The sequence below is a fragment of the Wyeomyia smithii genome, chromosome 1 (genome assembly GCF_029784165.1).
Source record: "Wyeomyia smithii strain HCP4-BCI-WySm-NY-G18 chromosome 1, ASM2978416v1, whole genome shotgun sequence".
Taxonomy (NCBI): domain Eukaryota; kingdom Metazoa; phylum Arthropoda; class Insecta; order Diptera; family Culicidae; genus Wyeomyia; species Wyeomyia smithii.
In genome coordinates, this window is record NC_073694.1 from 128177971 (window position 1) to 128322149 (window position 144179).

At 39.4% G+C, this 144179-nt stretch overlaps 4 protein-coding genes and 1 long non-coding RNA gene across 6 annotated transcripts in view; 3 read left to right on the forward strand and 2 right to left on the reverse strand.

Moving 5' to 3' along the window:
• LOC129723863 (zinc finger and BTB domain-containing protein 24-like) overlaps positions 1-3122 on the reverse strand; it is a 6092-nt gene extending 2970 nt beyond the window's left edge. Inside the window, exons 1-2 of one of the 2 annotated variants that reach the window (XM_055678340.1) lie at positions 2863-3122; positions 1277-2792 (exon numbers count right to left, since the gene is read on the reverse strand). In XM_055678340.1, coding sequence (XP_055534315.1) covers positions 1277-2718 — 1442 coding nt within the window. In that variant the 5' untranslated portion in view covers positions 2719-2792; positions 2863-3122. Of the gene's footprint in view, positions 1-1276 lie in introns of both variants that reach the window. The other variant, XM_055678330.1, reaches the window with a different exon arrangement.
• A 17207-nt stretch (positions 3123-20329) lies between these two features.
• Positions 20330-23564, reverse strand: LOC129717189 (uncharacterized). Its single transcript, XM_055667038.1, has 2 exons — positions 23475-23564; positions 20330-20971 (listed from the first exon to the last, which is right to left on the reverse strand). Exons 1-2 carry the CDS (start codon positions 23562-23564, stop codon positions 20552-20554), a joined length of 510 nt encoding a protein of 169 aa, XP_055523013.1. The 3' UTR covers positions 20330-20551.
• Positions 23565-26322: 2758 nt separating this feature from the next.
• On the forward strand, positions 26323-28565 carry LOC129724386 (myoneurin-like). The gene is made up of 2 exons (XM_055679268.1): positions 26323-27985; positions 28044-28565. Exons 1-2 carry the CDS (start codon positions 26529-26531, stop codon positions 28516-28518), a joined length of 1932 nt encoding a protein of 643 aa, XP_055535243.1. The 5' UTR covers positions 26323-26528; the 3' UTR covers positions 28519-28565.
• Positions 28566-32225: 3660 nt separating this feature from the next.
• LOC129718495 (uncharacterized) lies at positions 32226-93252 on the forward strand. The gene is made up of 5 exons (XM_055669320.1): positions 32226-32528; positions 32579-32706; positions 85147-85224; positions 85279-85365; positions 85425-93252. The coding sequence occupies exons 1-4, from the start codon at positions 32264-32266 to the stop codon at positions 85354-85356; spliced, it is 549 nt and encodes a 182-aa protein (XP_055525295.1). The 5' UTR covers positions 32226-32263; the 3' UTR covers positions 85357-85365; positions 85425-93252.
• Positions 93253-108328: 15076 nt separating this feature from the next.
• On the forward strand, positions 108329-117262 carry LOC129718498 (uncharacterized). The gene is made up of 3 exons (XR_008726928.1): positions 108329-109193; positions 109248-109334; positions 109394-117262. It is a non-coding gene; the product is annotated as an uncharacterized LOC129718498 (long non-coding RNA).
• The last annotated feature ends 26917 nt before the right edge of the window (positions 117263-144179 follow it).

The following is a 144179-nucleotide window of genomic DNA, read 5'->3' on the forward strand; positions in this document are numbered from 1 at the left end:
GCAACTAGTGCGCTATCCATTGCTACGCCACAGCTGTGGCCGCTTCCGCCATCGCTGGTATCCACTGTACTGCTAGTGCTGCTGCTAAGGGAGGACGACTGCTGTTGTGGCTGTCTAGAACTATTATGAGCGGCTTCGGCTGAAACAGGCTCTTATATAGGCCAAACAGCATGTTTTTAATTGCAAGGTATATGATTCTGTCGACCGTGCTTGGGAAGCAGTCATATAACGACCAATCAGAGGTCGAATTTTTCGTTTTGACAAGGCTTGACTATTTTTAACAGTACAATAGTGTGAATAATAAAGAATCTTAGAATCTTAGAAGATTTTCCAATCTATTGCTGCAAGAACGAAGGAAATCCATCGAATACTAACCGATTTATTAGCATTTGAAATTGGACATATTTTTCACTTTTTTCGGTTTTAGATTTTCATTTCACATCCCTATGTAGCCGAACTTCCTGAGAGAAGTATTCTACTTCAATATAAAATTATTAGTTTAACCCGCGCAGACTTTTAATTTTAATCCTTTAGAAATTCTATGGAAGATTGGGAAATTCTAGGTTGCAAAGCATCATCCAAAGAATAAAACAGACTTATGGAACGTCGGACAGGCAGCGTGAAATGCTAGTTCAGCTTCTACTCGTGAAAACCTGGTGGTAAACATACCCGGAAGATTGAATATGGCTTTACAAAACAAAGGACAAGCCACAAAATTTCGAAAGTGAGTTTTGTAACGTTAAAGGTCCCTTTGCTAACGATATGTACAGAAATAAAGCTAATTTGGATTGTTTTGTATACATATTTTAACAGTGTATTTTTTTTGTCGCCACTTTAAAAACACTAACTCACGCAAAAAAAATTCGGAATCACCGACAAAGAAATTTCTCCAATCATTTCTCCGTGCCACTTTTAAAAAGAGTGTCTGCGGATCATAATGACGTAACATAACATCATACAACAATTAAAATCAGTGCGCAAATACGAAAAATTATCCAACACTGCAAGTGTATTTATTATTTTCTCCATATATATATATATATATATATATATATATATATATATATATATATATATATATATATATATATATATATATATATATATATATATATATATATATATATATATATATATATATATATATATATATATATATATATATATATATATATATATATATATATATATATATATATATATATATATATATATATATATATATATATATATATATATATATATATATAAATTTATTAATAATTAAATCAAATACCTGTAACCAGCACCGCATAGATCACAGGTAATCCTGTCTCCTGTATGTTTCATAATATGCAGCCTCAACTGATTCGGTAGAAGGAAAGCTTTGCCACAGTAAGTACATTTATGCTTTAAAGAACTTTCATCGGAATGTTTATTCTTCATATGTCTTTGCAAACCTTTTCTCCAAGCGCATTTAATGCCGCAAATATTGCAAACAAAGGTTTTTTTTTCGTGTAAAGACTCGATGTGCATTTGCAATTCTCGCCGTATGTAGTACTGTTTTCCACAAATGTTGCACACATAGTCTTTCTTGTCACTATGAATTTTCAAGTGCGATGTAAAATTGCCTTTGTGTACTAAAATTTTGCCACAAATTGGACATATTCGACTTGTCTCGCCTGGGCCTGCCGATGATCGCTCTCGTTTTGGTTTTGGTTGGCGTATTTTCTTCGTCACATAACTATCTTGTTCAGAATCAGGAAAATCATCAACAACTATAAGATTATCTTTGAATTCGGTTGTTCGCTTAGATTCAGTTTTTTTTCTATATTTGCGTTTAATAAGAGGTTTAGTATCAGAATCACATTCCGAATCACTTTCAACTCGTATCCTAGATTTAAGTGCTTTCGCGTTTGCAATTGTTAATTTGTTATTAACGTCTGGCCTAAATTCTTCATCAGATCGAAAAGAATCGGAACTCTCTTGGTCGGATGCAATAAAAGTTTCGTCATCTGAAGCATCTTGTATGAATGCCTTTTCCGGTTTAAAACGCATTTCTTTGGAATTATCTGTTTCGTTGATATACTCAGATTCTTCATCTTTTTCTTGTTTCAACAGTATATTTTCCGTAATATCGCAATTCAACTCCAGTTTGAGCTCCTGTGGTTCAAAAATCTGATCAAATCGATGCTGAGTTTCATTGCATTGTCTCACAAAGTTCAACAAAAACTGTACTGTTTCCATGCAATTTTCGCAAATTCCTTGCGGGAAATATTCTTTTTGATAATATTGACCCAAACAGAATTTCAAAAATTCTTTGCCATTAGGTAATTGGTGAAGTTGGTTTTCGATCGGACGATTTTCTTTTCGACCACAGAATCGGCAGTAAACCCTAGGGTTAACTTCTTGTTTAACGTCTGTTTTTTGATCGTCACTTTGTCTTTCTGAGCAAACAAGTTCTTCAGAAAAAACTGTTGCTATGTTCATCGTAGGCCAAGCATCAGGAAATAATCGGGGCATCTTGTAACTACGATCAATATACTTTTCTTCAAAGTGCTTTTCGCAAACGCGAGAATTTTTTGGTATTTGTTTATTTTTGCGTTTTTGTGCCCATATAGTTTCACTCCACCAGCGTTGTAAACCATCGGATTTGTATGCACTCATGAACACGACTTGTCCCATCTGGGATGCACAACCCGGAATGAAACAATCACGTCGGGCTGTTTTTTTCTGCATATTAACTTATTTTGATTCAATTTGAATATGTGAAGTTAAATAAAAGCCAGATTAATCCGCTGATACACGAGTATCTATAAATCACTTGGAGATATATGATATACCATAAATCTTATAGCGAATTTCTTTATTCCACCAGCTCACCTCGCTTTGTCATATAGCCAACTTTACTGCTGTCAAACCCCTTCTTTATTTGCTAGATTTTGACCCAGTATTGACCTGGTGTGCTGCCCGAAGCGCACCGTAAAATTTGTCAGTTTTAGTCCACCACCACACGTGTTTAATTAGTAAACAATTATCTGGCATCTCTTTCTTACTTACGTCGCAAAACTCGATGCCTTTTCTTTATACCTGCGTAGATTTGCACTGACTCAGTGGAAAAAAGAAACTCGTTATTATAGGAATGCATATAAGTGTTTTCGTTTTTCTCATACTAAATTGTCAAAACGCATCACTAACGCCAAGACTAGGGATGCCAGGTCTTGTTTTCAAATGTTTTCACGTTCGCGAAATAATATCTTCACATGTCTTCCCATTCGAGATAGAGATGGCGCTTAAACCGATCGAAGGTTGGAAAACTTAAGGGCATATCGAAAACTGTCGAGCAAAAAACAGGTCGCCCCTTCTGCAAAATGCGGTTCAGAATTTCATATTTTCCAATGTTTTCACATATTTTTCAATGTCTTAACCTTGTCTTCACAAACAAAGTTGTCTTCACCGCAGATTAAATGTCATCAAACTAAAGAAATGTCTTTCAATCTGGCATCGCTGGTTGAAACAAACCGCATCAATGAAAAACACACGCTTATCGGGATCGATCTATACGTAAGTAGAAACTACTCAAAATCCCCTTAAAGCGCACAAACTCAAAATCTGAGTACACGGAAATAAATTAGCAGGTAGTAGTATATATTATCAGTGGTCCCTGTGGTTCTGTGGTTAGCGATGTCGGTCGGCTAGCTCTGCCACGCGGTTGTGATGTCGGGTCCGACTCCCGATCAGGTCGAGGATCTTCTCGAGCTAGAATTTTCTCAGCTCAGCACTGGGGCACGGTGTATCGTTGTACTTATCCTACAACATGCAAAATGTGCCAAAAACAATATCGATAACGAATTCTCTCGACTGATCTAGTTGATCGAAACCGCTATCAATCCACCAAGCTAGCGTGCGATATTGTTTGTTTGTAAGTACATATCATCTTCTTCAACGAGTGAAAAAAGGCTCGTTTTACTTTTGGCACGGTTTATTTTGGCACACATGTGCCAAAAAGGAGCGATTATGTCTGTGGTAACTAATAACTCTAGTTTGCTGGACGATATTCTTTATGAACCACACGCGATGCCGAGCTGAGCAAGACTGATTGCACTCGTTCGGTAGAGCGAATCACGAACCTCATCGAGCGCTCGATACACACATATGAAAAGCTTATATCAAGTTCATACTGCCACATCTCCCCTTTCTTCGAGGTATTTATTTAATATGTATTTATATAATTAATTTAATTACAAGGAGATTAATACTTATCTTTATGGACGGTAGATTGCCTTCGGTTTAGGTATCCTTGCCGATCGTCTCACTGGGACTGCTGGTAACGATGGCTCGGTAGTGTCCGGATTCACAACCGGATCAACACTTGAGTCGGTCGTCGATTCCACTAAATCCTCAGCATCTCTTGGATCAGGTGTTAATGTCGATGAACCGGATTCTGGATTCTGGTCGTCAGGGTCAATGGTCACAGGATCAGCAATAGCCTTCAGGTGTGCTGTATTGCGGCCATATGTTTTACCAGTGTCCTTGCTCTGAACCGTTACGTGAGAACCTTGTTTGTCTAGTACGATAAATTTCTCCTTATGGAAATTCGTAGACAACTTGTTCTTCGGACACATATTTCTCATGAGGACTGTGTCTCCAACCGAGATATTGCTCAGTTTTGCTCTACGCTTCACATCCTCTCTCTGTTTTCCAAGCATTTTCTTCTCGTGATCCTGGTCCCTGAAATCGCTACTGGGAGAAATAGTTTCCAGGTCTTCGACACACGGTATTTTAGTGCGCAATCTTCGATTCTGCAAAAGCTCACTTGGGGCTTTGCCCGTAATGGTATGGGGTGTATTATTGTATAGCTCCAAATAGTTGTTAAGTTCGGCCTTCCAGTCGTTGTATAGGGCGTTCGCGATTTTCATTCTTTTTAGCAACGATCTATTCTGGCGTTCAACTTCGCCGTTGGCTTGTGGCCAATAAGGCGAAGTATGGTTAAGGTGGATTCCCTTTGTCTTGCAATAATCCTCCAACTCACTTGACACAAATTGTTTAGCATTGTCTAGTGTTATTGTTCTTGGCGGACCCCAAACACGAAAAATACGCTTCAATCGATTGACTGTTTCAGAAGCTGTAATCTTGGACATTATTTCAAGTTCCATATAGCGACTGTAATAGTCAATAACAACGAGAATGTATTCTGCTGATGGCATTGGTCCGAGAAAGTCGATGGCAATATCTACCCAAGGACGATCTGGTAGGGATCGCCGAGTCATTGGTTCAGGCGGATCAGGAAGTTGAACCAAACGGCATCCTTCGCAAGCTTCACAAGTACTAATAGCAGCTTGGTCGATACCAGGCCACCAGCACCTTTCTCGTAAGCGGCGTTTCATTTAAGTTTGTCCTGGGTGTCCTTCGTGGGCTAACTGGAGCATCCCTGAGCGTAGGCTCATTGCGATGACCAGTTTCGATCCCCGCAAAATCAGAGAATTGGCATAAATATATTCATGTCGAAATGGGGCGAATTGCTTCAAATCCTCTCGGTCCCACAAGTCATTGGCGATGGATTCTCTCAATTTCTGCATCTCTTTGTCTTGAGCTGTTGCTCGAATAACTTCCCCAATGTCGACGGCAGCCGCCTCCTGGATAGTTCGGATGATGGCTTCTGTCTCGGGATCAAAATCTTCTTCGTTTGTTACACTGGATAGTGTTGACAAGGCCTTAGCCGAAATATGACGGACAAAAACTTCGCACTCATCAGTCCACTGGTTGTCATTAACATGACCCCCGAGTCTAGAAAGGGCATCAGCCAATTTGGCTGATCCTTTACGGTAGACTACCCTGAACTTGAATGCGTAGCATCCAGCGCTCAATTCTGGCCGTAGGACGAGAAGTAGCCGTAAAAAGAGTCTCCAACGGTCGGTGATCAGTCTCAAGCTCGAAACATATCCCTAAAAGGTAAATCCTGAATCGTTCCACACCCCAAACGATTCCGAGAGCTTCTTACTCAATCGCAGGGTACTTTTTCTCGGTTTCCGAGAGACTTTTCGATGCATAACCAATTACTCTTGGCTGATCGTTTTTGAACTGCAGTAACACGGCACCTAAGCCGACGCCCGACGCATCAGTGACCAGCAATGTCCTGTCTTTGGGATCATAATACCCTAAATGGTTGATAGATCCTATAATTCGTTTTAGCTCATCGAATGAATCCTGGTGTTTTGACCTTCAGTCGAATTTTGTATCCCGTTTCAGTAACTCTCTAAGAGGGCAGTTCACAGTGGCCAAATTTAGAATAAAGCGTGACACGTAAGTCACCAGTCCCAGGAAACTCCTCAACTCCTCCTAAGTTTGCGGTGCTCTAAACTGCAAAATCGAGCTGACTTTTTCCTCTGTAGGTTCAACTCCTTTCGATGAGAGCGTATGTCCTAGGAACGATATCTTCTCTTGCTTGAACTTACATTTGTGGTCATTTAATTGAATGCCGTAGCGATTCAGGACATTTAGGGTTTGCTTCACAGCCTAATCATGTTCTTCCTCAGAGGATCCGAAGATAACAATGTCGTCGATGAATACCACCGTGTTTTCACATTCGGCGAGGATGCTTTCCATTAAGTTTTGAAACAACTCAGGTGCACAATTTATTCCGAAGAGTAGCCGCTTGTATCGAAAAAGACCCCAGTTTGTTATGAACGTTGTCACGTCACGACAGTCGTTCGTTAATTCCACTTGGTGAAACGCTTGCTTTATGTCTAATGTATGAAAAGAGTAGCATTCCTGAACCTCGGGAGTAAATCGTCAATGATTGGTAATGGGTGGTTGAGTCTCTGAATGGCCTGATTAGCTCTCCGCATATCTAGACACAATCGTAGCTCACCATTGTCTTTTAATATCGGGACTAGAGGGGAAACCCATGATGTTGGTTTCACGACCTTTTCGATAATGTCGAGCTGCAACAGCTCCTTTAGTTTTGATTCAACTTGTTGCAAAAGTGGAATTGGACAGCGTCGGAGAGGTTGAATAACAAGCGGAACCGTTCTGTCGATGGGAAGAGTCAGTTTTATCCCTTTCATTTTGGGAAACGGTTCTTTGACTGCATCTACTCACTAGGCAATCCGATTCTGAGTACCCCGATTTCTTGTGCGGTTACTTTTCCTAATAAGGGTTGCTGACCTTTCTCAATAGCCTTTCTCCGGCCTTTATCTCCAGATCTGCGTCAATCACTGTGACAAGTTTCAACGGAACACGGCCATAAGCCAGAAATCGTTTTTCGTTATCGAATCTTTCATTGTATATCTTCACATCCCTCAATTTCATAAGCTCCCACGTTGTATCATCAATCAAGTTATGTTTGGATCCTGAATCGATAAGCATTGTGATATCGACTCCTCCAATGCAACATGTTACCAATTCGTCGGAGTCTCCCACATTATATACCGGAAATACTTCAGATTTCGACTCTGCTTCACGGTCATCGACACGGTAATCTGACTTGAAATATTTCGGCGGGCGCGACGGTCCCTGACCATTTTCAATAATTGCTTTGCGTTTCTGATCAAACGAACCCTAATCAATGTTAATAGAAAAATATGAAACGAACATTGTTTTTTTTAATAACAATTAACTGTTAAAGAAGGTTGATATACAAATACTTACGACATTGCTTGTGTTCTTAGTCTTACACATAGACCAAAAGTGACCAAGCTTCGCACATTTATTACACTTTTTATTGAGAGCTGGGCAACGCTTTACATCTTGATGACGATCATATCCACAACGAGGGCACAAAGCTTTTTCTCTGGGTCCGGACTTCTTCATTGTGTTCTCGTAAAGCCGATTGATTGAACTTTCTCTCCCATCTCTATGCGAATTTATCGAACCTCCTATCGACTTTGGATTCATTTTAGCCGATTGATACCTATTGATAAGCGTTGATAATTTTAATCGCTTCGTCGATTTTCTAGCAACTTCTGGCGCAGATTTTCCGATGCGTATTGAATGATTTTATCTACCACTGCAGTGTGCCTGCTCTCACTTTCCGTTTTTTCGAAAGAACACTTTTCAGCTTTTTGCTGTACCCTAAGAGCAAATTTTTCGATGGTTTCACTTTCACCAGGTATCATTGACCAGAACAGAAACCTTTCGAAACTTTCATGATGCTTCGGTGAGAAATATTCCGTCAAGCTCGTTTTCGCCGTAACATACGGATCTTTTGTTGGGTCGTCATCGCCATCATGCACTTTGCAATTCTAGGCCTCCCATTGCTAGTAGCTGCATTTTACGACCTGGGCCATCTGTGATTTTGCCATCGAATCCATGACCCCCACGCATTTCGGATCTCGGATAGCGGTAAATGTTTATATTTAAAATGTGGTAAATTGTACGATGCCGGACTAAAGAACGATAGATTCTGTTGTATTATCGCTGGGGACACCTCGAGGGGAATCCCTTCCATCTGTGGCTCGGTCATGTTTGTCGAATCTGTCAATAATATCGATACATAATTTTTCAATTGAGCTGTATTCACTCTTGTTTCGTAATGTTCATTTGAGTATTCCTCTTTATATAAGTATATAAAAATATATATGTGTGTGCTTTTCATATCATAATCACATCAACTGTACAAAAAAACAACACCATTAGGTTTTATTTTTGTCTATACTAGTTTTCAAACTTCAAATTCATTGGAATTAAACTTTCTTACTCTGAAACATACAGGTGCGGTTTAACCAATTTCATTTAATTTAATTCGTTTCATTCACGCAATGATCTACATTCCGCAGCATTTAAGAGCGGATCGATACACCAATAATTACTTAATAATTCTCTCGACATCAATATCAAGGTCATTCATGACAGTATGATTAATATGTTCAACGCACTCTTTGGTTTACCACCCTTCATTACACAGCGACCATTTGGTAGCGTCATTTATTTTAAACGTGAACGAACTCCCACAGATTTTTTTTATATCATTGGATTCTTGAATTATTTGTTTATCACTTTTTTTTCGTTTAAACATTTTTCTGATCTTGAATTTGCATTCATTTTCAAACCCCTGATAGGTGGCTGATTCAAACATTAACTTGCTGTTATCCTTTTTGTTTTTTTTTTCGAAACAACCAAATTTTAATTATCATCTCGCAAACAATCTTTTTTTCTTTCATTCTCTGCGAATGTTAGGGTTATCAAGTAAAAATAGCCGAAGCAAAAAAACGATGAACTAATGCGTATAAATCCAGTGTTATCGGCACATGATAGGTTTCCAATTCATTTATGTTCAATTCTATCCACATACATGGTTTGTATAGCGTCATTAATTACTCACATAAGCAGCTACACCACCTTCAGTAAGCCGACAGCGCTTGAATACAAGAAAAGCGCAAAACCATTATGTGCGTAAGTACATAAAACTATAGGCCATACTGTATACACTCTCACTGTTGCACTACTACTCCCGCTTCATGTAACGAACTAGCAAACCTTTTTCTTTTAACACTAAACACACTGTCAACACTGTCTTATCCGAATATTTTCTCCCATACATACATCTTCAGGTTCCACGAACCTCGCATTCACCCTCAAAACATGGTGGCTTCTTAAAATTCTCAGTTTCACCGCAGCACTTGTAACTTACGAACCGTAAACGGTTTTTACATACACGCATGCAAGCGAACACTTCTGGATCATACCACTTATACTTGTGTATCCTCCAGAGAGGCAAACTGGAAACAACTGAACAAAACTGACTTTTAGCAAGATGGCGGCCTTGGCCTCACTAATTTTCAGATTTGCACAAAATCACTTATGCTCTCAGATAATTTTATCGTTTCACTTAACATTTAGGTTTCCAAAAAGAAATTAAATTTTGATATGGAAAGCACATTTTCACAATCTAATTACAATGCATCGGCAAAGTTTTACCCAGACTTCCCGTGCACGCGCTTATTTTTCAAGCGACGAGAGAAATCTTTCTCTCGCTCGTAGAATTTCCATGCATGTGCGACGAGACGAGACACGTCACATGCAATTTGCAGGTTGCTCTTTCGCTTCTCTTTCGGTTCGGATTGCGATGCGCAAGGCGATGTTTCATCGCACTACGAACTGAGCGAGACGCCCGTACTGTACATACTTGATACAGCTCGTGCGCTACAGCTCGTGAGACTTTCTCGTGTGCACAGACTTCCTGTACACGCGCTGAAACGACGAGAGGTTTCCTTTCTTTTTTTCTTCGGTAAGAGACTGCGGCGCACCACACGTTGTCTTATCGCTTTACGAACTGAGCGAGACGCCCGTACTGTACCTTAGTGAAACTGTATATTAGAGAAATGACAAAGCACTCACCGTTGAGGAAACTGTCAACATCAAAACGGGCGAGCTGTATAATTTTGCATTGCCGTTATCCGTTTTGATGTTGACAGTTGCCTTAACGGTGAGTGTCTCTGCGTCTCTCTGGTGTAGCGAACCTATAAATTAGAGAAATGACAAGACACTCACCGCTAAGGCAACTGTCAACATCAAAACGGATAACGGCAATGCAAATTTATACAGCTCGCCCGTTTTGATGTTGACAGTTGGCTTAACGGTGAGTGTCTTGTCATTTCTCTAATGTATAGGTTCGCTACTCTGGTGTATAGGCTGCCTACCGTACCTACATACGATATATGCCGTCAGACCCTTCTGAAGGTGTATTAATCGGAAGAATTCACAAAACTATATTACTACGATCAGATTATCACGAACCTTCAGAACCTGATTTGCAATATCTATACACTAAGGTCGCTTTTACGCGGTTTTTTTACGTGGATTCCGGAATTTACGCGGTATTTTTTTTTCTTGCGGATTTCGGTTCCTCTTCACTCGGATTTCAGAATTTACGCGGTTTTTTTATTACGCGGATTCCGGAATTTACGCGGTTTTTTACGCGGCATGTATCCCCCGCATAAAAAGCGACTTTAGTGTACTCAATTCGAAAATTCTATCCAACATCAACATGTACTAATAAATATAAATAATTTCAATGGTTTTACTATTTTTAACTCCCGAAAAACTTATTTTGTAATTTCAAACCACATTTTTTATCCTTAGAACTACAAAACAGAGTTCTATCATAAGATGGTCAATGACATCTAAACCGACGAAAGGAACACTTCTGTTAACCAACGTAACACTCTGCATCCGGTGCATTTTCGTACCGTTAGCATAATAAGTATAGTAACAAAACGTTCTTAATTCATGTTAACAAAAGTCGGATGAATTAATCATAGAATTTTGAATTGATAAATAAATGAACTAGGTTATATCATTGATAATTCTAACGGTGTTTTGATGCATGCTGCTATAACACGGTAAATGTAAAAAACATAAAATCCCCTGCCTGTTTCCTTCTGCGCAAATTCAAATTCCTTCTCGCACCATTAGCGCAAAGCAACATGCGAGGCAAGCTCGCGAGACGAGCTCACGAGAATTTGCACGCAAGCTGTCTCAAGTACGCGACGCCCATGCACCGCACTCGTTAAGTTGAGAGACGAGATATCTTCGTGTACGTCGCAATAAAAATTCCCATGCGACGAGACGTTGCTCGTACGAATGGTAAGTTTTCTCGCTCGCACGCTGCACACAGCACGAAGCGACTGAATGAGAAACGAGACTTGTAGCGCAAAGCACACTGTCTCTTCTTTGTGCGAGCGAGATTTCAGGAAGTCTGGTTTTACCTGCCGGACTCAATCGCAAGGTCGAGAATATCACTCAATATCTGAAAACCTCGTTGGTTTCGCGGAATGAGTATTTCGTTTTACGGGAATCTGTTGCACACGCGGATTAACCATCTTCGTCGCCATTTTGTGGTAACTAATAACTCTAGTTTGCTGGACGATATTCTTTATGAACCACACGCGATGCCGAGCTGAGCAAGACTGATTGCACTCGTTCGGTAGAGCGAATCACGAACCTCATCGAGCGCTCGATACACACATATGAAAAGCTTATATCAAGTTCATACTGCCACAATGTCTAATCACATTTCTTAGTTTTCTTGATTATTTCAACCAATTTAAGCTCAACATCCTCCAAAAGAAAGGTATTTTGGTTCTTTATGTTGCCAAAGCGGATGACCGGAATCGGTAAACGGTTCCTGGAATCGAACGGGGTCTGTATTTTGATTATTTATTTGCAGCACTCTATTTTAGAAGAAAAAATATTCTCTTTAACATTGATGAATACCTATTAATTTTCTTCAATATGCGAAAAGGCAAGCTTCTATACAGACCTAAATTGAGTACGATTTAGTAGAAATTAAGCGATATTTATTTGTCTTGTGAAAGATGGCTCACTCTCCGACCACCATGCGGTAAAGATGTCCCAAATCAAATTTTCCTGCAGTTACAAGTTCGTGGAAAAAATTACGATAAAGAATTACAGTTTTTAAACAAAAATGTATAATCACAGAAAATGTGTGAGTGTAGAGTTCAAAAATATGCAACGCATTTTATCTATACAATGAACCTAATTTATATACCTTGCTATCTGCCTCTACCGACACGTACAGAATTTTGTTGTCCCCGGGCGGTGGCGTAACGTATTTTGCGGCACCCGAATAATCATATTGAATTCTGATATTTGCTACTATACGAAACAAGAAGAAGACAATTCAAACGGCAATTCGATTGTGTTCCAGATCGCAAAACGATACCTACGCGTTAGCCCAACACGCCCTACTGTGCGTCGACAGCGGCAATGTAGTCTTCACTTGGCTTGGCTGCAGTGCACACAAATAAATATCGAGTTCTGCACTGACGACGAGTGACCAGCGCTCTATTCATACATTGCTCGGTGCAGTACTGTTGCCTGTGCCAGCATGTTTTCCTTCAAGACATCAGTTTAAATAACATTTTAACAGCAGAACGTAAAACTGTCTGATAATACGAACTTTCCGAAAAAGCTTTACTTCAAGACATCAAAATAGTCTAGGTTCATGGAAGCGAACATCAGTTGACCTATTGGGACGGGGAGGTTTTGTCAATTTTTTGCCACTACTATACAGGATATCACAGCAGGCTCAGCAGGGCTACTCATGAAATCTGTGCCAGGCGTGCTCGCATGTGATTGGTACATTGTTCGTGAAAATTCGACCTTGAAACTTCTATGAATTTTCACTGTTTAACAATGAAGTGATAATGATAACTGAGGAATCACAAAATTGTCTATCATTTTATCAATCTAACGACATATTGACTATGGTAATCCATCATGTGGTTACATCAGTATTATCGTTTGGAATCTTTCATTCCAACGTTACACCACAGACTAACAGACGTAACACTGGAACCTAGCTCCATCGCCGCAAAAAACGTTCATTTCAAATTAACAATAGAATAACAGTCATCGCGCGAAAACGTCGTCTGGGGCGCTGTCTTGCAATCTAATACATATTTTGTAGTTCACCATTTGACACATGCAATAACGCTGGCGCTGATGTCGAAATACATGACGCAGCGCGAACACGACAGCAGATGGTGCTAGTGTTACTAACGTTAAGTACTGGAATCATCCAAACGATGATTTAATTGAAAATTTGTTCGACGTGTTATGTCTGTTAGTCTGTGGTTACACCTTGGTTTTAGTTTCCGCAGAATGTATCTCGATACAGTACAGTGAGACGTGGTCCTACGTCAAAATGGTGCTTGTTGCGCACACTCTGAGTGACACCGCACCTACTTTAAACACGTTGGCTGCTGAACTACCCTCATCCTGGGAGGGACAAACTAATAAAAAAGCAAAGCCTTGGTGCTACATTCCGATTCGGAACTTAACCTTCTGTTTATTATACACAGACTTCACAGAAGTCAGGGACAAACGAATACTACACTCAAAACAGATCACGCACATGCGTCGTTTTCTGATAGCGTGTAACTATCTTCTTGCTGTAACGTATGCATGACTTAAATTTTGGTTGGCAACCTAGTATGTAGACTCTAATAAACTGAACAACTTTGCATATACTATTTTTTGAAAATTATCTAGACTTACATTCAAAGAGAACTGAAGTTATTTTGTAAATCGATATATCTGAATAATGACAAGAGAAAAAAAGTCGTCAAGGAATGACTTTGAGAAAGTTGTCTGAATTTCCATTTAAAAATATTGAAAAAAATAAATAATTGAGATACTACCAAAAACAAAATTTTATCGTAACCGTTATGTGCTCGACAATAAAACACCATTACGTGGTCTTTCCCGAAAAGATTCTACTGGGGCTTCACTAATAACATAACTTTTTGGATGTTATGTGGTGGTCCTAAATAGATTTAAAATGGCAACTGTGGTCGATTTACGGCCTATGAATGTCATCCCGGCTCCGAAAGTACTCATATTGGGTGGTATTTGGCCATTTTTGGCTGATTTTCATGAACTGGAAATTGCCAGGCCCGAATACACACACGGTGTGACAACGCCTACCTGACGAAAATTGCCAGTACCTTCTTGAAACCTTCTAATGTGCCTTTTAGCATCTACCACCTTCCACTCGTCTACATGGAAGGCGCAATCATGCCGTCTCGACACCCGCCGTGTGCCAACCTTCTTGTTGTCATGCCACCCAATTCATGTTTGTTTATGTTCGTTAGAAGAAAAAATAAGGCAACACACTTCTAGAATTACCAGCAGGCGGAAAATAATACAACACGGCGCTGCCAGCGCCTTCACCAAAAGAAGGCGACACAAGACCGTGTGGAAGGCACAATGCGTCTACACGGAAGGCAGTCAAGTACGCAGGCGAAGGCGGCGAACGACTACCTTCTTCACTAGAAGGCACAGCTATAAGGTTCTGGATGAGAGGCGTCCCAACGGGAGGCGCGATTACGCCTTCTGATTTGTATGGAGAAGGCGTCATTAGGCCGTGTGTGTATTCGGGCCTTAGGTTTTCAAAACGACGTCTAGGGTCGATTTCAGGTCATCCTGATTTCGGAAATACCCATAACCGTATATATTACTTTTTAATTTAACGAGTTCTGAAATCACATGCGTCTCATCGACGTCAGTAATGACAAGAATTAGAGAAAAGTTGTCAAGTGCTGGCGTATAGAAAACCGTCTGAAATTCATGGATTATTCAAATTCTTCTGAACATTTCAACATGGTCACTCTTAAGAAAAAAATTTTCTAACAAAAACTTCTCTATTTGAAAATCTCAAATTTGTTCAAAATGCAAATATCCAATATTGTTGATGTTTTATTTTTTGTTGACTTCAAACTGTTGGTTTAAGTACAAAAGTAAACAAAGCTACCAAAGCAAAGCTACAATCCGATTCGGAACTTGACCTTCTGTTTATTATACACAGACTTCGCAGCGGACTGTTAAGTGTACAGGACAATTGCGGGACTAGCGTTACGATCCTACTGACACTAACATTGTTTCCCGTGCCGAGACTCGAGCTTACGACAACTTGCTTGTTAGGCCAGCATCGTACCGTGAGACGCCTTCTTAGCAGATGCATCAAATCGTCGTTTGAAGTTTTGTTTACAAAAATGTTTACGTACATTGATAATCAGGGTTGCCACTCTACCGGGAAAAGCGGAAAAAGACGGGAATTTCAAATCACCGGAAAAAAGACGGGAAAAGCGGGAAATTTGGCTTCACATCAGGAAAATCATCATTCTGCATGTCTTCTACTAATGTTGCCAATGAACAAGTTGTAGCAAATTAATTCCTAGATCTGGAGAATATATACATAGGATTAAAAAAGAATATTATTCATTTTTTAATAATTTTTTTTTTCCAAATTATAACGATCTTAAATTGATGTCATTAAAAAACTATTTTGGCAATACAATTTTTTGATATATCCAATTCATGTTTGTTTATGTTTGTCAGAAAAAAAAATAAGGCAACACACTTCTAGAATTACCAGCAGGCGGAAAATAATACAACACGGCGCTGCCAGCGCCTTCGCCAAAAGAAGGCGACACAAGACCGTGTGGAAGGCACAATGCGTCTACACGGAAGGCAGTCAAGTACGCAGGCGAAGGCGGCGAACGACTACCTTCTTCACTAGAAGGCACAGCTATAAGGTTCTGGATGAGAGGCGTCCCAACGGGAGGCGCGATTACGCCTTCTGATTTGTATGGAGAAGGCGTCATTAGGCCGTGTGTGTATTCGGGCCTTAGGTTTTCAAAACGACGTCTAGGGTCGATTTCAGGTCATCCTGATTTCGGAAATACCCATAACCGTATATATTACTTTTTAATTTAACGAGTTCTGAAATCACATGCGTCTCATCGACGTCAGTAATGACAAGAATTAGAGAAAAGTTGTCAAGTGCTGGCGTATAGAAAACCGTCTGAAATTCATGGATTATTCAAATTCTTCTGAACATTTCAACATGGTCACTCTTAAGAAAAAAATTTTCTAACAAAAACTTCTCTATTTGAAAATCTCAAATTTGTTCAAAATGCAAATATCCAATATTGTTGATGTTTTATTTTTTGTTGACTTCAAACTGTTGGTTTAAGTACAAAAGTAAACAAAGCTACCAAAGCAAAGCTACAATCCGATTCGGAACTTGACCTTCTGTTTATTATACACAGACTTCGCAGCGGACTGTTAAGTGTACAGGACAATTGCGGGACTAGCGTTACGATCCTACTGACACTAACATTGTTTCCCGTGCCGAGACTCGAGCTTACGATAACTTGCTTGTTAGGCCAGCATCGTACCGTGAGACGCCTTCTTAGCAGTTGCATCAAATCGTCGTTTGAAGTTTTGTTTACAAAAATGTTCACGTACATTGATAATCAGGGTTGCCACTCTACCGGGAAAAGCGGAAAAAGACGGGAATTTCAAATCACCGGAAAAAAGACGGGAAAAGCGGGAAATTTGGCTTCACATCAGGAAAATCATCATTCTGCATGTCTTCTACTAATGTTGCCAATGAACAAGTTGTAGCAAATTAATTCCTAGATCTGGAGAATATATACATAGGATTAAAAAAGAATATTATTCATTTTTTAATAATTTTTTTTTTCCAAATTATAACGATCTTAAATTGATGTCATTAAAAAACTATTTTGGCAATACAATTTTTTGATATATCTTATAATTTTCAAGACGATTTCGTTAGGATGTGTTGTATGCTGTTTTAAAATAGGAGCTCGAATTTATCGAATTCCTGAAAAATTGTCATGCTCTCGTTTAGAAATGTATTAAAATTGCTTTTTACGCAGTTTTTGTTTTGGTTTTTCACGCCATTTTTTAATGCGAATTTTGGAATTTCCGTGGTTTATCATGCGGATTTTCTGGAAAAGTCGCGGTTTACACCGATTGTTTTGAATGATATTCTTTTCAAATTGCTTATTCAGAGTGTCGATTGAATTTATTTTACGGATTTTAGAGAATTTCTCAAACATTTCATTGGTCCCAGAATCGAAACTTTTCAAAACGAAAAAAAAATGTTTCGAGATGACAGATTTCAGCGTTTTATGAATTTCCAACGCATTTACCAGAAAAAATAATTTTAACAGTTTCATGTGAATTTTTCCATTGGTCACTTTGAGGCTCTTCTTCCCGAAGTTAGCTTGAGAACAAATTTTGCATGAGAAGACAAAACTTCTAAGCTCTAATGTAAAATGATCAATGTTTAATTTTTTTCCATACATTCCATTGGCATTCAAGAACGGGTTGACAGAAAGAAAAAGCAAAAGGAAAATTGTCAACGATTTTTAGATAAAAAGGGCGCAAATTGTGCAGGAGGTCTCCATGAAGGTACTTGCTAAAGTCGATAAACAGTTAAAGGAAGAAAAATTTTTGAAGGAGAAGTATTTTTCGTAGTTTTAATAACACTATTCTCGCAAAGATATAAATAAACATGTAGAATTGATGTTTTTAACATATTTTTTTAAATAAAGCAAAGTTTAAAACCTATCATCGGAAAAACCGGGAAAAAAGCGGGAAATCGAAAATTGATTTTGAGTGGTCACCCTGCATTAAAAAACTCTTACTTGAGTCTATTCCATGTTTCTACAGAGAATGTTGTTCAGACTTTCCGAAAACATTTTTAATGACACTCAACTTATGTTTGGATGTTAGACCTGAATTCGAGTTGAGGGATTTTTCTACTTTTTCGATTGTTTCTACTTTTTCGAGTTTGGCGCTATACGTGAGTTACATATACTTAATCGTATTAATAACCTTTTTTCTAGCTAAAACCTATCTCGTCCTTTTGAATTTATTTCAACAAGATTTTTTTCAAATTTTAGTAAAACTTTCTATGGTTTGCAACTCACGAAGATTATTAATTACTTGTTGAATGTTCCGACAATATACGGGATTAAATGGTTATCCATCACTTTTCATATCTTAAGTATTTATCGAACCTCTCAACCCACATTTCTAAAATCTCGTCATTCAATTCTCACTTTTCATGTCTAACTTATGTCTCACTGGAATTTCACTCGTCATAATCATAGACTTTTCAACGAAAAAAAATCGCGAGAGAAAAAATCAGTGCTACGGGCATTTTACATTTGAATATAAGGTTTTCCAAACAACATTTTTGGGCAGCATCATTCCTAAACATGGCCGCAGTAAGTCAACTGTCCTGCGTTTTAAGCTAAATACAAACAAGTTATACATATCAGCATGACATTTTAAAGATGGTTGAATCATAAGTTTTTATTAGTTTTTTCTTCGGCGCGGATTTAGTTTTCAAGGCGCGTATCAAAAACCCGTGGCGCGGATTTTGCGGATTCAAAATTAAGGTTTCTGTAACAACCCTGCATTGATGATACCTATTTGCTCCGGTAAGTAAACAGTTAAACACAATCTAACGTTCATTTGGATTCATAATTTTGTATCACTGGCGATAATATCTCAAAGATTCTCGCGATACCGTTGAATGCAAGTGAACTTGGATACAATAAATACTATCGTGTTTAAATCATTCAGTCTTCTTCTATAGTATTCGGAACTCTTAGAAGCGAAAAACAATCAGCAGCGTTTCTATGGAAAACTTGTACGCGAGTGGAAACAATTGAACGATACCTGATGAATCAAAGAACACATTTGCATGAAATATTGCTAGTGGGTTAAAATTTCCATGCTTGCTCAGTGGTGCCGTTCTCGGCAAAAATTACCGGGACCCGCCAATAATTTTTTTTTGTGCTATAATTGAGAACCAAACTGCCCGGAGGTAAACAAAGTTACCAGTAGCTGTCAAACTTAAGTGGGTGACGTCACCGTGCGATGGTCTATTGTCAAAATGTGTGTGATGACCAGGAATGCCAAGTGCAGATTTTTCTTTATTATACAAAATTTTTGACCACGATACAGAAATGATACAGAATACAGAATTCATACAGAATTTTGATTTCTTATACAGATTTGTACAGATTTTTAGTAATCGAATTTTGTTAAGTTTCGGTGTGAAACTGTGATGTTTCACAAAATGTTCGTACTGAAGCCCCTTAAATATTTCTTCCGAACATCAGTTTTTAGTTTTTCGAATGCGTTTCCCGCAAAATGGCGGTTATCTGGCCGATTCGGTTTTCACAAGCAGTTTCGAATAAGAATTTGTATAGGTGCGAGTAGGCTTTAAAATCTGTTTCTTCGTCCAACGTGGAATATTTGCGCCTGATTGTAATTATATTGTATTTGCGTTGACGACAACCAACGCTCTATTTTTACTCTTCTATTACTTCTGTTCGATTTCTGCTGGGCGTCCGGGATTTATCTAAACGTGAACTTGCTTTTCGTTGATTACTTCAGGACTATGCTATCGCTGTCAAATCTCATATATTTGCTGCGTACCCAACATCTCAACGATCTCAACGGTCTGCGGTTCCCCTGACAGCAAAAAAAAAGTCCAGCAAAAATTCCATTTAACTTGAAGTCCGGAGTACTTCGTGATAAGGGCGAATCTAACAAACTGTAAACGAATAGAGATTTTACCGAAAACGTATGAAGAGAGCTACTATCTACCTTCAAACTTCGAAAAAATAATGTATCTCTTTTCTAACTATTAAGAAGTACGATGTTTGCTAAGGGCGAAATCTACTTTATAGCAAAACGAGATAGAATAAGGAATACGCCCTTTTTGTTGTTTACGTTAGTAAAAGGCGAAACTTGACTTCGTCTTGATGAATGGGCGAAATCAAAGTTGTCAAAATAAACATTGAAAGCAAAGGGCGTATTCCAATACAATAACGTAAACACGGCGTATAGTAAAGGGCGATACTGTCGAGCAAATGAAAATTTTGATAACTGTATAATCTAACGGGACTGGTGATTGACGTTGACGTTGAGTAATAAGAAACGCGAAGTGTACTCTTCGACAGTCAACTATAAACTAATTTATTGTGTATTCATCAGAACACTGAACCAGCCAGTTGTTCAGACAGTGTTGTATTCTAGGGTGGTCACCACCGTTCTTCCCCCTTTAGTTTAAACAATATTTCTCTGAAAATGGCCAAACTTCACTGCCATACAGTTATTCATTTTTTTGAATGCGGTTAAACAAGACTGCCGCTTTAAATTTTTTCAGATAGTGGCGAAACAATACTGCCACAAACTCAAACTTATGTTTGTTTTAATAAATAAAATCGACATCTCTTTTATGACGCTTCGGTCTACTAGAGCGACGCAAACTTTTCGGATGACAACTCGAGCTCGACGATTGATTCGACTGCGACCACTGTCGCGTGGATGGGCCCTCCTGGGGATCTACCTCCTCAGGTGGTAAACATGCCGACGTACCACCACCTTCCGAATCACAAACCATTGGATGATCGTCAGATGTGCCTCGGTAGATAAAAGAATCTGCTGCGAAACCAAGGAATCCGCTAGCATCGTCATCAACGCTTTCATCGTCATCGTCATCACGCGCTCGTTTCCGGTTAACACTTCTTTCTTCCTCCCTCGCAAAAATCAAACCGTGACGATTTCTGCGGGTTCCAACCAGCTTCAGCTGATTGCGGCGCGTCAGATACACCCGACCTCCGACGGAAACCTGAAATATCGTTAAAGAAACACGCTTTAAAAATTTTGCTTCAAACCATCGCCGAATGTCAGTAGGTTTAAAATTTTTAAAGTAAACTAAATCTCCTGGGCGCAACTTGTCAATCCAGTCAGGTTTATGATAATCTTTCGTATTATAGCTATACACAGATTTATCCACATTATCACGCTTCGTCAGATGATTCCTAAAACTATTCCTAGGATGGATTAAATCTAACAGCGTTTTGGGTTTCTAGCTAAACAGTCTCTCTGAAGGAATAGAACTACTACCTTCTAAACATGTATTCCTGTAACCAAACAAAAAATATGACACCAAATCTTCTGTGTTCAAACTAGCCATCTCCGGATCCAACAAAAACTTTTTCAACCCTTCTTTTACCACTCTTACCATACGTTCTGCTTGTCCGTTGCTCGAGAGGTTATACGGAGGACTTTTCATAACCTTGATACTGTGTTTCTGAAAAAAGTCAACAAGTTTTTTAGAATTAAACGGTGGTCCTCCGTCCGTAACAACTACGTCCGGCAATCCAAACCTAGCAAAAACGCTGATAAATTTGGACTTCACACTCCTGGCATCTGTACTAAACTTCATGTACTCAACTTCAAGCCATTTTGAAAAACTGTCGACAAAGACCAGGAAAACTTTTTTGTCGAAATAAAAGAAGTCCGCATGAATGCGGGTAAACGGTTTTGTTGTGGGGATCCAGTTAGAATGTGGTTCCTGTTTTGGAACAACATTCATTTGACAACACACAGTACAAGTTTTAACAAAATTTTCAATGTCAATACTCATGCCATGCCAGTAAACTGTTCTTCTGGCCATCTGCTTTATTTTGGTTATTCCTGAGTGATTTTTATGTAGTAAACGCAGAATTTTCTTTTGCAAACTAGCAGGAATAACGACACGGTCCTGGTATAGCAAACAACCCTCTACTACTTCCAAGTCTTGGTGTTGTGCGTATACGTCTAAAAAACTTCGATCTAACTTCTGTGGCCAACCATGCTTCATGCAGTAAACAATTTTTTGCAAAAACGGATCATTTTGTGATTCACTCGCAATCAAAGCATGGTCTAACGGAAACTCATTGGAAACATTCAAACTCTTTATGTATTCCTTTTGCAGACTTAACGGAACATTTTCAGGAAGAGGAAATCGTGAGCAAAAATCTGCATTACCCATCTTTGTTGACGGCCTGTAAACAATGTCAAAATCGTAAATACTCAGTTCCATTACATATCTCTGCAGACGCGTCACAAACAACGTATTTTTTCCTTCTTTTCCGAAAATTCCAATCAATGGCTAATGATCATTATACACAGTAAACTTTTTGCCAAAAAGAAACTTATGAAACTTTTTGATGGTGCTAACAACTGCCAACGCTTCTAAGTGCAAAATTGGGTAGGATTTTTGTGCATTTGTTGAACTGAAAGAAACAAAACTAATAGGTCTTTCCTCATTCTTGATTTGATGTGCGATTACGCCGCCTAACCCATAACTACATGCATCTGTTGCAACGACAACAGGTTTCCTCGGATCATAAAACTCTAACAGCTTTGAACTCAGCAACGCCTGTTAACAGTCTTCAAACACTCGACTACAAACTGAGTCCCAGACAAACTTAACGTCTTTCTTTAATAAACGATACAGACAGCTGAGGCGTGAGGACAAATTGGGTATTAACTTCCCGTAGTAATTAACCAAACACAAAAATGCCTTCAGTTCAGAATTATTATTCGGAATTTTAGCTTTCCGAATAGTCTCGACCTTTTCCGGGCACGGCAACAAACCTCTGTCGCCGCTCAAAATGTGACCCAAGAATGGCAAACTTGAAATAAATCATTTACATTTTTGCAGATTAATCTTAATATTGGCATTAGAAAGACGCTCTAAGACCAAATTAAGCTTCCGTACGCAGTCCGAATAGTCCTTGCCTGCTATCAAAACATCGTCTAAGTAACAGTAAACTCCGTCGATATCCTTCAAAACCTGATCCATAATCCGCTGATATATAGCCGCACTTGAAGAAGCACCCTGTGGCAAACGATTGTACGTAAACAAACTTTTGATTGTGTTAATCACCATGATTTTTCTTGACCTTTTCGACAACAATAACTGTGTATACGCACCAGACAGATCAAGAGAACAGAAAACCTTCGCGCCAGCCAAAGAAGGAAACAAATCCTGTGTTAGTGGGAGCGGATACACATTAGGAATCAAAACTTTATTGATAGAAGCTTTACAATCAATAACCATCCTAATGCCACCGTCCTTTTTCACCACTTGAATTACGGGTGACGCCCACTCGATCGAATCTATTGGTGTTATGACTCCATCCTTTTCCAAACAGTCGAGGTGCTGTAAAACCTTGTCCCTCAACCTGTATGGAACGTCATAAGCACGCTTAAAACCGGTGTATGATCTTCTAAAACTAGATCTGCTTCAAACCCTTTAATTGGCGTACATAAAGATTTATCAAAAACATTGGAAAACTTACTCTGTATCTCTGCAACAATCTGGTCCGGGCAAACTGCCAGCTGATTGATGCTGCTTCCAAACGCCTTCCTCCAGTCAGGAATGAACACATCAAGCCAGTCTCGTCCCAACAAAGGTGTGAAGCAACTTCCACTTCGCAAAACGATCAGTTGAACAGTTTTCGCTTGGCCGTTAAACTCAACTTTTACCGTTATCTCTCCTTCCACCTTCAACTTACTGTCATTGATCACTGCTAATTTCTTGTCGCACGTCTCTAAAGGTATGTGATCGAATTCTCCCTCGCTACATCTCCAAACTGATGACGGAAACTGCAGCGCCACAATCAACTTCCATCTTCAACCGCAAGTCGTCAACGTAAACGTTACGGAAACACGGTTCGTTGATTCTATTGACTGATGATATCATCAAACAGTCCATGTCGTCGTCATCCGAGACGGATCTATTCAATCGACGTCTCAAACTCTGGAGAATCGACAAACTTCACTGACTTTTTCTTGTTCTTCAAGTCGTAATAAAAACGACGTATATGTCCACTTCTGCGACAGAAATCGCAAAACAGATTTCGTGACTTTGAAGCGGAACGATTTTTACGGTCAAACGAAACTGATCGGCTTCTGCTCCTACCTCTGCCGACTCCGTCCACGCGAGCGATCTCGGAAATCAGACCGATTGTCCCGATTCCCAAGTCTGTTCAAAACGCTCGTACGGCGCGAACTGGAATCTCGAGATTATGTTCACCCTCTCTCCTGCTGCTTCCGTATTCGTGATGAGTTTCTCAGTTTTCGCCAAGGTTAGATCGTCCTCATCAAACAAACGCCTTTGTAGCTACTCATCGCAGATCCCACAAACCAACTTATCGCGAATCGCCATGTCCTTAAACTGTCCGAATTCACACAACTCTGCTTGGAGCTTTACAGCTAGTATGGAATCCACAGCTGTTCCATTCGGGCCTTGTTCGCGTTTGTAGAATCTGTAGCGATGGATCAAATCAAATCAAATTAAGAGCATCCGTAATCTCCTTAAACGGTAAAGCTTTCAAATCCTTGCTAGGGAAAAGAAGCTTTATCTCGCTGTAGCCTTCCCTGCTACAGGTAGCGAGAAACGAAACTTTTTGCTCCGCCGGATAAACCACTTTATGAAGCGCAAACACCCAGTCCAACTGCTCCAAAAACTGCGCAAACGGAATAGTACCGGGAATGTACGGCTCGATTTGATTCACTAACGGCACACTTGACATGATGAAGAAAAAACAAAAAATTAAAATTAAAAAAATTTACAAACTAAAACTTGTACTAGTGTGCAAAATTACAAAAATATTATTTTCAGTGTATATTTCACTGGTGTGATCAAATCAAAACAAACTGAATTTGATCTTCACAAAACTCAACATAAAAAACAGCTGAGAACAACAAAACACTTTTGCCTATTCCGCTTCGTGCGGAACGAAAAACACAAGCAAGAATACAATTTGTTTCGGCGGTGCGATGAAGCAGACAAAAAAACTTACATGAAAAACTTTAATATGCTGCTGTTTGATTATGGTAGTGCAGCATAAACTTTGCCAAAATCAAAAATGGCTCTTTTGCCTATCCGAACACGGTAAAAACAAAATGAAGCGCAATTCCTCCTGCGTGCTAAACAGTCGAAAAAGGCTTACAATCGCACTTTAAACATGCAGTTAAAACAAGATAAACTGTGCAAAAACTCACGTGATCGTTGACGCAAACCTGTTTGATCGAAATAAAAAAAACTTCAAAAAGTAAAACAAACCTGATCTACCAGGATAAACTTTTTTTTATAGATTTTTATCATTTCGCGGAAAAACACCGCTACCGCTTTTCACACTGGCTCTCCGCAAACACTTGGCGGGGCAAAACTTTTATTAATTTTTTTTTTCTCTGCCGCTTTTCACACCAGCGGGAAACAAACTTTCGGCAAACCAGACGCCGCAAAACTCTTCGTTAGCCAAAACTCTTTGCAGGCTACGGAAACACCGTCGAAAAACCAAAAAAAAAAACGTTCGTACACACGCGAAATTTAATAAAATTAAAACTGATTCTCTCTCGTCGCCACTTTAATATCTGTAAAAGCTAACGGGACTGTTGATACGTTGAGTAATAAGAAACGCGAGGTGTACTCTTCAACAGTCAACTATGAACTAATTTATTGTGTATTCATCAGAAGTTCTGAACCACTGAACCAGCCAGTTGTTCAGACAGTGTTGTATTCTAGGGTGGTCACCACAAAAATAAGGCGCATAGTAAAGGGCGATACTGTCGAGCAAATCAAAATAAGGCGCATAGTAAAGGGCGATACTTTTGAGCAGATCTAAATAAGGCGTAAAGTAAAGGGCGATACTTTCGAGCAGATCGAAAAGGTTGCATAGTAAAAGGCGAAACTATAAATTCTCGAATATCCTGTAGAAGCCTATGACCACTGCTACCATTAGTTAGATATATTGTGGTCTGATTCTCGAATATACAAAGTAAAGCGACTGAAATTCAAGTTTTAGGTTTATCATTTACAAATCTAGAACAATTTTGCTTTCATTAGAGTATTTGGATGACAAATATATTGTTCGACCGTTATTTGGGATTTGAATTTTTGATTGAAAACTTTGTTTGTCTTATTTGAGTTTTGTAGTCATTGTAAGATTCGCCCTAATCACGAAATAGTCCAGAAGTGGTTGCAAGAATAACTCTTCACTCTCACATTAGAAAGAGATAGATTTTTTTACGAATGCATGCCGAGTTTTCAAAATAAAATCTGGCAGCTCTGGTGATGACAAAAGCGCAAAAATATTTCCTTCCTTCTTTTTCTCATGCAGTAGTAACTGTCATCCTCAATGGAATATGTAGAGTTCTTTTTTTCTCACACACAAAACCCAGAAAAATATCAGCAGCTCGTTTCTCTAATTACAAGTCGTTGAAGATATTTCTAAACAAACAAAACAAATTACAATTAACAAATTGTTTGGCAAAAGTATATTTTTCTCTAATTGTGTTATAAAACGAGTGAATTGCAATGACGAGTAAATATTAATATTAACAAAATCATGGACAAATTAATTCAGAAATGTCTCGTACCTGGCTGCGAGCTTAGAACAAACAACTGCGAAGTACTTTTTTTCAACTTTCCTTCATCGGATCGAAGTCTGATTCGAATTTGGAACAAAGCGCTAGGTTTTCGTGCGAACTGTAAGCATATTCCTGATCCAAAAGTATGTGAAAAACATTTCGACGAGTCTGAAATTGATAAAAGTGTTTCGCCAGTTAAATTAAAGGTTAATGCTGTACCAAGCATTGGGGTGGTATGCACATCAAATTCTACCACGAATGAAGCAACCACCAGTAACGTAACGTCATTGACCATAGTACAGCAAAATTATTGCCGGTTGTGCGCAAAAACGGAACGACAGCCATTCAAGAATAGCATTGAAAAAATGATGAGATGTAATGATACGGCTAAATTGCTAAACATCTGCTTAGGTCCTGGACAAGACGATACGAAACTTCCTAATGGAGCTTGTGACGCTTGTTGCCACATGATCAAATTTTTGATAAAATTCATTAAAAATTGCTGTGGGGCACAGTGTAAACTATTAAAAATATATTCGGCACAAAATGAAATGACTTGTACTGGAGATATGAAACCAGCAGAAACTACTATCAAAAAAGAATTTGATGAAATTTCTCATGAGCTTCCAACGGATTACCTTGAAATTGGAATGGAGAAACAGGAAAACCATGAAGTATCAAGTAATGATTTAGAAGACATAACTGAGGATGAACGAATCTGTCGCCCAGAAAAAGACAGCGATGATGCTGAGGTTAAAAAAGAACTCGACGGTAATCAATCTGATTCTGAGTTTGATTCGCCGAAAACTTTCCAAGACTCCTCGTCGGAAAGTGAATCTGAATCGGATGATGAATATGAACCTACAGAGCCCTTAAAAGTAAAAGAAGACGATTCTGCTTGTTTAAAATTCGAAGATCACAGGATGATGTTAGATTATAAAATAAATAAAAGACGTGGTCGTCCGAGAAAAAATGCTTCACGACATTCTAACAAAACCAGGGTATCTCGTAAAACACGTGGAATTCATGACAAAAATATGGAAGACAAACCAGCATCCTTAAGTAAACAAATATGTCAAGTATGCGGAAAAATACTATCAAGTACTGCTACATTCAACGTACATATGATGACCCATACACAGCAGAAAGACATTGTTTGCCCTATATGTGATCGAAGGTTCTATGTGAAACAACAATTAAAAATTCACATCGAATCGATTCACGAAAAAAAAGAATTTGTTTGCAATATTTGTGGTCTAAAATGCCGTTGGAGGAAAAGTCTTCGACGGCATATGCTACTACATGATGATAATCCCTATAAACATAAATGCACATATTGTGACAAAGCTTTTGCAAGACCTAATCAGTTGAGGTATCACGTAATGAAGCATACTGGTGATCGTGTCTATTGCGAAATTTGTGGAGCTGATTACAGGTATATTAATTCGAGTGTGCAAATGAAATCATTTTGAATTATTAATTTTTAATTTTAGGTTTAACTATATGTTAACGCAGCATAAAATTCGCAAACATGGAGTTATTGTAGAAGGAGTGCAGTTGTACAAACAGAGTGCCCGAAAAAAGAAATCCGATAGCGGAGATCTGAATACCCGTCGTAACCGCATGGCAACTACTCAGCAGACAAACCTTCAGGCGCAGCAATCCCTCGTGCATCAACCTACTATTGCTTTACCAACGTTGTCTGCAAACGTACATGACCGTACTAATCGTAGTGATCTGTCTCATACTACAGATCTAGGAAGTCCCGCAACAAATGTGTCATTCGCTACAATAAGTTCTCCAGACCATTTCCCTAACCATTCGCAGTCACATGCAGTTATACAACCACATCATCAGCATCAACAACCCCACCATCAGGCAAATCAGTTATCAGGATTTAATGGAACTGGTTTGAATTTGCCAATGTCTCCCGGACTTATAGGATTCCCAACTATGGAAAGACCCTGAACAAACACTATGCATATGAAATAAATTCATTGAGTTATGAAAATAAACATGCCTTTTAACACAGGTTTTGCTGCAATTTTCCGCGAACAGACGTGTTTTTTTACGGTATTTTGTTGCTTGTAAAATACATCTACAAGACTTCAGAATCCAAACGCACGCACATTTGGTTTAATTAGAGAATGTAGAAAATAAAGGATACAGCAACAAAGTCCGTGGGGAAATTCGGATAAGAGATTGATTGATTGATTTCTTTTGAAGGGACTTTAACCCCAAACGGTCATTCGTCCCTAACCGGATAAGAGAGTAAAAACTCGAGAATAAATTAATAACGCGGTACTTTAAGGGCATCCTTAACAGTGCGCTACTATTTGAGTTGTTATGGGCCTAGGACAGGACGTGACAAGAGAAACCAAAAATCACCCAAAGTTCTGTCAAAGCGAAAGCCCTCTCTGATTGGTCGTTTTTACTTAGCGCACTGTTAAATTTTATTAGTCGGTACGGTTGGCCGTGCTGCGAAAACTATCGGTATTTCTTGTTCATACTGTTTTTGCCAGGGGGGATCTATCTATCAAACATTGTGTAACCAACATATTCGGCAACATGACGTTTGTTTTGGGTTTTGTTTTTTTTTTGGTCATGAAATAAACCGATGTGAAATATTATAGAATTTGAACGTTTTATTTTTCAAAACTCGAGAAACCGCGGAAAACTTTCATGAATGTGTTGTGTATTAATTTTTTCTCCCATTATTGTTCCTAGTTACAAACATCATGGACCAGAGTTGATCTGCGATAACGCACACATATATTAAATTTGACAGCAGTGAATCCCCTCTGGTTTTTGCTTATCAAGTGAATGAACAGCTTTTGGTTCAACAATTTTTTGAACCTTTTTTATACACTATACTGTGTAATCTCTATAAAAATCCACATTCGAAATGTTATTCATGTTTTTGAAACTACGTATGGTCAACAATAGCAGATTCATTTCATGAAAAGCAAGAGGAACCCAAAATGAGTTGAAATTTTGGCTGGTTCAAATAAATTCAACATATATCTTTAAATCAATTGAACTAGCATTATCAAATGAATTAATTAAAATTGAAATCCAGAACTTGGAAAATCCTTGATATTTATATGTTGCTAATTAAACATTTTTGGAAACACTGGCAAGCTTCGTGCCGAAAAATCACAATGTTTCATGAGGGCAATTTTGAACGAAAAGAAGAATAACTAGAAGCCGATTGTCACGTCTTGTCCTAGGTTATGGCGACTCCAAGTATGATGACAGTTCTACAAGGTATGCTATTCACATCGATGCATTAGTATTAGTGATCGTTATGAACTTTTTCCAATTTTGTATGAAATTTGAAATGATTTTGCATTTTAAACTAAACTTATAAAACATACTTTCCTGAAAAGTTATAGAAATGATGTTGAAACATGTTTTATTTGTGGGGAATACATAAACATGCTGCGATTTAGGTAAAATATGCTGTTTTTCATAAATTTGCCGGTAACCTTTTTGCACTTTTCGTTTTTTTATTGTAGTCTAATAGCGCTTCTAAATAGAGTCGCTTATGTTTCATACAGTAACAAAAGTCATGAGCTATGACAATGACTAAGATTATGCTCCAACTATTAGAAATATAGCATTTTTATATATTTTATTGCGACATATTTTCGCAATTTTTCACATTAAATTTAAATTAATATCAACTTCTAGTGTGTTTCAACTGGAGATTCACTCTCCAACCAAAAAAATCAGATATAAAACAACATACAACGAGAAATTTCCAAAAATGTTCTGAATTCCATACAAAACGCGAAATTTTTCATAACGAGATTTGTTTGTGTGCGTGGATAGACAAAAATGTAGCATACCTTGTAGAACTGTCATCATACTTGGATGGCGACTGTGTACCCAAGTATGATGACAGTTCTACAAGGTATGCTACATTTTTGTCTATCCACGCACACAAACATATCTCGTTATGAAAAATTTCGCGTTTTGTATGGAATTCAGAACATTTTTGGAAATTTCTCGTTTTATGTTGTTTTATATCTGATTTTTTTAGTTGGAGAGTGAATCTCCAGTTGAAACACACTAGATATTGATATTAATTTAGATTTAGTGTGAAAAGTTGCGACAATATGTCGCAATAAAATATATAAAAATGCTATATTTCTAATAGTTGGAGCATAATCTTAGTCTTTGTCATAGCTCATGACTTTTGTTACTGTATGAAACATAAGCGACTCCATTTAGAAGCGCTATTAGAGTACAAGAAAAAAACGAAAAGTGCAAAAAGGTTACCGGCAAATTGATGAAAAACAGCATATTTTACCTAGACCGCAGCATGTTTATGTATTCCCCACAAATAAAACATGTTTCAACATCATTTCTATAACTTTTCAGGAAAGAATGTTCAATAAGTTTAGTTTAAAATGCAAAATCATTTCAAATTTCATACAAAATTGGAAAAAGTTCATAACGATCACTAATACTAATGCATCGACGTGAATAGCATACCTTATAGAACTATCATCATACTTGGACTGTGTACAGCGCGGCTATTCTACTACGCACTCACTCGTTTTCACACCGGTCGTTGTTATCGTCTCTGTTTGACGTTTCATCCAGAGTTGCCGTTTCGAAATCTGTGTTTTGACGACAAAAATCTGTGAAAATCTGTGACCAGAGGATATGAACATTTGTTGGGATATGAACATTTGTTTAAAAACAAAACGAGATTGATTGAAATGCTTTATATGAACATTAAGTTTTCTTCCACTCGATTGAATTAACTATTTAGCTTTTAAAATTATATTGGAACTTGTTCCTCATCGAAGTGTTTTTCAGGTTGGTATTGAGACCAGATAAGCTTCGTATCAGAGAAAGCGGCCATGATTTAGTCAGAAGAAACTCATTCATACGTTACGTCAAAATATCGTAAATTCAATCATAATGAGGTGATTCAAACAGGTCACCTCTCTGCACACTTCATTGAGTTAGCGACCGGTACGGTATGAAGTGATGATAGAGCGCTGGTTTCTGCGTGCGAAAAAGAAAGAAGGAAGTATTTTTGCTTTTGTCATCACGCACATTTTGACAATTACATACGAGAGTTCACGTAGGTACGAACAGCCTTCGAAATCTCTTTCAACGCGAATAAACCAGGCCTATGAAAAGACGCCATTTTTATATGACCGAAAAATAACAAGCAGAATATTGGAACCACGGTGGGTTCGAAATGGAAATGGAGCCACAAAAAAGTCACATACAACCCAGTGCAAAAGCATAGGCGCGTCTAAGGCCTGGAATAAACCGAATAGAAGCGCACTGTTAAGGATGCCCTTAGATTGAATCATGCGTATGAGTAGTAAGTGGCGGATACAGGGATACCAAATGTGCAGATTTGTCTGCAAAACGCAGATTTTTGGAGTCCGTGTGCAGATTTCTAGTGATTTGCAGATAATTGCAGTTTTTCCACGATTTCTGCAGATTTTTGTCAGAGTCTCCTTATATTTGCGCAGATTTTCTTAAAATGTGTGCGGATTTTTACAGACTTTTGCCCGCGTGAGCGAAATATTTTCGGATCACGGGTAGATTTTTTTCAGCTTTCGAGCACATTTTTCCGGTTTTCGAGCAGTTGCAGACATTTTTCAAAAACAACTGGCATCTCTGGACTAATAAGAAGCACAGACTTCAAGCCAAAAACAAGAAACTTCAACAACACAACAACATGGGTATATATTGGACAATAGCCGGTAAAAAAGTGAATGCAAGAATAGAGCAAAAATCTGCTAATATACTACACGTATCAGTTGAAAACGCTGAGATTAATTTAGAGAAATTATTTCGATTAAAATTAAGCTTAGGGGTATTCTTTATGTATGTGGTTTTTATATGGACATATGAACGCAGTCGAAATGTTGGGTTGGTTCATGGATTTTTTGCATTTTTGTTGATGATGATTGCTTTTAGTTACACTAAAATAGTGAAATTCGGTAAGTATTTAAACGTAAAAAAATACTTCGTCTAAAACTTGTGTTTTTAGAGCGTCTTGTCCTTATTAAGGATTTTGCTTTGCAATATTCGACACATTTTACGAATGGAGGTACTAAAACTGAACTAATTCCAATCAAACATATACATGATGTGGTAATAAATGAAATGTTTTATAATGTAAGTATCAATGTAAAGGGTGTCGTGGAGGTGTCGTCATTTGATAGTGTAAAAATAATTTGATTTTTCCCATTCTATTGACAGGATGGCAACAAAATGATTAATTCCCTGATAGCCGTTGCGGAACAGACTGGTCTAGAATTCTTTTTTTTTTTCAAAATGATTTTTTGGCATAAGTAACATCTACTTAAAAAGCTGAACTTAAGAAGTTAAGAAAATCTCAAAATATTGAACTTTAATATCAACTTATACCATGTTGAAATTTCGTCCGAACAGAACGGCCATTCTTTTTCGGAACACAGTGGTCTTCGTACATAGATCGGCGGTATACCTTCATGTAACATATTAATGTGAAATGTAATATGTAACATGTCACATGTGATTTGTAGCATGTTGCACGTTCTATAATGTGTGAAATAACATGTAATATATGTCATAAGTGACACATATACCACTCTGTTCTGCAACGGCTCGTAAACAATTTTACCTGATAGCTCTAGGCAGGGCTATACATTGAACTACGGCATGATAAATGCTTTACGCGTATACTTTGTCATCAGTCTTAGTACACTGCCATAGTGAGGGCGTAGAGCGTGCCCTGGTTAAATTTACAGTCCTGTTCAGAGCTATACATAAACCTACGGTAGGGTAAATATGAACGAGAAGAGTTGCGCCCCTACTACAGACGGTTGGGTTTTGGGTTCAGGTTTAAATATTTTAAAAATGTCGGGTTCAGTTTAAGTTTGGGTTTGAAATCAAGAAACCAGACTATAAAATCTCTGGTTCGGGTTTCACAAAATCGGATTCGGGTTTCATAGAAATAAAATATTCGGGTTAGGGTCGGATTTGATCGAAAAAAAAGTTTCGGGTTCGTCGGATCGGGCTTCAACCGACAAAAAAAAACGGGTTCGGGTCGGAAAAATGAATAAAAAAATTTTTTTTTCAGCATGTCATTTCCGACTTCGCTGAAACTTCGCGCAGTTATTCCTTTTTGATATTCCTGGGCGGTAAAAAATTAGTATCGGTCGGCGGTGGTAGATCCGCAAACGACAACCGCAGCTCCCAAATCCATTATGACTCTAAGAAATCGTGCTGTTGATTTCAAAAATAAGCGAACGTTTTTTTAATGTTATGGTGATATTTATTCGATGATTTTTTTGCATAAGATCTTTCACAAAACCTTAGCAACACTTTTTAAAACGAGTTGCAGATAATTGAAGGGGTCTTTAATTAAAAAAAACAGTTATTTTGAATGCAACAGGAACAGAAGAATAGATCTGTATCATGCTTGGTCAATTTCGGCTACATCTGCCTCTTCTCCAGGGAGAATTAATGAAAAAGACGTTTCGACTGGAGCAATAGTACTTGCTATGCATTTCAACTTGGTGTCATATCCAAGCATGGAAATTTTCACCCACTAGCAATATTTCATGCAAATGTGTTCTTTGATTCATCAGGTATCGTTCAATTGTTTTCACTCGCGTACAAGTTTTCCATAGAAACGCTGCTGATTGTGATATTATCGCCAGTGATACAAAATTATGAATCCAAATGAACGTTACGTACCGGAGCAAATAGGTATCATCAATGCTTACGGAAATGGTAGCATGGTGCATTAGCATGTGATATTTGAATTTCAAATTTTGAAATCACTAAGAATCATAGCGGTATAACACGGTGAAAGCACGACGTGGGGTAACCGAATTACGCCTGCAAGCAACCAACATTTGAAAGAATCGCTGCGATCGCTCGAGTGCAATCGTATACGATTCTTTCGTGAAACACTCGCTATATGTTGCTCTCTCCCCCTGAAGCAGGCAATACTGAAACAAAATCAAAGAAAGCTACCATATTTTTTTTTTTTTGATATAAGTTGTCTCTTGCATGCGTGAGAATGTGTAACTTTTAATAGCGATGGTTTGCTGGAATTAAAAGCTTATGAATAGCAAGTTCAGAAATGATATCCGAATGATTGTTATGCGATACGATTTTTTTCATCCTTGGTCATATTCTTCAACTTTGAATATTACAAAATGTCCCTTAGTTTGGGTTATGGACGGAACATTCCCATTGAGCAATTTTTTTTTTTTTAAACTCTAATATTTATTTAGGCCCAACCGCAAAGCATAACGGGGCCGAATATCTTTTGGAGTAGGGAAAAGCCAGCTTGAGTAGAGCCTGTATCCCGACTGCTCCTCCTCAAACAGGCATAAAAACCCTCTCATCTTTTCTCTTTTATAAATACAATTTAAAAATACATATCATTTAAACCTACGGCTAACAATAACAATAATAAATAAAGTTCTTCTCTGTATGAGTAAATATCAATTCTTAATACTATTCGTTAAGGTGTGATGGTTCCTTATATCTTTAGAAATCAAAACTTATATCTATGTTTTGTGGATCATGTCTCTCAGAAAGAAGCGATGATTCATGTGTCTCTAAAAAGATCAATAAAAGAAAAAAAAAGGAACAGAATTAGTGTGAAACTTTTTGATGGAGGTTGTGTTGGAAAAATTAGAAGAAGAAGCAAGGAGATAATCAAATTCGATACTTGATATCTCTTAAAAAGTCATAAATAGGTATTACAAGCGCTGGGTTGCGGCTAGCAAGCGCATCCCGTACTTGCATTGTAAATGTCACTTTCTGTTTTCGGAGAGAATCAATAAGCTTGGTCCTTGCTCTGTGGTACTTAGGGCATACGAAGACTATATGATCTATATCTTCGTACCCTCCACATTCGCACAGATTACTATCGACTAAGTTTATTCGATAAAGGTGTGCGTTTGCAACATAGTGATTGGACATTAGGCGCGAAATAACTCGAATGAAATCTCGAGTTAAATCTAACCCTTTGAACCAAGCTTTTGTAGACACTTTGGGCAAGATCGAGTGCATCCATCGCCCAAGATCGTCTTTATCCCATTTTTCGGTCTATCAAATATATCTCCTTCTAAGGCACCCCTTTTCGCTAATAAATCAGCTTCTTCATTGCCTGGGATTGAGCAATGAGAGGGGACCCACACAAAGCGGATAATGAAAGACCGATCAACCAGCACTTCTAATATCCGTCTAATTTCCGGAAGGAAATAGGACGGGTGCTTGACCGGTTTAATCGATCGGAGAGCTTCGAAAGAACTGAGGCTGTCCGAGAAGATGAAATAATTGCCTGGTGTCTTGAGCTCGATAATTCGCAGCGAATTGTGTATGGCAGCTAATTCAGCTACATATATAGAACAAGGCTGTGTCAGTTTGCGGGATATGTGATGATCTGTGTTAAAAACGCCATATCCGGATTGTCCATCCATCACAGATCCGTCCGTGAAAAAGGAGTTCTGTTCTGGGAGGTGGCCGAATTTTGCCGAAAATATTAATGGCACAACTGTTGGTTTAAGGTGTTCGGGAATTCCATGGATTTCTAGTTTCATCGTCAAATCAAATACAACAGAAGAATTGTTGAGCGATGTTGAAATCTCACGGGATGGAGCAACAACCGAAGGGTTTATCTCCATGGTCATGAACCGCTGGTATACTGACATACAGGGTTTCTGAACAACTTCCAAACACCTCTCATAGTCGCTTTTTTGAAAAGACTACCATCTGCGTTTTTTCAAGCGAGAATTCGATTCCAAGACAACTGGCCCGACCGGTCAGATTATCTAGCGTATTTTGCAGGCTGTTTTTCATGTCTACAGCTAAAGTCGCCGTGACTGATACAACGCAGTCGTCAGCTAACTGGCGCATTGTACAGCCGTCCGTCAAGCATGTGTCGATGTCACTGATGTAGAAGTTGTACAACAGCGGACTCAGACAAGAGCCTTGGGGGAGACCCATGTAGCTTGTTTGTGTTATTGTTAAAGAACCGTGGTTGAAAAGTAAATGCTTTTCAGACAGCAGGTTGATCAAAAAGTTTGTTAATATAGGGGAGAATCCTCTCTGATGCAGTTTCTCGGAAAGAATTTCGATTGAAACTGAATCAAATGCGCCTGTGATATCCAGGAAAATCGAGGTCATTTGTTGTTTGCTGCCAAGAGCCATTTCCGCTTCTGTGGCTAGCAATGCCAGGCAATCGTTAGGGCCCTTGCCCCTACGAAAGCCGAACTGGGTCTCTGATAGTTGGTTAGTTGTTTCTGCCCAGTTGTCAAGTCTACGCAGAATCATTTTTTCAAGCAATTTGCGTATGCATGAGAGCATCGCAATCGGCCTGTACGAGCGGTGATCTGCGGCAGGTTTGTCTGGCTTTTTGATTGCGATAATCTTAACCTGTCTCCAAGCTTCCGGAATCATATTGTTCCTGATAAGCTTATTAAACAGTTTAAGAAATCGTAGCTTGGCCGAGTCCGGCAGGTTTTTCATCAAATTAAATTTGATCCTGTCCGGTCCTGGAGCCTTATTCTTGCAAGACGCGAGGGCAATTGAAAACTCCAACATGGTAAAATCTGGTTCTTCAATAGCCGTTGTATCGCTGAATTTTTGCTGTGATGGGACAGCGTCTGGGCATACCTTTTTCGCGAAATCATAGATCCAACGTTCAGAGTATTCATTAGCCTCATTACTGTCGGACCTATTGCGCATTTTTCGAGCCGTATTCCAGAGATAGCTCATAGAAGCATCTCTGGGTAACGTGCTTATGAAATTTTGCCAGTATGATCTTTTTTTCAGTTTGTGTAGCTTAGACTGTTTTATTTCAAGCTCCCTAAACTGATCATAAAGCTCAATTGAGCCACCATTCCTGAATGCTAAGTATGATGCTTTTAGAGCTTTTTTCATCTCGGTGCAATCTTTGTCCCACCATTGTTTGTTGGGACGAATTTTCAACTTGTTCTCAGGGGCGGGCCTCGTCTGAGATTGCAACGCGCTATCTAGCACTAATGTTGCAAGGAAGTTGTATTCGTCAGATGGGGAAAGCTCTTCGTTTGTTTCGAGACCCTGGGATATTATGTTCGAGAATTTTTCCCAATCAATATTCCGGGTAAGATCATACTCTACTTCGACTGTGGTAGCAGAATGGAGCCTGTTCATAATCGAAATACTGATTGGCAAATGGTCGCTGCCGTGGGGATCTTGAATAATCTCCCATTTGCAGTCCAAAGCTATTGAGGAGGAGCACATCGACAAGTCTAATGTGCTCTCTCGTATTGGAGGCCTTGCTATTCTCGTAGCTAACCCAGGTATGTTCAATAAGGTCAGATCGAAGTCGTCTAACAAACTTTCAATGAGAACAGCACGGCTGTCATCCCTGGGTGCTCCCCACGCCGTACCGTGAGAGTTGAAATCTCCCAGGATAAGGCGTGGAGTCGGAAGAAGTTCAGCTATTTGTGTCAGCTGCAACCGATTAATAGTAGCTCTAGGCGGAATGTAGACTGATGCAACAGTGAGGCCCTCACCAGCAATTGTTATATGGCAAGCAACAATTTCTATACCGTCAATTGCTGGGAGAGGAATACGGAAGAATGTGTAGCATTTTTTGATACCAAGGAGCACTCCGCCATAAGAGTTTCCTCGGTCTAAACGGATGATATTGAAGTCTGGTACGGCTAGTGTCGTATCAGTTGATAACCATGTTTCAGATAGCGCGAAAATATCGCATTTGCTATCGTGAACCAGAAGTTTAAATTTATCTAATTTGGGGATCAAACTTCTACAGTTCCATTGTATGATCCTTGTTGTCGATTCGTCACTTCTGTTGTCTAATTTATACATCGAAGGATACGAACGCGAGGAGAGGCCATTTGGTGCTTAGTTGCTTACCCAACATGCAGATTGTTGGAAGCCAAGCCGAGATCATACTTTTAAGAGTATCGGATAAACCAAAAGTGGTAAATATCCATTCAACGATCATTTTGAATGAGATACGTCCATCAGTGGTCTGTATTTCAGGTTCCGATGACTGTTTTTTGGCGGAAGCAGATTGTTTTCCTGGTAGTTTGGGAAACTCTTTATCGAAATTGTTACCCTCAGGATTAAGCTTGAATCCTGGAGGTGACGGCTTAGCAATATTTTGCTTAGGAGGACCACTTGGGGTATCTGTATGCGTTTTCTTCTGCTCTTTTCTAGGGAGCTTGGGGGAAGATACGCTTGGTCGTTTCCGCACGGCCCCGCTTGACGGAAGAGGTTGATATACCTCTTCATCATCATTGGGATCGTCATGTTCCAAGCTGGAATACGGATTTTCCTGATGCTGTAAGGCAGTCTTTAGCATCTGTGCAAATGACTGCTTACAGCGTTGTTTCGTCGATTTTTTCAACGCTTCTGAGCGCAATTTATATGTTGAGCACGCTTCTATTTTATGTGGTTCACCTCCACATAGACAGCATTTTACGTGCTGTTCGCTACAAGTGTGGTTAATCTCGGAGATTTCACCGCACTTGAAGCATTTAGATTTCTTATTGCAGTGGGTTTTCGTGTGCCCTAACTGCAAACAGTTCATACACGTCATGACTTTCGGAAAAAAAAGTCTTACGGGTAGTCGAAGCTTGTGAAGCTCGACAAAATCCGGGAGTACTTTTCCCTCAAAAGTTACTCTAAACGAGTCGTTTGGGGAATATTTGCCCGTATTGTCCTTGGAATACATTCTCCTGCATTCAAGGATCTTGATTTCAGGAAGGGATGGATTTTTAAAACATCCAACACCTTTCATAATATCTTCTTCAGTGAGGTCAGCCTCTGTGATAACACCTTCTATTTCAACAACGCGTGCCGGTATATAAACGCGGTACTCGATGTTGAAATTTGCATCCTGGACGACAGCATTTGCTTGTCGAGGATCAGAAAAGGTTGCCTTCAGCTTGTCCGTTTTGACTTTAAAAATCTCAGTCAAACTGGTGTAATCTTTCTTCAGAGTTTTGCATATCTGCATAACTCTGAGAGGTTTATTTTTGGGTCGGAAAAACACGACCCAACGAAGACCGGGTTGGTTCACCTGGTACTGTTTGACCCGTATTGGCACATCATTAGTGGATGGGACAATCGGGGCAGTTTTACGGGGCCTTTTACGCTTCTTTACTACATCAAAGAAAGCGTTGTTGTAATTTATGGGAATCTCGGCAAAGTCCATCCCGGACTCTTCACCCTCTGAGGAGGATGAAAGGTCCGGTGGGGTAGCCAGACCCCTAACCGCCATTCAACGGCTGCGCAATGTATCAAGTATAAGAATATGTAATATACTAATGTATACAAGGTAAAAAAAAATGAATATATGTATTATAAAAAGAATGCAAGATAGATCAGTTATGTATATACACAAGTGGGGAAGAGAATAAATAAAAAGTGTCACTTATCTTTGTATGTAGTTGTAATCAGCTCTAGCGGGAGTTACATCGACTGCAAAACGGCGCCGCCGATTTTCTCCTCTATCAACGCACGCGCCAAAAACTAGCACGACACCTTCCAGCACAGTTGCGATGTTGCACCGTCTGAGAAACGGCGTCACCGCCTCCTTTCCCTCGCCGGAGCTCCGATCAAATCGCCCTGTTCTGCTGGGAGAAGAAGCAAACCGAAAAACAAGCGCTGCACCTTCCAGCACACGCGCCAAAAGCAAGCACTTCACCACTACCACACACTGTTCTTCACCAGCGAGCGCTAGAAAGAACGGTAAATTAATTTAAGCGAACTGCGGAGCGCACAAGAAAATGAACTTTCCTCTTCGGCTGCCGAATAAGCAATCCCCATTGAGCAATTGTAGAATATTTTCGTAGTTTGGAAACACATGTTGTGTTTCCTCCTGTGTAAGCTTCATTCTATAATTCGGTTTAATAGCTTTTTATATTAAGAAGTATCTAAAACTTAAGACGAACAATAGCAAGACACGCAGCTCCCTGCATGTGACTGTAAAAAAGGTCGAAACGCCCGTAACGCGCCCAAGAAACGTTAACTGTGTCTATATGCGTGTTATCGGTTCGGCACGTTTGACAAGACATTTCTGTAGTTTAAGTAGTTTATGCCCATTACACAGACAAATTCACCATTAATGTTTAAATCAAATCATTGCTTTTTTATTTATATATTATCTCAAGTATTCTTTGTAAACATGTTTCATGATGTTTCAGTGAAAATATGAAACTTATCAAATTACTTCTTCAGGTTTTCCATCAGTGTTCTTATTTTGGCAGCTGCGGTTGTCATTTTTATTTTCTGCAGTACACTAAGGTCGCTCTTTACGCGTTTTTTTTACGCGGATTCCGGAATTTCCGCGTTTTTTTTACGCGGATTCCGGAATTTACGCGGATTCCGAAATTTACGCGTTTTTTTTACGCGGATTCCAGAAATTTACGCGGTATTTTTGTTTGCGCGGATTTCGGTTTCCCTTCACTTGGAATGCAGAATTAACGATGTTTTTCTACGCGGATTCCGGAATTTACGCGGTTCTTGTTTACGCGGATTCCGGAATTTACGTGGTTTTTTTTACGCGGATTCCGGAATTTACGCGGTTTTTTATGCGGATTCCGGAATTTACGCGGTTTTTTTTACGCGGCATGTATCCCCGCATAAAAAGCGACTTTAGTGTATTCTAGATTTCAACTTGACCAGCAATATAGACGTCATTTTATGATATCAGTTCTTCATTTAGACTCACGACTGCTGTTTCATAAGGGCCTATCCCAAACTGTGACTGATGGATAAAATTTTCCATATCAGAAAAAGGTTTCTTTAATTGAATTTGCGTCTTTAGCAAAGTTGTAGGCAATTAAATTGCGGCTCTAGAAAAGATATGACTGATTTCTTTCTAGAAATTTTCTGGACCAAATTTGGAAATTTTCCAAATAATAAATATCTCAAAAGAACCTTTTTAAAAAATCTACCAATCAGCATTGGTTTTTGAAATAGCGTAGACTGCCTCAGGCGCAAGATTAACAGCGGAAACTGTCTACTCAATCTCGCAGAACCCGGCTCTCCGAATCTGAATTTACTTGATATAAACACACACAGTTTAAAATGGTTACCTTGTGAGTTCGTCTTATTTTTACAACCTTGTGATAACGGGGTTGGCCGGTAAGTCACAGAGAACAGACGTTCATATTATTTTCAAATGATGCGTAAAAACTTGCAACCTTCATTTATTCGTAAGTGGTAATGCTCCCGATCACGAATCAATCGATTTCAAACCTTCCCCATCTTCGTAAAATCATTCCACTTTCAAAATGGTCGTGAAATGATTCCACGGAATGCCGCTTTTTCCGTTTTCACTTCAGTGATATTATTGTGCCGTGTCAAATAAAGGTTGTGCACAAAAAAAACTTCAGTGATATGACTGAACTACTACTAAGGGACTACTAAGGGATTAAGGGTGCGTGCTTCCGGGTGGCGGATGGGAGCTAAGAGAGATCATGAAAGTCAGATACCTACACACTAAATTTTTATTGCTGGAAACCAGCAAAATTTTGCTGATATTCTTCATGCTGGAAAATCAGCTATGATATCAGCAAACTTTCTCGCTGAAACGATCAGCAAATCGAAACGTCAAATTTTTGACACCATTTTGCTGAAAATCAGTTGTTTGAATTAATTGCTGCCTGTTCAGCATTTGAGCATTTGACATGAATTTGCTTATGTATCTCAGCAAAAGTCAGACAACACACAGAATGTTCTTTTGTTTTTTGTTATTTTATTAAAACAAATGTTTTACATTGCGAATATTTATTTTAAAGTTATCTGACTTTAAATCTGAATTATCAGTATGAACTTTCAAATGTCTTTGTTGCCCATCGATATAACCTTCCACTAATTGGTAGCAGAAATAGCAGTTTATTGCCCATATTCCCAAATTCCTAGAAAAACTGAAAATTAACTTATCAAACACTTTATTTATATCACAATCATTAAATTTAAGCGCATGCAAGGCATTTTTAAATTCCTTATCCATGATACAAACCCTTATAAGCTCATTTTTATTTCTCTATAGTTTTGTTCACTTTTTCGCACAAAATGGCGATTGTTCTGACAGTTTGACGGATGGAGTTGCCAGAAATTAAGCAATTACCAGCAATTTGCTGATTTCCGGCAAACAGAATTCTGAATGCTGATAATCAGCAAGAATATTTTTACTGATTTTTTTCAGTGTTTTGAAGTAGAATACTTCTCTCAGGAAGTTCGGCTACATACGGATGTGAAATGAAAAGCTAAAACCGAAAAAAGTGAAAAATATGTCCAATTTGAAATGCTAATAAATCGGTTAGTATTCGATGGATTTCCTTCATTCTTGCAGCAATAGATTGGAAAATCTTCTAAGATTCTTTCCAAATGCAGATAATTGTAATTTTATTATTCAAACGATTGTACTATTGAAAATAGTCAAGCCTTGTCAAAACGAAAAATTCGGCCTCTGATTGGTCTTTATATGATTGCTTCCCAAGTACGGTCGACAGAATCATAGACCTTGCCATTTGAAATGTGCATTTTGGCCTATATAAGAGCCTGTTTCACCCGAAGCCGCTCATTATAATTATAGACTGCGACAAAAGCAGTCCTCCCTTAGCAGCAGCAGTAGAAGTGCAGTGGATACAGCAGCAGTATCAGCATCGATAGCAGCGGATAGCGGTCACAGCCGTGGTATGGCAACGGATAGCGCAGCGCGTCTCAGCATCGATAGCAGGGGCAGCTGATGCAGGGCAGCGGATACCAATGGCAGCGAATAGCGACCACAGCTGTGGAAACGGATATCATCATCGATAGCAGCAGGGCCAGCTGATGCAGTGAGACATTTTAATGAAATGCTGTCTCTGAACGACGTGCACACTAGTAAATGCATCCAATGAAAAGAACGTTCTGGAAAGCTGGCGTTCAAAATACATGAGTCGTCTAGTTTTGAGTGTCAAGCTTTTCAGTGTTTATTTTCCCCCAAGAATAACTTTATTCGCACTGCCAGTGATAACGCAAAGATGTGATCGGCATCTTATCAGACATTGAATTGAACAACAAATTGTCCTTTTCAGGATTAAATAAAAACCTTATTGAAGAGTTGATATTTTCTCTAAAATCAATTTACTCTTTCAAGAAATTTGGAACAGATATATATTTGGCTTGACGTTGAAGCGCAAAATTCGACTGATCTGATGCAGATGCAGCGCAGCGGATACCAATGGCAACGGAAGCGTCCACTGCTGTGGCAACGGGGATAGCGCAGCGGTTGCAGTTGATTTCAACATCAATATAAGCAGGGCCAGCTGATGCAGTGGGGCATCTAATGAAATGCTGTCTCTGAGCGATAGCGGGCACACTAGTGAATGCATTTAATGAAAAGAACGTTCTGGAAACCTGGCGAAATTTGGAGCAGATATATATTAAGCTTCATCTCCGTGTCTCAGAACGTACTGAATTATCTTCTATTTCAGTCATGAGCACAACATCCGGATTAATATGGAAGTGTGTCAATAATTTATACAAATAAGACGGGAGCTTCACAGCCCATTGGGCCAGTGAATACAAATCGTGAAGATATAAGTTGTTTAATTCATTTGTTTGTCAAAGCTCAGAATTTCTGCATTACCTGTATGTATTTGTTTGTGAAGTCATTTGATTCATGCTGCTCTAGAGAATGCGGATAGATACCAGAAAAACAACAAAAAGTCGGCACATCAAATTTTCATTGCTGGAAACCACCAAAATTTTGCTGATTTTTGGTGTGCTGTGCTTCCAGCAATCTGTTCAGCAAAATGAAATTTGCTAATTATCAATTGCATAAAAGTGACAGGTCGTTTGCTGCATGTTCAGTAAAACAAAATACAACTTGCTGGTTGTCAGCTATGACAATTTGCTGTTCATTCAGCAAAGCATAAATCAATTTGCTGGTTAACCAGTAAGTTCAAGGGAACCATGTTTCCGTCAGGCACCAGATTCCATCCACACATCGGATCATAGGCAAATTACTGTTGAACTAGAGATGTATGATTATCATTTCAACTTTTAAGTTCATCTAGCTCAACAAGGACTTAGCTATGGTCCCATATTCGCTATCAGGAGCTTAGCGATGATCCCGTACCAGCTGCACAGCGATTTGGCGCGTTTTACTAATGACAGCTTGACGTAAATTTTTTGCCATATCAATTCTTTTGCTGAATTCCAGCAAACATTCATTTACTGTTTTCTGTTCAGCAAATAGTTTTGCTGTATTTTCGCGAATCACTGAATCGATTACTGGTTTTCAGTAAATGTATCATTGTTTCAGTTGAAAACCGAAATAATGACTCGCGACTTTCGATTTTTGAACCTTATACACAATGCGCATAATGTATAAATTTAATTGTGAAAATTGAATATTATTGCGTTGCTTTTTAGATTCACCAAAGTGTTTATTTTTTCTTGCTCTTTTTTCTATCGCTGTCTTGGCGACGGTTTGAAAGTGTGGAGTGTGTGGTGTTATTACATACAATAAGGAGAGTGTTTTTCGAGCAGCTGCTCCACATAGTTTTATAGTGATTGGATGCTCATTAGGGATTTATTCATTGGCATAGTGCAAATTATATTTGGCTTGTATCTAGTTAAATTTGAAGTAAAAATTTGCCAATAAGATCAAAACCATGCATCGCCGTTTACAGTGTTTATGTGCTATCTCTTTTCAACGAATGAAATGTTGTATGGATTAAACGAGTGTGTGAAGGCATACATGCATGTTGCCAATGTACTTCTATTTAAAGAAAAGTCCAAAAACGATGAAAACAACTGGAAAATGCAGAGATGAAAGCTAAGTATACGTTTTGTCTTGTCTGTATTGTAAAGTGATATGTTGATGCTTGTTTCTAGTTTTACTTTATGTGAGAAAACAGATACAGAGAGATTTTGATTTCATCGTTGAAATTGTGTGCGCGGTATTTTTTTCCGCAGAGTTTCAGTAACAAGTTTTAGTTTTGTCCACAAAGTGTTAGTGTGGTTTGTGGAGTTTGGAGTATGTGTTTCTCAGGAATCATATGCTTAGATTTTTTGATTGTTCTAGCTTTTGAACAGTTGTTTTACATAATTTGTTATATTTATGACTAGTTCGGCACTTTTACACATTGAGGATGCATGTTGGTCCCAAACATGATCTGTTGGTTCTTGTGTAATTACAGCTGATTTGGCAATAAAGGAGTAGCAACCGCGGGCAGTCAATCATGCTCATGCTCATGCTCATCTAGATTTAATATTTAGCTTTAAGCAAATAATATTTTAGATGCATTTTGAATGATTATGATACAGATTTTAGTTAGAATTTTTGGTTTATTTATGGTTAGAATTTTTGGTTTATTCTAGGTTCCGAAAACAAGACAGATGCAGAAACAAGAATCAACAGCATTGTCTTTTTCACCCTATCACTGCCAGACAGTGGAATATAGAAGGTCATACATACACATACATTTATGGTTCAACAATAAATTTCAAAACCCTCTTTTGTATAATTTTGGTCACTATTTGGTCGTTATCCGGTCTCTAATTGGTCAATATTTAATGAAAAAAGTCACTAAAGTCACTATTATTTTGCTACTAGCCCTGATATTTCACGAGAAAATCGTAACCAAATATCGCTAGCGGCAAAGATGTGTTTCGTGGAAGTTTTCTTCGACCGGGAAAAATATCTAGATGTGTGAAAGTGGCAGTTTAAATTTTGTCAAAAAAACAATAAAAATGTTTGAGTTTTTAATGGAGTGATTCATTCATGCGAACAGAAAAACTTCAACGTCAAAGGTAAGTTAATACACATTGAGTTTCTGAGTGGAATAAAAGCAGTAGAGCTTGGCAAACTGAATCCTGCCCACAATACATATCACATGATGAAGCCGTCAGTTACCCTATATATATATATTAAATACGGGTCAATTCTTTTGATATTGATATGTCAAATGAATTGAAAGTCTGAAAATAATAATAGAATCTATTAGATTCTAATATTATTTTGAGGCGGGGCTTACCGAATGGAAATTGACTTCGGAATGCGCTGCAAGTACTCAGTCATTCTGCAAAGGGTCTTTGGAAGGTCGGTAGAGCTAACACCTTCTAGGTTCCGAAAACAAGACAGAAGCAAACAAGAATCAACAGCATTGTCTTTTTTCACCCTATCACTGCCAGACAGTGGAATCTAGAAGGTCATACATACATACATACATACATATACACAATGCGCATAATGTCGCATCCAGTGCGCTGTATAGCGCATCTGACGCGCAATACAGCGCACTAGATGCGACACTATGCGCATTGTGCATAAGGTAAAAAAATCGAAAGTCGCGAGTCGATATTTCGATTTTCAACTGGAACAATAATATCAAAAATTCAATAAAAAAATCTCAGCTATTGTATCGATACTTCTGGTATCGATACTTCTTGACCGATATTTTGGGTATCTCGATACTTTTGGTTCCTCGGGTATCGATACTGAAGTATCGATACTCTCCGTCGTATCGCCCAATGCTAATTTGAAATCACTAAGAATCATAGCGGTATAACACGGTGAAAGCACGACGTGGGGTAACCGAATTACGCCTGCAAGCAACCAACATTTGAAAGAATCGCTGCGATCGCTCGAGTGCAATCGTATACGATTCTTTCGTGAAACACTCGCTATATGTTGCTCTCTCCCCCTGAAGCAGGCAATACTGAAACAAAATCATCAAAGAAAGCTACCATTTTTTTTTTGCTATAAGTTGTCTCTTGCATGCGTGAGAATGTGTAACTTTTAATAGCGATGGTTTGCTGGAATTAAAAGCTTATGAATAGCAAGTTCAGAAATGATATCCGAATGATTGTTATGCGATACGATTTTTTTCATCCTTGGTCATATTCTTCAACTTTGAATATTACAAAATGTCCCTTAGTTTGGGTTATGGACGGAACATTCCCATTGAGCAATTGTAGAATATTTTCGTAGTTTGGAAACACATGTTGTGTTTCCTCCTGTGTAAGTTTCATTCTATAATTCGGTTTAATAGCTTTTTGGTTATATTAAGAAGTATCTAAAACCTAAGACGAACAATAGCAAGACACGCAGCTCCCTGCATGTGACTGTAAAAAAGGTCGAAACGCCCGTAACGCGCCCAAGAAACATTAACTGTGTCTATATGCGTGTTATCGGTTCGGCACGTTTGACAAGACATTTCTGTAGTTTAAGTAGTTTATGCCCATTACACAGACAAATTCACCATTAATGTTTAAATCAAATCATTGCTTTTTTATTTATATATTATCTCAAGTATTCTTTGTAAACATGTTTCATGATGTTTCAGTGAAAATATGAAACTTATCAAATTACTTCTTCAGGTTTTCCATCAGTGTTCTTATTTTGGCAGCTGCGGTTGTCATTTTTATTTTCCGCAGTACACTAAGGTCGCTCTTTACGCGTTTCTTTTACGCGGATTCCGGAATTTCCGCGGTTTTTTTTACGCGGATTCCGGAATTTACGCGTTTTTTTACGCGGATTCCGAAATTTACGCGTTTTTTTACGCGGATTCCGGAATTTACGCGGTTCTTGATTACGGGGATTCCGGAATTTACGTGGTTTTTTTTACGCGGATTCCGGAATTTACGCGGTTTTTTATGCGGATTCCGGAATTTACGCGGTTTTTTTACGCGGCGTGTATCCCCGCATAAAAAGCGACTTTAGTGTATTCTAGATTACAACTTGACCAGCAATATAGACGTCATTTTATGATATCAGTTCTTCATTTAGACTCACGATATGACTGATTTCTTTCTAGAAATTTTCTGGACCAAATTTGGAAATTTTCCAAATAATAAATATCTCAAAAGAACCTTTTTAAAAAATCTACCAATCAGCATTGGTTTTTGAAATAGCGTAGACTGCCTCAGGCGCAAGATTAACAGCGGAAACTGTCTACTCAATCTCGCAGAACCCGGCTCTCCGAATCTGAATTTACTTGATATAAACACACACAGTTTAAAATGGTTACCTTGTGAGTTCGTCTTATTTTTACAACCTTGTGATAACGGGGTTGGCCGGTAAGTCACAGAGAACAGACGTTCATATTATTTTCAAATGATGCGTAAAAACTTGCAACTTTCATTTATTCGGAAGTGGTAATGCTCCCGATCACGAATCAATCGATTTCAAACCTTCCCCATCTTCGTAAAATCATTCCACTTTCAAAATGGTCGTGAAATGATTCCACGGAATGCCGCTTTTTCCGTTTTCACTTCAGTGATATTATTGTGCCGTGTTAAATAAAGGTTGTGAACAAAAAAAACTTCAGTGATATGACTGAAATACTTTATTCGCACTGCCAGTGATAACGCAAAGATGTGATCGGCATCTTATCAGACATTGAATTGAACAACAAATTGTCCTTTTCAGGATTAAATAAAAACCTTATTGAAGAGTTGATATTTTCTCTAAAATCAATTTACTCTTTCAAGAAATTTGGAACAGATATATATTTGGCTTGACGTTGAAGCACAAAATTCGACTGATCTGATGCAGATGCAGCGCAGCGGATACCAATGGCAACGGAAGCGTCCACTGTTGTGGCAACGGGGATAGCGCAGCGGTTGCAGTTGATTTCAACATCAATATAAGCAGGGCCAGCTGATGCAGTGGGGCATCTAATGAAATGCTGTCTCTGAGCGATAGCGGGCACACTAGTGAATGCATTTAATGAAAAGAACGTTCTGGAAACCTGGCGAAATTTGGAGCAGATATATATTAAGCTTCATCTCCGTGTCTCAGAACGTACTGAATTATCTTCTATTTCAGTCATGAGCACAACATAGCTTTGATTATCAGCATAAAAATTAATTTTTCGCACAATCAAAATTCAAAAATTGTCATGTTCAAACATGACAAGCAACTTACTCTATTAATGAAAATGCTCGATTCTTGTTGAAGCGCAAAATTCGATTGATCTGATTGGTTGTTAATATGATTGCTTCCCAAACACAGTCGACAGAAACATAGACCTTGCAATTTGAATGTGCTGTTTGTCTGTATAAGAGTAAGTATGGGAAATATCGACTAAAATGGCTATCAATAGTTATCAATGATTTCCTAGGTTTTTCATCCCTATATAAGAGCCTGTTTCAGTCGAAGCCGCTCATAATAGTTCTAGACAGCGACAACAGCAGTTCTCCCTTAGCAATAGCAGCAGTAATACAGTGGATACCAGGCGGATAGCGGCAACAGCTGTGGCATAGCAATGGATAGCGCACTAGTTGCAGCGAATCTCAACATCGATAGCAGCTGGGCCAGCTGATGCAGGGACAGCGGATACCAATAGCAGCGTTTAGCGGCCAAAACATTGGCATGGCTATGGATAGCGTAGCAGTTGCAGCGGGTATCAGCATCGATAGTAGCTGATGCAGTGAGGCACTTTAGTGCAATGCAGTCTCTGCGCGATAGCGGGCGTAAATGCATTCAATAAAAAGTTAACTCATTTCTTCAACACATGAACCGTCTAGTTTTGAGTGTTAAATCAGCTTTTCACTGTTTACTTAATCACAAGGAATAATTTGATTCGCACTGTCAGTGATAACGCCAAGATGTGATCAGTATCTTATTCGATATTGAACAACAAATGAAAAAATGACTGACACGCAAGCAGCCGGGTTATCTGTCTTGTAAAAGTATTCTACTTCATCCTTGCGGTCGTGGCTTTGCACACAACCCTCCTGTTTTTTTTTGCTGAAAATTCTTTTCAGATTTTGGTGTGTATGTTGTAGCTCTTCCTATCACTGAAATAATCTCACATATTCAGATTATATGGGAGCGTTATAAATTTGCACTATTAGAACTTCCAATCAAAACGATGTGATCGAAAATGTGTCATGCATTCTTCATAGGATCGTCTGATGGACTTACATTACTACCAAGCTTTTAAATAGATAGGCAAATCATTTAAAAACTAAAGAACATATAATCGATTAAACTCATTGGAAATGCCATAATTTATATCTTGACAAACAATAACAATTTTATCGGAAAATCTCATGCATTCCTTGTTATTATCCTAAAGAAATAACTTCACTAAAGGGACTGTTTCTTTCATATGATATGTTCATGAAACCAAATCGAAATGTTTGTTTATGAATGATACAAGAATTTATTTTAAAAAAAATATTTATTTTAACAAATTTGTTGCCCGTATGTATATCTCTAATCGGAATAATGCAGGTTTTTCGAGAGATTTCACTACCAATTTCCTGACAAATGATCAATAAAAAAGAAATTACCGGTTCTACGTTGGCCACTTGATCCGAGTTTCAATGGTCTGTTGTTGTTTGCCCGATGATACGATTTGATTATGCCAGTTTCTTCGGTGTGATCTATAGTTGTGAAAACCTATGTAAGTTTAAACTCAAATGAAGTATAGAAATATAACTTACCATTGGAGATAAGGAAATATCCATCCAATCGCTAAATAAGACGCCGTCTTTTCGTGATGTAGCCATTTTGTATAACAATCTGGATTATTCGATGCCAAATTCAAACTTCAAAACAAAACTTCACAAGTTAAACTGACAAAAAGTCCAAAGTCACGGCGACGTGTGTTTTTTATTGGATTTATCAATAAGATTTATGTGTTGGTTTCGATACATGACGGTTTTATATGTTTACTTTATGAAATGTATTCCGCAATATTGCCTGTAAATTTAAATTTTTACCACACATGTTAAACGTAAATGAATTTCAAATAAAATGGATGTGAAAATCCGATAATTATTATTTCATTGTGCGTTTCGTTAAAATTATTGTATCACATTTAATTTACAAATGGATTTCTAATGGAATCATATAAAATCAAGAGATCTTCTGGTACGGTAAATTCATTGGACAAATTTAATAGAGAATATATGTCGACTTGTTTCAGTGACTCTGATTTCGGCACGTCTCCTATGTGGGGAGGATTCATGACAATATTAATTGTTAATAGTTTTGGTGAATTCTCTTCACACGTGGACTAGACCACATTGTGCAAATTCTGTTCTCATCTAGAAAGTGATAATTACCTACTTCTCAATTCTGTGTAGTGTAGTAGCCGTAGTAGTAAAAACAAGAGCCTGTGTTGTAAGGCGAGGTTCGCAGAGAGAAAAGCAGTAAACCCGGCAACCATCTGCTAATGTTTCATTTTATTTTAACAATTCTAGTAAATCAAATTTAACTTCGCATGACTTCAAGTACACACTAGAAGGTGTCGTTTGAGTTCCAATGCATGGCTCACAATATTGAGCTCAACTTATGGACGCTTTGTTGAACCACAATTGAGCCGCTGCGGAACAGAGTGGTTTATTTGCCATCGAGCAAATTTGCCAGGAGAAGCAATTTTCGAAAAATCTCTGAATAAAATTTAATCCGTTAATTCTTTCAAACAAAATGTTCTAATATAAAGGTTATGAAGTGGTTCAACATGTGAATACATGAAATTACCATTTTTTTTGGGGTATAAGTGATTTTACCATACCAATGTACATAGACCACTCTGACTTCATATATATTCTTCGGAATCCTCGTATCGTTTCGGAACAGAGTGGTCTATGTACATGAACATAAATAAAAATGACGTTAACTTGTATAAAATGGCTAGTGTCACATGTTATATGATGTACATGGCATGTCACATGTAACATGTGAGGTGTAACATTACATGTAACCACATAGGGGGAACTGGATGAAAAAAATTGGGTCCAGCTGAACTTTTCTCTGTGGTATAGCGGGGCATCGAAATGTCAATTTTTTTATACCAGCATCAATATTACCGAGGGGCTATACAACGATGCAATTGCATTTTCACTTTTCTAAGTTTTTACAACATTTAGTGAAAATTTTAGGAAGAACCCAAAGTCGAGCAATTGATGATAAGGCTAGTATATACTGTTTATACACTTGTTCATACTGTTCATACAGAACATTCACCAGACCTGACTGCTTCTGTTGGATAAAAAATCAAAATATTTTAGTTTTATTACGAGTGCGTTATAGTATGTACTTATACAGCAAACCTTATGTACTTAAAACAGCAAACGTTACTGAATAAAGTAAAGAATACTTTGAGCCCAGTATGTTTTAAAGGTTTTGAATGAAACAGCGATGTTCACACATAACACGGTTGTAGACCTTTTCGGACCTAATGAATTTCACGCATCAGCCGCAGAAACAACACCAAAAGCGTGTACATATTCATGCATTAAATACATCTTAGATTTTAATCTCCTAACAATATTTGTGCTCACTAAATTTTATCAAAATTAATTTATTGGAGAATTAGAATTTTGGTTTTCAAATAAAATCTCAATTTACAAACATACATAGTTTTCGATGGTACTAGAGTTTCCAAAAACATAACCCTTTATTTTATTTCAACATCATACCACAAGCGGTACAAAAATCTAAAATCAGTATTCTATTTCCGGCAGTATTTTGATGATTAATCAATCAATTTATGGAAATATTTTTTAGCAAAATTATTTTATTGAAAAGCTGAAAAAAATTTAGTTTTGGCACCCCTCAGATGATTGATTCCTTCAAGCACTACTGAAATATTATTCAACTTGCAAGCAGTGCCGCCAGATTCACATAATAACTCATACTTAACCAATAGTTTAAAACCAATAATGATGACTGTCTTTTGTAGCAGATGATGTTTACGGTATACGGATTATAAATTACTTGTAATCGTTTAAGAGGTTAAGCTGAATTAATGTATCCTAATTGGGTGCTTATAGCTTATAGAACTACTGTATGTCCAAAATATGGAGTTAAGAGATAACTTACTAACGTCTAAGTCGAAACAAATCTTGCAAAATCAGAGATTATCCCGCCTGATCATCAGACATATATAATGCACCTCAGTATTGGCTACATATGTCTAATGATAATGGTTACTTGAGTTTTAATTAAAAGGCAAAAACAGTACATCACTGTGGACTTACTGTGAAATTAGCTTAGGAACTCTCAAAGATTTTGCATCGGGTGCACCGGTTCATTGGGTTATATTGTAGAATTTCACAAAATGCTAAGTTCTTAAGTATATCGTTTTACTCTTTTGCGTGTAGCACACACTATTGCACATTTTGTACAAGAACTGCTTTGTTTTAAATTTTAGTATAGCTCATTTTGTTCACTTTTCCTGCACCTGAGTACACCCGCACAAAGAAGAAAACCACCAATACTGCCAGTCGAATATTGTCAACAATGGTTTGTTTTGATTTTCGTTCGGCTGATTCATCGCTTTTAAAGGTGATTATTCATATTCTACTGTTAGAAATAACCACCGCCGTTCACTGTCAGTTCAAAAAACTCCATTTTTCGTTAAAAACTGAACATATGATAAATTTGACAGCAGCTTTACTAGAGTGGTTCGCGAACACTGCATGTACAGAAAAGTTGTATCCACAAAATCGAAATCGACATTAGTGATGTACTTATGTTTGGATCTTTTTGTTGAAATTAAAACTGTAAAACCCAAACAATATTCTTCCAGTTTTAAAAAAAATATTGGGAGCAACACTGCTCTTGAACGATCAACGTCAAAAACAAGTGTAAAAGCATCTTCAGCGGTGGTGCAAATCGATGTTTTATTCTATAACTAAAATTCACTGAAGCACCGCTATTGCTAATTTTGTTTTATAGGTACCAGATCTAAACTGGCATTGCGCATCTCGTTTCGAGTAGCTCGTACAAAAAAAAAATGATCACTGATGAGCGTTATGTTAGGTTAGAAAATAAAAAAAATCGTTCGAATCGAGCTGCACAATGTCACTCCTGAAATATTTTAAACTCGTATACGTTTTGATCTATTTTTGTCACTTAGATCTATAATTTGAAATAAATCGTTCTAAAACCCTTTGCACGCTACCAAAGGGGGGGTGGGTAAAATGTCATATTTTAATTGAATACATATTACATTTTTTGCTATTTCCATATAAGCGTTTTGCGAGTGATGTGGAATAAATAAAACAGATTTTTCACACAATTCACAATGGGACACCCGAAAAAATGTTCAATGCTAAGAGATGGCGCTGTAGTGGTAGTAAAATCGAAATTTTCACGAGCATTTTGCTCAATGACCGGAAAAACTGCTATTAGTTATTCTTTTTTTATATTATTATAATTTTCTAGTACTTACTTTTACTATATGCAATCTATTTTTATCAAAAAAATTGATTTTCCTGTACAACTCCATTGACTCAATAAAGTTGTATTTTACTACCACTACCACTACAGTGCCATCTCTTAGCATTGAACATTGTTTCGGGTGTCCCATTCATTTTTGTGGTTTTTCATAAAAAGACGATGAACAGCTCACGCCTTGGTTCAACTATTTGGTTTGCAACCATCAGCCACTAGGTAGCCAAATACGTTGGCTATCTAGCCTTCGTTATCCGCCTTAATTGTAGTGGGACTACCAAGAACGATCAGTCTCAAGAGGCCAAAAAAGTGCTCCGAAGACACTGATCTGAAAACGTTAAAATGCAGGCTTACAATATTCTCAAAAACGAACCAAAGTTTAAAGAACTGCAATATTTGACGAGATTGATGAAACGAAAACGGAAGACGATTATCTACGCGATCAAATATTTTTCGCTTACCTTCACGCAAAAGTTGAATGGTGCGAAACCAGTACAAAATTGTGCGTTTTCAGCGCAAAAGTTGATGTTATTTGGAACCAGTACAGTGATTGCGTGTTGGGCATAACGCAATTACTGCTCTAGCGTTTTTTCAATGTATTTGGCAGCTCCTAACTACTACACTTAAACAGTTTCAACTGGTATCAAGCAGCATTGCAAAGCGAGCGAGAAGCAAAACCTTTCTCCTCCTTTCTGCTTGAGAACGAGACATATGCTACGCTTCTCAAGTCTTTTGCACACACGCTTTCGAGATACTCTTTCTGCTTCATGCATTCCCCGCAGCAAGCACGCACCCCCAGTATGAATGACACTAACAACACTAGTATCAAGTATGTACAGCACGGGTATCTTGCTCATTTCGTAAAGCGACGAGACACGAGACCTTGCGCGTCGCAATACGAACCGAAAGAAAAGCGAAAGAGCAACCAGCAAATTGTATATGACGTGTCTAGTCTTGTCGCACCCGCACGTACATGGGAATTCTACGAGCGAGAGAGAAATTTCTCTCGTCGCTTGAGAAAAAAGCTGCACAGGATGAGAAATAATAATCATTCATAATTTACAAGTGTTGCCATAAAAAATCAGCAACGCTTTTGTGGCTTTGTGGAATGGAGGGTTTTCGGTAAAGCTACCGTTGATTACAAAATGTTGTGAACAGAATTTTGTTTCGTTATTTTTTGCAAATCATTTAATGGTACTTTGAAATGACCAAATCCATCGAGATAAATGGATCGAGCATTATAGCTATATAAATCTAGTGAGTTCACAAGTTGTTGTTCGCCGCTTGCACTGCTCCATGAGTAGCAGTCACTAATACACTCGACGTGAGAAATATAGTGTCGATATATGATACATATTCTGATTTCAATCTGTGTCAATGTATTCGCAGTACAACTGTTGCGTTATCCTTTTCACACATTTATTGTGCGATTTTAGTGCAAAATTTGTGCGAATCGGGAAGACACAATGCTTGTACAAGACTTGTACTTTTGCGTGTTCGAAGCCCTTCTTGCTGTTTGATTTTTTGATTATACTAATCCATCCTGAAAAATGTCACTGACGTTTGGCTTAAACCATCAAATCCATCAAGTCTTGTGGATATAAAGTGGCTTGCCAAAGTAATCGCTTAATGTACGTAAAAATTATTGAATTTCCATTGAATATTGGGTGCTTTTTATAACAAGTCTCATGGGAAACTAATAGCATGGAGTATTGAATCATTCACAGGGTGTCTGCGGTTTAAAACAACAGAATATACAACACCAGTGCGGAGAACGCAAAGTTGGTCTATATTACTTGGTTCTTTTTAGGTTTCGCTGGTTAAATCTAGTATAAAGTTGTTACAAAAATAGTCCGCTGAAGATGCTCTAACAGGAACAAGTACTGCGTGTGAGTTTTTTTTTTGTCACAATTGAAATTGACAGATCGATACCCCGATGGTTATACGTTATACCACTTTCATAGGTTGTAAAAAGGGCCAGTTTTTGAATCAATTTTTGTTAGCAGTTCCCCCTATGTGATGTAACACAACATGTTACATATTACATGATTTTTGACATGTTACATTTTTCGTGTTACATTACGTGTAACATGTTACAAATCACGTGTAACATGTTACAGGGCAAGTGACAAGTTACATATTACATGTAATATGTAACATGTTACATGATGGTATTACTTCGATTTATGTACATAGACCACTATGTTCCGAAACAGAATGGCCATTCTGTTTCGGACGAAATTTTAACATGGTATAAACTGCCGCTCCAAGCATAACTGTCCCATATTCTTTGCAAACCTTATGGACGCTGGAACAGTTATGCTTGGAGCGGCAGTAAATCAACTTTAAAGTTCGATTTTTCGAAATTTTTCTAGTCTCCTAACTTCAGCTTCTCGAGTAGATGCGGTTTATGTAAAAAACTCATTTTTGAAAAAAATGGTCTTTAGACCACTCTGTTCCCCAAACGGCTCAATTGTGTGTGATTCAAAAAAATGTATAATAATTACAACACCTATTCTATACGAAATACCAAGCTCGAGTTTGTTTACTATGCATATAAGAAGCCTCAATTCAATGGTTTTACAAAAAAAATTTATCTCACTCTGCGCATCGCGCTTTAGTCTATAATTTATGTGTCAGTTATATTCTCGTTCAGCTTTTTATGCGGGTCTGGGGTGCGGGGGCGTGACCGATCGACTTCCCATGGGTTTGGGATTCAGGGTGGCCACTCATTTTACATTTTCGAGTTCCCGCATTTTTCCCGCATGCTCGCAAGATATTCCCGATTGTCAAAAACGGTAACTAGGTTATGTTCTATCGACGGTTGAACGTCAATTTTTGAACATTTAATTGGAAGTAATAGCGCATATCACTTCTACCGAATTTGCTCGGGACATTCTACACAAACAGTTGATTAGTTACATAAAATGCAGGGGCCTGAAGACGAGTGATTTTACCGTAACACAATATGCGTCGTTCGTTTACATTAATTAGGGGAGATTGACCCTGTATTGTGATGTTGGAAATTCTAGAATATTATTAAATTAAGTTAACTTTAAATTAAGATTTGGATACGGTAAAAAAATATTATTACCGGTATTCGATCCGGTGATCCGAAGACCGTCGTCGAGCACATCCAACTCGGTGATGCCTGCAATCATCAAACTCGAAACTGCACTTGGCAACAATTTACGCTTGCCGTTCACTAAAAAAAATCTTGTTCGCAGAGGTGCGAGAACAAATCCTTGCGCTTGTTTTGCTCCCAGCAGCAGGTAGATTTGACAGTCCGGAAATGGAGAGAATTTGACACTATTAAATATATTTACCAGTGTGTACTGACTGTTCACACTATTACCGATGAATATTTTTTAGCACTTTTAACGGGACTTTTCGGTATGTGGCGGAATACGTCCAAACACGCTGAATACTTGATAATAGTAAGAGACCAGCTCTTGTCTATTTGACACTTTTATAGAGCGTTTGTCTGTTACCGACGTTACCCCTTTCGATCGGGCAAATGCACTGAAGGAAATAAATATCTGTAGTGTTGGATATGACAGACACCAACAACGATTTCTCCTGTGATCAGTTGGAAACCTTAAATGTCAATCTATTAGTAAGGCTTACATGTGTTACAACCTGTACTATTCGCCTGTGTGTTGAAACTCCACTTTTACTCCATGCAGAATGCATGTTACTATCACAGGACGGAATAATGCACTTCATCTTTCACAACATCATACGATAAACGATACAATAACGGTATATTCGATAGAAAATCGCAACAAAATTAGGGAAAGAACCCGGAGCATAAATAAACAAACTCGGAAATTTGAAAATGTAACTACGGTTACCATTCTCTACTACTCGTGATTGCGCGTGAAAAGAAACGTCAGGGAACCATTGGTTTGTTCAGTATGGCGGCGGTTCTTGTTACACTCGCTTTATATGTAATCTGACAGCAACTTCTAGCCCGATAAAATGCAACTTCTGCCTTTCCATGGTAGTCAGGTTAAATAAAACTTTTGCGATTTTCTCAAATTTGCAAATCTTCCATTAGGCAGTCAATAACCGTTATTTCGTACATTCATTATGTTTGTCTATCTGTCTTCTTAAAATATAATATAAGCACCATTTTTATTCAACGCATAACAACCTATTAGGGGAACAACAACAAACAAAACAAACTTTGCGTATAAATTTTTTTTTCCGTTGTTCGGAAAAAGTCATGGGAAGTTAAGGGTGAACATAAAACTACTTAACCTAAGAGTAAAAAATATTTTGATTGAATTGATTATTTAGGGAACAAAACTTGTGACATGGATTTGCGTTTTTTTTTCTCAAATTAAAGATCATGTTATTTTACGTTCAGGAAAAATATATCGCGATTTAACTGTATTTCGTTTATCACGCGTTACATACACACTTACATTTAATCACCGAATTCGTTTTTTTTTTCACCGACTTTTCAACAGCTGAGCGCTCGGTAAACCACTACCACTACCGACCGATCAGTAATCAAATTGTTGTTGCTTTCTGTCATTATTACCGACCTAATTTGTGGAAGCGGCGAATGCCATTAGTTGCCAAAACCACCGATCAAATCTGTAAGTTGTGTAAGACAATACCGGAAGATCTGTGATGTTTGTTTTTTGTTCACTTTTAATTATTTGAGAAAACCAGAAATATGACGTAAATTTATATGATTATTTTTATTCAAATGTTATTAAAAATTTTAACTATTGAAAACTAAAAAAAAATCAAAAATTGACGTTCGCCGCACCGAATTTGCATGGGTGAAAATCAATTAAACGTTTTTTTCTGCTGTGGACTGTGCATGAACTTCATGCCAGTTGTGCTCATAGTTTCAAAGCCGAGGATCTTCCGGATGTGTCCATTAACATGGCGGTGTAAACTATTTACGTAGCATGCAACAGATGCTCGAAAGTAGAAGCAAATAATGTGATGGTTTGATGCCTAAAATATTTACAAATTTTATCATCATATACTTACGAAAAATTTGTTCTATGCGATCATCTTCTTGCTGAAGTTGTTGGAAAACGTCCTCCATTTTTTTTTTCTTTCGCAGGAACCTCAATGTTCAAACGAACCGAGAATGTGACTTGACAACCAACAACGAATACGAATAGAGAAAAGTTGACAGCGCTATAGTTGGTCCGGTAGTTTTTCACCAATAGAGTCCTCCAAGCGAAAACACACAAACACCATGACACGGCCCGCTTTACACTGTATATTGAAATTTGTGAGAGTGTGAATCAAACTCGGTAGTTTTTTATGCTCTCTTTCAGATGACAGTTCTCACAGGTGACAAAAAATTCTTACAGCTAACAAAAAATAAATCGTAAACATCGCACTAATACAAACGCACCTGGAGAACTCTATATTCGGTAAAAGTTTAAAAGTATAGCAGTATTCAGTAAAAATATTTGTTGAATACAGAAAATATGTAAAGTTATATCAATTTTACAAACTACTCTGTATTTTCTCAAACTTACCGATCGAGATTGTAATAATAATTACCGAACTTTTATTATCTGATTGAGGGTGTAGATTCAAAACTTTTCAAAATTTAATTCACAACTTTTTCAGCATTTTGATTTGCTAGTCCATCAAAGTTGCATCTCTCTGGACATCTGCCAACATCTTCAACTTGTTTGCATCCAGCGCTCAAAATGGTCAAACTGATAAAAAATGATATTGGGGGCTAACATTTCAAAATAAGTGATTTCGAAACTTAAAAAAATAACCTGGAAATCAGAAAAAAGATCTTAAATTATTATTTTTTAAACTAAAAGTCTTTCACTGCACGAACATGTCTTGCAGAAACCGTTGAAAAGGAAACAAATTTATTTTTAATTTCTTTTAAACTTTTCAAGAAAAAAAAATGTTTCCTGAAATTTTCCCAAATCTTTTTATTAGGATTTTTTCTAAAGAATTTTTAGTTCCCCGGGCTTGGTGGTTGAGCTCCAATCATGGGTTCTTATAGCTTAATAGAACCAAATTCAAGAGAGAGCCACAAGGTTGTTTCAGCTTTGACAGCCCAAGGGCGCGTGCTTCCGGGTGGCGGATGGGAGCTAAGGGAGATCATGAGAGTCAGATACCTATGTTTTAGTTCTTCCTACTCTGATCTCGGCAGTCTCCTAAAAATTTTTTTTAATTAAACATTTTTTGGGAGGGAAAGCCGTTTAAAACCGTTATGTGCTCGACAAAAAAGTACCTTTACGCGTCCAACGGAGTATCCGGGTACTCACAGATTGAAATTATTATAAGTTTTGCAATTTCCCTCCTATGTCGATAGCTTTAGCACCAAAAGATTCAGAAGATCATCTCTATATTTTCAAATAAGCGTTAGTGGTGTCCCATAAGAATTTTCTTATTTCCGAAAAACTGGTTTTCCGGGTATATATTCCATGAAAAACCAAGCTGCGAATGTGCGTATCGTTGAAAAAAAAGTAGGGATAAAAATTTTATAATTTCTGCCTTACAGTGACGAAGCCGCTATTCGACCAATTCAATATTCATTAAATAAATGATCAAACCAGCAAGAGAAACAATGCAAAGACGAGTGATGGAATGCAACGATTTTATGTCACTTATTAGAGCCATTTACACAACGTTCGAAAAACTAAAAACAGAAGAGAGTTCTAAAAAGTTAAAATTAGAAACAATAAATGCATTGAAGGAATAACAGCGTTAGAAACCCATCTCCGAGGGTCGCCTTATACAAAATCGACGATACTGAGAGATTCTATTCGCGAAGAAAGAATGGAGCGGTTCAACCGTTAGCCCAGCAGCGGGGGCCTAGTGTGGTTGATAACGTCTCCGCCAACCACGCTCGACGCCTGGGTTCGAATTCCACCGCCGACATAGGTGTCGATGGTTGTGAGGTGGCGTGATCCACTCACAACCAACCCAAACTGGTCTAGATTCAATCCTAGCCGACACCGGGAGAGTTTTTGAGGCGAAAAATCTCTGGGATCACGCCTTCCATCGCATGAGGAAGTAAAGCCGTTGGCGCCGGTCCGTTAATAAACGGGTCGTGAGTTAGGGTCCTGGGTGTGGAGTCGCCTCCCTGGGCGTCGGTGATTGGCCACAACAGTGGCGGAACTAGACCGACGGAAAATAAGCGAGAATAAAAAAAAAACCGTTAGCCCAAATTCCGGTTCCAAATGTCCGGTTTTATTTTGGACCGAACTGTAACATAGTTGTCCGGGCTAGGTAACGGACTGGAAGTTATGCTTCCGAGGTGTGAAAAATTCCGACCAAAGTAAATTGAACTGAACATAAACATGAATCACAAGAAGCACACTGCAGGAAGTTTAGATACTGTCTGAATATTGAATATTTGAAAAAACTAGTCTTGTGTGTAATTTTTTGCCCACGATTTGTTCAATCCAAGAAATCAAAAAGTGGACAATAAAAACTTCTGGAAAAACTGGTCAAATTTTGCAGCAAAACTTGTTTTGCATTGTTCTTATATGTATAATCAAACATATGAAACTGTGATTGGTTCTCTCATTAAAATGACACATTTAACTGACATTTTCACTCCCAGACGCTGGTCCGGACATCCGAAACGGAAGTATGCGGATCGTCAGTTTCAACTTCGCCGCGAATTAAGCGGGCTCACCAAAAGATTGAGTAATTTAACCTTTTTGTCATATGAGTTCGACCGTTTTGATTGTTCGGATTTAAACTTGTTTTTTTTTAGATTCAATGAACTACTACTGGAGACTATTCAATAATGCTTATTGGTCATATTTCAGATTTTTCATTTGGTTTTTTTCACCTAGTATCAATCAAATATATGAGAAAATTGCGTGGTGGGGCAATGAAAACGCGTGGGGGGGGGGCTAAGCCCCCCCATTACACCCCCCCCGCCCTCCCAAAGCTGTCCACGTGGTATGTGGATGGCCCCTTATGCAGTTTTTAAAAAATATAATAATATTTTTCAAAAATCAGCTCTTTGAAATGTTTTATTTAGAATATTTTTAATACTCAAATACTGCCAACAACTTTGCCGAAAACATCGCATCAATCAAACAAATCGTTCTGGTTTCGAAAAAAAAATCTTCAGAAATTTTAATTTCTTCTGTGTTCAAATAATCAACGTTGTAACATTTGGCAACTTAGAATTCAAAAAATAAGCTTTTTGAGATATTCAATCATTTTTTTAAATAGAACTACCATCTACAGCTTTGCCGGAAACATCACACCAATCAAGCTAATTATTTTGGCTTTTAGATTATTTAAAGTATTTTTCTTTATTGGCCACAGATTTAGCAGCCAACTGTTTAGTGCACGGGGCGATTGCAGGGCTAGCGCTACGATCCTGCAGACACTAACAGTCTCTCTCGAGCCGAGACACGAACCTACGACGACTGACTAGTTAGGCCAGCATCGTACTCTAAGATCAGTTGCAAAACAAAAAGCATGTAAAAAGTCGTATGCAGCAACAAATAAAATAAATGAAATGTTTTCTTGAAAAACCTCGCAAACGATTATGCTGTTTTCTGAATACATTTCTGATTGTATTTACATCAATAATAGTTTTTTTTACAGCCAAATGGTGTAATTTGCAGAAAAATACGAATTTGAAATATGTACAAAAATTAGTTTTTCAAAAAATTCCAAAATAATGTTTGCTCTATTTTGTGGCAAGTTTGTAATGTTTTTTTCAATTAACTGCTCCGCATAGCAGGTTTGTCCCTAACCCAAAATTTCACCAGCATTGAGTTTCTAAGCGGAAATGGTAGCTAGTTTCGCCAAATATTTCTTCAAAAAGACTAGCTGAAACAAAAATTTATTTGAAAAACTGGAGAATCAGAACTGCACACTTAACTGCATAATTCTTTCTCGGTAAAGTAAAATACTGAACTACTTGAAAACATTTTCGTTTACCGTTGTTCCATAACAAAATTACTGAGAAATCGGAAACCGAATGTGTTTACCGGAATACCGTAAATTTGTTTGTCGAAAAAATCCATAAAACAGCAAATTTCCGAGTTCAGTAAACTAAAATACCGAATTTCGGAAGCTTGAAATCGTTTAACCGAGATCTCGTTGAACCAAAAAAGCTCTTACCGAGATTCCGAAAAATAGAACTGTCAAAATAACGAAAGCTTCACTATGAGTTTTGTTCGTGTTTCGGCTTAGATGTAAAAGGAACAGGTTTCGCGGTTAATCATCATTCCGGAGAAATCTGTAATATTCAGATTAACCTAAAATGTTGAGTAAGTATACAATATTATTTCTCAGATCTTGTTTGTGTTTATTGCAAATATAATACTAAAAGAAAACAATAAATTCTTTCTCTACTCAATTTGTAGGTTAACGACTCGCTTCGTAAGATGGAAGTTGCAGTGATGAATGTTGTTTTATTTCCAGGAAGCAACACAACTCTCCTGTTTCTACCAATGCTGTAATAAGTTGAATCATTTGACAAAATAATTAATAAAATTATACGGATAATTAATCGTTTTCATCATTTCATGGATTTATCCGAGAAATCGCAAAATGCGTACTTCAGTAAATTTTACCGAAATTTTCGTAATAATTCGACAGAATTTCGTTAAAGTTTGACAAGTTGTCAATTGTTGATTTTACAGAATCTCGATATTTTGATGTATTACCGAGATTTTTACCGTGATCTCAGCAGTTGAAATCTCGGTAATTCATTTTACCGTACTCGGTGATATTATCTAAGTGTGTGTGTGCCACTTATTTTATCCTCAATTTGTTTATTCAAATAACTAGTAGTGCTAGTGAGATTGTACAGTGAAATTTATTGTGCATTGCTCTTAGAAAATGAAACAGTTTTTATTGTACATATGAGAATTTACACACTTAACTGCACAATGGTTTCTCGGTAATACTTAATACCGAACTACTTGAAAACTTTTTAGTTTACCGTTATTCCGTAAAAAAATTACTGAGAAATCTAAAACCGAACGTGTTTACCGGAATACCGTAAATTTGTTTACAGAAGAAAACCGTAAAATAGAGAATTTACTAGTTCAGTAACTAAAATACCGAAACTCGGAACCCTAACATCATTTAACCGAGATTTCGTCGAACAAAAAGCTTTTACCGAGATTCCGAATAACAGAACTTCACTAATAGTTTTGTTCCTGTTTCGGTGTAGATGTAAAACGAGCAGGATTTGCGGCTGATTATTATTATGGAAAAATCTGCAGACCAACTTAAATATTGAGTGAGTATACTTTTTTAGATCTTGTTTTTATTTTGCTGCGAAGAATATTTGAAGACAAAGGATTAATTCAATTCTTTCTTCACTCAATTCTGCAGGTTATCGACTCGCTTCGCCGGATGGAAGTTGCAGAGTGGTAGTTGCTACTTTATTTCCTAGAAGCAATACAACTGTCCTGTTTACACTAATGCTCTGTTTTGTTGCATCAGTTGACTTAATAATTAATAAATTTATTTGTATATTTAATCGGTTTTGAATATATTCTGAGGTTATTTGAAAAAATCGCAAAATACGTACTTCAGTGAATTTTACCGAAGTTCTCGTAATAATTCGACAGTTAAACTTTCCAAGTTCCGTAATTAATTATTGAGTATTTCGGTAAAACATTACCGAGAATATCGTTAAAGTTTGACAGGTTTTCAATTTTTGGTTTTGGTTTCTCGGTATTTTGATGCATTACCGAGATTTTTACCGAGATCTCAGCTGTTGAAATCTCGGTAATGTATTTTACCGTACTCGGTGATAATATCTAAGTGTGTATGATTGATTCTCTTACTAAAAACGTTTTCTCGATAAACTGGCAACTTTCATTCCCAGACTCCGGACCGGGTTTCGACCCCGGTTTCAATTCGCTTTACCATCTTGAGAAGTCCCACAGAGTCCATTCAATTTTTATAGATAACACCAGATTTCGACGTTTTATGCTATTCTTAGACATTTGGTTTTTTTTTTATTCTCGCTTATTTTCCGTTGGTCTATTTCCGCCACTGTTGTGGCCAATTACCGACGCCCAGGGAGGCGACTCCACACCCAGGTCCCTAATTCACGACCCGTTTATCAACGGACCGGCGCCAACGGCTTTACTTCCTCATGCGATGGAAGGCGTGATCCCAGAGATTTTTCGCCTCAGAAAATCTCCCGGTGTCGGCTAGGATTGAATCTAGACCAGTTGGGTTGGTTGTGAGTGGATCACGCCACCTCACAACCATCGACACCTATGTCGGCGGTGGGATTCGAACCCAGGCGTCGAGCGTGGTTGGCGGAGACGTTACCAACCACACTAGGCCCCCGCTCTAGGACATTTGGTGTCAACATTTATTTCATTTGAAAAGCAGGACTGATAAAAGTAGTCAACTGGTCAGCGGGCCAAAAAAGTAAGTTTAGTGACTTTTTGGTTGAAAAATTGACTGCTGAAGAAAAATGTGACTTTTAAGGGACCACATTGCAGTCCTGCACTTCCAACTTCTACATCATTTGTAATTGAATCATACACAATGCTTTGAAAAAATCTTGGTAACAAAATCCCGATTAAATAAAAAAATTCCCGACTTTTTCCCGCATTTTCCCGATGTAATTCAATTCCCGACTTTTTCCCGATTGAGTGGCCATTCTGGGGATTGTTTGGGGCCCCGGATGGAGCGTCGAGAGCTTGGCTCTGGCTTTTTGATATCAAGTTTAGTTTTTGTCATGTTACAACGCCCTACTCTGATGTATTTGTGAATGTATATGCAAAGTTGCTGATTATCACAATCATTCATGATTCTCATCGTCGCTGCTCACTAGTGACTTGGTACTAGAGCTGCAGCCTATCGCATCATCAAGTGCGAATAACAGTGCTTACTGAACTGTTTGGGTGTATTCTATCCTATACTTCTTCTCCTGCTATTGTATCTCACTGAGTTAACACATTCGGCCACCCGAAAAAAGTTACTCACCATCAATTCGACTAACAGCTGAAGCGAACGAATCTAACGAAGCGAACGAAGCTCTTATATAGGCCAAATGATGCATTCCCAATTTACTAGGTCCATAACTCTGCCGACCGTGCTTGGGAAAGCGCGGTATAACGACCAATCAGAGGTCGAATTTTGTGTTTTGACAAGGCTTAAGAGTTTTCAATAGTACAATAGTTTGAATGATAAAATTGCAATTTCATGCATTTGGTAGGAATCTTAGAAGATTTTCTAATCGATTGCTGCAAAAACGAAGGAAATCCATCGGAAACTAACCGATTTATTAGCATTCGAAATTTTTCTCACTTTTTTCAGTGTTAGATTTTCATTTTACATCCCTATGTAGCCGAACTTCCTGAGAGAAGTATTCCAATTCAAAATTAAATCTTCATTAATTCATTTGTTGTCCTTATAAGGACAATTGTTCAATTTATCATAGGATGTAGTGTTTATCTTACATCTCTGTGTTACCTTGATAGTGAGGACTAAGGCGCACGGTCAACACAATGAGAAAGGTGTTTTTACATTGAAAACTAGACACGGCTTTACTGGAGGAAGTGTTGGCAAATGCATCTACCGCTAATACCACCGCTATTATACGAAAGCGCGTCGTTTCATGTGGGGAATATCAACAACGAAAAATGACGCGCGTCTAAGCATAACCCGAACTGTTTCGCCGTGCTGCTCCCATTTACCTTTACATCGGCCTCAGGGAAGTACCGGCTGCATCTGCATCTACCGCTGAGGCTGTCACTATACTGCTATTGGTACCAAAAGCTATTAACTCTTCAAATAAGTGTGTTATTTGTTCTCAAAAGAACAATTGTTTAATTCAAAATTGGATTCACGCAATCGCATCTCTGTAATATTACCGACAATAATATTCTTCTGAACAAACTGATACAACTTTCCCATTAGGCCTCTGCCATAATAGACGCGAAAAGCGACGCGAATCGATTCGCTCAGCTGTAGGTTAATGTACAGCCATCAGTAGAGCTGTACATCAACCTACGGCCGAGCGAATCGGTTCGCGCCGCTTTTCGCGTCTACTATGGCAGAGGCCTTAGAGAAAGTTGCTGGCTGATGTATTCACTTCATGCAAGCCTGCTGCTGATGCTTCCCGCTACCACACTGAAACAGCATTTTAGTGGAGGGAGTGTCGTTGCATCAGCTGACCCTGCTACTATCGATGCTGATATACCCGCTGCAACAGCTACGCTATGCATAGCCATTCCACAGTTGTGGCCGCTATACGCTGGCCCAACTGCTGAGCACCTGCAACGCTATCCGTAGCCATGCCACAGTTGTGGCCGCCATTGGTATCCGCTGTACCTGCATCTGCTGGCCCTGCTGCTATCGATGGTGAGATCCGCTGAAACTGCTACGCTTATTCGCAGCCATGCCACAGTTGTGGCCGCTATCGATGGTACCAACTGCTCGCTCCCGCTGCTGCTAAGGGAGGACTGCTGTCGTCGCTGTTCAGAACTATTATGAGCGGCTTCGACTAAAACAGGCTCTTATATAGGGATGAAAATAGGAATGAATTATTTTACGTACGTGGTGGAATGATATAACTTGAAAAATATGTGTGACTTCATTCTGGTTCAGAGCGATCATTTGATAAGCTCCACCTCTTTTTTCAGTTTCTAAAGTTTTTCCTCAGTTTCGTAGCTCGGATGCACAAAAATGATTTCTCGTGAACATTCTGTCGAGCCGGACCGATAGCACTCTCATTGAAGCAACAAAATAACATGTTTTGTGTCGTGTTGTGCAGCTTGGTTGAAGAAAATATTCCCGTCCCCATGTCGCATGTAAGCAGATTATTGCGATCAGTAGACAGTAGATAGTGTATCCAGCGAATAAACACCGATGGTGCTCTCACACACGCAACGGTTTTAACCCGTATCTTATTGCGGTTTGTAACATCAAGCGATTTCGTTTGCTTGCTGTTGCGTGTTGCATCATGTTGCAACTTGGTAGCTGTGAGACGACGAAATTCTGTTTATGCTGATTGATTGAATCGACTTCATATTAGCTCTGCATAGTCGAACTAACTGCTTTTGTGAATGCGTACTAACAGGGCAGTTTATTATTCAATGTCGGTTATGGTGATCGCAGCCTTTGCGCTGCCCCTACAGTGGGGGGTTTACTAAATAAAGTGAAAATTAGACAACTACAACAGAATTTGATTGCATCCCGCACAGAATGTCTGCTTGTGTTGATGCCAGAAAATTATTAACCTTCAATTATTTGTTTATTTGCCTTGAAGAAAGCATGTTGCGGTTCAAAATCGGTTGCTAATTACAACCTTTGAGCTGCCCTAACATTGGGGGAATTAAGATACACGGACAACATGCACGGTGGAAGCTATTTCACATTCAGTAAATTAGACGGGTGCGACAAATTTAAATTGTTAGGATGCAACACAGAATGCTTGCTTGCGTTGACAAAAATTATTAACTTTCAATGACTTGTTTATTTGCCTTCAAAAAGGCATTTTGATTTCCAAAATTGGATTTCCTGATGGCAATCTTCATGCTGCCCCAACACGGGGGGAATAATGGCTGTCTGGCGACACACGCTGAGAAAACCCGCGCTGCTCCTGAGACGTGGTGACCAACCACAGGGCTAGTGCTGCTGCTAAGGAAGGACGACTGCTGTTGTCGCTGTCTAGAACTATTATTAGCGGCTCCGGCTGAAACAGGCTCTAATATAGGCCAAATAGCATGTTTTCAATTGCAAGGTATATGATCCTGTCGACCGTGCTTGGGAAGCAAGCATATAACGACCAATCAGAGGTCGAATTTTTCGTTTTGACAAGGCTTGACTATTTTCAATAGTACAATAGTGTGAATAATAAAATTACAATTATCTTATTTTGGGAAGAATCTTAGAAGATTTTCCAATCTATTGCTGCAAGAACGAAGGAAATCCATCGAATACTAACCGATTTATTAGCATTTGAAATTGGACATATTTTTCACTTTTTTCGGTTTTAGATTTTCATTTCACATCCCTATGTAGCCGAACTTCCTGAGAGAAGTATTCTACTTCAAAAAATCACAGGAGGGTTGTGTGCAAAGCCACGACCGCAAGGTTGAAGTAGAATACTTTTACACAGCTCTACTTACGGCTATAAATTAACCTACGGCCGGCGTATCGGTTCGCGCCGCTTATCGCGTTTAGCCTGGCAGAGGCCTAATGCGCACGGCCAACACAATAGAAAGGTGTTTTCACATTGAAAATTAGACACGGCTTTACTGGAGTAAGTGTTGACAAATGCATCTACCGCTAATACCGCCGCTATCGTACGAAAAATGACGCGCGTCTAAGAACACCCGAACTGTTTCGTTGTGCCGCTTCCATTTACTTCCTTATTACATCGGCCTTAGGGAAGTACCGGCTGCACCTACCGCTGAGGCTGCTACCATACTGCTACTGGTACCCAAAGCTATTAACTCTTCAAATTAAGTGTTTTACTTGTCCTCAAAAGAACAATCGTTCAATTCCATATCGGATATGATGCAATCGCATCTCTGTAATATTACCGACAGTAATATTCTTCTAAACAAAATGATCCTACTTTTCCATTAGAGGAAGTGCCGGCTGATGTATCGCAAAAATCTCGCCCGATCGCTCGCGATGGCGTTCAGCCTGGCAGAGGCCTGAGACGTGGTGACCAACCACAGGGCAAGTGATTTGTTTAATTTGAAGGCAGCCACAGGCGCGACCCGCTGCTATCCTCTGTTACTGCTGAGTGCCGATATCTGCTGTTACTGCTGTCAACGTTGTGGACGGTCCATTCAGTTCACCTTCCGACTAATGAATGTAGCTAGTTTTCCCAGAAACACTCTTTTATAGCCGAAGGGTGCTACGTAATAGACCACGCCTTTCAGTTCAAATTTACCATTTCCTTATGTTCTTTAGACAAATTATTCCACAATTCGAATTTGATTTTTGTATCCAGCGAATAAACACCGATGGTGCTCTCACACACGCAACGGTTTTAACCCGTATCTTATTGCGGTTTGTAACATCAAGCGATTTCGTTTGCTCGCTGTTGCGTGTTGCATCATGTCGCAACTGGGAGACGACGAAATTCTGTAACTGCTGATTGATTGAATCGACTTCATATTAGCTCTGCATAGTCGAACTAACTATATATGTGGTCCCCGTGGCTCTGTGGTTAGAGATGTCAGTCGGCTAGCTCTCCCACACGGTTGTGATATCGGGTTCGATTCCCGATCAAGTCGAGGATCTGGAAATTTTCTCGACTCAGCACTGGGGCACGGTGTATCGTTGTACTTATCATACACATGCAAAATGTGCCAAAAACAATATCGATAACGAATTCTCTCAACTAACCTAGTTGATCGAGACCGCTATTAGCCCCAAGGCTAAGCGTGCGATATTGTGTTATAGTCGAACTAACTGGCTTTGTGAATGCGTTCTAACAGGGCAGTTTATTATTCAATGTCGGTTATGCTGATCGCAGCCTTTGCGCTGCCCCTACAGTGGGGGGTTTACTAAATAAAGTAAAAGTAAAAATTAGACAACTACAACAGAATTTGATTGCATCCCGCACAGAATGTCTGCTTGTGTTGATGCCAGAAAATTATTAACCTTCAATTATCTGTTTATTTGCCTTGAAAAAAGCATTTTGCGGTACAAAATCGGTTACTGATTACAACTATTGAGCTGCCCTAACATTGGGGGAATTAAGATACACGGACAACATGCACTATGAAAGCTTTTTTACATTCAGTAAATTCGACGGGTGCGACAGATTTAAATTGCTAGGATGCAACAAAGAATGCTTGCTTGCGTTGACAAAAATTATTAACTTTCAATGATTTGTTCATTTGCCTTGGAAAAAGCATTTTGATTTCCAAAATTGGATTTCCTGATGGCAATCTTCATGCTGCCCCAACACGGGGAGAATAATGGCTGTCTGGCGACACACGCTGAGAAAAACCGCGCTGCTCCTGAGACGTGGTGACCAACCACAGGGCTAGTGCTGCTGCTAAGGAAGGACGACTGCTGTTGTCGCTGTCTAGAACTATTATGAGCGGCTTCGGCTGAAACAGGCTCTTATATAGGCCAAATAGCATGTTTTCAATTGCAAGGTATATGATTCTGTCGACCGTGCTTGGGAAGCAATCATATAACGACTAATCAGAGGTCGAATTTTTCGTTTTTACAAGGCTTGACTGTTTTCAATAGTACAATAGTGTGAATGATAAAATTACAATTATCTTATTTTGGGAAGAATCTTAGAAGATTTTCCAATCTATTGCTGCAAGAACGAAGGAAATCCATCGAATACTAACCGATTTATTAGCATTTGAAATTGGACATATTTTTCACTTTTTTCGGTTTTAGATTTTCATTTCACATCCCTATGTAGCTGAACTTCCTGAGAGAAGTGTTCTACTTCAAAAAAACACCTAACAAACGTCGCCGCCTAGGGTGGGCAAGCGAATTCTCTGTTTATCGAATAGGGTGTTCGATACATCTGAGAAGGGATGTATTCTTGACAGAATAAATTTTGCGGAATATAGTTTAAGGAATTAGTACAGATGTTCACATGTTCGAAATGTTTGTTTTTATTTTTATGTCTCTTGAAGTCAACTGATTATTGGTTTCTGAAATTTAAAATGAATTAAACAAAACATAAAGCATCGATAAGGCACCTATATTCTATTGTCCTTGCAGCAGCTTTTTCCTTCACAACATCCTTCATCTTTGTTTTTAACGCGTGGCAGTTCATCACTGCTAGACTCTTCCTATTTTCACAACTACAACTACGCAGCACTGTTGGCTGAAGAAAGCTAATCGCTTCGGTTCACCCAAAAAAAAACCCGATGAATATGACTGATGCAAGTCGTACGAACGGTGCGAACGATGCAAATGAAGTGAATGATGCGAATCATCTGAATATTCTGAGTGATGAGATTACCACGGAAAAAAACCTCTGTCTTCCCTATTGATCTGATCGGGTCCGAAGCGAAGATGGTGCGAAGAGAAAAAAAACCTTCTCATACGTGAGTCACTCACCATGGCACGGGACAATCAACGCGTTCGTTTCATTTATGAGTGCATGCTTTGTTGCCACTGAACTGAGTACTTCTGGTTGCAGACAACGTATTTGGGTGTAATGAAGTGATAATCAGCAACACTGTGTATATGTGTTCTGATGTATAAGGTCTATTAAGCGACGACTCTTCAATCTTTGAAGGATTTTTGGACGAACTATAAAAAAAGTAGTAAATTACCTGACCAAACGACTATAAGACATTACAAGTGGAAGCGTAGTAAATATATTAAGTATGACGTGTCTATATAATTAAGGGTGATTTTTTAAGAATTTGGTTTTTCTTTAAAAAAAACGCATAAAAATTACAAAACTGTATGAAATTTTTATTTGAACCGATAAATTGGTTTATGTCATTTACTTTGTAAAGATAATTTAATTTAAATGTTGGCCACGGCTACGTTTTAAATGGTTCATACGAAAAGTCCAATTTTGGGTCACTTTTTCGAGCGTTTTGGCTGGTATCTCGCGAATAACGCGTGTATTATTGTCTTCCAATTCCAAGGCTGGAATTGTAGTTGGCTTATCCGCGTCCATTTCGTGAGATGAATTGCTCACCGAACTCATTCCGCAATATGTCCATTGATTCGCGCGATGTGTGGCACGTTGCTCCGTCTTGCTGAAACCACATGTCAACAAGACCCAGCTCTTCCATTTCCGGCAAAAAAAATCAGAAAACATCGCGCGATAGCGAGCGCCATTGACCGTAACGTTGCGATTTTGATCATCGTTGAAGAAGTACGGACCAATGATGCCTCCAGCGTGTAAACCGCACCAAACCGTGCATTTTCTGGGTGCATTGGTGATTCTTGCATTGCCTCTGGTTGCTCTTCGATCAAAATGCGGCAATTTCGCTTACACTGGGGTCGCTTTTTACGCGGGTTGTCTTTATGTGTTTTTTTAAACGGGATATTTTAACAATAACGCGGATTATTTTCACTCGATTCGGAAGATTATTTGTACGCGGTATCAAATAAGTTTAGTATAAATACATCGAATCTAATCTTTTAAATGCGGTACAACTAACCGCGTAAAAAGCGACCCCAGTGTATTAACATACCCATTTAACCAGAAATGAGCTTCGTCACTGAACACAATTTTTCGGTAAAAAAGTGGATTTTCGGCAAGTTGTTCTAAGGCCCATTCACGCTGCGGCAAGTCGTTCGGCTTCAATTCTTGTACGAGCTGTATTTTGTAAGGCTTTACACCAAGATCCTTTCGTAAAAGCTTCCATGTAGTCGAATAACAAGGAGCATTTTTTCTGTTTACTACGCAGGCTGGTCTTCAGCTTTCTCCCTGGCGGATTATTGTTGAGGTTTGCAGGAAACCATAAACAAAAGAAACCGGAAGATTTTCGCTTTCAAAATGGTTTACTCACCTCTTGTCAAAATTGTTTTGCAGTTCATACCGAACCGTACAATGCACTTGCGGAATGCTCCTTGTTTGGACGCCATTTTGAACCGAATTGAGCATGTATAAACAAAACACAAAATATTGACATAATGAGGAAAGATAGAGCTTTCATATACATATTTTCATTACTCTCTAAGCGTTGTTGTGGAGTGAAAGAGCCTCCAAAAAATTCCATATTTTTAGTTGTCACCCGCTACCAGTACTCTCTCCACTATGCGAGAACATTCCAAGCCAGGAGGTAAAATCGATATCAAAAATATCGTCAGGTGTACGCGGACAAAAAACCTAAATTAATCCACCTAGCGGTCAGACCCAGCCTTTCTCATTCAAACTTATTATTTGTAAAAATAGATTTACATGAACGCTTCAATTCAGTGAATGTATATTCACTCTTTAGGTTCTAAAAAATTGATGCTGTAATCTATACATATAAAAATGCAGTCCAGTCTGTCTGTCTGTCTGTTTGATCCATATAGGCTCGAAAACTACCGAACCGACGTGAAAATTTGTATGTAGAAGTTTTTGGTGCCGATAAAGGTTCCTATGATAGTTTGAGACCCCTCCCTCTTTTGAAAAGGAGGGGTCCCATACAAATGAAACATAAATTTCTGCACAACTCAAGAACAAACCAAGCAAGTGAAACCGAATTTGGCATGTGGATGTTTTAAGGGGCAACAAATATGCCCATATTAGTTGGACGCCCCTCCCTTTGCTGGAAGGGCGGGGTCCCATACATATGAAACACAAATTTCTGCACATCTCGAGAACTAATCAACTAGATGGAACCAAATTTGGCAGGTAAATGTTTTTAGTGGTAAAAAATAAGTCCATAATGTTTTGGCACTCCTCCTTCTTTTGGAAGGGAGGGGTGCCATACAAATGAAACACAAATTTCGCACAGCTCAAGAACCAATCAAGAAAATACAACCAAATTTGGTATGAGAATGTTTTTAGAGGTAACAAATATGTCCATAATGGTTCGACGCCCCTCCCTCTTCATGTTTTTGCACAAATTTCTGCAGATCTCGCGAACTAATCAACTAAATGGAACCATATTTGGTAGTTGATTGTTTTTAGTGGTAACAAATATATTCCATAATCGACCTCAGGCAACATTTTGGATTGTAAGATGGCAACTTCCGGTTTCTGGAAAACAGCCTGAAATGGACGATTCCCATTAAATATGAGTATCTACGGAACCAGAAAGATGCACAAAAGCTAAAAATTGATCACAGACACAATCTTGAATTTTAAGATGGTGACTTCCGGTGTCTAGCAAACAGCCGGAAATGACCAAATACCATTCAAATATGAATGTTTCCGGAATCATAATTACGCCCAGATGACAGAAAGTGACCAAATACCACCCAATATGAGTATCTCCGGAGCCAGAATGTTGCAAGAAGCTAAAACTTGACCTCAGACACCATTATGAATTGTAGGATGGCAACTTCTGGTTTCTGGAAAACAGCCAAAAATGGCTGATTTTCGTCTAACATGAGTATCTCCGTATCTAGAATGATACACAGCAGCTGAAATCGACCACAGACCCCATTTTAAATTCTAGGTTGGCGACTTCCGGTTCCTGGGAAACATGATCGAATAACACCCAATATGGGTGTTTCTTCAACACTAATGTCGCTCAGAGGCCAGAAATTATCTTAAATACCATTTCGAAATCCAAGACGGCGACTTCCGGTTTGTGAAAAACAGACTTAAATAACCAAATACTATCCAATATGAGTATCTCTGGAACCAGAATGATTGAATGAGCTAACAATTGACGTCAGGCACCAGTTTGAACTTCTTAATGGAAACTTCTAGGAAACAGTCGACCACTTTTAGTTAGGAAAACAACCAAAATAACTAAATACCTCCATTCTGTGCCGAACACGCATCAGTATAGGACGTGTTTGGTGATCGCTCCGATAGAATATAAAACAAAAGACGCGCGAGTGTTGGCATTGTTTGCCTGGTCGAGTGAAGGTTCAAGGTCGCCGGCCCTTGTGCAACTGTTTCGCATCGTGGCTGTTTGCTGGTGCGTAAGCCGATTTGGCTGCTAAGTGATTTGTGCTTCAGCAGTGGACGAGAATCTCAACACAAAGGAGGAAAAAGAAGAAGCCAACAGTTGACAGCGAGTTGTGTCGCTGTGCTGAGTGATCACACACCCGGCTCGCTGCTGGTGGCTGTTTGGAGCTGCTGTATTGGTGCTGCTGGCTGTAACGGCTGCAGCTTCGACCGTTCGGACAACCAACCCTGCTGAAAGGAGAAGTAAAGAGGTGCGTGTTCTGTCGGCGCTAGTGCGCTAGATTTAGCACTATGGATGTAGATCCCTCGCCTCCCGTGCCACCATCCCCGAACCCCTCCGACCCTGTCCCTCCTGCCAACCCTTCCTCTGTTAATTCTCCAGTCCCTCCTCGCCCCAGGCTTTACCCGGACGGATCTCAGGGCAGCTTTACTGTTTTCTTTCGGCCAAAAGCAGGACCGAAATCGAAACCGTTAAACATCCTGCAGATTTCGAAAGACCTGACGGAGGGGTACAAGGCCGTGACCGAAATCTCCAAGGTCAGACCCAACAAGCTCCGTGTCGTGGTCAGCGACCTGGAACAGGCCAACGCTATTGCTCGCTCCGAGCTTTTCACACGCGAGTATCGCGTTTATATACCCGCACGAGACGTGTAGATCGACGGTGTCATAACCGATTCGAGTCTGTCGGTCGAGTGTATCTTGGCAAGCGGTTTTGGCTGCTTCAAAAATGCTTTGTGTCACGACGTAAAAGTAAAGATCATAGATTGCAAGCAATTGCGATCTGTGTCTCTTGTCAACGGCACAAAAGTGTACACTCCGTCAGACTCGTTTCGTGTTACGTTTGCCGGATCTGCTCTCCCTAGCCACGTCTCGATCGATCGGGTTCGTCTGCCTGTGCGATTGTATGTACCCCGTGTTATGAATTGCACCAATTGCAAGCAGCTAGGCCACACAGCCGCCTACTGCTGCAATAAGGCACGATGTAGCAAGTGTGGAGAAACTCATGCGGACGATTCTTGCAGTGTAAATGCTGAAAAATGTATTCACTGCGGGGAAAATCAGCATGAGCTCTCCACATGCCCGGTGTACATGCAGCGCAGAGATAAAATCAAGCGGTCACTTAAGGAGCGTTCAAAGCGATCTTACGCTGAGATGCTGAAGAAGACCGTGACCACTTCTACCATAACATCGAACCCCTTTGATCTGTTGTCCTCTGATGAAACCGATTCTGACGATTCACCAGCGGGAGCAACTTATGCCAATCCTGGGGCGTCTAGAAAGAGGAAAAATATTTCCTCTCCTAAACTTCCCCGAAAAGGTCCCAAGATTTCCCAAAGTGAAATGAAAGTTACAGACAAACCAAACAGTGCTGCGGAAAAACCGAAGCAAACTCCTCCTGTTCTTGCAAATTTTAAGTCCCAGAAGGAGTTCCCAGCACTTCCAGGAACATCTAATACCCCAGTTGTTCCTTTTGCACTCCCAGTTGATGAAACAAACTCTGGATTAGTTAAATTTTCTGACATTGTGGACTGGATTTTTGAAACTTTCAATGTACCCGATCCTATTAAAAATTTTCTTACAGCATTCCTCCCAACAGTTAGATCATTTTTGAAGCAGTTGACTGCCCAATGGCCCCTCCTTGCAGCGATTGTATCCTTTGATGCCTAATTCATCTGCGTATACGAAGGATTCTATCTCTGTCTTACAGTGGAATTGTAGAAGTATTTCACCAAAAATGGATTCATTTAAAGTTTTAATAAATAGAAACAAATGCGATGCATTTTCCCTTTGTGAAACTTGGCTTACTTCAAATATTGATCTCAACTTCCATGATTTTAATATTATTCGCCTTGATCGAGACACCCCATATGGAGGAGTACTTTCAGGGATTAAAAAGTGCTATTCTTTCTATCGTATTAACCTCCCCTCGATTCCAGACATCGAAGTTGTCGCATGTCAAATGACAATACAAGGTAAAGAGCTTTGTATTGCCTCAATATATATTCCTCCCAGAGCACAGGTTGGGCAACGGTTGCTCTTTGATTTAATAGAACTTCTTCCCTCGCCACGTTTGATTTTGGGAGACTTCAACTCTCATGGTGTGGCTTGGGGTTCCCCCTACAATGATAACCGCTCCTCTTTAATCTATAACCTTTGCGATGACTTCGACATGACTATTTTGAACAACGGTGAAATGACACGTATCCCGAAACCTCCAGCGCGCCCAAGCGCTTTGGATCTATCCTTATGTTCGACGTCGCTACGGTTGGATTGCACATGGAAGGTAATCCTCGATCCTCACGGTAGCGACCATCTGCCTATTCTTATTTCAATTACTAACGGTTCAACTCGCATGCGACCAATTGACATTCCGTATGACCTCATACGGAACGTCGATTGGAAGTTACACGAGGAAATGATTTCAAAAGCGGTCGAGTCGATTCAACATCACCCACCACTTGAAGAATACAACCTCCTCGCGGGCTTAATCCTCGACGCCGCGTTGCAAGCCCAAACGAAGAAATATCCCGGCGTAACGATCAAAGAGCGGCCTCCAACTCCGTGGTGGGACAAAGAGTGCTCCGATGTCTACACGCAAAGTTTCGACGCGTTTTTGGCCTTCCAGAAGGGAGGTATACCCGACGACTATATACGGTATTTGGAGCTTAATACCAAGCTTAAAAGCCTGGCTAAAGCAAAGAAACGCGGATATTGGCGTCGGTTCGTGAACGAGACGTCGAGGGAGACATCGATGAGCACTCTTTGGAACACAGCCCGAAGAATGCGGAATCGCGTAACGGTCAACGAAAGCGAGGAGTCTTCAAGTCGGTGGATATTTGATTTTGCCAGGAAAGTATGTCCGGACTCTGTTCCTGAGCAAAACATTGTTCGCGATGCGTCTCCGGGCCACGACGCGATAGAATCACCTTTTACGATGGCAGAATTTTCAGTTGCCCTCCTGTCCTGTAACAATAACGCGCCTGGGTTAGATAGAATCAAATTCAACTTGTTGAAGAATCTACCTGGCAATGCCAAGTGGCGCTTGTTGAACTTGTTCAATAAGTTCCTGGAGCAAAACATTGTACCGCAGGATTGGAGGCAAGTGAAGGTGATAGCCATCCAAAAACCAGGGAAACCAGCTTCTGATCACAACTCTTATAGGCCGATTGCAATGCTATCCTGTATCAGGAAATTGATGGAAAAAATGATACTCCGTCGTTTAGACCATTGGGTCGAATCAAATGGTCTACTATCAGATACTCAATTTGGCTTCCGCCGTGCCAAAGGGACGAATGATTGTCTTGCGTTGCTTTCAACAGATATTCAGCTGGCGTATGCTCGCAAAGAACAAATGGCGTCTGCGTTCTTGGACATTAAGGGGGCTTTTGATTCCGTTTCTATTGACATTCTTTCGGGCAAACTTCACCGACAAGGATTTTCTCCAATTTTGAACAATTTTTTGCACTATTTGCTGTCCGAATAGCACATGCATTTTACGCACGGCGATTTGGCAACTTTTTGCATTAGCTACATGGGTCTTCCCCAGGGCTCATGTTTAAGCCCCCTTCTTTACAACTTTTATGTAAATGACATCGACGAATGTCTGGCAAATTCATGCACGATAAGACAACTTGCAGACGACATTGTAATCTCTGTTACAGGAGCCAAAGCTGCCGATTTGCAAGGACCATTGAAAGATACCTTGGACAATTTGTCTGCTTGGGCTTTACAGCTAGGTATCGAATTCTCTCCGGAGAAGACTGAGATAGTAGTTTTTTCTAGAAAGCATGAACCTGCTCAGCTTCAAACACAATTAATGGGTAAAACGATTTCTCAGGTTTTGGTACACAAATATCTTGGTATCTAGTTCGACTCTAAAGGCACCTGGGGTTGTCACGTGAGGTATCTGATGAAAAAATGTCAACAAAGAGTGAATTTTCTTCGTACAATAACCGGACAATGGTGGGGAGCCCACCCAGGAGACCTTATAAGACTTTACCAAACAACGATATTGTCTGTTATTGAGTACGGGTGTTTCTGCTTCCGCTCCGCAGCAAACACATATTTGATCAAACTGGAGCGAATACAATATCGTTGTTTGCGTATCGCCTTGGGTTGCATGCAGTCGACCCATACGATGAGTTTGGAGGTCTTAGCTGGAGTACTACCATTGAAAAACCGCTTCTGGAGCCTGTCTTCTCGCATTCTTATCAAATGTGAGGTCTTGAACCGTCCTGTGATTGAAAATTTTGAAAGGTTAATCGAACTTAATTCTCAAACCCGTTTTGTGACATTGTATTTCAATCACATGTCCCATAATATTAACCCTTCTTCGAATATTCCAAATCGTGTCGACTTATCAAATACTTCTGATTCTACTGTGTTTTTAGATACATCCATGATAGAAGAAACTCGTGGAATCCCGGATCATTTACGCGTGCAGCAGATCCCCAAAATTTTTTCAAATAAATATCGAAACATCAACTGCGACAATATGTTCTACACTGACGGATCACTTCTTGATGGGTCCACTGGCTTCGGTATTTTCAGTAACAATTTAAACCGTCTCCCAAAAGCTTGATAATCCTGCTTCTGTTTACGTCGCAGAATTGGCTGCAATTCAGTACACCCTAGGGATTATCGAAAAAATGCCCACGGACCATTATTTCATCTTTACGGACAGTCTCAGTTCCATTGAGGCTCTCCGATCGATGAAAGATGTTAAGCACTCTCCGTATTTCCTGGGGAAAATACGGGAACATCTGAGTGCTTTATCCGAAAAATCGTATCAGATTACCTTAGCGTGGGTCCCTTCTCACTGCTCGATACCGGGCAATGAGAAAGCGGACTCTTTGGCTAAGGTGGGCGCAACAAACGGTGGAATTTATGAAAGACCAATTGCCTTTAATGAATTTTTCTCATTTGTACGTCAGAATACGATCATCAGTTGGCAAAATGCTTGGACCAGAGGGGAACTGGGAAGGTGGTTACATTCCATAATCCCCAAGGTGTCGACGAACCCGTGGTTCAAGGGGTTGGATGTAGGTCGGGATTTCATTTGCGTGATGTCCCGGCTTATGTCCAATCACTATAGATTTGACGCGCATCTCCGTCGTGTTGGGCTCGGGGAAAGTGGTATCTGTGCCTGTGGTGAAGGTTATCACGACATAGAGCACGTTGTTTGGTCATGCCCTGTACACCGTGACGCCAGGTCTAAATTAATAGCTTTCCTGCAGGCCGTAAGTAGGCAGCCGGCTGTTCCTGTTCGTGATGTCTTGGCGAGCCGTGACCTATCCTACATGTCCCTTATATACGTTTTCCTGAAATCCATCCACGCCCCAGTTTAATCCTATTCCCTTCCGCCTACATCCAACCAAACGACAAGAACACGTTAAGACCCCGGATACGGAAACAGCAACTAGACCCGCACGATACTCTCAGGTCCCGAGGGAGACAACCCAATATGCCAGTCCGTAATATCTTGGCCCAGCAGCGGAACATGTGCTTACCTATGGCAATGAAAACCATCATACAGTAAACCAGTGCTTTTAATGCAAAATATTATAGCTTTAAGTTACATTTAGTTTCAGCTCGTAGTCGGCAGCGAGGATAAAAAATTCGCTTTTAGTTATTAAGATACTTTAGAAAGTAAGCTACCAGATATAATTGGCGCCGTTAAACATTAAATTGTATTTGTGCCGTGTCAAATAAATTATAGATGAACAAAAAAAAAAATACTAAATACCTCCCAATATGGGTATTTTCGGTGTCAGATTGATGCCAGAAAATCTGCTGAAAATGACCGAATACCACCCAATAAATCATTTAAAATAATCATTGATGGATGACACGTTTGATTTTTTTTATATCACAGATGCAGATTCTCCGGTAACCCACAGGCGGTAAAACTATCGCCTGCAGGTGGAATAGTACGTAATGCTGATAAAAAGCATTGAAAACATTCAACTATTTTCCGAGTAAACGGCATCTCTTACGAAAAATAGAACAGGGATTATCGAGGTGAGTGAGTAAGAAGAGTAAGAAGCCAGATGTCTTCCCTTAGATTATCAGAGGGTAGAGGGCCTTTTACAAAATAGTGCTGACATTGACAGAGCGTTAGAAAATTTTAGCAGCTTAATACTCAATGCCCGGAATTTATCAGTTCCTAAGGCTCGAGTGAAATTTAATGCACCAATTATTGACAGTGAACTTCAACTTATACGTTTAAAGAACATACGGAGACGTCAATATCAAAGATCTCGTGATCCTGCTTTGAAAATTATTTTTCAAGAATTACAAAAGGAAATTAAACATAGATTCACTCTCTTGCAAAATGAGAATTTCATGAGAGAAGTTGAACAACTAAAACCTTATTCAAAACCTTTCTGGAAGCTTTCGAAGGTTCTTAAGAAACCTTCGAAGCCCATTCCAGTCCTTAAAGATGGTGATTGCATTTTTCTAACGAATGAACAAAAATCTCAAAAACTTGCTCAGCAGTTTGAGAGTGTTCATAACTCCAATTTGAACGTAGTAAGTCCTATTGATAATGAAGTAAACCAAAAGTATGATCAGATCACCACCCAAGAATTTCTTTCTGAAGAGGTATTGGAAACAAACTTGAATGAGGTGCGAACTATTCTCAAATAATTCAAAAACATGAAAGCACCAGGAGATGATGGGATTTTCTATATCCTCATCAAAAGACTACCCGAAAACTCTTTAAATTTCTTGGTGAATATTTTTCACAGATGCTTTGCACTAGCACATTTTCCTACGAAATGGGAAAATACCAAAGTCACTCCAATTTTAAAACCCGAAAAGAATCCAGCTGAGGCACCAAGTTATCGACCAATTAGTTTACTTTCCTCTATTAGCAAACTTTTTGAAAGAATAATTCTCAATAGAATGATAACACATATAAATTAGAACTCAATTTTTGCAAATGAGCATTTTGGTTTTCGCCAAGGGCATTCCACTACTCATCAGTTACTTAGAGTAACAAATATGATTCGAACTAATAAATCTGAAGGCTATTCGACTGGAGCTGCTCTTCTAGACATAGAAAAGGCATTCGACAGTGTTTGGCATAAAGGTTTAATAGCTAAAATGTCAAATTTCAGTTTTTCGCTTTACCTCACAAAAATGATACAAAGTTATTCAACTGACCGCACTCTCCAGGTTAACTATCTAAATGGTAAATCTAATAGATTGCCTGTTAGAGCTTGTGTGCCTCAGGGGAGTAACTTGGGCCCAATGTTAGTGTTAGTGTCAGTGGGATCGTAGCGCTAGCCCCGCAATTGTCCTGTACACTTAACAGTTGGCTACGAAGTCTGTGTATAATAAACAGAAAGTCGAGTTCCGATACGGAATGTAGTACCAAGGCTTTGCTTTGTATCCCCCGCGTAAAAAGCGACTTTAGTGTACTGAAAAAAGAGATCACTACACAACACACTATTCATAAAAGTTTTCCGCGATTTCTCGAGTTTTGATAAAAAACGTCCAATATTTCACATCGATCAATTTCATGTCCAAAAAGAACAAAAACCAAAACAAACAGTCGTCATGTTGCCAAATATGTTTGTTACACGATGTTTGACAGCTAGATCCCCCCTGAATATTATTATTATTTAATCCAAGATGGCAATGGAATCTGCTCACAGACACCTGAACAGTGCATGTATGTTAACTAGAGTGGGTTATTCGTTTGGGGCTCTGGAGGTTCCGGGCTTTCCGAGGGTCGGGTGCTCGTGTCTCATCTGATGCATTGCGTATGGAATTTGTTTTGTTCTTCGTCGCTTTCTTTCTGAGAAGTTAGAAGTGGCCTAGGCCGTGTGCTTTGTGAAGTCATGGTGTAGTTGTTTTATGCTGGTAGCTTTTTTGTCGGCACTGGGTAAAACCCCGCCCAGAAATAATTTGTATCGAGATATTGCATTCCTAAACAAACAAATGTAGGTAATTGTCCAAGGTGTAGATGGCATACGATACATGTTGCAGAGGTTGATGAAGATCGGACTAGTGCTGGTGCCCTGGTGGTGTTGGAGGGGGGATGAATTTCGAATTTCGTTGGGGACATCTTAGCACCATGGTGTCTTCGGCAAATTTTGGGGTCATAGAATGTGTGGCATATTTTGGGGTCATAGAGTGTATGGCTTAAGCGATTCTCGGCTCACTGGAAAGGAGCATGCAGGGGAGATGGGTTTTCCTCTTCAGATCTTTATGCTGGAGCATCGGGTAGGGACGGGACCGATCGACTACCGATAGATTTGGGATTGTTTGTGGGTGGAGCAGAAAAATTTTGTTTCTGGATTTGTATTGTTGTGTTTTTCCGTAGAGACGCCACTCTAGTATATATTTAGGTGTGTGTTTATATGTGTATGGGTGTATGTGTATATATGCATGCTTTTATTAATTTTACCTATTTGTACCAAACATGCCTAACAAGTATGTGAGAATCATACATTAATCAGATCACACAAAAACAAGGATTTGCCGGCACAATTCACTAATGCTCAAATTCCTTGTGTTTTTTCCTTTGCATAAATATATACTTCTCACATACGCACTACACAATACGCCTACAAATGAGAGAAAAGTATAAATGCGACCTATTCATATTTGCCCCATTTATTCCACTATCTTGGACTTTAAAATCGTATCTGCGGTCGGATGAACTTCAAAACATCCGAAGTTTTCCCAAACTATTCACAATGCAACTATTTTTCTACTCACTTTATATTCGCGGTGGATGAAACCATTATTTGTCCCTGCCTAGGTTAGCTCTAGATATTTGTGATGTTTCAACGACGTAATTTTCCCGAAATGTATTAGAAAGCAAATTGTTGAATGATTTTCAAAATCGAAATTCTCATAACATGTCACATTTTTAAAATCTTTACAGTTAAAAATTGCATTTGTTTTGTCGGTACAAACGAAAGGAATGTTTTTCAAAAAAAAGCCTATCATCACTCTTCTAAACGTATGTAACGGAAACTTAAGTTGTTCGTTTATTTAATGAAAAATGTCGTTTTAGAATTTGAACCCACGGCTTGATTGTTTGCAGATGATCTTCAATGAAATACACTCAATTTTAGACCTGGAAAATTATTAGGAAATCAAGGTAATGCAAGGTATCAAAGATACGATGATTAAAGATAATTATATTATTTTTTTTCGTAGAGGTTGCCCAGCAATTTCGAATGCTCATAAAGATCTCGCATGTCCGTCGCAGATTTTCTGTCTTGATCCATTTAAATCTATTTGGCGCTGCTTACTGATATCCAGCTGCTGTGAACGAATGTTACATTTACCGTTCGCCTGTAATAATAACAAAAATAATAATTAACACAGTATTTAACCGGATAAAAAAAGATAACATTAATAGAATAAACTGTGCAGTTAGGTCGAAATACCATACGTAGCATGGTGCTAGTGTTACTAACGTGAAGTACTCTGCCGTGAGATGACAAAGTGAAGTAAGTTAGAGGTGGGCAATCCGCTCACGAACTGATCTAAAGAGCTGGTTCTTCAAAGTGAGTGAGTGATCTATCGCTCTTTTTTAAAGAGCGGTAACTCACCCCTTACTTCAAGCAAAAAGCTGAAGCTGATTTTGTTGATCAGACACCGCAAGCGAGAGCCATATGAATGTTTTACACCCAATACCATCACACTGCAATACCATCCTATGCATAACCATCCACCAGCCGTGGGAATAAAAAATAAAATCTACTTGCCACAGTGCACACGGGCTGGCTAACGCCGGGACGTACATGAAAAGTGGAACGAAAAGAGCGAAAGAACTGATTCACTGATCTTTTAAATCTATGCAGACAATCCGCTTGCGAGCTGATCAGAAAATCAGTTCTTTAAAAGATCGAAATCTTCTGATCGCGAGCGGATTGCCTGCGAGCTGAACAAAAGAGCCATCGGACGAACCAGTTCTTCTGAGAGCAAAAGATTTCACTCTTTCAAAGAACTGAGTCTTTTGATCACCCTGCGAGCGTATTGCCAGATCAGTGAATCAGTTCTTTCGTTCTTTTCGTTCCACATCCATTCGTGTGCGTACTCGGCGTTAGTCATTCCGTGTACCTGTGTATGGACTGTTGCAAGTTGTTTTTTTGCATGCTCTTGCGGCTGGCTGGTGGCTGGGTGATGGGAAATGCAGGATATGCATATCAGGGAAGACGTTTGGTGGCAGCTTGTTTCTGGGAGTTCTATTGTAGTTTTGCGCGCGATCTTGTGCTCGGCAAATCGGGTGTAAAGCTTTCACATGGCTCTCGCTTGCGGTGTCTGATAATTAGCTACACTGATAAAAGCCAAAAATTATGTAGGAACGAAAAGAGCGAGTGAGCTGTTAAAAAGAACTAGTTCATTTTAGTGAGCGGAACCGCTCTGATCCGCTCACTATAGTGAATCACTTTTCCCACCTCTAAAGTAAATGCCATTTTTTCGAATATGAGGTTTTCACGCCAATATGTTCGTTATTCGAAGACCTATCTCTTGGTATCTTCCTTTTCGTTTATTCGTATGTTGCATAAATAAAAAAAAAAAAAAAATTGACGTAGGCATTTAATGCAAAAGTGAGTGACAAAAAATTCATTCGTTTTAAACCGTACTGAAAAGATGTGTGTACTGTAGATGTAAACACCGCGCGTTTGATAGTTGATTTTAAAATCATTGTTTTTTGTTGTACAATTCGTTCGATAACCGTAATTTCTGTGTTACTGTGTTATTTACATCGATTGTGATCATACTGTGCTGTGGGACATTGAAAATTGGACCGCTATAAATCGACATTGAATTCCGCCAAACTTAATTTTTTCACTACGATGGCAAAGAAGATGTGCAAACAATGCCAACAGTTAGCCTATACACCAGAGAGACGCCGAGATACTCACCGTTAAGGCAACTGTCAACATCAAAACGGGCGAGCTGTATAATTTCGCATTGCCGTTATTCGTTTCGATGTTGACAGTTGCCTCAACGGTAGTGCCTTGTCATTTCTCTAATATACAGGTTCACTAAATGCCAATTGGTGAACGAAACCAAATCGATGTAGCGAGTACATTTTAGTAATATTTGTTTGTAAATATTAGTTACAAAATATTTGCATGCTTCGAATGAGGTTTCACTTCAAATATTTTAAAACAGTTTTCCAAATAAAACGTTTGATTCAATCACCGTAAGCAAGGCCACAGTCAGAATAGTAATTGGCATGATATTCGAAAAATGAGATCCCCGGTGCTCAAGTGCGCTAATTGCCTTTCTCCACCGATGCTGCTGATGCGACGGGATGATTGACCCAGCCGTGAAAGTCTATCGACCTTTGGCCCCTACACTTCACTTTAGTCTGGCTAGTGGAGGAGTTAGGAGTGACTTGTGATTAGCTCGGTCGAGTACAGGCAAAAGTATAAGGTGTTAACTGCCGCTATTCGTATAACGGTCCTATGTAAAATTTTGGTGTTTTTATGTTTTTTTGTGGGAATGGGTTCATTTTAGTATGTTTTTCAAAAATTGCTTGAAGAAGTAAGGTTTGTTCCTTGAAACTTCGATTTTTTTTTCTCTCAGGATGTACCACGTACTAATTATTAGCATAACAGTCCTAGGTTTTACTTCTCATATAACCCTTTCTAGAAATCATTTTCAATCACGTTGAAGGTAAAATTGCTTCATGCGTTAAGCAAACCTTGAATCTATTCAACTATTTTTTTGTAGTTTTGTCAAGGGATCAGCCATTCATTACGAAAAAATAAAAATCGAAATTAAAATTAGAGGTTTATTCGAAGAAAATGTTATAGTTTAAATTAAAGCTTCATGTGGAATCTTTAAGAGATAACTAGCATTGTGGAAGGTTTTTCCAAAAGAATTTTTGTTCATCAGGAACAACTGTCAGAATCACGGCCAACAGCGCACTTTTCCGGTCGGGGCTTACACATACTGGCTTTTTCTGTCTAATCAGGGCGCTTTCTAAATTCAAGTTGCTCGAATTTATTATCTTTCGCTGTTTGCCAGATATTATGTTGCAGGTCAGCAGCATATCCGTTTCTTCGATCGAACTACTGTACTGCATATCGTAGGAACCTTTCTTGAAGACGACTTTTCTAATCTGTTCAATGTAAGGACGCGGGCTACATTTGTTCAGGATATACGGAGCGACTGCAAACTTCGTTTCAAAAAAGTCGGCTGCTTGCATGCTCATTACTTCCACCTTCTTCGTTGCTTTTTGTACTGCGTTTCGAAAATCGGAAAGTCAGCGTTCGTGGTCCGTGACGCATCATAGCCCTTTCAACTGCTGCGTAAAAGCTATCGGCGGCCTTGAATGTATGGCCACTTTCGAAGAATTTCAGCGTCACATTCTTGACAAGGACATGCTCTGAGTTGACCAACAAAATCATATAGAGGAAAAAATTCCAATTTTTATTTTGAGATGAACAGTTGTCCAGCCAAAATGTCACTTTTTCCTCATGTCATGTCCTTATACTGGATAAGCACTTTATAAAAGCAGCTGGTAATATTACTAGCCGACCGTCCAGCCGTGCTTTCATCCCATACACAAGCCGTTACTGGAAAGGTTGCAGAGTAGGCACCCACTGGTGCAAACGTTTCATTAAACGCGAGCAACCGTTGGCTGAAAATGATTGATTTCAGTCCATCCAAACGAGGTAGATGTATGATCTAAAAAACAGATTTAGATTAAACCAACAATTTTATTAAACAATAATTATTACCTTCTGAAGATCAACAGCCAGAATAATTTCCTTTGGCCTTACATGATGGCCGTCTTTCTGATACTCAATCCGTGCCTCCGTCGCTAGTCGCATATGCTCAGAATAAAAGCGACACATAGAGCATGTCGGCGACGTCTACACGGAAATACAAGTCTCGCATTCTTCATGTCCTAACTGTACCAACGATATGTGCATTTCTGCCATAACACGGCTGTAGAAAAAATAGCTTACTTTCAGTTCCGGACTTGCGGACTGTTGGTATTGCTCATGCATGGATGTTTCCGTGAGATCAGAGGGTAGGTAGAGACGGTCTGGTGCATGCTGGCGGCGGTAATGAGACACGGACGGATTAAAAGATTCAATATGCGCTTTGACGGCTTCGTATTTGGCAGTGCTCCTTTTATACTTTCCACGCTGTGATAATTTTACACTTCCGTCAATATTTTCTTTGAAGCATCGATATACAATGTTTCTTAAACAAATTTTGAAACAAATTTTTATAGGTAATAAGTTATAAATAGGTCTAAGATTGGAAAACTTACCCGCAATTTTGATTAAAGCCAATAGTATTCAAAAAACATTCTTGCATACTTGTTGTATTTCTCCGCTTTCTAACCGAATGTGGAAAACATAAGAGAAGAGCTTTCTCGGATCATTAGCTAAACGGTTCTTTCGACGTGTCTTCACGGTCATACGCTTCACGTTCTCACGTATAAAGCTACTTTGATCCGCATCATTCAAATTCCAAAACTTGGCATGTGTGAGGACTCTCACATCTTTCGTCATCGCCGTGCTGCAGTCTTTACTGCAGCCACAGTTCGCCATGATTGCGTTGTGGTTTAATCGCCGGGATTTCGCAACCCTCAATTTTTGTAATTCTCTTTTTGTTCGCTTCCGTTTTTTGTAGCTCCCCTGAAGAAGCTACTGTCCAAATCAGGGGTCTCCGTAGACCCAGATCCTGTTGCAAAATTTTGCTGCTGCTTTAGCGCAGTATCCAATTGCCAAGGTTTGGACGGAAACTGCGCAGGTTCGCCGAAGCCGATAAAATCCTCGTCAGAGTTATCTTCCTCACTTAAATAAACATCCAAAAGCTCAAGAGCGGACATTTTCGAACACATGCGAAAACAATTTTCCAAATAAAACAACCTTTTGTGTAAAAAAACAACTGCAAACTAGCTGTCAAACTGTTGCTCTCGAACGTAGGACTGGTGTGCGAAAATTTTGTTGATAGATGGGCAAAATATTTGCCTAACAGTCTCCCTGTTATTTTTTTAGTAAAACACATGTTTTTTGAAAAATCAAAGAAAAAGTTATCGGTTTCCGTTATACTCTAGTAGAAAATTGAAATAAATATTGAAATTCAGTCCGCGCAAATATATATTTCGACTGTGACATACAGTCTTCCTCAGTGCTTATGTGGACTGGTAAAGAGCAAAGCGTAAATCCTGTTTTTTGTTTGTAGTAGGTAAAAATGAAAATTTAGCACTCTTAATTGGAGTTAGGTAGGGAATTATGCGGTCGATTGTTTATCGTACCATGTCTGGGGTTTTTGCGAAGCAGATTGAATAGCCATGAGGGGTGATTACCTGCGTCTTTGTTGAGAAGCGTGCATGAGTGTTGTTTATAAATTTCTAAACTTTCAGCTACGTCTAATTTCCATAAATTATTAACGGGGCGGAGGAGGTGAATGTTATCCGAAGTTAGTGGATGTTCCTCGTTAAAAATATGTTCAGCCACTTTTGATTTGAAAAGGTGTGGTGGGGCATTTTTTGAAACTTTACTTGCTTTTGTCACTTCTTCGAAATGTTCTTTGAAACGTATCCCTAGGTTACGTTTAGTTTGTCCAATGTAAAGCATATCACAGTGACTGCATGCAATTTTATAAATTCCAGCTTTGTTCAGGGTATCAATAGGGTCTTTGGTAGACCCCAATTTTGTTTTGAGTTGGGTATTTCTACTAGTGTAGACAATATCCATCCCAAATTTCCTAAATTTTGAACGAAGTGGGCGTGTCAAGTCAACGTCATATTCAACGGTTACCCTTTTCTTCTGTTATTGGGGTGAGTGTTGTAAAAAATTTCCGAATTTGAGCACGCTTCTTTTTATCAACAATGGCTTGAATGATACTTTCATTGTAGCCATTAAGTTTAGCAATTTCGAAAATATATTCCAGTTCCTTTTGCTTGGCTACTTCACTTAGAGGTAAAGTTTCCATGCGGTGGATCATATGATGGAAAGATGTCATTTTATGCTGGAAGGGATGGTTTAAAGTGTTAGGTATTACCCGTTTTGTATTCGTGGGTTTCCGATAAATTTCAATTTCCAAGTCCGTAGACTTTCTGACTACAACGACGTCCAAGAAAGGGAGTCTGTTGTTAAGTTCTTTTTCAATTGTGAAGTTTATATTTTTATGGGTATTATTAAGGGATATGAAAAAAGTTTCAAGATCCGCCCTTTTCAAAATACAAAAAATACCATCCACATACCTTTACCATCGAATCGGTAAGATGTTCCTCTTCTCTAATGTACTTTCTATATTTGCCATGAAGAGCTCACATAAAGGGGGGAGAAAGAGGATTCCCCATTGGTGCCCCTTTAGCATGTTTGTAAAATTTACCACGAAATGTGAAGTAGTTTTCTTTCATGCAAAGGCGTGAAAGTATCAACAAACTGTCAACTTTCTTTTTTCCAAGTATTATCAGAATATTGGGAAAGAAGCCAGTCCTCTAAAAGGTTTAAGGTTTCATTCACTGCAACGCTAGGAAATAAGGCCGTAACGTCAAATGAAACCATTATCTCATCAGATTGGATGTTACCCGAGGATCTTAAATTTTCAACGAAATCTCCGGTGCTCTTTACTGATCGACTTGGAAATTTCTTGGGCATGGCTTGAAATTCTTTTACCAGCCATTTAGCCAATTTTTCTGTGGGAGCCCCTACCGCTGAGATAATTTCTCTCAAAAAAATATCTCAAAACAAAATTGGGGTCTACCAAAGACCCTATTGATACCCTGAACAAACCTGGAATTTATAAAATTGCATGCAGTCACTGTGATATGGTTTACATTGGACAAACTAAACGTAACCTAGGGATACGTTTCAAAGAACATTTCGCAGATGGACAAAAGCAAGTAAAGTTTCAAAAAATGCCCCACCCCACCACACCTTTTCAAATCAAAAGTGGCTGAACATATTTTCAACGAGGAACATCCACTAACTTCGGATAACATTCAACTCCTCCGCCCCGTTAAAAATTTATGGAAATTAGACGTAGCTGAAAGTTTAGAAATTTATAAACAACACTCATACACGCTTCTCAACAAAGACGCAGGTAATCACCCCTCATGGCTATTCAATCTGCTTCGCAAAAACCCCAGACATGGTACGGTAAACAATCGACCGCATAATTCCCTACCTAACTCCAATTAAGAGAACTAAATTTTCATTTTCACCTACTACAAATAAAAAACAGGATTTACGCTTTGCTCTTTACCAGTCCACATAAGCACTGAGTAAGACTGTATGTCACAGTCGAAATATATATTTGCGCGGACTGAATTTCAATATTTATTTCCAAAAAAATTTCTAGTAGAGTATAACGGAAACCGATAACTATTTCTTTGATTTCTTAATCACTCTGCTAAGACGCTCGGTATAGATTTTCTAAATTTGACATGTTTTTTGGTTTTATTTGTGGTTTTTTTCCGACGAAGCCTTTGCTCCTAATAAGCTGTGTGCGTTTGTGCAAAAATTTACAGCGAAAGAAAGAACACCGATGCGAAATGATGATTATATCGAAAAAGTTTCAATCGCATTTTTCTCGGCAGCTGAATTTTCGACGTAGGACTGTTATGCTCAAAGCGGCAGTTAACCGCATTGAAATCTTAAACAGGATCGCTAAATTTCCTTTCCCTAGATAGTGAAGCTGTTCCCATTCCAACGAAGCGGAATGTAAAATCCACCGAGAGTGGTAGGCACTGAGTGAGTACACAACTAAGAAATAGTTCATGCGCATGTGACCAGAGATAAGGGGCGAGATCCTAAAATTTACCAATAAGTTCGAATCGTGGATGGAAGAAAGAAGTTTAGATCGCACAGTAGGAAGAAAAGTTAGATAGTTTAAATGGGAAAGGTAAGGGAGAAGAAAGACTAGGCCTAGCGAAGAGAATGATTAAATCTAATGTTTGACGGTAAATTAAGGAATGCTAAATAAACCCCATATAATCGTAAAACCAGACTTGTGAATATTGGCTAATATTGTGCGCTATTCCCTTTAGTGTCTTGGGAGAGGTTTCCATGCGGTTCGGGTGACGTAGTTCTGCCTAGTTATCTTTTTGTGTAGATTTTGTACTGGGGAGGCTGACACTGAAATCAGCCACGATCTCTCCCGATTCTTACCGGTGGGCAGACGGGTTGGGGTGTAGGGCCTTGCTCGTGATGATAACAACTCTCCCGGTTTGTCTAGCGAGTATTTTAACCGTTACTTGAAGGCACGGGGTTTAATGCGTGCGCAAGGTCATCTGACGTGATTGTTTCAACGGAGTACCGCGATAGGTGTTGGAGTCGGCCAACTTCTTTCTCCTCCTTAGTATAGGAATAAAAAGGAACCCTCCCCTAAGGGTCTCACGCTGGACAATCATCGTGGTGGGTGGTCTCTCTTAGGAGAGTGGCGCGTAAGCCACCCACTTAGCATCGGGGTGCAGAAAGGCGGGCCAGTTACACCGATACGCTTTTGTGAGGCATACTTCCACATTAGCCAACAATGTTGTGGAATTAACAGTCGTACCCACCGCGACCTTTTCACACAAGGTAAAGCCTGTCTGTATCCGACTAGCCGCTGCAGCGGTCGACCGCTACCGTTCTGTTCTTTTTAGACCAATCAGAGCACAGCGGTCGACCGTCGCTTGTTGTTGTTGTTGTAAAAAATAGAATCATTTCTTTTTTTTGCCGCCAACCGTTCTCAACGGTTGGCGACTGCTGTCATTGACATGGCGAACGCAAATGTGCCAAATAAAAATGTGTGCTTCTCACACGACAGCCAGTCAAAACATTAATAGGACCGGCAACGCTGCTTGGCGATGTCAAATTTCGATCACCGGGAAGGAAAAAAAATAATTTTGATCGTGCGCTACTTTTTTTTTCTTCATCTATAATTTATTTGACACGGCACAAATACAATTTAATTTTTAACGGCGCCAATTATATCTGGTAGCTTACTTTCTAAAGTATCTTAATAACTAAAAGCAAATTTTTCATCCTCGCTGCCGACTACGAGCTGAAACTAAATCTAACTTAAAGCTAGAATGTTTTGCATTAAAAGCACTGATTTGTTGTTTGATGGTTTTCCATCGCCATAGGTAAGCAGCATATTGAATATGTTCCGCTGCTGGGCCAAGATATTACGGACTGGCATATTGGGTTGTCTCCCTCGGGACCTGAGAGTATCGTGCGGGTCTAGTTGCTGTGCGTATATAAGGGACATGTAGGATAGGTCACGGCTCGCCAAGACATCACGAACAGGAACAGCCGGCTGCCTACTTTCGGCCTGCAGGGAAGCTATTAATTTAGACCTGGCGTCACGGTGTACAGGGCATGACCAAACCACATGCTCTATGTCGTGATAACCTTCACCACAGGCACAGATACCACTTTCCCCGAGCCCAACACGACGGAGATGCGCGTCAAATCTATAGTGATTGGACATAAGCCGGGACATCACGCAAATGAAATCCCGACCTACATCCAACCCCTTGAACCACGGGTTCGTCGACACCTTGGGGATTATGGAATGTAACCACTTTCCCAGTTCCCCTCTGGTCCAAGAATTTTGCCAACTGATGATCGTATTCTGACGTACAAGTGCGAAAAATTCATTAAAAGCAATTGGTCTTTCATAAATATCACCGTTTGTTGCGCCCACCTTAGCCAAAGAGTCCGCTTTCTCATTGCCCGGTATCGAGCAGTGAGAAGGGACCCACGCTAAGGTAATCTGGAACGATTTTTCGGATAAAGCACTCAGATGTTCCCGTATTTTCCCGGAAATACGGAGAGTGCTTAACATCTTTCATCGATCGGAGAGCCTCAATGGAACTGAGACTGTCCGTAAAAATGAAATAATGGTCCTTGGGCATTTTTTCGATAATCCCTAGGGTGTACTGAATTGCAGCCAATTCTGCGACGTAAACAGAAGCAGGATTATCGAGTTTATGGGAGACGGTTAAATTGTTATTGAAAATACCGAAGCCAGTGGACCCATCAAGAAGTGATCCGTCAGTGTAGAACACATTGTTGCAGTTGATGTTTCGATATTTATTGGAAAAAATTTTGGGGATCTGCTGCACGCGTAAATGATCCGGGATTCCACGAGTTTCTTCTATCATGGATGTATCGAAAAACACAGTAGAATCAGAAGTATTTGATAAGTCGACACGATTTGGAATATTCGAAGAAGGGTTAATATTATGGGACATGTGATGGAAATACAATGTCATAAAACGGGTTTGAGAATTAAGTTCGATTAACCTTTCAAAATTTTCAATCACGGGACGGTTCAAGACCTCACATTTGATAAGAATACGAGAAGACAGGCTCCAGAAGCGGTTTTTCAATGGTAGTACTCCAGCTAAGACCTCCAAACTCATCGTATGGGTCGACTGCATGCAACCTAAGGCGATACGCAAACAACGATATTGTATTCGCTCCAGTTTGATCAGATGTGTGTTTGCGGCGGAGCGGAAGCAGAAACACCCGTATTCAATAACAGACAATATCGTTGTTTGTCAAAGCCTTATAAGGTCTCCTGGATGGGCTCCCCACCATTGTCCGGTTATTGTACGAAGAAAATTCACTCTTTGTTGACATTTTTTCATCAGATACCTCACGTGACAACCCCAGGTGCCTTTAGAGTCGAACTAGATACCAAGATATTTGTGTACCAAAACCTGAGAAATCGTTTTACCCATTTATTGTGTTTGAAGCTGAGCAGGTTCATGCTTTCTAGAAAAAACTACTATCTCAGTCTTCTCCGGAGAGAATTCGATACCTAGCTGTAAAGCCCAAGCAGACAAATTGTCCAAGGTATCTTGCAATGGTCCTTGCAAATCGGCAGCTTTGGCTCCTGTAACAGAGATTACACTGTCGTCTGCAAGTTGTCTTATCGTGCATGATTTGCCAGACATTCGTCGATGTCATTTACATAAAAGTTGTAAAGAAGAGGGCTTAAACATGAGCCCTGGGAAAGACCCATGTAGCTAATGCGAAAAGTTGCCAAATCGCCGTGCGTAAAATGCATGTGCTTTTCGGACAACAAATTGTGCAAAAAATTGTTAAAAATTGGAGAAAATCGTTGTCGGTGAAGTTTACCCGAAAGAATGTCAATAGAAACGGAATCAAAAGCCCCCTTAATGTCCAAGAACGCAGACGCCATTTGTTCTTTGCGAGCATACGCCAGCTGAATATCTGTTGAAAGCAACGCAAGACAATCATTCGTCCCTTTGGCACGGCGGAAGCCAAATTGAGTATCCGATAGTAGGCCATTTGATTCGACCCAATGGTCTAAACGACGGAGTATCATTTTTTCCATCAATTTCCTGATACAGGATAGCATTGCAATCGGCCTATAAGAGTTGTGATCAGAAGCTGGTTTCCCTGGTTTTTGGATGGCGATCACCTTCACTTGCCTCCAATCCTGCGGTACAATGTTTTGCTCCAGGAACTTATTGAACAAGTTCAACAAGCGCCTCTTGGCATTGCCGGGTAGATTCTTCAACAAGTTGAATTTGATTCTATCTAACCCAGGCGCGTTATTGTTACAGGACAGGGGGGCAGCTGAAAATTCTGCCATCGTAAAAGGTGATTCTATCGCGTCGTGGCCCGGAGACGCATCGCGAACAAAATTTTGCTCAGGAGCAGAGTCCAGACATACTTTCCTGGCAAAATCAAATATCCACCTACTTGAAGACTCCTCGCTTTCGTTGACCGTTACGCGATTCCGCATTCTTCGGGCTGTGTTCCAAAGAGTGCTCATCGATGTCTCCCTCGACGTCTTGTTGACGAACCGACGCCAATTTCCCTGTTTCTATGCTTTAGCCAAGCTTTTAAGCTTGGTATCAAGCTCCGAATACCGTAAATAGTCGCCAGGTATACCTCCCTTCTGGTAGGCCAAAAACGCGTCGGATCTTTGCGTGTAGACATCGGAGCACTTTTGGTCCCACCACGGAGTGAGAGGCCGTTCTTTAATCGTTACGCCGGGATATTTCTTCGTCTGGGCTTGCAACGCGGCGTCGAGAATCAAGCCCGCGAGGAGGTTGTATTCTTCAAGTGGTGGATGATGTTGAATCGAATCGACCGCTTTTGAAATCATTTCCTCGTGTAACTTCCAATCGACATTCCGTGTGAGGTCATACGGAATGTCAATTGGTCGCATGCGAGTTGACCCGTTATTAATTGAAATAAGAATAGGCAAATGGTCGCTACCGTGAGGATCGAGGATTACCTTCCATGTGCAATCCAACCGTAGCGACGTCGAACATAAGGATAGATCCAAAGCGCTTGGGCGCGCTGGAGGTTTCGGGATACGTGTCATTTCGCCGTTGTTCAAAATAGTCATGTCGAAGTCATCGCAAAGGTTATAGATTAAAGAGGAGCGGTTATCATTGTAGGGGGAACCCCAAGCCACACCATGAGAGTTGAAGTCTCGCAAAATCAAACGTGGCGAGGGAAGAAGTTCTATTAAATCAAAGAGCAGCCGTTGCCCAACCTGTGCTCTGGGAGGAATATATATTGAGGCAATACAAAGCTCTTTACCTTGTATTGTCATTTGACATGCGACAACTTCGATGCCTGGAATCGAGGGGAGGTTAATACGATAGAAAGAATAGCACTTTTTAATCCCTAAAAGTACTCCTCCATATGGGGTGTCTCGATCAAGGCGAATAATATTAAAATCATGGAAGTTGAGATCAATATTTGAAGTAAGCCAAGTTTCACAAAGGGAAAATGCATCGCATTTGTTTTTATTTATCAAAACTTTAAACGAAGCAATTTTTGGTAAAATACTTCTACAATTCCACTGTAAGACAGAGATAGAATCCTTCATATACGCAGTTGAATTAGGCATCGAAGGATACAATCGCTGCAAGGAGGGGCCATTGGGCAGTCAACTGCTTCAAAAATGAGCTAACTGTTGGGAGGAATGCTATAAGAAAAATTTTAATTGGATCGGGTACATTGAAAGTTTCAAAAATCCAGTCCACAATGTCAGAAAATTTCACTAATCCAGAGTTTGTTTCATCAACTGGGTGTGCAAAAGGAACAACTGGGGTTTTAGATGTTCCTGGCAGTGCTGGGAACTCCTTCTGGGACTTTAAATTTGCAAGCCCAGGAGGAGTTTGCTTCGGTTTTTCCGCAGCACTGTTTGGTTTGTTTGTAACTTTCATTTCACTTTGAGAAATCTTAGGACCTTTTCTGGGAAGTTTAGGAGAGGAAATATTTTTCCTCTTTCTAGACTCCCCAGGATTGGCGTAAGATGTTCCCGCTGGTAAATCGTCAGAATCGGTTTCATCAGAAGACAACAGATCAAAAGGGTTTGATGTAATGGGAGAAGTGGTAACGGTCTTCTTCAGCATCTCAGCGTAAGAACGCTTCGAACGCTCTTTGAGAGACCTCTTTATTTTATCCCTGCGCTGCATGTACACCGCACATGTCGAGAGCTCATGCTGACTCTCCCCACAGTGAATGCATTTTTCAGCATTTTTACTGCAGGAATCATCCGCATGATTCTCCCCACACTTGCCACAACGTGCCTTATTGCAGCAGTGGGCGGCGGTGTGGCCTAACTGCTTACAATTCAGGCAGTTCATGACGCGAGGCACATATAATCGCACAGGGAGACGAACCCGGTGGATCAAGACGTGGCTTGGTAGCGCTGACCCGGCGAACGTAACTCGAAACGAGTCTGACGGAGTGTTTACTGTTCTTCCACCGATGATCGATGCTGACCGCAATTGCTTGCAGTCGAGCACCTTTACATCGGGACAGGTTTTGTTCTTAAAGCACCCTTTGGCACTTTTCAGTATACACTCGACGGACAGACTCGAATCGGTTATGACACCGTCGATCTCCACGTCTCGTGCGGGTTTGTAAACGCGATACTCGCGTGTGAAGAGCTCAGAGCGAGCTATATCGTTGGCCTCTTTCAGGTTACTGACCACGACACGGAGCTTGTTAGGCCGGACCTTGGAAATTTCGGTCACGCCCTTGTACTCCTTCGTCAGGTCTTTAGAAATCTGCAAGAGGTTCAACTGTTTCGATTTCGGTCCCGCCTTTGGCCGAAAATAGACAGTATAGCTGCCCTGGGCTCCGTCTGGGTAAAGCCTGGGGCGAGAGGGGACTGAAGAATGAACAAGGGAGGGGGTAACAGAAGGGTCAGGGTCAGAGGGGTTCGGGGATGGTGGCGCGGGAGGCGAGGGATCTACATCCATCCCGCTAAGTCTAGCGCACTAGCGCCGACAAGAGCACGTACCTTTTTACTTCTCTCTTCCAGTAAGGTTGGTTGTCCGATCGTTCGAAGTTGCAGCCGTTACAGCCAGCAGCACCAATACAGCAGCACCTAACAGCCACCAGCAGCGAGCCAGGTGTGAGATCACTCCGCACAGCGATACAACTCAACTGTCAACTGATGGCTTCTTTTTTTCCTATTTTGTGTCTCGTCCACTGCTGTAGCACAATTAAGCCAGCAGCCAAATCGGCTTACGCACCAGCTGGCAGTCACGATGCGAAACAGTTGCACAAAGGCGCGACCTTGAACCCGGATTTATTTCACTCGACCAGGCAAACAATGCCAACACTTGTTCACACGTCTTTTGTTTTATATTCTATCGGAGCGATCACCAAACACGTCCGATACTGATGCGTGTTCGGCACAGAATGATCGTGCGCTACTTGTTTTTATTAAATTTGTGTTTTTCGTTTGTTACAACTAGTTCCAGTGTAAGTGAAAAAACTGTACCGTTCGTGCCTCTCCGGAGAAATATAGTCAAACGGTCAGACTCAGCTTGTTTGCTGCTGCGATTGCGGGTTTTTGACGTGTTCGCGTAGTGTTTGTTTGGTGATGCTTATTAACTTACACGTAGGAAATCCAGCGAATAAATTGGACACTAAATCCAGTCGTCCTCTGGAAAGTACCGTTCATATGATTATCATGGATTTTTGACGATGTTCGAGAATGTATTCGGGTTTGGAGCACGGCATTGGTGCTGTTATCGACTGCATGGTCATGTCCTTTGCTATTGGACCTATCCTGATGTTGAAAAATCGATCGGAAGCATCCATTTGCAGAAGTGCTGCACTCAGAAAGTAACTATTGCACCCAGACTGGTATGCTCTCGATTGAACAAATTATTATTACAATTTCGACGTCCAGCACCGCCGGATGATGTTGAATCGCTGGTGCTAGCAAAGCAAGGCAATACTGCTATTCAGCGGTAGGTTTGCGTGAATATATGGCTTTACCGGATACGTCGTTCTATATTTTTACAGGTATTTGCTGTCAGCTGATTGTTGCGACGAGTGGTGTGCTCATTTTAATAAAACACTTGCTCTACTTGAAGCCTGGGGACAGACCGATAACAGAAGTACGAGTTACTAAATACGTCCAATCTGCTTCATATCAGTTTTCTGTACAGTTGCCATTGTTAGTAGTATTATTATTAGTTAGTTATTTATTAAATTTTACTAATTCGAACATCCCAAGCAGATGAAGATTAGTGTTTTTTTTTTCAAATTGAAATAATTATTTACTAATATTTATTTAGAATTTATATTGTTTGTTCTGCCATAAACGGAGACATCAACACTATTACATACATTTTTTATTTTATTATATTTATAGTTTGTAGTTGCTTTCGCAGTAAGGTGAAAATGAAAATGTCAAACAAAAAATGAATCGAAATAAAATTCAAACCTAATCTTACATTTATCTTTTACTGACTATAATTGAGCAACGATTTTTTCAGAACTTATTCGACATATTTTGTAATGTTTACACATTAGTAAGCCTATGTATAGGAGTCAAATTAAGTCGGATAGGCAAGGCATGACAAACCTGCCAATTTTTGGATAGATTTGATGATTGGTTACCTGATAATAATGCTTATTTGCATCATTGGCATAGATGTAAAAACCATTTCTAAAGTGAATGTTTCATCAAGATCAGGAATCGGCAAAGAGCTCATCGAAAAATGGCAATTTCTCATCCGAAAATCCCCAACGGAACCTGTCTCAGGGGACATTTACATTTTTGCATAAAAATATAGCGTGTGGCACCTTTATCTCCAGGATTTTTCATCTGGAATCATTCAAAATGCATATTTTTAAATTTAGGCGTCATTGGCCACTTCCGGAACAAACTGGATGTCCCGAAGGAACTCGTAGTGCGAGAATTTACATTTCTGCAACAAAATATAGCATGCGACACCTCTATCTTCAGGATTTTTCATCAGGAATCATCCAAGACATATTTCTGAACACAGACTGCATTGGCCACTACCGGAATAATCTAAACGCCCCGGAGAAACCCGGAATGGAGACATTTCCAATTGCATCAACCTCTATCTTCAGGATTTTTCATCTGGAATGTTCCTAGAGACATATTTTTGAATATATGCTTCAATGTCGTTTAACGCACACCTGTCCCATCGTGCATAAGGTTTGCGAAGAACATAAAATAAGTACAGGTCGGACTCGATTATCCGCAGTTTTAAAAAACATGTTGCTCCGGATAATCGAACCCTCCTTCAATATCTCTCATCTATAACAGTGAGTTTTCTATTATAATATATTGTACACAATACATGTGCCGACGGAAAAAATTAAAAATTGTCTTCAGACTGTTTGTCTACGTTTTTTATACACAGGGCTGCTGAACATCACTTCGTTGCATTCGTATTCATTTATTATTGCCAAAGCACAACAGCACGTTGCAACAGTGTATTCACTCAGCAAAGGAAACAACGCCTATGGTGAACTGAACTGTTACGAGTGGCTTGTGGGCGATGAATAGTTATTAAAACGTAATATGATTACTTTCGTGTTTGACTCGTATTGGCTACGATTTACTCAAGTCATCCGAAGGGATATTGAGCGATCGGATGGGAATACATCGTTTCAGAAGCCTTGTCACTCAGATCAATTCCGATGAGTATTCACTGTGAATGGTATTGCCAATCGCAATGATGCTTCGGGGCGAATCCAAACGAAAAATAAAAATTGCCGAGGAAGAAACCTATACTGCCGTGGGCTAGGATTTTGACGTAAGCGCCAAAAGCACAAAATCGCTACAGAAGCGATTCAATCTAAATCGTTCGCAAATTAACAGAAGCGCTTTATTACGCAATCTGATCTGATATAATCTGAGTAAATATGATGAAAAACGTACCCCATTGCTTTAACACGTTTATTTATGTAAATGCATTGAGTTCTAATGCCAACGTCACTTCTCTTGCAAAAGAGCAAAACCATTTCAACGTTTTGCACTAAAAGTGACGTTGGTACGCCTGAATAGTCTAGTTTGTCATGCGTACTGGTCTGTACTGGTAATCAGCAGCAAAGATATGAATAAAATTATGCACTCCACAAGCATGATACACTATCGTATCCGTAACTAAACGTCACATCTATGCAAAGTGGCGCTAACGTCACTTCTTATTTTTGATATTTCTCAGTTATTTATCAAAATTTTTGAAAACGACAACAAGCATCTTGAAGGTGGTTACCTATACACTGCTGGAAATAAGTATAAAGACAAGCGAAGTTTGGGCTAATTTGTACTGAGTGGTCAATATTGAACAGAACACATATACACTGCTGATTTATAGTGTAAGCTCTCACGCAAAAATGTATTTGTTTTCTGGATTGTATATGTTTTAAGATAAATAAGTGCTATAATCGGATTTTCGACGTGGAAATAAGTATAAAGACACTAATTGTTTTTTTAAACAAACATTTTTTGATGGGCAATTTATAACAAATTAGTAATCCGTAGCATCATCTTTGTTATGTATGACCTCTTGCAGTCTTCGTGGCATAGAAATTATTAGATTTTTCAAAATATCAAGATCAAGTTTAGACCATTCTTCTTGTATCGCGCGTTTCAGTTGTCCCGCCGTTTCATACTTTCTTCCATGCTTGAAAATGTTACGCGATAGTAAGCCCCGCACGTTTTCTATCGGATTAAAATCGGGACTGCAGGCTGGCCACTCCAAAACAGGGATTTCGTGTAGCCTCAAAAACTCTTTGGTAGCTTTCGACGCATGACAAGCAGCATTATCCTGTTGAAAAATCATGTTTTCGTTCATAACATTTTCGGAAAATGGAATTAGAACTTCATCTAACAGCTCGCAATACATTTTTGAATTCATACGTGATGAAATAAAACAAATAGGCGTTTTCCCAACCATGCTAAAACCGGCCCATATCATCACTGTTCCTCCACCGAAGTTTCGTTTCTCTCTTGTTGGTCTTTTTTGCTTTTTATCGTGCCAGCGACTAGTGAAACCATCTGGTCCATCAAGGTTGAATTTTTTTCTCGTCACTGAAAACCACATTTGACCATTCATCTTCCCAAAACTGGTTCTTTTCAGCGAAAGTAAAACGGGCTTGTGACTCTTGTGACGAGGCAAAAGTAGTGGTACAGGCGTTGTTTTCGTAAAGACAATATTGGGATCATCGTTTAAAACCTGACGAATCCGACGAGTAGATACGGACAGGTTCATTTCTACTCTGATTTCAGCCGAAGACAGTTTCTGGTGGACTGCCATCCTTTTAATTTCCCGTTTATTTCTTGGCGTCAAAGAAGATGGCCGCCCAGATCGCTTCTTTACGGCATATTTTTCGCCCAACCGGAGGAAGTTGTGCACTACATCTTTGCTCCTACCGATCCTGATGCCAATTTCACGGAGAGACAACCCTTGTTCTCGAAGTGCGATAACTCTTCCTCTCTCAAAATCGGTCAAAGCACTGTTTTTCGGCATTTTTTTCTGTAAATATCCTTGTTTGGGTAAATGAAATTAAAAAACCGATTTTGTCATCCTAATATTACCGTTAATAACTTATTTCAACCGCTGCGAAACACTAATGTCACCAAATACCCACTACAAATTAAAACCGACAGACCAACAATAGTGTCTTTATAATTATTTCCAAGCGCAAAAATGAAATAATCCGCTCATGACACATACACATGCAATTCCAGCAAACTTACGCGCAGTGAATATGCAACTCACTAGCACAATCACATAAACAAGCATTTGATTCGAATATCTTACACTGTAAATTGAAACCAGTGAAAAGTGTGTTGTCTTTATACTTATTTCCAGCAGTGTACTATAGTAATAGGTAAAAAAATAAAATTTGAAATTTTGGCGCTTACGTAAAAACGACAGCACACGCCAGTATATATGTAAATATATATATGACCATGTCCGGCGGGTTGCTTCTGATTGAATCTTAGGCCGTGGACGCGGTTTGCGCAGCGAAGGCGGTTCATTCTGCCGCAGGTTAATGTACAGCTCTACTTAGGGCTGTACATTAACCCACGGCAAGGTGAGCCGTCTTCGCAGCACAGGCCGCTCCAGTATTTCCACGACTTTAGTCATTTTCTTTGATCCGTAGCTAATTTAGTTGGCTCTTTAGGCCAGGACGCGGAAACAGTCATCAAGAAGATACAGGTAGAGGGTGTCAAATTGTTCCGTTTAAATAAATAGAAAATTGTTCCTTTTGAGAAAGGGTTTTCTTTTAATTTTTTTAGATGTTTTCAAGCGACACAAAGAAACAATCTTTTGTATTTATGTAAACATAACTTTAGAGTTAAGAAAACAAATATCGACAAAAGAAACATACAAAATGGCGGACATATTCACAAATTCGTAATAATGCAATTCATAATCATCATAATCATCATGAAAGTCTGTCTGTCTGTCGCTACTTTTTAGCAGTAAAAGTATTGAACGTTGAAATGTTTTTTTCTCAACTCTGGTAAAATTAATATGTACTTTAATTGTCTTTGCAACAAATGTAAATTTGTGTAAATAACTTAAGTAATTTTGCTATACACCAAAGTCGCTTTTTACGCGGGGGTTACGTGCCGCGTAAATTCCGGAATTCGCGTAAAAGCCGCGTAAAAAAACTCGCGTACATTTTCCTATGTCCAAACCTATCTTTAAGCGAATGCAAAAGACTATTTCTCTGTGTCGCATATTTCACCCCGAAAATAAAACTAAGAAAAACCACCTCCGACCAATGAGAACACTTTGAAGAAAGCGCTATACCTTTTGAATAAAATCTGTTGGTCGCAAATTCGTTTTTTCATCTCCAAGATGAATAAATTAAAGCTACAATTTATTTATTTACCGTATATTGCAAACATCGATTGAAAAATAATTTTTAAATATTTATGTAACCATATTTACCGAGTACAAGAATTATTTGTAAGCAAACTACTTGCTCTACAAAAAGTACCTTTACGCGTCCAACGGAGTACCCGGGTACTCACAAATTGAAATTTTTATAAGTTATACAGTTTTCCACCTATTTCGATAGTTTTAGCACCAAAAAATTAAGAAGCTCATTTATTTTCGAACAAGCGTTAGTGGTGTCCCGTAAGAATTTGCTTATTCCCGAAAATCTGGTTTTCCGGGTTTATATTCCGAAAAACAAACAAACTGCGAATATGCGTATAGTTGAAAGAAAGCAGGGATATATACTTTATAATTTCTGTCTTACAGTGGCGAGCCAGCTTGTGGCTAAAAACCTCCTTGTTAAACTTAAATGAGCAGGGGTACATAGTGTAATTGAATTTCAGGGGACCAACTTTTTGAGCAGGCTTAGACGTTTTTACTCTAACTGAGTAAGAGCTTTGTACATTTACTTCGTATTCATATCAAGCTCGTATTCAACTATCCAGCCGTCAAAATACTCTACTCATCTCCATTGACGAGTAATTGAAGATATACAGTAGGGCGCCAACGAGATGTATGAAAAAAATGACATTCGAATATCGTTTGGCGGTAGGGTTCAAAAGCTTCGTTTTCCCCATGCTAAATTTCAGCTAAATCGGACTTTGGGAACATGTGCCTCGAAGCGATCAATGTTTCAACTTTTTGACTGATGAAAAAAACGCACAATCGATTTTTTTTTTGATGCCGAATGTCTTAAAATGCATGAAACGGGAGATAATCGACTTTCTGACGTTTAGAAACTTTTAAGCTGGGGTCAAAGAAACATATGGGGAAAATTGACCTTCGAATTTCGTTTAGCGGTAGGGCTGATGATTTTATTTGAGAAGACGAAACTTTTGAGCCCTATCGCCAGAACGAGATTCGAAAAATCGATTTTCATTGGCACCCTAATGCATAGGTTACGGCTGGGTATTTAATTATTGACAGTGAACTTCAACTTATACGTTTGAAGAACATACGGAGACGTCAATATCAAAGATCTCGTGATCCTGCTTTGAAAATTATTTTTCAAGAATTACAAAAGGAAATTAAACATAGATTCACTCTCTTGCAAAATGAGAATTTCATGAGAGAAGTTGAACAACTAAAACCTTATTCAAAACCTTTCTGGAAGCTTTCGAAGGTTCTTAAGAAACCTTCGAAGCCCATTCCAGTCCTTAAAGATGGTGATTGCATTTTTCTAACGAATGAACAAAAATCTCAAAAACTTGCTCAGCAGTTTGAGAGTGTTCATAACTCCAATTTGAACGTAGTAAGTCCTATTGATAATGAAGTAAACCAAAAGTATGGTCAGATCACCACCCAAGAATTTCTTTCTGAAGAAAAAAATTATAAATTATAAAAAATTATAATTATAAATAATTCAAAAACATGAAAGCACCAGGAGATGATGGGATTTTCTATATCCTCATCAAAAGACTACCCGAAAACTCTTTAAATTTCTTGGTAAATATTTTTCACAGATGCTTTGCACTAGCACATTTTCCTACGAAATGGGAAAATACCAAAGTCACTCCAATTTTAAAACCCGAAAAGAATCCAGCTGAGGCACCAAGTTATCGACCAATTAGTTTACTTTCCTCTATTAGCAAACTTTTTGAAAGAATAATTCTCAATAGAATGATAACACATATAAATTAGAACTCAATTTTTGCAAATGAGCAGTTTGGTTTTCGCCAAGGGCATTCCACTACTCATCAGTTACTTAGAGTAACAAATATGATTCGAACTAATAAATCTGAAGGCTATTCGACTGGAGCTGCTCTTCTAGACATAGAAAAGGCATTCGACAGTGTTTGGCATAAAGGTTTAATAGCTAAAATGTCAAATTTCAGTTTTTCGCTTTACCTCACAAAAATGATACAAAGTTATTCAACTGACCGCACTCTCCAGGTTAACTATCTAAATGGTAAATCTAATAGATTGCCTGTTAGAGCTTGTGTGCCTCAGGGGAGTAACTTGGGCCCAATGTTAGTGTTAGTGTCAGTGGGATCGTAGCGCTAGCCCCGCAATTGTCCTGTACACTTAACAGTTGGCTACGAAGTCTGTGTATAATAAACAGAAAGTCGAGTTCCGATACGGAATGTAGTACCAAGGCTTTGCTTTGTATCCCCCGCGTAAAAAGCGACTTTAGTGTACTGAAAAAAGAGATCACTACACAACACACTATTCATAAAAGTTTTCCGCGATTTCTCGAGTTTTGATAAAAAAACGTTCCAATATTTCACATCGATCAATTTCATGTCCAAAAAGAACAAAAACCAAAACAAACAGTCGTCATGTTGCCAAATATGTTTGTTACACGATGTTTGACAGCTAGATCCCCCCTGAATATTATTATTATTTAATCCAAGATGGCAATGGAATCTGCTCACAGACACCTGAACAGTGCATGTATGTTAACTAGAGTGGGTTATTCGTTTGGGGCTCTGGAGGTTCCGGGCTTTCCGAGGGTCGGGTGCTCGTGTCTCATCTGATGCATTGCGTATGGAATTTGTTTTGTTCTTCGTCGCTTTCTTTCTGAGAAGTTAGAAGTGGCCTAGGCCGTGTGCTTTGTGAAGTCATGGTGTAGTTGTTTTATGCTGGTAGCTTTTTTGTCGGCACTGGGTAAAACCCCGCCCAGAAATAATTTGTATCGAGATATTGCATTCCTAAACAAACAAATGTAGGTAATTGTCCAAGGTGTAGATGGCATACGATACATGTTGCAGAGGTTGATGAAGATCGGACTAGTGCTGGTGCCCTGGTGGTGTTGGAGGGGGGATGAATTTCGAATTTCGTTGGGGACATCTAAGCACCATGGTGTCTTCGGCAAATTTTGGGGTCATAGAATGTGTGGCATATTTTGGGGTCATAGAGTGTATGGCTTAAGCGATTCTCGGCTCACTGGAAAGGAGCATGCAGGGGAGATGGGTTTTCCTCTTCAGATCTTTATGCTGGAGCATCGGGTAGGGACGGGACCGATCGACTACCGATAGATTTGGGATTGTTTGTGGGTGGAGCAGAAAAATTTTGTTTCTGGATTTGTATTGTTGTGTTTTTCCGTAGAGACGCCACTCTAGTATATATTTAGGTGTGTGTTTATATGTGTATGGGTGTATGTGTATATATGCATGCTTTTATTAATTTTACCTATTTGTACCAAACATGCCTAACAAGTATGTGAGAATCATACATTAATCAGATCACACAAAAACAAGGATTTGCCGGCACAATTCACTAATGCTCAAATTCCTTGTGTTTTTTCCTTTGCATAAATATATACTTCTCACATACGCACTACACAATACGCCTACAAATGAGAGAAAAGTATAAATGCGACCTATTCATATTTGCCCCATTTGTTCCACAAAACGGAAGTCACTATCTTGGACTTTAAAATCGTATCTGCGGTCGGATGAACTTCAAAACATCCGAAGTTTTCCCAAACTATTCACAATGCAACTATTTTTCTACTCACTTTATATTCGCGGTGGATGAAACCATTATTTGTCCCTGCCTAGGTTAGCTCTAGATATTTGTGATGTTTCAACGACGTAATTTTCCCGAAATGTATTAGAAAGCAAATTGTTGAATGATTTTCAAAATCGAAATTCTCATAACATGTCACATTTTTAAAATCTTTACAGTTAAAAATTGCATTTGTTTTGTCGGTACAAACGAAAGGAATGTTTTTCAAAAAAAAGCCTATCATCACTCTTCTAAACGTATGTAACGGAAACTTAAGTTGTTCGTTTATTCAATGAAAAATGTCGTTTTAGAATTTGAACCCACGGCTTGATTGTTTGCAGATGATCTTCAATGAAATACACTCAATTTTAGACCTGGAAAATTATTAGGAAATCAAGGTAATGCAAGGTATCAAAGATACGATGATTAAAGATAATTATATTATTATTTTTCGTAGAGGTTGCCCAGCAATTTCGAATGCTCATAAAGATCTCGCATGTCCGTCGCAGATTTTCTCAGTCTTGATCCATTTAAATCTATTTGGCGCTGCTTACTGATATCCAGCTGCTGTGAACGAATGTTACATTTACCGTTCGCCTGTAATAATAACAAAAATAATAATTAACACAGTATTTAACCGGATAAAAAAAGATAACATTAATAGAACAAACTGTGCAGTTAGGTCGAAATACCATACGTAGCATGGTGCTAGTGTTACTAACGTGAAGTACTCTGCCGTGAGATGACAAAGTGAAGTAAGTTAGAGGTGGGCAATCCGCTCACGAACTGATCTAAAGAGCTGGTTCTTCAAAGTGAGTGAGTGATCTATCGCTCTTTTTTAAAGAGCGGTAACTCACCCCTTACTTCAAGCAAAAAGCTGAAGCTGATTTTGTTGATCAGACACCGCAAGCGAGAGCCATATGAATGTTTTACACCCAATACCATCACACTGCAATACCATCCTATGCATAACCATCCACCAGCCGCGGGAATAAAAAATAAAATCTACTTGCCACAGTGCACACGGGCTGGCTAACGCCGGGACGTACATGAAAAGTGGAACGAAAAGAGCGAAAGAACTGATTCACTGATCTTTTAAATCTATGCAGACAATCCGCTTGCGAGCTGATCAGAAAATCAGTTCTTTAAAAGATCGAAATCTTCTGATCGCGAGCGGATTGCCTGCGAGCTGAACAAAAGAGCCATCGGACGAACCAGTTCTTCTGAGAGCAAAAGATTTCACTCTTTCAAAGAACTGAGTCTTTTGATCACCCTGCGAGCGTATTGCCAGATCAGTGAATCAGTTCTTTCGTTCTTTTCGTTCCACATCCATTCGTGTGCGTACTCGGCGTTAGTCATTCCGTGTACCTGTGTATGGACTGTTGCAAGTTGTTTTTTTGCATGCTCTTGCGGCTGGCTGGTGGCTGGGTGATGGGGAATGCAGGATATGCATATCAGGGAAGACGTTTGGTGGCAGCTTGTTTCTGGGAGTTCTATTGTAGTTTTGCGCGCGATCTTGTGCTCGGCAAATCGGGTGTAAAGCTTTCACATGGCTCTCGCTTGCGGTGTCTGATAATTAGCTACACTGATAAAAGCCAAAAATTATGTAGGAACGAAAAGAGCGAGTGAGCTGTTAAAAAGAACTAGTTCATTTTAGTGAGCGGAACCGCTCTGATCCGCTCACTATAGTGAATCACTTTTCCCACCTCTAAAGTAAATGCCATTTTTTCGAATATGAGGTTTTCACGCCAATATGTTCGTTATTCGAAGACCTATCTCTTGGTATCTTCCTTTTCGTTTATTCGTATGTTGCATAAATAAAAAAAAAAAAATTGACGTAGGCATTTAATGCAAAAGTGAGTGACAAAAAATTCATTCGTTTTAAACCGTACTGAAAAGATGTGTGTACTGTAGATGTAAACACCGCGCGTTTGATAGTTGATTTTAAAATCATTGTTTTTTGTTGTACAATTCGTTCGATAACCGTAATTTCTGTGTTACTGTGTTATTTACATCGATTGTGATCATACTGTGCTGTGGGACATTGAAAATTGGACCGCTATAAATCGACATTGAATTCCGCCAAACTTAATTTTTTCACTACGATGGCAAAGAAGATGTGCAAACAATGCCAACAGTTAGCCTATACACCAGAGAGACGCCGAGATACTCACCGTTAAGGCAACTGTCAACATCAAAACGGGCGAGCTGTATAATTTCGCATTGCCGTTATTCGTTTCGATGTTGACAGTTGCCTCAACGGTAGTGCCTTGTCATTTCTCTAATATACAGGTTCACTAAATGCCAATTGGTGAACGAAACCAAATCGATGTAGCGAGTACATTTTAGTAATATTTGTTTGTAAATATTAGTTACAAAATATTTGCATGCTTCGAATGAGGTTTCACTTCAAATATTTTAAAACAGTTTTCCAAATAAAACGTTTGATTCAATCACCGTAAGCAAGGCCACAGTCAGAATAGTAATTGGCATGATATTCGAAAAATGAGATCCCCGGTGCTCAAGTGCGCTAATTGCCTTTCTCCACCGATGCTGCTGATGCGACGGGATGATTGACCCAGCCGTGAAAGTCTATCGACCTTTGGCCCCTACACTTCACTTTAGTCTGGCTAGTGGAGGAGTTAGGAGTGACTTGTGATTAGCTCGGTCGAGTACAGGCAAAAGTATAAGGTGTTAACTGCCGCTATTCGTATAACGGTCCTATGTAAAATTTTGGTGTTTTTATGTTTTTTTGTGGGAATGGGTTCATTTTAGTATGTTTTTCAAAAATTGCTTGAAGAAGTAAGGTTTGTTCCTTGAAACTTCGATTTTTTTTTCTCTCAGGATGTACCACGTACTAATTATTAGCATAACAGTCCTAGGTTTTACTTCTCATATAACCCTTTCTAGAAATCATTTTCAATCACGTTGAAGGTAAAATTGCTTCATGCGTTAAGCAAACCTTGAATCTATTCAACTATTTTTTTGTAGTTTTGTCAAGGGATCAGCCATTCATTACGAAAAAATAAAAATCGAAATTAAAATTAGAGGTTTATTCGAAGAAAATGTTATAGTTTAAATTAAAGCTTCATGTGGAATCTTTAAGAGATAACTAGCATTGTGGAAGGTTTTTCCAAAAGAATTTTTGTTCATCAGGAACAACTGTCAGAATCACGGCCAACAGCGCACTTTTCCGGTCGGGGCTTACACATACTGGCTTTTTCTGTCTAATCAGGGCGCTTTCTAAATTCAAGTTGCTCGAATTTATTATCTTTCGCTGTTTGCCAGATATTATGTTGCAGGTCAGCAGCATATCCGTTTCTTCGATCGAACTACTGTACTGCATATCGTAGGAACCTTTCTTGAAGACGACTTTTCTAATCTGTTCAATGTAAGGACGCGGGCTACATTTGTTCAGGATATACGGAGCGACTGCAAACTTCGTTTCAAAAAAGTCGGCTGCTTGCATGCTCATTACTTCCACCTTCTTCGTTGCTTTTTGTACTGCGTTTCGAAAATCGGAAAGTCAGCGTTCGTGGTCCGTGACGCATCATAGCCCTTTCAACTGCTGCGTAAAAGCTATCGGCGGCCTTGAATGTATGGCCACTTTCGAAGAATTTCAGCGTCACATTCTTGACAAGGACATGCTCTGAGTTGACCAACAAAATCATATAGAGGAAAAAATTCCAATTTTTATTTTGAGATGAACAGTTGTCCAGCCAAAATGTCACTTTTTCCTCATGTCATGTCCTTATACTGGATAAGCACTTTATAAAAGCAGCTGGTAATATTACTAGCCGACCGTCCAGCCGTGCTTTCATCCCATACACAAGCCGTTACTGGAAAGGTTGCAGAATAGGCACCCACTGGTGCAAACGTTTCATTAAACGCGAGCAACCGTTGGCTGAAAATGATTGATTTTAGTCCATCCAAACGAGGTAGCTGTATGACCTAAAAAACAGATTTAGATTAAACCAACAATTTTATTAAAAAATAATTATTACCTTCTGAAGATCAACAGCCAGAATAATTTCCTTTGGCCTTACATGATGGCCGTCTTTCTGATACTCAATCCGTGCCTCCGTCGCTAGTCGCATATGCTCAGAATAAAAGCGACACATAGAGCATGTCGGCGACGTCTCATCTGGATGTCCTGTTTCTTTTTCATGAAGCGTACTGTACCAACGATATGTGCATTTCTGCCATAACACGGCTGTAGAAAGAATAGCTTACTTTCAGTTCCGGACTTGCGGACTGTTGGTATTGCTCATGCATGGATGTTTCCGTGAGATCAGAGGGTAGGTAGAGACGGTTTGGTGCATGCTGGCGGCGGTAATGAGACACGGACGGATTAAAAGATTCAATATGCGCTTTGACGGCTTCGTATTTGGCAGTGCTCCTTTTATACTTTCCACGCTGTGATAATTTTACACTTCCGTCAATATTTTCTTTGAAGCATCGATATACAATGTTTCTTAAACAAATTTTGAAACAAATTTTTATAGGTAATAAGTTATAAATAGGTCTAAGATTGGAAAACTTACCCGCAATTTTGATTAAAGCCAATAGTATTCAAAAAACATTCTTGCATACTTGTTGTATTTCTCCGCTTTCTAACCGAATGTGGAAAACATAAGAGAAGAGCTTTCTCGGATCATTAGCTAAACGGTTCTTTCGACGTGTCTTCACGGTCATACGCTTCACGTTCTCACGTATAAAGCTACTTTGATCCGCATCATTCAAATTCCAAAACTTGGCATGTGTGAGGACTCTCACATCTTTCGTCATCGCCGTGCTGCAGTCTTTACTGCAGCCACAGTTCGCCATGATTGCGTTGTGGTTTAATCGCCGGGATTTCGCAACCCTCAATTTTTGTAATTCTCTTTTTGTTCGCTTCCGTTTTTTGTAGCTCCCCTGAAGAAGCTACTGTCCAAATCAGGGGTCTCCGTAGACCCAGATCCTGTTGCAAAATTTTGCTGCTGCTTTAGCGCAGTATCCAATTGCCAAGGTTTGGACGGAAACTGCGCAGGTTCGCCGAAGCCGATAAAATCCTCGTCAGAGTTATCTTCCTCACTTAAATAAACATCCAAAAGCTCAAGAGCGGACATTTTCGAACACATGCGAAAACAATTTTCCAAATAAAACAACCTTTTGTGTAAAAAAACAACTGCAAACTAGCTGTCAAACTGTTGCTCTCGAACGTAGGACTGGTGTGCGAAAATTTTGTTGATAGATGGGCAAAATATTTGCCTAACAGTCTCCCTGTTATTTTTTTAGTAAAACACATGTTTTTTGAAAAATCAAAGAAAAAGTTATCGGTTTCCGTTATACTCTAGTAGAAAATTGAAATAAATATTGAAATTCAGTCCGCGCAAATATATATTTCGACTGTGACATACAGTCTTCCTCAGTGCTTATGTGGACTGGTAAAGAGCAAAGCGTAAATCCTGTTTTTTGTTTGTAGTAGGTAAAAATGAAAATTTAGCACTCTTAATTGGAGTTAGGTAGGGAATTATGCGGTCGATTGTTTATCGTACCATGTCTGGGGTTTTTGGGAAGCAGATTGAATAGCCATGAGGGGTGATTACCTGCGTCTTTGTTGAGAAGCGTGCATGAGTGTTGTTTATAAATTTCTAAACTTTCAGCTACGTCTAATTTCCATAAATTATTAACGGGGCGGAGGAGGTGAATGTTATCCGAAGTTAGTGGATGTTCCTCGTTAAAAATATGTTCAGCCACTTTTGATTTGAAAAGGTGTGGTGGGGCATTTTTTGAAGCTTTACTTGCTTTTGTCACTTCTTCGAAATGTTCTTTGAAACGTATCCCTAGGTTACGTTTAGTTTGTCCAATGTAAAGCATATCACAGTGACTGCATGCAATTTTATAAATTCCAGCTTTGTTCAGGGTATCAATAGGGTCTTTGGTAGACCCCAATTTTGTTTTGAGTTGGGTATTTCTACTAGTGTAGACAATATCCATCCCAAATTTCCTAAATTTTGAACGAAGTGGGCGTGTCAAGTCAACGTCATATTCAACGGTTACCCTTTTCTTCTGTTATTGGGGTGAGTGTTGTAAAAAATTTCCGAATTTGAGCACGCTTCTTTTTATCAACAATGGCTTGAATGATACTTTCATTGTAGCCATTAAGTTTAGCAATTTCGAAAATATATTCCAGTTCCTTTTGCTTGGCTACTTCACTTAGAGGTAAAGTTTCCATGCGGTGGATCATATGATGGAAAGATGTCATTTTATGCTGGAAGGGATGGTTTGAAGTGTTAGGTATTACCCGTTTTGTATTCGTGGGTTTCCGATAAATTTCAATTTCCAAGTCCGTAGACTTTCTGACTACAACGACGTCCAAGAAAGGGAGTCTGTTGTTAAGTTCTTTTTCAATTGTGAAGTTTATATTTTTATGGGTATTATTAAGGGATATGAAAAAAGTTTCAAGATCCGCCCTTTTCAAAATACAAAAAATACCATCCACATACCTTTACCATCGAATCGGTAAGATGTTCCTCTTCTCTAATGTACTTTCTATATTTGCCATGAAGAGCTCACATAAAGGGGGGAGAAAGAGGATTCCCCATTGGTGCCCCTTTAGCATGTTTGTAAAATTTACCACGAAATGTGAAGTAGTTTTCTTTCATGCAAAGGCGTGAAAGTTTCAACAAACTGTCAACTTTCTTTTTTCCAAGTATTATCAGAATATTGGGAAAGAAGCCAGTCCTCTAAAAGGTTTAAGGTTTCATTCACTGCAACGCTAGGAAATAAGGCCGTAACGTCAAATGAAACCATTATCTCATCAGATTGGATGTTACCCGAGGATCTTAAATTTTCAACGAACTGATCGACTTGGAAATTTCTTGGGCATGGCTTGAAATTCTTTTACCAGCCATTTAGCCAATTTTTCTGTGGGAGCCCCTACCGCTGAGATAATTTCTCTCAAAAAAATATCTCAAAACAAAATTGGGGTCTACCAAAGACCCTATTGATACCCTGAACAAACCTGGAATTTATAAAATTGCATGCAGTCACTGTGATATGGTTTACATTGGACAAACTAAACGTAACCTAGGGATACGTTTCAAAGAACATTTCGCAGATGGACAAAAGCAAGTAAAGTTTCAAAAAATGCCCCACCCCACCACACCTTTTCAAATCAAAAGTGGCTGAACATATTTTCAACGAGGAACATCCACTAACTTCGGATAACATTCAACTCCTCCGCCCCGTTAAAAATTTATGGAAATTAGACGTAGCTGAAAGTTTAGAAATTTATAAACAACACTCATACACGCTTCTCAACAAAGACGCAGGTAATCACCCCTCATGGCTATTCAATCTGCTTCGCAAAAACCCCAGACATGGTACGGTAAACAATCGACCGCATAATTCCCTACCTAACTCCAATTAAGAGAACTAAATTTTCATTTTCACCTACTACAAATAAAAAACAGGATTTACGCTTTGCTCTTTACCAGTCCACATAAGCACTGAGTAAGACTGTATGTCACAGTCGAAATATATATTTGCGCGGACTGAATTTCAATATTTATTTCCAAAAAAATTTCTAGTAGAGTATAACGGAAACCGATAACTATTTCTTTGATTTCTTAATCACTCTGCTAAGACGCTCGGTATAGATTTTCTAAATTTGACATGTTTTTTGTTTTTATTTGTGGTTTTTTTTTCCGACGAAGCCTTTGTTCCTAATAAGTTGTGTGCGTTTGTGCAAAAATTTACAGCGAAAGAAAGAACACCGATGCGAAATGATGATTATATCGAAAAAGTTTCAATCGCATTTTTCTCGGCAGCTGAATTTTCGACGTAGGACTGTTATGCTCAAAGCGGCAGTTAACCGCATTGAAATCTTAAACAGGATCGCTAAATTTCCTTTCCCTAGATAGTGAAGCTGTTCCCATTCCAACGAAGCGGAATGTAAAATCCACCGAGAGTGGTAGGCACTGAGTGAGTACACAACTAAGAAATAGTTCATGCGCATGTGACCAGAGATAAGGGGCGAGATCCTAAAATTGACCAATAAGTTCGAATCGTGTATGGAAGAAAGAAGTTTAGATCGCACAGTAGGAAGAAAAGTTAGATAGTTTAAATGGGAAAGGTAAGGGAGAAGAAAGACTAGGCCTAGCGAAGAGAATGATTAAATCTAATGTTTGACGGTAAATTAAGGAATGCTAATTAAACCCCATATAATCGTAAAACCAGACTTGTGAATATTGGCTAATATTGTGCGCTATTCCCTTTAGTGTCTTGGGAGAGGTTTCCATGCGGTTCGGGTGACGTAGTTCTGCCTAGTTATCTTTTTGTGTAGATTTTGTACTGGGGAGGCTGACACTGAAATCAGCCACGATCTCTCCCGATTCTTACCGGTGGGCAGACGGGTTGGGGTGTAGGGCCTTGCTCGTGATGATAACAACTCTCCCGGTTTGTCTAGCGAGTATTTTAACCGTTACTTGAAGGCACGGGGTTTAATGCGTGCGCAAGGTCATCTGACGTGATTGTTTCAACGGAGTACCGCGATAGGTGTTGGAGTCGGCCAACTTCTTTCTCCTCCTTAGTATAGGAATAAAAAGGAACCCTCCCCTAAGGGTCTCACGCTGGACAATCATCGTGGTGGGTGGTCTCTCTTAGGAGAGTGGCGCGTAAGCCACCCACTTAGCATCGGGGTGCAGAAAGGCGGGCCAGTTACACCGATACGCTTTTGTGAGGCATACTTCCACATTAGCCAACAATGTTGTGGAATTAACAGTCGTACCCACCGCGACCTTTTCACACAAGGTAAAGCCTGTCTGTATCCGACTAGCCGCTGCAGCGGTCGACCGCTACCGTTCTGTTCTTTTTAGACCAATCAGAGCACAGCGGTCGACCGTCGCTTGTTGTTGTTGTTGTAAAAAATAGAATCATTTCTTTTTTTTGCCGCCAACCGTTCTCAACGGTTGGCGACTGCTGTCATTGACATTGTCATTGATTTAATTTTTAACGGCGCCAATTATATCTGGTAGCTTACTTTCTAAAGTATCTTAATAACTAAAAGCAAATTTTTTATCCTCGCTGCCGACTACGAGCTGAAACTAAATCTAACTTAAAGCTAGAATGTTTTGCATTAAAAGCACTGATTTGTTGTTTGATGGTTTTCCATCGCCATAGGTAAGCAGCATATTGAATATGTTCCGCTGCTGGGCCAAGATATTACGGACTGGCATATTGGGTTGTCTCCCTCGGGACCTGAGAGTATCGTGCGGGTCTAGTTGCTGTTTCCGTATCCGGGGTCTTAACGTGTTCTTGTCGTTTGGTTGGATGTAGGCGGAAGGGAATAGGATTAAACTGGGGCGTGGATGGATTTCAGGAAAACGTATATAAGGGACATGTAGGATAGGTCACGGCTCGCCAAGACATCACGAACAGGAACAGCCGGCTGCCTACTTTCGGCCTGCAGGGAAGCTATTAATTTAGACCTGGCGTCATGGTGTACAGGGCATGACCAAACCACATGCTCTATGTCGTGATAACCTTCACCACAGGCACAGATACCACTTTCCCCGAGCCCAACACGACGGAGATGCGCGTCAAATCTATAGTGATTGGACATAAGCCGGGACATCACGCAAATGAAATCCCGACCTACATCCAACCCCTTGAACCACGGGTTCGTCGACACCTTGGGGATTATGGAATGTAACCACTTTCCCAGTTCCCCTCTGGTCCAAGAATTTTGCCAACTGATGATCGTATTCTGACGTACAAGTGCGAAAAATTCATTAAAAGCAATTGGTCTTTCATAAATATCACCGTTTGTTGCGCCCACCTTAGCCAAAGAGTCCGCTTTCTCATTGCCCGGTATCGAGCAGTGAGAAGGGACCCACGCTAAGGTAATCTGGAACGATTTTTCGGATAAAGCACTCAGATGTTCCCGTATTTTCCCGGAAATACGGAGAGTGCTTAACATCTTTCATCGATCGGAGAGCCTCAATGGAACTGAGACTGTCCGTAAAAATGAAATAATGGTCCTTGGGCATTTTTTCGATAATCCCTAGGGTGTACTGAATTGCAGCCAATTCTGCGACGTAAACAGAAGCAGGATTATCGAGTTTATGGGAGACGGTTAAATTGTTATTGAAAATACCGAAGCCAGTGGACCCATCAAGAAGTGATCCGTCAGTGTAGAACACATTGTTGCAGTTGATGTTTCGATATTTATTGGAAAAAATTTTGGGGATCTGCTGCACGCGTAAATGATCCGGGATTCCACGAGTTTCTTCTATCATGGATGTATCGAAAAACACAGTAGCATCAGAAGTATTTGATAAGTCGACACGATTTGGAATATTCGAAGAAGGGTTAATATTATGGGACATGTGATGGAAATACAATGTCATAAAACGGGTTTGAGAATTAAGTTCGATTAACCTTTCAAAATTTTCAATCACGGGACGGTTCAAGACCTCACATTTGATAAGAATACGAGAAGACAGGCTCCAGAAGCGGTTTTTCAATGGTAGTACTCCAGCTAAGACCTCCATACTCATCGTATGGGTCGACTGCATGCAACCTAAGGCGATACGCAAACAACGATATTGTATTCGCTCCAGTTTGATCAGATGTGTGTTTGCGGCGGAGCGGAAGCAGAAACACCCGTATTCAATAACAGACAATATCGTTGTTTGTCAAAGCCTTATAAGGTCTCCTGGATGGGCTCCCCACCATTGTCCGGTTATTGTACGAAGAAAATTCACTCTTTGTTGACATTTTTTCATCAGATACTTCACGTGACAACCCCAGGTGCCTTTAGAGTCGAACTAGATACCAAGATATTTGTGTACCAAAACCTGAGAAATCGTTTTACCCATTAATTGTGTTTGAAGCTGAGCAGGTTCATGCTTCCAATTCGATACCTAGCTGTAAAGCCCAAGCAGACAAATTGTCCAAGGTATCTTGCAATGGTCCTTGCAAATCGGCAGCTTTGGCTCCTGTAACAGAGATTACACTGTCGTCTGCAAGTTGTCTTATCGTGCATGAATTTGCCAGACATTCGTCGATGTCATTTATATAAAAGTTGTAAAGAAGAGGGCTTAAACATGAGCCCTGGGGAAGACCCATGTAGCTAATGCGAAAAGTTGCCAAATCGCCGTGCGTAAAATGCATGTGCTTTTCGGACAACAAATTGTGCAAAAAATTGTTTAAAATTGGAGAAAATCGTTGTCGGTGAAGTTTACCCGAAAGAATGTCAATAGAAACGGAATCAAAAGCCCCCTTAATGTCCAAGAACGCAGACGCCATTTGTTCTTTGCGAGCATACGCCAGCTGAATATCTGTTGAAAGCAACGCAAGACAATCATTCGTCCCTTTGGCACGGCGGAAGCCAAATTGAGTATCCGATAGTAGGCCATTTGATTCGACCCAATGGTCTAAACGACGGAGTATCATTTTTTCCATCAATTTTCGGATACAGGATAGCATTGCAATCGGCCTATAAGAGTTGTGATCAGAAGCTGGTTTCCCTGGTTTTTGGATGGCGATCACCTTCACTTGCCTCCAATCCTGCGGTACAATGTTTTGCTCCAGGAACTTATTGAACAAGTTCAACAAGCGCCTCTTGGCATTGCCGGGTAGATTCTTCAACAAGTTGAATTTGATTCTATCTAACCCAGGCGCGTTATTGTTACAGGACAGGGGGGCAGCTGAAAATTCTGCCATCGTAAAAGGTGATTCTATCGCGTCGTGGCCCGGAGACGCATCGCGAACAAAATTTTGCTCAGGAGCAGAGTCCGGACATACTTTCCTGGCAAAATCAAATATCCACCTACTTGAAGACTCCTCGCTTTCGTTGACCGTTACGCGATTCCGCATTCTTCGGGCTGTGTTCCAAAGAGTGCTCATCGATGTCTCCCTCGACGTCTTGTTGACGAACCGACGCCAATTTCCACGTTTCTATGCTTTAGCCAAGCTTTTAAGCTTGGTATCAAGCTCCGAATACCGTAAATAGTCGCCAGGTATACCTCCCTTCTGGTAGGCCAAAAACGCGTCGGATCTTTGCGTGTAGACATCGGAGCACTTTTGGTCCCACCACGGAGTGAGAGGCCGTTCTTTAATCGTTACGCCGGGATATTTCTTCGTCTGGGCTTGCAACGCGGCGTCGAGAATCAAGCCCGCGAGGAGGTTGTATTCTTTAAGTGGTGGATGATGTTGAATCGAATCGACCGCTTTTGAAATCATTTCCTCGTATAACTTCCAATCGACATTCCGTGTGAGGTCATACGGAATGTCAATTGGTCGCATGCGAGTTGACCCGTTATTAATTGAAATAAGAATAGGCAAATGGTCGCTACCGTGAGGATCGAGGATTACCTTCCATGTGCAATCCAACCGTAGCGACGTCGAACATAAGAATAGATCCAAAGCGCTTGGGCGCGCTGGAGGTTTCGGGATACGTGTCATTTCGCCGTTGTTTAAAATAGTCATGTCGAAGTCATCGCAAAGGTTATAGATTAAAGAGGAGCGGTTATCATTGTAAGGGGAACCCCAAGCCACGCCATGAGAGTTGAAGTCTCCCAAAATCAAACGTGGCGAGGGAAGAAGTTCTATTAAATCAAAGAGCAGCCGTTGCCCAACCTGTGCTCTGGGAGGAATATATATTGAGGCAATACAAAGCTCTTTACCTTGTATTGTCATTTGACATGCGACAACTTCGATGCCTGGAATCGAGGGGAGGTTAATACGATAGAAAGAAAAGCACTTTTTAATCCCTAAAAGTACTCCTCCATATGGGGTGTCTCGATCAAGGCGAATAATATTAAAATCATGGAAGTTGAGATCAATATTTGAAGTAAGTCAAGTTTCACAAAGGGAAAATGCATCGCATTTGTTTTTATTTATCAAAACTTTAAACGAAGCAATTTTTGGTAAAATACTTCTACAATTCCACTGTAAGACAGAGATAGAATCCTTTATATACGCAGTTGAATTAGGCATCGAAGGATACAATCGCTGCAAGGAGGGGCCATTGGGCAGTCAACTGCTTCAAAAATGAGCTAACTGTTGGGAGGAATGCTATAAGAAAAATTTTAATTGGATCGGGTACATTGAAAGTTTCAAAAATCCAGTCCACAATGTCAGAAAATTTCACTAATCCAGAGTTTGTTTCATCAACTGGGTGTGCAAAAGGAACAACTGGGGTTTTAGATGTTCCTGGCAGTGCTGGGAACTCCTTCTGGGACTTTAAATTTGCAAGCCCAGGAGGAGTTTGCTTCGGTTTTTCCGCAGCACTGTTTGGTTTGTTTGTAACTTTCATTTCACTTTGAGAAATCTTAGGACCTTTTCTGGGAAGTTTAGGAGAGGAAATATTTTTCCTCTTTCTAGACTCCCCAGGATTGGCGTAAGATGTTCCCGCTGGTAAATCGTCAGAATCGGTTTCATCAGAAGACAACAGATCAAAAGGGTTTGATGTAATGGGAGAAGTGGTAACGGTCTTCTTCAGCATCTCAGCGTAAGAACGCTTCGAACGCTCTTTGAGAGACCTCTTTATTTTATCCCTGCGCTGCATGTACACCGCACATGTCGAGAGCTCATGCTGACTCTCCCCACAGTGAATGCATTTTTCAGCATTTTTACTGCAGGAATCATCCGCATGATTCTCCCCACACTTGCCACAACGTGCCTTATTGCAGCAGTGGGCGGCGGTGTGGCCTAACTGCTTACAATTCAGGCAGTTCATGACGCGAGGCACATATAATCGCACAGGGAGACGAACCCGGTGGATCGAGACGTGGCTTGGTAGCGCTGACCCGGCGAACGTAACTCGAAACGAGTCTGACGGAGTGTTTACTGTTTTTCCACCGATGATCGATGCTGACCGCAATTGCTTGCAGTCGAGCACCTTTACATCGGGACAGGTTTTGTTCTTAAAGCACCCTTTGGCACTTTTCAGTATACACTCGACGGACAGACTCGAATCGGTTATGACACCGTCGATCTCCACGTCTCGTGCGGGTTTGTAAACGCGATACTCGCGTGTGAAGAGCTCAGAGCGAGCTATATCGTTGGCCTCTTTCAGGTTACTGACCACGACACGGAGCTTGTTAGGCCGGACCTTGGAAATTTCGGTCACGCCCTTGTACTCCTTCGTCAGGTCTTTAGAAATCTGCAAGAGGTTCAACTGTTTCGATTTCGGTCCCGCCTTTGGCCGAAAATAGACAGTATAGCTGCCCTGGGCTCCGTCTGGGTAAAGCCTGGGGCGAGGGGGGACTGAAGAATGAACAAGGGAGGGGGTAACAGAAGGGTCAGGGTCAGAGGGGTTCGAGGATGGTGGCGCGGGAGGCGAGGGATCTACATCCATCCCGCTAAGTCTAGCGCACTAGCGCCGACAAGAGCACGTACCTTTTTACTTCTCTCTTCCAGTAAGGTTGGTTGTCCGATCGTTCGAAGTTGCAGCCGTTACAGCCAGCAGCACCAATACAGCAGCACCTAACAGCCACCAGCAGCGAGCCAGGTGTGAGATCACTCCGCACAGCGATACAACTCAACTGTCAACTGATGGCTTCTTTTTTTTTCCTATTTTGTGTCTCGTCCACTGCTGTAGCACAATTCAGCCAGCAGCCAAATCGGCTTACGCACCAGCTGGCAGTCACGATGCGAAACAGTTGCACAAAGGCGCGACCTTGAGCCCGGATTTATTTCACTCGACCAGGCAAACAATGCCAACACTTGTTCACACGTCTTTTGTTTTATATTCTATCGGAGCGATCACCAAACACGTCCGATACTGATGCGTGTTCGGCACAGAATGATCGTGCGCTACTTGTTTTTATTAAATTTGTGTTTTTCGTTTGTTACAACTAGTTCCAGTGTAAGTGAAAAAACTGTACCGTTCGTGCCTCTCCGGAGGAATATAGTCAAACGGTCAGACTCAGCTTGTTTGCTGCTGCGATTGCGGGTTTTTGACGTGTTCGCGTAGTGTTTGTTTGGTGATGCTTATTAACTTACACGTAGGAAATCCAGCGAATAAATTGGACACTAAATCCAGTCGTCCTCTGGAAAGTACCGTTCATATGATTATCATGGATTTTTGACGATGTTCGAGAATGTATTCGGGTTTGGAGCACGGCATTGGTGCTGTTATCGCTGCATGGTCATGTCCTTTGCTATTGGACCTATCCTGATGTTGAAAAATCGATCGGAAGCATCCATTTGCAGAAGTGCTGCACTCAGAAAGTAACTATTGCACCCAGACTGGTATGCTCTCGATTGAACAAATTATTATTACAATTTCGACGTCCAGCACCGCCGGATGATGTTGAATCGCTGGTGCTAGCAAAGCAAGGCAATACTGCTATTCAGCGGTAGGTTTGCGTGAATATATGGCTTTACCGGATACGTCGTTCTATATTTTTACAGGTATTTGCTGTCAGCTGATTGTTGCGACGAGTGGTGTGCTCATTTTAATAAAACACTTGCTCTACTTGAAGCCTGGGGACAGACCGATAACAGAAGTACGAGTTACTAAATACGTCCAATCTGCTTCATATCAGTTTTCTGTACAGTTGCCATTGTTAGTAGTATTATTATTAGTTAGTTATTTATTAAATTTTACTAATTCGAACGTCCCAAGCAGATGAAGATTAGTGTTTTTTTTTCAAATTGAAATAATTATTTACTAATATTTATTTAGAATTTATATTGTTTGTTCTGCCATAAACGGAGACATCAACACTATTACATACATTTTTTATTTTATTATATTTATAGTTTGTAGTTGCTTTCGCAGTAAGGTGAAAATGAAAATGTCAAACAAAAAATGAATCGAAATAAAATTCAAACCTAATCTTACATTTATCTTTTACTGACTATAATTGAGAATTGCAACGATTTTTTCAGAACTTATTCGACATATTTTGTAATGTTTACACATTAGTAAGCCTATGTATGGGAGTCAAATTAAGTCGGATAGGCAAGTGCCGGTAGGCATGACAAACCTGCCAATTTTTGGATAGATTTGATGATTGGTTACCTGATAATAATGCTTATTTGCATCATTGGCATAGATGTAAAAACCATTTCTAAAGTGAATGTTTCATCAAGATCAGGAATCGGCAAAGAGCTCATCGAAAAATGGCAATTTCTCATCCGGAAATCCCCAACGGAACCTGTCTCAGGGGACATTTACATTTTTGCATAAAAATATAGCGTGTGGCACCTTTATCTCCAGGATTTTTCATCTGGAATCATTCAAAATGCATATTTTTAAATTTAGGCGTCATTGGCCACTTCCGGAACAAACTGGATGTCCCGAAGGAACTCGTAGTGCGAGAATTTATATTTCTGCAACAAAATATAGCATGCGACACCTCTATCTTCAGGATTTTTCATCAGGAATCATCCAAGACATATTTCTGAACACAGACTGCATTGGCCACTACCGGAACAATCTAAACGCCCCGGAGAAACCCGGAATGGAGACATTTCCAATTGCATCAACCTCTATCTTCAGGATTTTTCATCTGGAATGTTCCTAGAGACATATTTTTGAACATATGCTTCAATGTCGTTTAACGCACACCTGTCCCATCGTGCATAAGGTTTGCGAAGAACATAAAATAAGTACAGGTCGGACTCGATTATCCGCAGTTTTAAAAAACATGTTGCTCCGGATAATCGAACCCTCCTTCAATATCTCTCATCTATAACAGTGAGTTTTCTATTATAATATATTGTACACAATACATGTGCCGACGAAAAAAATTAAAAATTGTCTTAAGTGTTCGTCTACGTTTTTTATACACAGGGCTGCTGAACATCACTTCGTTGCATTCGTATTCATTTATTATTGCCAAAGCACAACAGCACGTTGCAACAGTGTATTCACTCAGCAAAGGAAACAACGCCTATGGTGAACTGAACTGTTACGAGTGGCTTGTGGGCGATGAATAGTTATTAAAACGTAATATGATTACCTTCGTGTTTGACTCGTATTGGCTACGATTTACTCAAGTCATCCGAAGGGATATTGAGCGATCGGATGGGAATACATCGTTTCAGAAGCCTTGTCACTCAGATCAATTCCGATGAGTATTCACTGTGAATGGTATTGCCAATCGCAATGATGCTTCGGGGCGAATCCAAACGAAAAATAAAAATTGCCGAGGAAGAAACCTATACTGCCGTGGGCTAGGATTTTGACGTAAGCGCCAAAAGCACAAAATCGCTACAGAAGCGATTCAATCTAAATCGTTCGCAAATTAACAGAAGCGCTTTATTACGCAATCTGATCTGATATAATCTGAGTAAATATGATGAAAAACGTACCCCATTGCTTTAACACGTTTATTTATGTAAATGCATTGAGTTCTAATGCCAACGTCACTTCTCTTGCAAAAGAGCAAAACCATTTCAACGTTTTGCACTAAAAGTGACGTTGGTACGCCTGAATAGTCTAGTTTGTCATGCGTACTGGTCTGTACTGGTAATCAGCAGCAAAGATATAAATAAAATTATGCACTCCACAAGCATGATACACTATCGTATCCGTAACTAAACGTCACATCTATGCAAAGTGGCGCTAACGTCACTTCTTATTTTTGATATTTCTCAGTTATTTATCAAAATTTTTGAAAACGACAACAAGCATCTTGAAGGTGGTTACCTATACACTGCTGGAAATAAGTATAAAGACAAGCGAAGTTTGGGCTAATTTGTACTGAGTGGTCAATATTGAACAGAACACATATACACTGCTGATTTATAGTGTAAGCTCTCACGCAAAAATGTATTTGTTTTCTGGATTGTATATGTTTTAAGATAAATAAGTGCTATAATCGGATTTTCGACGTGGAAATAAGTATAAAGACACTAATTGTTTTTTTAAACAAACATTTTTTGATGGGCAATTTATAACAAATTAGTAATCCGTAGCATCATCTTTGTTATGTATGACCTCTTGCAGTCTTCGTGGCATAGAAATTATTAGATTTTTCAAAATATCAAGATCAAGTTTAGACCATTCTTCTTGTATCGCGCGTTTCAGTTGTCCCGCCGTTTCATACTTTCTTCCATGCTTGAAAATGTTACGCGATAGTAAGCCCCGCACGTTTTCTATCGGATTAAAATCGGGACTGCAGGCTGGCCACTCCAAAACAGGGATTTCGTGTAGCCTCAAAAACTCTTTGGTAGCTTTCGACGCATGACAAGCAGCATTATCCTGTTGAAAAATCATGTTTTCGTTCATAACATTTTCGGAAAATGGAATTAGAACTTCATCTAACAGCTCGCAATACATTTTTGAATTCATACGTGATGAAATAAAACAAATAGGCGTTTTCCCAACCATGCTAAAACCGGCCCATATCATCACTGTTCCTCCACCGAAGTTTCGTTTCTCTCTTGTTGGTCTTTTTTGCTTTTTATCGTGCCAGCGACTAGTGAAACCATCTGGTCCATCAAGGTTGAATTTCTTCTCGTCACTGAAAACCACATTTGACCATTCATCTTCCCAAAACTGGTTCTTTTCAGCGAAAGTAAAACGGGCTTGTGACTCTTGTGACGAGGCAAAAGTAGTGGTACAGGCGTTGTTTTCGTAAAGACAATATTGGGATCATCGTTTAAAACCTGACGAATCCGACGAGTAGATACGGACAGGTTCATTTCTACTCTGATTTCAGCCGAAGACAGTTTCTGGTGGACTGCCATCCTTTTTATTTCCCGTTTATTTCTTGGCGTCAAAGAAGATGGCCGCCCAGATCGCTTCTTTACGGCATATTTTTCGCCCAACCGGAGGAAGTTGTGCACTACATCTTTGCTCCTACCGATCCTGATGCCAATTTCACGGAGAGACAACCCTTGTTCTCGAAGTGCGATAACTCTTCCTCTCTCAAAATCGGTCAAAGCACTGTTTTTCGGCATTTTTTTCTGTAAATATCCTTGATTGGGTAAATGAAATTAAAAAACCGATTTTGTCATCCTAATATTACCGTTAATAACTTATTTCAACCGCTGCGAAACACTAATGTCACCAAATACCCACTACAAATTAAAACCGACAGACCAACAATAGTGTCTTTATAATTATTTCCAAGCGCAAAAATGAAATAATCCGCTCATGACACATACACATGCAATTCCAGCAAACTTACGCGCAGTGAATATGCAACTCACTAGCACAATCACATAAACAAGCATTTGATTCGAATATCTTACACTGTAAATTGAAACCAGTGAAAAGTGTGTTGTCTTTATACTTATTTCCAGCAGTGTACTATAGTAATAGGTAAAAAAATAAAATTTGAAATTTTGGCGCTTACGTAAAAACGACAGCACACGCCAGTATATATGTAAATATATATATGACCATGTCCGGCGGGTTGCTTCTGATTGAATCTTAGGCCGTGGACGCGGTTTGCGCAGCGAAGGCGGTTCATTCTGCCGCAGGTTAATGTACAGCTCTACTTAGGGCTGTACATTAACCCACGGCAAGGTGAGCCGTCTTCGCAGCACAGGCCGCTCCAGTATTTCCACGACCTTAGTCATTTGCTTTGATCCATAGCTAATTTAGTTGGCTCTTGTTAGGCCAGGACGCGGAAACAGTCATCAAGAAGATACAGGTAGAGGGTGTCAAATTGTTCCGTTTAAATAAATAGAAAATTGTTCCTTTTGAGAAAGGGTTTTCTTTTAATTTTTTTTAGATGTTTTCAAGCGACACAAAGAAACAATCTTTTGTATTTATGTAAACATAACTTTAGATTTAAGAAAACAAATATCGACAAAAGAAACATACAAAATGGCGGACATATTCACAAATTCGTAATAATGCAATTCATAATCATCATAATCATCATGAAAGTCTGTCTGTCTGTCGCTACTTTTTAGCAGTAAAAGTATTGAACGTTGAAATGTTTTTTTCTCAACTCTGGTAAAATTAATATGTACTTTAATTGTCTTTGCAACAAATGTAAATTTGTGTAAATAACTTAAGTAATTTTGCTATACACCAAAGTCGCTTTTTACGCGGGGGTTACGTGCCGCGTAAATTCCGGAATTCGCGTAAAAGCCGCGTAAGAAAACTCGCGTACATTTTCCTATGTCCAAACCTATCTTTAAGCGAATGCAAAAGACTATTTCTCTGTGTCGCATATTTCACCCCGAAAATAAAACTAAGAAAAACCACCTCCGACCAATGAGAACACTTTGAAGAAAGCGCTATACCTTTTGAATAAAATCTGTTGGTCGCAAATTCGTTTTTTCATCTCCAAGATGAATAAATTAAAGCTACAATTTATTTATTTACCGTATATTGCAAACATCGATTGAAAAATAATTTTTAAATATTTATGTAACCATATTTACCGAGTACAAGAATTATTTGTAAGCAAACTACTTGCTCTACAAAAAGTACCTTTACGCGTCCAACGGAGTACCCGGGTACTCACAAATTGAAATTTTTATAAGTTTTACAGTTTTCCACCTATTTCGATAGTTTTAGCACCAAAAAATTAAGAAGCTCATTTATTTTCGAACAAGCGTTAGTGGTGTCCCGTAAGAATTTGCTTATTCCCGAAAATCTGGTTTTCCGGGTTTATATTCCGAAAAACAAACAAACTGCGAATATGCGTATAGTTGAAAGAAAGCAGGGATATATACTTTATAATTTCTGTCTTACAGTGGCGAGCCAGCTTGTGGCTAAAAACCTCCTTATTAAACTTAAATGAGCAGGGGTACATAGTGTAATTGAATTTCAGGGGACCAACTTTTTGAGCAGGCTTAGACGTTTTTACTCTAACTGAGTAAGAGCTTTGTACATTTACTTCGTATTCATATCAAGCTCGTATTCAACTATCCAGCCGTCAAAATACTCTACTCATCTCCATTGACGAGTAATTGAAGATATACAGTAGGGCGCCAACGAGATGTATGAAAAAAATGACATTCGAATATCGTTTGGCGGTAGGATTCAAAAGCTTCGTTTTCCCCATGCTAAATTTCAGCTAAATCGGACTTTGGGAACATGTGCCTCGAAGCGATCAATGTTTCAACTTTTTGACTGATGAAAAAAACGCACAATCGATTTTTTTTTTGATGCCGAATGTCTTAAAATGCATGAAACGGGAGATAATCGACTTTCTGACGTTTAGAAACTTTTAAGCTGGGGTCAAAGAAACATATGGGGAAAATTGACCTTCGAATTTCGTTTAGCGGTAGGGCTGATGATTTTATTTGAGAAGACGAAACTTTTGAGCCCTATCGCCAGAACGAGATTCGAAAAATCGATTTTCATTGGCACCCTAATGCATAGGTTACGGCTGGGTATTTGTATTCGAGCTCGACGTGAAGACCGCTATTGATTAGCGAAACTGTGTATCTTCCAATTAATTTCTTCAAATGTTCAAGTGTCTTGAGGGTGCGACCATGTGCGCTCGAAAAACTAAGGACAGAAGCGAGTTTTTAAAAGCTCTACTCTGAAGCAACAAATGCATTGAAGGAATTACACAGTTAGAAATCCAACTTCGAGAGTCTGCTCATTTGAAATCGATGTCAGCCAACGATACTGAGAGATGCTATTTGCGAAGAAGTACTGAGAGAATGGAGCGAATCAACCGTCAACCGTCAGTCTAAATTTTACGATAAGCATTGTTTGATCAATGTTTACCATCAGACCGGGTAGAGTGTGGAATACCCGGTCTGAAGTCTGGCCAGATTATAATTTTTATAGTCCGATTTTATTTTGAACCGAACCGGAACAAAGTTGTCCGGGCCAGGTAACGGACTGGGTTATGCTTCCGAGATGTGAAAATGTCCGGACAAAATATATTAAACTGAATATGAACATGATTCACAAGAAGCACATTCATATTGCAGGAAATTAGGATACTGGCTGAAAACTTAATGTTTGGAAAAAACTAGTCTTGTGTGTCATTTTTTCCCACGATTTGTTAAATCCAAGAAATCAAGAAGTGGAAAATAGAAACTTCTGGAAAAACTGGTCCAATTTTACAGCCAAACTTGTTTTGCATTTATTTGTTCTTTCATTGAAATGACACTTAAAAAACTGACATTTTCACTCCCAGACGCTGGACCGGACATCCGAAACGGAAGTATGCGGATCGTTAGTTTCAACTTCGACGCGAATCAGGCTGGCTAACCAAAAGCCTATTCTTTTTGGCATTTGAGCTCGACCAAAAAATTGACAGATATCGTTAACATTAAAAAAACTGGATTTTCTCCCGAATAATCGAGCTCCGGATAATCTAGTCCGACCTGTATCGAGAGAACGGCAGTATACAGGCCACTCAAGCCGTTGGACTTTTGATGATGTGAAAAGAGAAGAGCTTGACTCCTTATTAAACTTAAATGAGCAGGGGTACATAGTGTAATTGAATTTCAGGGGACCAACTTTTTGAGCAGGCTTAGACGTTTTTACTCTAACTGAGTAAGAGCTTTGTACATTTACTTCGTATTCATATCAAGCTCGTATTCAACTATCCAGCCGTCAAAATACTCTACTCATCTCCATTGACGAGTAATTGAAGATATACAGTAGTGCGCCAACGAGATGTATGAAAAAAATGACATTCGAATATCGTTTGGCGGTAGGGTTCAAAAGCTTCGTTTTCCCCATGCTAAATTTCAGCTAAATCGGACTTTGGGAACATGTGCCTCGAAGCGATCAATGTTTCAACTTTTTGACTGATGAAAAAAACGCACAATCGATTTTTTTTTTGATGCCGAATGTCTTAAAATGCATGAAACGGGAGATAATCGACTTTCTGACGTTTAGAAACTTTTAAGCTGGGGTCAAAGAAACATATGGGGAAAATTGACCTTCGAATTTCGTTTAGCGGTAGGGCTGATGATTTTATTTGAGAAGACGAAACTTTTGAGCCCTATCGCCAGAACGAGATTCGAAAAATCGATTTTCATTGGCACCCTAATGCATAGGTTACGGCTGGGTATTTGTATTCGAGCTCGACGTGAAGACCGCTATTGATTAGCGAAACTGTGTATCTTCCAATTAATTTCTTCAAATGTTCAAGTGTCTTGAGGGTGCGACCATGTGCGCTCGAAAAACTAAGGACAGAAGCGAGTTTTTAAAAGCTCTACTCTGAAGCAACAAATGCATTGAAGGAATTACACCGTTAGAAATCCAACTTCGAGAGTCGGCTCATTTGAAATCGATGTCAGCCAACGATACTGAGAGATGCTATTTGCGAAGAAGTACTGAGAGAATGGAGCGAATCAACCGTCAACCGTCAGTCTAAATTTTACGATAAGCATTGTTTGATCAATGTTTACCATCAGACCGGGTAGAGTGTGGAATACCCGGTCTGAAGTCTGGCCAAATTATAATTTTTATAGTCCGATTTTATTTTGAACCGAACCGGAACAAAGTTGTCCGGGCCAGGTAACGGACTGGGTTATGCTTCCGAGATGTGAAAATGTCCGGACAAAATATATTAAACTGAATATGAACATGATTCACAAGAAGCACATTCATATTGCAGGAAATTAGGATACTGGCTGAAAACTTAATGTTTGGAAAAAACTAGTCTTGTGTGTCATTTTTTCCCACGATTTGTTAAATCCAAGAAATCAAGAAGTGGAAAATAGAAACTTCTGGAAAAACTGGTCCAATTTTACAGCCAAACTTGTTTTGCATTTATTTGTTCTTTCATTGAAATGACACTTAAAAAACTGACATTTTCACTCCCAGACGCTGGACCGGACATCCGAAACGGAAGTATGCGGATCGTTAGTTTCAACTTCGACGCGAATCAGGCTGGCTAACCAAAAGCCTATTCTTTTTGGCATTTGAGCTCGACCAAAAAATTGACAGATATCGTTAACATTAAAAAAACTGGATTTTCTCCCGAATAATCGAGCTCCGGATAATCTAGTCCGACCTGTATCGAGAGAACGGCAGTATACAGGCCACTCAAGTCGTTGGACTTTTGATGATGTGAAAAGAGAAGAGCTTGACTCTTAGGAAGGGGTGAGAAGGGAGAAATGAAGCAGAGAAGACAGTTGGGAAAATATACGGCTGTGAACCAGACGCATATGCTGGTTGGTCGATTATCCGAAAGCATTGAGGGAGAATTCAACACATACAAAAATTTTATGAGGCCAGCCGTGTGAACTGGAGCATTGTCATCCTGAATAAAAAAAAACCTTCACAATTCGGGAATAATGTTTGCATCATTGAGAGAACCTGATGATAAGAAAAATTTTACAATACTCAGAGCTGGTAGCGACTGAGTGACTCAAAAATAGGAACTTTAGAGACCAAATGACTGAAAATAGAGATCAAAAAAGAATTGAAAAGAGACCAAAAAGTGACCATAAAGAAAATTTATAAAGAGGAAATTCAGATTAAGAAGCAAAAAAAATCTATTGATTTGAGAAAAAGGCCTGTAAATTTTAGGATATAAATTGATTGTATTGAAAAGGCAATACAAACGTCTAACAGGGTGACCACTCAAAATCAATTTTCGATTTCTCGCTTTTTCCTGGTTTTCCCAACAATATTTCTTAAATTTTTCCGTCGTTTTATTATTGAAAATAAGGAAAAAACAGTGTTAGAAAACTATGAAAACTATATTCGTCGACTCTGACAAGTTGCTACATAGAGTCCTGCCCAATTTTTGTTCTTTTTATTTCCAAATCTTTCGCAATCCCGCCTTATGGTGCTTTTTTGTTTCTTTCACTTTTTTGTTGTTGTTAACTTGCCGTTGTGCTTCCAATGTTTCTGTTATAGGAAAATTCTGACCCTCGAATTTCAAGCAGGCAATGCATGTGATTTTTTCGAGGATGCGAATAATGAACACGGGTTGAGGATGTGATTTAGACTTATGAAAAATTTCCATCGTCCAGACGGGACACAAATCCGCAATCTTCGATGTCGAATTTTGTTTAGCGGTAGGACTCAAAAACTAACTGTCTTCTCGAAAAAAATCTTAATGTAAAATTTGACCTCAATCAGATTTTAGGTGAAGACCGAACAGTGGTCCAAGTTTTACCTACTTATGTGTAGGTATACCTATATCCTGGGTATAACCTACCAGGGCTTTCTCTAGAAAACCCTGTACGCGCAGCCGGCGCGGAATCAAAACACTAGATTAGAGCTGATGATAATTAATTAATTTTTGTTCTCTACATCACTGCTTAAATATACCCTGCACTGAGTGAGAGGCTTTCTCCACTCTCTGTTTACCATTTACCTTAAGCTCTTAACTTATAATCTAGTACCGCATGTACGATAGAACGCATGCGAGAGCATCAACACCGTTGAACCGGCGACTTCTATTTTGTTTACAACACAAAACTGTTTATTTTATTTGGGTTCTTGACTGTGTCACAGCAGAAGGCTGTGCGAAGTTCTTTGCCGCCTATTGCATAATCTGTTGATACCTAGTATGTTGACAGAGCCGTTCGCGGTCCTCTGTCAAGGAAACCAAATGTTTCGCCAACGTTTGCTTAGCAGAACCGTTTCGCGGTCTTTCTTCAAGATCTCTCCTGCTTTCTTTACAAATGGTCTTGTTTTAGAGGGGCAACGGCAGGTGGCCGTGTCCCGGTTCTACACTCTACCTGTTTTTCATTTCTTTAAACGGAAGGCTTACTGTCTTTCGGACTAAGGTAAAATGTTCCGTATGACAAAATCCTACGTGACGGAACATAAGGTATTTCTGCGCGGGGTGTGACGTCACATCTGCCACCTCGCCTAGTTGGCCATTATCTAGAAGAGATAATGGTCACATGGTCCGTTCTGACGGCCGATAGGTGTTTTTCATAACAATTATTTTTCGCGTTTTTATGATACTATATACATATTCGTTTTCATGATATTCCTTCTTTCCTTTGCACGTAAAATTCAATTAATTACAATGGTGCTACATATCATTTCTACATAAAATAACGTTGTCAGACATGGATTTTCTTCATAACAAATTGACAAATGTTCGCTCGCCTGGTGTGCTGCGTCTTGCAGATATCCGCTGCTTGGCTGTCGTATTCAAGCGACGGGTTACAGGGGGTTTGAAACGGGAGGGTGCGTCTGGCAGTAGAGGTTCTCATCGGTTGGTTGTGGTGTCATCCTCGCGAACTCATCTTTAGGGCTTCATCGGGTTATGTACAATAGTTCAATGGTTACCATTGCACTTTAATTTAAGGCTGCAGTTCAGCTGGTTGTTTTACGATTGTTCAGTGTGTTGTTGAACTTTAATGATGGGTTAGCCGGGTCCCTTTGACATAGATCGGCTGTATTTTTGTTTGGCTTATAGTATTGTTACGCGCCGTGTGGCGAAAAGATTTGCGATTGCCACTGGCTCAGTTTCATAATGCAGTCACTTGGTTTATCATATTTAACTGTCTGCGCAGGGTGTCCAATTACCCGTTAGCATATGTGCGCACACTTTCAAATCGTAGTGCGGAAAAAACATAGTTGATTAAACATGAGCAAAATTTTATAGCGTCATTTTGCTTGTTTGGCTTTGACCTCGAATCCTTATTTGTAGAAGTCAATAACTCTCAATGAGTAATATATATTTGGAACAAATTATTACGTCCTTCGCAGTGTAGTTTGCTGTATTCGTCTTCGCGCTGAAGTCTCGATTCTGGCTCGACCATGAGCCGCATTGATTGAATTCTGTTGCACATCTGGCCTCTTCAAAAACTGGATACTGCTCGTCTCCTCTTGGTAATATCGTTTGGCTTTACCTCCATCTCGACCATAGACACCCGCCGTTCAACTCCCCTCGCAATCCGTCTGCTTTCCTTTTTCGCGTTATTTCTGGGCATTATGATATGCCCCATTTCAGCCTCCGTTGTGGTCATCTCTTCGTCTTGTAGATCTGGAACTCGTCTCGTTGTCAATTCTTAGATGCTAGCTGCCCTACTTAGCAAGTGGTGCATTATTTCTTGCCATTATTTTATCAATTCTTTTTTGGTTTCGTTACTTTTTTCACTTGCTGTTTAAAATTACTGTTCACTCGCGTACGGGCTTCTTACATTCTATTATCTACCCTACGCTTCTGCTTATAATCTAGGCCCGTATTTTTCTTCTTTTCGGATGATATAATCTGGTTTCTCTTCCCCTACTAAGACGTACATCATTTGTCTTATCCGATTTTACACACATAACATTTCAAATGAGCATTGTTTACTTTTTTTTTTATCATACATTCTCTAACTTTGGTATTCGATGTTTTTTTTTGTTTTACATTAAAAATCATTTCGTCACATATCAATCCATTTATCTGTATTAGGCTTTTCTTCCCGCGTTAAAATATCAGTTTAACTTGTGTTGTGGCCCATTATTAGCTTTTTTTCATCAAATGTTCTTCAAATTACTTTCTACAATTTTATTAGGTAGCTTAAATTCTTTGCTTTAATTGCATTTTTTTTTCATCTCGTTGCTTTTTCTCGTTAAATATCTTCTTTCATTTTCTTAAAACTTTTTCGATTTACATAAAATGAGTCTGTTCCGACATAATAGATTATTCTTTCATCTCTTTATCTTTGTTTCATCATGTTTTCTTCGAACAAACCGCATCGGTTCAAGCTTTTTTTTTTCTTTGCCAGGTATTTTCTGACTGTTTCATAAATAAATCTTTTCATTGTACAAACCGCGTTGATTAAATATTTATCGTTTTCTTCTGTCTTCAATGTTCGTCTAATAACTGGTGTGTTCTTAACACTTCATATCATCTTCTATTTGCACTAAACAGTCCCGTCACTTTCTCATCTGCTTTATTCTTTAATCTTTTGCATCTCTTTTTGAGTCTGTAATTATTTAATTTTCGATTCGTCTCTTGCTACTGTCATACTGTCATACTTTCATTACTTACACTTCACCTTAGTATGCAGTTGCCTGCATAATACCTCTCCCCCTTCCTTCCGAAGGTGCGACCGCCCGTTTAGAGATTCCTGAAAGATAAGAAGGCTAGAAAATAAACGAAAACTCGCACACTCAATCATCCTGGGCCGGTTATTCCCTTGTTTTTCTTTCACTCAATTTGCACTCGCGCCAATCATTTTGGGTAACCACCCCCGTTGTCTACATTCGCTCGTCTTTAACTAAAATTAGAATAGCCTGAATCTCCTAAAGTCAGCAGTCTCCTTGTCCGGTAGGTTTAGCCTTCTTGTCCAAAGTCTCTCCTAGTTCTATTGTTTTCCGTCATTTAAGTTTTCTCCCTTTCAAAAAAGAAAAAAATCCAATACTTCATTAATCGGTTTACTTTTCTCATGGGGCCATCAGCCATTTTTAAATTAATCAAACCTTGTTACATGAGATCTTTTGTTCACTATATAATTTTCCCATGTTAACATTTGCATTTTATGAAGCAAATACAAATTCTGTTCTTATTTCTTTTAACTCTTTTTTTTTTCATTACAATCTTCCAGATCATTCTAGTAATTTGAATTCCCCAAGTTTTTTGTTTATTTAACTCTTATCGGCGGGGTTTCTCGTCCCTCACGCCTTCATTCGAATTTTAATTCTTCCAACTGTGTCATGCCATTCGACCATTATCCGCAAAGGCTGTATATCTCTTTCGACAGACTTTTCGTAATTTTTCACGTCATTTCCTTCTTTAAACCCTGCCAAGGCTTTTGATTCCTATCATTGAAAGGCTCTTGGTATTTTCGGCGACTTTTTCTATTTCTTCACGCCTTTACTTTAGTATACTTTTTCCGTTTGGTTATTTTTATTGACTCCCGTCAGTAAAATCATTCATCTTCTTCGGCGACTTTTCGTATTTCTTCACGCCTATATTTTACTTCCTCCTTACTTTTTCGTACAGCTTTAAGTGCTTGCTATTATAACTCATGCCATCCAATATCATATTCCATTAAATATATTCTGTCCGTTAACCTTGAAAGCATAGTTTAAGTTCATATAATCAGTCATAATAACGCTTAAGCCGGTTATTATGAACTTTTTCTAAACGATTGCCATTTCGAATTACTGTAATCATTTCACTTGGAATGTCCACTACTTCATATGGTCCCCTCCATATGTTCTGAAGCTTTTGGCCCGCACCAGTCGCTACGGCTTCACTAATACTTGTTCACCCACATGGGTTTGTATTTATTTGATGATCTGTCGTAAATTTGTTTGTGGTTCTCTTTATTCTTTACAGGTTGGCTTGTGCGTTTGCATGTAAATCGTAAAATATTTCTTCATTTCATGTGTGTATGCGTCATATGTCATCTTTTCCACTCCGTTCCGCTTATAGATTGAAGTCGGGATTCGAGCTATCCGTCCGTACAATAATTCGAACGGCGTATATCCTGTAGACGAGTTTACTAATGTATTGTATTCAAACGTGAAAAATGGTAACAATTCGTCCCATGTGTGCGGCTTTCCGCCAATACATTGTCTCAAATACGTTTTTAACTCGCGGTTCGACCTCTCTACTAAGTTAGCCTGGGGATGATACGAGCTAGTAGTAATTTTCTTGATCTTTAGAATTTTGCACACCTCTTTCATCAGTGAGCTCACAAAATTTGCGCCGTTGTCTGTGACTAGTTCCAACGGGGCACCGAATTTACAAATATAATTTTCTACAAAGGTCTTAGCTACCGTCTGGCTTTCTTGATTCTCCATTGGAGCGACAATTAAGTATCTCGTCAAGTCATCTTGCATGACTAGACCATAACGGTTTCCCATATCGGACTCGGGTAACACCACGATATCCATGTATACTTCCTCAAATGGCTCCGATGCGGTCGTGGTGATCTGCATCGGTATCTTGTTTGATCTTCCAATTTTGTTCTTTTGGCAAGAATCACACTGCCGAACGTAGTTCTCGATATCCCGTTTCATCGTAGCCCACGTAAAAAGTGTGCCAATTCTCTGGCGCATTCGTCGCGCTCCTACGTGCCCTCCTAAGGGTGCATCGTGAAATTCCCTTAAAATTATTTCCACTTGATCTGGCGCAATTACTGTACGCTCGCTATTAGCATTATATAGTATTATTTGTTTTTCTAGCTTACCCGCTAGGAACTGAATCATTTGCAGAATCTCCTGCTGCTTGATTTTTCTGAATGATATTAGGTGAATGACCCCGGCTGCCTTTACTGCCGCGGGGCTTTTATTGAAGCTATCCAAAAATTGTGAAAAAAATTTCCGGCAATCGATTAACGAATTTTCGCTGCCGTCTACTATGAAACCGCCTACTTTCTTGTCTTTAAATTTGAGTACACCATCCTCGACGTATTCTTTCAGTCCTTGTGACAGCTGATACAGTGTCTGAAGTTCTCTGTATGCTGTCCGACTGTTTAAAATGATAAGACGAGCTTCGATATTTCTCTCGTCCAATATTCTCTTCGAGACTTCTACCGTCTCGCTTGGTATCAGGTCATTTGATTATGCCTGTGAAAAGTCATCGTATGAAATGTTGACGAGTTGTTGCCCATCCTCGTCCTCAGCGATGTCCGCAATGTCTATGGCACTCAACTCTTGTATTGTGCCGTTCAATTCATCTGAAGCGTTCTTCTGCTGCTCTAGCAGGCGTTTCTGCTGGCGCGTAATCATGGCTATCTGCCTGTGGGGTGAACTCTCTTGCCCCTGACACGTCCCATCTGACAAACGTGACAAAAAATCAGCGACTATATTCTCGCTACCTTGTTTATATCTGATGCTGCATTCCAAACCCTGCAACTTCAGTCTCAATCTTGTCAGCGTTGGAGATGTCTCTTTGAGCCTCCAAATAGCTATAAGTGGTCTGTGGTCCGTGTAAACGATAATTTTTTGACCAAAAATGTAATGTTTGAAATATTCTATGGCCCATACAATTGCCAGTAGTTCTTTTTCGATGATATGATACCTAGTCTCTGCACCTACCAGCGCACGACTCGCGAATGCGATCGGCCGGTGCATGGATTTTTCATTCGACAGGACGGCTCCAATAGCATAATTGCTAGCGTCTGTCGTAATAACAAAAGTGTCTTGATAATCTGGCCAAAACCAAAACTGGCTCTGTAATCAGCGCGTTTCTAAGGAATTCGAACGCCTCCTGACATTCTTTTCCCCGCACAAATTTAGCGTCTTTCTTCAACAAATCATTCAGCGGCTTGCGCTTCTCCGCGATGTTGGGGATAAATGTCCTGTAAAAATTTACTGTTCCCAAAAATGATTTTATACCTTTCACGTTTGTGGGTGGTTTAAGGCTCTGAATGGCCCTAATATTTGCATTGGTGGGTTTTATGCCTTCTTCATTAACGACATGACCCAAATATTACAGTTCCTTTTTCAAAAACTGACACTTAGACGGTTCTATTTTTAAGTTATGTTTACGCAAGGCTTGTAATACTTTTCGCAAGCTATCATTATGGTCGGTGATAGTGTCACCGGAAACTATAATATCATCGAAATAGACAAATGCTTTCACATCCCCTATATCAAAAAGAACAGTATTCATAAGTTTTTGGAATGTTGAGGGACTGTTCTTTAACCCCATCGGCATTCGTGTAAATTCGAAGTGGCCTTTGGGAGTGGAAAACGCCGTTTTAGCCGCATCTCGGCAGTCGATCGAGACTTGATAGAAACCCGATTTTAAATCAATTGAGGAGAAATATTTTTCTCCTCCAATATTATCCAATATCTCATTTATAAGAGGTATTGGGTATACAAACGGCTTGGTAACTTCGTTCAATGATCTAAAGTCCACCACAATTCTGTATCTTTCATTACCGTCAGCATCCGGTTTTTTTGGTACACATAACACCGGTGCATTCCAGGGACTAGTGCTGGGTCTAACAATACCCTGCGCCCTCATTTCATCGATTTCCTTATTAATGTGCCGTTTCGTGGCCTCCGGAAATCTATATTGCCGCTTATTGATAGGCACCTCCGATGAAGTTTCTATCGTGTGTACGGCGGCGTCAGTAGTGGTTAACCTGTCGCCTTCGAAAAAGAAAATATCTGCATAGCTTTCAACTATATTCTTTACTGTCTTGAATTCCCTCTCAGGCAAGTGCGCCAAATTTAACACTTGCCGTAGTTTTTCAATTCTTGCAATACCTTTTGACTCTGGTGTCAGCTTGTGCTCCAACAGGTCATAGTCAAGCCTCGAGTCTAGGTCCAACTCGGGCATTATAGTATTCTTCGAGTCAAGAAAATTGTTCTTCGGCTCTTCATTTCGATATGTTTGGTGCTCTCTATTTATTTCGTTTTTGTCTACGTCAGCCTCATTGCGGGCTGTGTTGCTAGTATCTCGCAACTCGTTCTGCACCATAACTCTATTTCTGGCTGCCACATAAACATGTCGACTAAGGACTTCGTCTTTGGGCATACTCCACGGACTCAAGTCGTCCGGACTTCTGTTTCCGTGTTTTTTGAACACTATGTAATCAAAATTATTTCCTATTTGAAGCGTATGCTTCTTTAAGAATTCTGCTCCGATTATTCCGTCGCTTGGCAAATTTTCTAATATATGAAATTGCGACGGGATCAAAAAGTCTCCGACTATTAAATCCAACATAATTGTACCTGAGGTTCGCACAATGTCTTGGCCGATACCTCCAAAAGTGGTTACATCCTGTGTATTTACCGGTACATTCAAAAGATTCACAATGCGTGCATTAATTATATTCGCACATGCACCTGTATCTAAGATCAGGTTCAACGTAAATTTGACATTCTGCTTAGCCAGTAGGGTTAACATTAAGTGCCCTCTGACATCGTAATATACTCGCTAAGCCACACAAGCACTGTTGTCTCTTATGTGATTGCATGCGGTCCTCCAATCGGCTATTTCTATATTGCTGGGCTCATCGGTACATCTCCGCCAGTCAACATCTTCGCAAATTTCTGCTAAATCCTCGTTAAAATATTCCTGTGCAACAGGATCCAAAATACCTTCTTTTTGCAAATTACTACTTCTTTCATTAATGTTGGCTACCATAAGCATTTTCTGTGGCATCCGGGTATACGAATTCCTGTACCTCCTATCAGTTGGTCCATTTTGACCATAATTATTATATTTCCAACCATGGGCGTAGTTCCCTTGGCTCCGTCGGTATGATCGCGCTGTGCGATAATTGTATTTGGATCGATTACCGTCGCTAGATCCACATATATTGTTATAATTGTTTTGCTTGTAAATTATTCTATCTCTATTGTTGTAATTATAATCTTCATTTCTTCCAAGACGGCTGTTGCTATAATCAGCGTCTTTGTGATTGATTGTAAAAATATTTCTGCTACTATTAAATTGTCTAAGTGCATCGCGCTGTCTTTCGACCAATTCTAGGCCCTGAATTCTATTTTCTATTTCCGAGATATGATTACGCTCATGGTAGTAATCCTCTAAGTCGTCTAGAAGCTCTTCTAACTTAAATGCTCGTTTACCTTGAGCAGCTTCTTTCAATGCGGTGTCACACAAACCCGCCATAAAATGTAATCGAAGACTATCTATCATGCATGACTTCGTACAATTAGTTTCGTAGGAGTCGATTTGCTCCCTAATTTTCAATATCCTCTTTTTATAATCAGGAAAGGTCTCATTCGCTTCCTGTTTCAATGTTTCTACTTGATTTATAACTGCCTCGATGCGTATAATATCCCCAAATTCCTTTAATAAATTCTGCTTAACCTGTGGCCAAGCATTTGCGTTAATTCTATGTATTGCGGCAGCAGCTCTGCCTTTTAGTTTTAATAGAATAATATAAACCAGTGGAGCGTGTGATACTCCTTCTGGTATCTCCCGAGCAAAATGCTCGATATGATAAACGAACGCTTCTAGTCCGTCTAGCGATCCATCAAATTCTGGGATGCACTGCATGGCATCTGTTTTGGAAACGTGTACTCCATTATTAATATAAAATTTTATATATATTTCTTAAAAAACAATAAAAGGTACTGGCTTATGTAGCCTTTTTCCTCTTTTTCCTTGGTATCACTAACGATTCTGTTGACCAGATGTGATAACGTAGCGTGACCGACTCGAATTTCTTCGTCGCGCCATCAAAAAATCTGAACACCAAGTTTCGAACCATTTAGTGTCAACGGTTCAACGTTTATCTTTATTAATTTAATAAATAACTTTAGGTTTTCATAATAATTAAATGATTATTTAAAAAAAATCATTTCTATTTAGTGTAATTAAATTAATCAAAGATTGTAAATGTTTACATTAGATGGCGTAAGGTGCCATTCCTTATTCATGAAATAATATTTTAACGTAAACTTCCAACAGTATATATCAGCATCGTCGATTACTATTTACTCTACCGGTGGATATGTCACCATCGCTGCGCGCGTTGCGCTTATAGGTGTATCCATTTTTTTACCCTCTTAGCAATTCACCGCTACTGGTAAGCCATGTATGGTAGCAAAACGTTCTTACCATTGGCCATTAAAATTGATGCTTACAAAATACGACCTTGGCCGTGGCTGGCACAGCTGATCGCAATAACACTGCAAAATTCATAAACAGAGACAGCGTACCCGACAATTAGTACAACTGACTAACTTTTGTATGCAACGTGTGAGCGCGCAATTCGTAGTTACCGCTCTCACGCTCTTTATTGGACATTAATGAAATGCGACTTTTCCCCTTTATATTTGCTAACGATGACGTAGCCACCCGTGTGCTAAAACTCTCTCTTAGAATAATCAAGGTGAGTTCCATGTGCGCAACTCTGCGAGTATCTGTTTGCGTTCTTAAATTTGATTTGCTAGCGCCCGTTTGCTTCCCGCTCTGCCACTTAAATTATTTTGTTGGGCAAATGAACGAAAATCGCTTGCGTGCACTTTGAGAAATAAAATCACCCGCGCAGCAGCGGCGCGAATTGATTGTTTATACAAATTGGCCTCTCGACCCAAGTAGATGTGATAACCTGTAAATCGTTATAATTACAAACCACTGAAGAATTGTTACGATTGTAGTTCGCCTAATGTAGTCTCCAAGGTCATTTATGTCTCCTAATGTGTATCTCTCCGTCGTTCTCTTCTATCGTCAAGAGCTCCTAAATGGCTTTATATTTGGTAGTTTTTTTGTTCTATCAGTTTTTAAAAAAAAATCAATAGATGTTAATTCACAAATTTTACTGCGTCGAACGATACAAAAAACTCTTCCGTTAAAATTTCAGCTACAATATTTGAACATAAATTTTTATTACTATGTGCTTCTCACCCGAATATCCTTGGTATAGGGCCGGCCATTGTCGTGGACATCTCTACTTCAATTTCCACTACGTAACTTCGGCACCTTCTTAATACGATAATTCACAGTTGTCTGGCTATT

Excerpts from the sequence above, each read along its gene's own strand:
- LOC129717189 (XM_055667038.1), bottom strand. The coding sequence starts at position 23,564 with ATGTGTTCATTCCTGACTGGAGGAAGGCGTTTGGAAGCAGCATCAATC. Across the intron at positions 20,972-23,474 it reads GATTGTTGCAGAGATACAGA|GTTTCCGTCGGAGGTCGGGT; the intron begins GTAAGTTTTCCA and ends ACGATATTTCAG.
- LOC129724386 (XM_055679268.1), top strand. The coding sequence starts at position 26,529 with ATGGACAAATTAATTCAGAAATGTCTCGTACCTGGCTGCGAGCTTAGA. Across the intron at positions 27,986-28,043 it reads ATTTGTGGAGCTGATTACAG|GTTTAACTATATGTTAACGC; the intron begins GTATATTAATTC and ends TTTTAATTTTAG.
- LOC129718495 (XM_055669320.1), top strand. The coding sequence starts at position 32,264 with ATGGGTATATATTGGACAATAGCCGGTAAAAAAGTGAATGCAAGAATA. Across the intron at positions 32,529-32,578 it reads CACTAAAATAGTGAAATTCG|AGCGTCTTGTCCTTATTAAG; the intron begins GTAAGTATTTAA and ends TTGTGTTTTTAG. Across the intron at positions 85,225-85,278 it reads CTATCATCACTCTTCTAAAC|AATTTGAACCCACGGCTTGA; the intron begins GTATGTAACGGA and ends ATGTCGTTTTAG.